We start from the raw sequence: 144,179 nt of genomic DNA on the forward strand, positions 1-144,179 counted from the left end.
GCTTTGCAGGTGATCAGACGTAACACCTGCCTGGAACGTTGCTTGCCTGGGACTTAATTTTAGGCTTCAGCAAACAGGAAAAAAAAAAATGGCAAATGTTCTTTAAAAAGAAGGGACAGGCATAGGCATTTTTAATGGCATTTCAGGGCCGGCTTCATGAGCAATTGAATTAGAATATAATAAATAATAATAATAATAAGGAGGAGGAGGAGTCCAAAGCGGTCTTCACCACCGACATACTGCTCTATCTGTGCCTTGCCAGGCCACGGTTCTTACTTAGTGCGCTACTCCCGTGCAACTCCGATCCTATGATGCATGCTGACTCCGAAGCTGGGTTCAGCCATAGCATTGCAGCCTTACCATCCTATCAAGAGGTGTTCAAAATCAGGCCGGAGGTTTGCATCTTAAAGGCTGCCCATCCTAACTCCACTTACCTGGGAGTAAGCCCCGCTGAATTCAAAAGGAGTTACTTCTTCGCTAGGATCTCAAGGCGCCAGTAAGATCCTTTATGAGTTAAGATAAGATAGACTGCAATAAGCAATGGAGTGTTACTCGCTGGAGGCAATAAGCTCGCTGACTTTCAAAGCAAACTGTCTCTTGAAACCAAGAGGTCTCCTCAAAGAAGGAAAGCCTAGCAGAAAGAGGGTTTCAAAGTGGCTGGGAGTTCAAGTGGCAGTAAGTTCCGCCGACATCCATGGAAAGCCTTTCCAAACTCACTCTATCCATATAGAATTGTAGAGCTGGAAGGGGTTGGGGAGTCATCTAGTCCAACCCCCTGCAGTGCAGGAATCTCAACACGCGGGGTCCTCCGCTCCAACTGTACTCTGCTCAACTGATTTACGCACTGAGATCAGTTCAGGCCTCGAAAAAGACTTCAGCCTTTGGGAACTGCCAATCCATATAAGCCTAAGGTACTATGTTTTGGAAATAGTAGTGGAAATCGCATTTTTCTAAGCTTCCTCTCTGGGGCGAGGAAGTCTCTCCCCAAGGGCGAAAACCTCGCGCTGCTATTCTTGTCTCAGGACTGCAGTGAAACTCTCCCCTTAATTTTATGGTCATCTTGTGGTTAGTTAGTTTTTTAAAGTTTAAGCCTGAATTATCCACGTGCCTGGCGTATCTATTTTTTTTCCCCAGCGGCGGGGGGCGGGGGGGGGGAGGATATTTGCAGATGAAATGCTCGACTCATAAATAACATGTTGGGCTCTTTTCGCCCCCCCCAATTAGTTCCACATGCAGAAATGGCCGAGGTAAATTAAGTTGCTGGCTGTTCGAATGATAAAATAAAAGCAGTCAAAACTCGCGCTCGCCTCTCCATTCGCAATGCCACAGGTGTCGCGAGCAAAGTCCACGGTCTGCTCAGCTATAGGATCTCAACGCGTTGGGAGTGGACAGAACTCCATGGAGGTGCTGCGTCTGGGTGCGCGCGCGGGGGGTTAATCTATTTATGCTCAGTTTTTTTGTTTTGACCGTTTTACAAAAAGCAAAAAATAAAAAGCTCCTCCTGCTCCAGATCCTCTAGGCCCTTGAAGCCGAGCCAAAGCTTCGATCCTATAACCACGTGCAATTCATCTTTATATCTCTGGGTAGCTATGTCTAGGATAGCAATGCCTTAAATAACGATTGCGGCCTTATTAAAAAACAAGCACAAACACTTGGGAGCACCCGCCATTCATCCAAAACACAAGACAATCTCTATTAAATAAGATTTTTGTTTTTCATTTTATAAAGGATTGGGGTCGTTTTATTACCTAACACGGTTGTTATGAGAAACCTTCGCATTTCCTCCTACCCGCTTGCGTCCAGTTTGTAAGATCCTCGGGGCAGGGGGTGCGTCGTGCGCCTTTCGATTATGTCACCTACGAAAAACGCTCACCGCGCTATTTTTTTAAAAAAAAAAACACAAAGTCGTTTCAGACGAACACGTGAAGGAGATCCCACGGATTTCCTTCCCCAAGCCAGGGTGCCTGGAACAGCAACCCGGCCAGAACTAGAAAATAAACCGTCTCCCCTTAAATCCTTGAAGCTGGAGGGACACCGCTCGTTCGTTCGTTCTCTCCCCCGCCTCCCCTTCCATTGCTGTGAGCAGCGCAGGAGGAAATCGAGCGTGGCCTCTACCTGTGTTGAGGAAACAAAACAGGAAAGGGGAATTGGCGTGGCCGGCGGGCGGGCGACTCTCCTGGCTCCAGCCGCGCGGAGCATTCCGCTTTCTGCAAAGGGTGCGACGGGATCCCCTCAAACGGAGTTATGTACGGCTCTAATTGAGCGTGAACGAGTTAATTGCGTCCCTTAATGAGCGCTGGAAGGACTCCAGCGGCCTCTGCGCCTTTGCCTGGCGGAGCCGAGCTAAACAGGCTTCGTTAATTTCTTGCTTTCCTTTTTTGTAAAAAATAATAATAATCACGTTTTATCGTGCAATCGGTGCTGACAAGCCCCGCGGACGCCCTCGCAGTTGTTTGCTCACACACCAGAAATCAACCCCTTCCCCTCTCCTTCCCCCCTCCTTGCACACCCCCCACACCTAAGCTTTGAATACTACAGATCTCCAGGATCAAGTGTTCACAACAGCCGTTTGAAATCGCTCCTACTGTCAAGCGGCGGCAGTTATGAGCTGCAAAACAATTCTGAGACAGTGGTCTCTCTCTCTCTCTCTCTCTCTCTCTCTCACACACACACACACACCCTCCCTCCTACACAGAGGAAATAATGGGGCGCTAAAATCTTAAAAGGTATCCTTGTGGTTAATGGAGAGAGAAAAGCAAAAGAGCAAACAAACTGCTTTTCATCTGATGTCCCCAAATTCTGGAAATCCAAACTAAATAAGCAGCTCGAGCCTAAGGCTTTGCAATCAAGGCGAATCTAGATTTATGGGACGTAGTTCTATACAGATGTCCTTAGAAATTGGAGGTGCCAGCGTCACTTGGTGAAAATGTAAGCCTGCGCGTTCAGGAGGCCTTCAAGATATTACTGACCGAAGCAGCATAACCAGACTGATGCCAAGGGACTTTTGAATCCACAAATTAAGCGGCGGTGTCCTTGGAGGCAAGAGGGGTCTTCTCACCTGACGCTAAAAAGTGCCTCTCTCCCTCTGTTTCGCCCGCTTGTGTGAATGGGGATGCAGGACAGAAAACGAGAGACCATTTTTTGAGGGGACAATTCTTGGTTTGGTGGCTTATTTTGCTTGGTTACTCTGTTCAGGGGATGGAGCTATATAGATAATAATTATGACCGTCACTTTTACTCTGCGGGATCATTATCTATTTGAGCCACATCTGTCCCTCTCTTCGACATCCCATTATAGTGTTTGCGCGCAGTGCATAGCTTACAAGACAAATAAAAAAAAGCGCGAGTCAGTCCTAAATTACTGTGCCAGTAGTATTACCACACTGGGGAATCTGGTTTGGGGGAATGAAAAGGAAGACCAGGGATTAGAGGCTGCCATCCTAAACACAGCTGGATTTACTTCTGAGTAAACGTGGTTAGGATCGGGCTGCTGATGTCATGCATGGGAATTCTCTCTCTCCCCCCCCATCACCACCGCAACCCCTGACCTAAACCACATGACTTTGCAGCAACTTCCACTGGAGGAATATAACACACTGTGGATTGCTCATGTTTACTCAGAGAGAAGCCCCATCGATATTAAACGGGATTCACCCTGGAGTAAACGCGCATCGCAACCCCGATGGTCCGCTAAACTGTAATCCAAAATCCTACGAAATAAAAAGTATCCTGTTCTGGACGGCGCTTTTGCTAATTGCAATAAGGAACCGCATTCTAGGACAGCTAATGGAGACTAATAATAATAATAATAATAATAATAATAATAATAATAATAATAATAATAGCTGATTGAGGAAAGGAATAATGGCTGGGGGCAGGGAAGCAGAAGGAATGCCAAAGTCTTTCAACAGTCTTCGCTTTCCTCGATCCAAAATATACATTGTTCCTGGATAATGCCTGAGGCTGAAGATGCTAACTTTCCCTCCCTCGATCACATTACTTGGAAGCTGAGCGCCACTGGAAGTGGATCCCGCTGACTCAAAATAATCATTTCAGGTCATCGAGATGGAAAGTAATCTATAACAGTTTTCGGGCATCTACTACTTCTGCTTCTCTCCCCCAGCCCCAAGCACATTATTTACACACTAATTCTGAAAAGAGACTGAATTATTCCCACAAAGGAAGCTACTTCCCCCTCCAAAACAAAACCAAAACCCCTGCACCTCTTTGAACATGCAGACAGACATAGACGGGCGCTTTCGGTGCCAACGTTGCGCAAAGAGAGATCTGTCTGTGGGTCGATTTAAATCAGCCCGTTCGCTCGAAGTACTTCTGTTTATTTAACCAGCTGATATTCACAACACAGAGTATTTCGGATTAGATCGGCTCTCCTAAATCTGGCAGTGAAAACGGATATAAAAAACACGTAAACCCGAAGAGCTGCTGAAAAACTCCTGCAGGCCTGGCGACCCCGGGTGAATAACACGGACAGCCAGCTCTTGCGTGGCAACGAGAGCAACACTCGAAGTTTCTATCCGTTTACGATTCGCTACTGGTTAAATAAACTGGAAAGGAAGAGAGCTGCATTCGAAATGAATGGAAGTCTCTTTCCCTTCAAGAGGGTTAGGATGAAAAGCCTTTAAAGCGGAAAGGTTACGAAGTTTTCAAGGCAGGTAAGGTGTAAGAGACAGGCCTACAGAGCAATACTAATGCAGAGACAGACCTGATCTGAGATGAATCAGAAGAGAACCCGATGAAACCGAAACTTCTTGCCTCGCTATACCCCGAACATTTACACACGCATTAGTCCAGTCGATTGCGAGATCCGCCATTGCATTTCAAAGTTCAGCCTTGCAAGCCCTTTCAAGGGAGCCTTGCTGGGAAGGAAACTCCGCTGAAATTGGCGGGGAGAGAGCGCGATTCTGAAATCGCAACTCCACGCGAACCTACTTTAAGGTGATCTCGTGGAGAATTTTCAAGTAAGGGTGCAACCCTGTGCACCTTCTCCGAAAGACTCAACACTTCCCAGTTAAATATGCCCAGACTACATACCTGCTGCAGAGACATAGCCCTAAATTCCAGCAATGCCAACGAGTTGTGGCTGTGGTTTATATAGCAAGCAAAGCGAAGGATATAGAAATTCTCCCTTTGTACTATCCTACGGCTCAGAAATCTCTGTGTACTCTCACACATATACACCAGTCCTAAATTCCTTTTGGAAGTATTCCCCCTTGACTTCGGCTGAACTCGTTTCCAAATTGCTATCTGCTTAGGACCCAACCGTTTCCCCCTCCACCTATGCGCAGGCAAGTAGGTACATTCCATATCACGCCCAAAGACGATGGTTTGTTGTTGTTGTTTTGCTATAGTCCTCAGTGGGCTATGAATAGCAGGCGCCAGCGAGTGAGCGCGCTAACACACACAAAATCGTACCCACCCACGCACAATTACGCTTGGTAGCAAAAACATACCGGTCTCTGGTGCGCGTGGAACTGCCAGGGTTTAGTAAAATCAGCAGCCCGACCCTTAAGCGCATTGGCACTGAGATTCTAGAAACAGATCTGGAAGGACGAATTCCCGACCTGCCTTCTGAGGAAACACGTTAAGGATCCGGGTCTTAAAAAAAAAAAAGTATGCCAGGCTCAGCAGACATAAGTTCCTCCTGGAACCAACGGGAGGAACTCCTGATAATATAGCGCGTTTAGGATGAGGACGAGGGCTCGGATCGCCTCGTGGCCCTTGTCTGAGCTCCTAACTCGGATAACAAGCCTAGGCGGGACTCGCTTGCACTTAATCCACATGTTTAGGATCGCATCCTGGTGACATCCGTCTCCCCGTGGGACTTTTATTGCCCAGTTCGCCCTAGAAGCGTGGATAGTTCAGGAACAAACTCCTGTCTCTGAACGCAACGAGGCTAACTTCCCGCCAGGTTTAGGATTGCAGCCTTGTGGGGTTAGAGAGGACCAATTCTGCCAAGGGGAAGAAGGGGCATAGGAACTGCAGGGTGGGCTGCTAACTGCTTGCCTTAGTCGGACCGCTTAACAGCTGGCGCCGAAGTAGGCAGACCGTGCTCTGCGTCTGCAAGAAGATCCGAGCATCTTGGTAGCTAAGAGTTTATCTGGGGGGCGGAACCAGACGGCCTAACTGAACTCCGGACGAGCTTCACAACAGGACCTGAATCTCGTGAAGCGACCGGAGAATGAGGGCACGGGACACCCAGCCAGAGAAGAGGGGTTTTTTTTTGGGGGGGGGTGGAAGTGCCAGGCAAATCTAAATATTTACCTAATCCCGATCTCCGCTCCACCGCCGGCAGATGGTTCAAGATCCTCCGTGGGCGAAACTGCACAGCTTCAAAGTTGGGCAAAGTGCTGCTGCCCGCGCCGGGCCGGGCCCTCGGCTCGCCTGCTCTCCCGCTGGCCCGCGGCAGATCCGGTGGAAGGGGCGGAGAGGCGGGCGAGGGAGCGGAGGAGCGCACCAGGTAGCGGAGAGCCTCTCCGCGCCGCGCTCTTTCTTTCGGCTGGCTTGGAAGGCTGCAGGCAAAAGCGCCTTGGAGCAAGGCGAACGCCGACTGAGCGGATCCCTTCCCTCGGCCGCCTCCTTATTTCAACCCCCTTTCTCCCGCCCCCCCTCGCCTTCCCCACCCCTGGGCATGCGCACTGGAATGGGGGGAAAGTTTCTAACTGGGAAACTCTTACTTCGGCCGCTCGGCTCCCGGATACCGAGCAACCAACGCGCTCCGCCTTCGCTCCAGTGGCATCCCTCGCTGCCCCCACACCACGCTCGCACCTCGAACAAGCCTTGGCACAGAGTCAAGAGGAGCCCCGGGGCAGCCGAGTCTGGGAGACAGCTAGGGCGCTAAGCTCTTAAGTGATCTCCCGGGAATGGAGAAAGTGGTTGCTCCCATCTCCCATCTTAGGCTCAGAGCTTTGACGGAGCTTTCTCCAACGGATCGCGGCTGCGCTCAAGCTTAGCAGGATCTACTGCTTGGTTGGTTGGTTGGATGTGTGTGTGGGAAAACACCAGAGATTCCGTGTTTCTGTATTCTCGATATGAACCGGGCTACTTTGGAGTAAACTGGATATGTGCGGTAGCTATCCAGTCTCCGCTTCAGAAATCGAATGATGCTTGTGAAGTAAGCTTTTTTTTTTAAAAAAAAAAACCTCCCACTTACAGATCTCCCGTGGAATCCGGTGGATCCACATCTCCTAGAGGGTCATCCATAGTAGCCCCGGATCCTAGCTGGCATTCAGGACCCACCCTTTCCTTTTCCTCGCAGATCCCATTCCAGGGGGCATTTTCACTTCCCATTCCACCCCATAATAATGACCCCCACCGTCATTCTGATCAGGAGTTGATCCTGGATCGCCGACCTGCATCTTTTGGTCTGCGTGGGCATGACAGATTCCTGCCTCTCTGGGTAGAATCAATAGATTTCAAGCCCGCTTCAGGAAACTGAGGATCCTGTGAATCAAACTACCCACCTCATATTCCTAAAACTGTGATTTGGGCTTCAATCCACGCTCGCCAAGGCTTCAGGAGATCCAGGCGAAGCCCGGCAGCCGGGCGTGGGGGGTGGGGAACGGTGAACCTCCTCCCAGCGCTCCCGGTTTTCGCCTCGATTTAGCTCGGCGTCTGCAGAGGGCAAAACGGCCTTTGCGAACAAGGTAGCGTCTCTCAACTAATAGGGAGGTGAAGACAGATCCGTCCCGATAAGACCAGCTGGGGTTTCAGCCCCGGCAGATCCTGCTTAGTGTCATCTAGTGCCTGCCACCGTTTGAGAACCGCTTCAAATTGCCCATTTTACAAGCGGGGGCGCTGGGCTGATTCCAAAGGCACCGACGGGGTCAGAGGAACAGAAGCGAGGCGCGAGGACTGGAAGAATTGCGCGGCTGCTCCTCCTTGCGCAGTGACAGGAGCGCACCTTAATCGGAGCGCTCAGAGCTGATGTCCCGGTCCACTTGCCCTGTTAACTTGGCAGTCAGTTCCGAAGGAGCAAATTGAGGCTTTCTTTTTTCCGAGCTGGGGCTCCCAGCTGCTCCTTCGAGGCAAGCGCCGTTTAATTCCGCGGCGCTTACCTCCAGAAAAAGAGGCACAGAATCGGGCTCATCGCTTCTGTTAAGCAAGAAGGCTAGCGGATCACTTTCGTAGGAAGTGGGTAAGAAAATCAAACAAGCGAACCTCGACGGGAACCAACAGCGACGGGAGGAGACACCAAAGCTCCCCGAGAGCAGCTAGTGATCGTCGGAACGCATCTGCGGTTCCCGTGACTTCGGCAAAACTAAAATCAAAGCAGCAGCACAAACGCTTCTTCTTCGCAACAAGCAACGCGGCCCGCTGTTAGTGGGTCTTTAAGAGTTCGACACGTTTGCGCAGATTTGGGTCACTATCCGGTTCGAAGCATCGCTATGATTTCGGCGAGGGAGCGCGAAAGCGCGCGCTTCAAAGTTCCCATATGCTGAATTGGATCGCGCGCTGCGCTCCCAGTGCAAAGCTTTTCCCCTCCCTATTTTCCCTCCCACTTAAAAATAAACATGCAATTTGAAAAACCTTTGAACTCTGCACCTGGTCAAAAAAAGTGAAATGGAATTAAACAATTATTTATTTAATTTTTTTAAAGGAAGCTTAACCACAAAGCAATGTGGCGTTCCTCTCACCTGCTGACCTCTGGGTGTTTCTTCCTTTGCTCTTCCAAACACACTAAATAATGAACGCGTTTTATTTCAACCAAATAAACCTGTACAACAAAAGACACCTTAGATCCATGGGTGCTGTCTAATTCCTTCCTGCGTTTGATTTATAGCGTGGTCCCACAATCTAGTGAAAATAAAAGAACGCTGACATTATGTGTCATTAAGCTAATTTCTGGAGTGATTTACTCCCCGGGAAGTCTGAAATCCCGAGCAGTCACCCTGGCCCTCTAAACAGTTTTACTTGGAAAGAAAGGTGTTATCTTCTTAGTAAGCGCGTTTAAAACTACTTGCAAGTCAATGCCACCGAAAGGTCTACTCAGAAGGAAGTCCTATTGCATTCAATGGGGTTTACCCCTAGATAAGCGGGGTTAGTATCCATGGAACCAATGGGATTTACTTCCGAGTCGAAAAGTATATACTTGCAGCGTGTACGGGGAGAGAGAGGGAGGGGACTTATCGAAGAGAAGGGGACTTATTTATGCGTAAACGTGCCTAGGTTAGCGCTGTTACCTGAATGCGTTTAGGGCTAGAGGTGTGTTCGAACTTAAGTTGGTAGATAACGCACCCCGATCCTAATCGCACCTACCTGGAGCCAATGTGCATCTGAAGGTGATTTTACTTCCCAACTGAATGGAAGAAAAGAAGGGAGTTGTTCAGAGAAGCAACAAGAGGGAAACCGGTTTGAATCCAGAAAGCGGTTTTGGTTCCGTTTCAGATGGCCGACTTCCTTACCCCAGTTTATAACTGAAGTGGTGGAAGAGAATTAACCCGGCATGCTGTAAAACGGATTGCGGCGGGGAATTGAGTCTTTAAAAACTGAGCTGAGTTCCCCTCTGGCTCAAAGCTTCCTCGGAGCGCAGCGATGTTTGTTTAAAACAGAAATATTTGGAATAGTCTCGCGGCGGAGAGGCTTGAAAGCGAAGCGAAGCGGGGAGGTTTAGACACGCCGCCTGCTTACTATCTCCTGATTGAATAATCGCTCCAGAAACCTCCAATTCTCCCGCGTGTTCAGTTTTGGTTTTTATTACCTCCCTTGTTCTGTTCACGTCTATTAATAAATCCGCGCTCGCTCGAGGCAGAAAGGTGACAGCCTCTCTTCCCCTCTCTCCCTTGAACACCGCGAACGGATTTCTTTTTTTAATCCCACTAAAACATGGAGAGAGTATCCTTGCCTTTCCCCCAGCGAGGATCTGTACCCGATTAGGAAAGAAGAGTCGGATTTAAAGAGTCTCATAAAACTTTTAAAGAAAAGGCATCCGCTTCCTAAAATGTCAGGAAACATGCAGAGCGATCTCTGTAAATCTACTCAGAAATAAGTGCCACGGAATTAAGTGAGATTTATTCCCATGTAAGTGTGGATTAGATTGCATCCTTGGAGAGCGAGATGATGATGATGAAATCAATAATGCTATTAATTAAGAATTCCGGAGTAGAAAGTTGCCCCCTTAAAAATCTAACTATTTCAAGCGACAGGCGGGGATAATCCCGGGCCACGTTAACTCGAGCGCAGGAAGCGATCCAAATGAGCTTTCATCCTCTGCGGGCAAAATCAGAAACACGGAAGTCAACGGGAGATATATATATGTTTTGCCACGGTTTTCAATGGGGACGCGTGTGCATGGATGGCATCCGCGCGCGCCCTTGTCCTGAAAACTGGGCACGCGCGATCCTAAGTGCGCAAAGCAATCCTAACCATGTTTTCTTATTCAGCTGTCAGGGCAAGCGCTAAACTCTGTGCCCCATCGACACCAGCGGGACTTCAAAGCGCGTCGTTTAGGTTTAATAGTGACCTCTGTGTGTTGCTGTTTACCCCCCTCCGGTCCGGGCTCCTCAGTTCCCAAATGTTTTAAATGATAGTAAGCGCTACAAATTTGGAAGTCAGTAAGAATCGCCCCAAAAGAGTATGTGCGAGTGGAAGTGTGAAGCCTCTCCTGTGGAAAAGCAGCGATATCTGTTTCTGTACACACGGACAGGCGAGGGGAGCGCTTCTAAGGTCTAAAATGGTTCACACGTTCCTCGGGCTGACACGGGTTTCAGCCGATTTACGGATTGCTAGCACAACCTTACTCTAAAGTTAGTCCCCCTGAGTTCGATGGTGCAGCTACCCAGTTGCGCAGGTAACCCCACTTACTTGGGAGTAAGCTCCATTGACTTCAATAGGACCTCCTTCTAAGTAGACATAGTTAGGATTGCGCTGCAAAATAGTAACCAACAGAGACGTATCAGGACCCCAGCTAAGACTGTCCCGTTGTGTCCCATTTATCTAGTATTTATCTAACTAAACATGAGTCTCTGTTTTTAGGGGAAACACCCGATTCCTTTGTGTTTCAATTGACACTATTTATTAGGAAGTTGATTGACCTCAGTCCTGGATCAATTTATTTCGGCCATAAATCTGCTCAGATCACGGACTTAGCAGAATTGTGGAGCAGAGGTCTGCATGTTGAAAACTCAATTATTTCTGTTTAAGCAGTCTGTGGGTTTCTTTGTGAGGTGCTCGCAGCCTGATCCTAAAATACTCTAGAACGAGACCTGTTTAGTGATGCCTACAACATCCTTGTGTGCGCAGGACAGCAGCCGATTCGCTTCAGATCCTAGTGCCACTTACGCAGGGCTATCCAAAGCATGTTTGCTGATAAAGGAAATGGCACTGAACTACACAGCGTCCACAGATAGTCCCTTCCCCAAAAGATTTATGCAGTCGCAGCTTAACAATGTAGAATTTCCCCTCCCCGTAACCCAGTGGCGTAGCGTGGGGGGTGCCAGGGGTGCCAGCCGCACCGGGCGCAACATTTTGGGGGGCGCGTTTGGCCGGCTCCCCTCAAGGAAGCGGGAACCTCTCCAAGGCACAGCGTGCCGTCGGTAGAGGAAAAAAGCCGAGCAGCAGCAGCAGCAAAGTCGGGAGGAGGAGGAGGTGGAGCGAGCCTGCTAAGAATTCCTCGCAGCTGGCCATCCAACCTCCAGCGAAGGAGGGCCCCGCTCCACCTTCCGAGGGAGCCTGCTAGGACCCCCGGCTCCCTGCAGGTGGCTCACAACCCCCGCTACCCCGGCCGGGGCTCGGGGAGGATGGGAGCCGCCTGCTGGGCTGGCACAGCTGCGTGTGAAGGCGCGGAGGGAGGCGCTCCCAGGGCTGCCGGTGGCCTTTCCCCGCACGCGAAGGAGCAAGGGCGGCGGCGGCGGCGAGGCTGCGCAACAGCCGCTGCGTGAGAACGAGCCCTTGCCCAGCCCGGGGGACGATCCGGAGGCCCTCTCCGAGCGCGTCGCGTGTAGCCAGCCTGCCAGCCTGCCTGCCAGGGTGGAGCAAAGCGGCGGAGTGGGGAGAGGTTGCCCTTCTTCGCACGCAAACCCCCCCGTCACGCCTTAAATCCACCCTCCCACAAACTAGGAGCGAGCAGTTGAGAGGGAACAGCTGAGAGCCACGAGCAGCTTTTTCTGAAAATGCCCTTTAAAAAAAAAATCCTAAAATTTATAAACCGCTTGACAGCTACAAAAGCGGTTTGCCAAGAGAATAAAACTGCCAGGAAACAGTGGTGTAGCGTGGGGGGTGCAGGGGGGGCCGGCCGCACCGGCCGCAACATCTGGGGGTTAGGGTTAGGGGGCGCAAATCCACGGGTTAGGGGGCGCAAATTACTTGCCTTGCCCCGGGTGCTGCCAACCCACGCTACGCCACTGCCGTAACCCATATATCCGGAGTCAAACGGAAAACCTGAGCTGTGTAACCCCTTTTTAGAACGGCGGGAGAAGATCAGGGTCAATAAGGGATTAAGGCAGGTCTGAAAATCGTAGTTTACGGTGCCAGGAATCCGGAGGGAGTGAAGTAGAAAGATCGATTTACTCCCACTTCAGTAACTAACTGTGTAGTCCTCATATGAACCCCGTTATAACTTATCTATCTATCTAAGTGTTGGAAGCATCATCTGGGAATATGCAATTGTCGCATTTGGGGATCAAACCTGAAACCTTGGTGTTATCAGCACCATGCTGATTTATCTCTCTGCAATTAGCAATAATCATTGCCTCGGGTTAACCTCACCGGCTATACATATTGGCTATATTGTTGTTGGCACCCGTGTGTTTCAGGAGTCCATGGAGGAGTGCGCCTTTGTGGGTGAAGTCAAACGGTTGGAAGGTTACAGCGCCTGCTGTGGCTGTAGAAACCGATATAGGGGAGACATGTTTTGTTGCAGCTGGGGCAGATGAAGGCGTCAAGTTTCTTCTCTTTGCGCTGCTCCCAGTGGTCATTCCTCCTCTGGTCACTGCTATGAATACAGGACCTGACTTTCTTACACACACACCCTATAATAACTGTCACACTGATACACCTGGAGGACCAGCCCAGACCTGGGTCAATTTGCTTTCGCTATTTGCTCGTGGGAAAGGGAGACCCGGGCAAGGGCGTCAGACAAGAGCAAGAGATCGGGTTCATAAACTGACCGGGCATTAAACGTGGGCACTGAAAGCCAGATTTGAGCCTCCGCCGGCCGCATTCCGGGCGCTGCTGCAGGAAGCGCGCTTCGCTGTGCGTGCGAGTATTTTTAACGAGGTTCTCTGCCTCGCGATGAAAGCTCGCTTCCTGCCCTGTTTCGCTCTCCCTGGAGGGCTATTCTTCCTTGCTCATCCTGGATCCGAGCACACATTGCCTTCGGCGTTCAGAGAGCGCCACCGATTTTAGCTGCTGTGTCACCACTTATACCTGGGAGTAAGCCTCATTAAACGCAGCGGGGCTTGCTTCTGAGTAGACGTGCGTAAAGTGTTAAGCGACTCCCTGAATAAATCCCCAATTGGGGGGGCGGCGGCAGGGAATCTGTTGCAATCTCCATCGGATATTGATAAGCAAACAAAGGGCAGGATCGGAGTGCAGTTTTATTTATTTTATTTAAAGGGGAATTAAAAGACCGCTGCAACCAGCTCCATAGATGTTGCTGGTTTGGCTTTCTTGAAATGGGGAGCGGGGAGGGAGCCCACTGCAGGGCTGCCAACGATATTGAGGGGGGGGGGGAGGGAGCAGGCAAGCTCCGTCCGGCATAATCGATCACATGATGTGGCACATGCACACTATTTGAATAGTGCCCATCAACTTGAGGAGAGGCTCAAATATTTTATTGGGGGGGGGGGGCGAGGAGTCTCTAGGAGTTGGCCCCCTTGTCCCACAATGTTTAACACTCTGTCTTTATTAAGATCGCAGAGGCTCTACGTGAGGAGCAAGATGACGCAATGAGGACTAGTTACTCCTTTTTGCACATCAATCCTTTAAAAATAATAAAAATAAATAAATCGCGCAATAAGCATAAGGTGCAGGAAGCGCTGGAAGGGAGAATCTTTCATTCTGCTTCCGTACAATAAGGAAATGATACGGTTTTTTCGTCGTCCGCTTTATTGGAGGTCACCTAATGACCACTAGAAGTCCCGCTCCTCCGCCACTTCTCTAGAGGTCGACTCTTTGCTCTGGTCGTGATCGGAGGTCATACGCAGTGGGAGAGAGCGGACGACGACAAATCGTATCATTTCCTTACTGTACGGAAGCAGAATGAAAGATTCACCCTTCCAGCGCTTCCTGCACCTTATGCTTAATGCACGATTAAATAAATAAGATTGATGTGCAAAAAGGAGTAACTAGTCCTCAGTGCGTCATCTTGCTCCTTATGTAGAGCCTCTGCGCTCTTATTAAAGGCAGAGTGTTAAACATTGTGGGACACAGGAGCCTTTGAAGAAGGACCGTAGGTCATGGGTAGAGCATTTACTTTCCATGGTCCCAGGTTCAACACCGGAATCTCCAGGTCGGACTAGAAAACATCCCTTCGCGGCGGAGAGATCGGAGCTGGAGGGAAGGTTGTTCTCAAAACACACACACACACACACACACACACACACACACACACACACACGAGTTTTGCAGGGCGTGTGTATCTGGCGGATGCTTCAATACCACTGGATGGGACTTCCATGAAAACCTAATGCTAGTGAAGGTTCATACGACCGTATTGGTCACAGATCACTGCAGATGGTGACAGCAGTCACGAAATTAAAAGACGCCTGCTTCTTGGGAGGAAAGCAATGACAAACCTAGACAGCATCCTAAAAAGCAGAGACATCACCTTGCCAACAAAGGTCCATATAGTTAAAGCTATGGTTTTCCCAGTAGTGATGTATGGAAGTGAGAGCTGGACCATAAAGAAGGCTGATCGCCAAAGAATTGATGCTTTTGAATTATGGTGCTGGAGGAGACTCTTGAGAGTCCCATGGACTGCAAGAAGATCAAACCTATCCATTTTTAAGGAAATCAGCCCTGAGTGCTCACTGGAAGGGCAGATCGTGAAGCTGAGGCTCCAATACTTTGGCCACCTCCTGAGAAGAGAAGACTCCCTGGAAAAGATCCTGATGTTGGGAAAGATGGAGGGCACAAGGAGAAGGGAACGACAGAGGACGAGATGGTTGGATAGTGTCTTCGAAGCTACCAGCATGAGTTTGACCGAACTGCGGGAGGCAGTGGAAGACAGGAGTGCCTGGCATGCTCTGGTCCATGGGGTCATGAAGAGTCGGACACGACTAAACAACTAAACAACTAAACAACTAAACAACTAAACAACTAAACAACTAAACAACTAAACAACTAAACAACTAAACAACTAAACAACTAAACAACTAAACAACTAAACAACTAAACAACTAAACAACTAAACAACAACAACATTGGTCACAGAAGAGGACATTCCGTGTGGCCAAGGGCATATCTTGACCTCAAGTCCATTGGTTGCCTACATAATGGTCTTTAGATACGTTAATGGGGAGGGGGGCCCTCCAGATAACCTTGGGCTACTACGACCCCCCATCTCCTTGACCCCTGGCTGGGGCTGATGGGAGTCCAACAGCATCAGTAATGCGCCAGATCCTCCATGCCCCTACTTAGGGGATAGGCTTCCAGCCTCTGCACCCGGGGTGAATATTGAATATTGGTGGGGGTTAAGCCCCACCCCACATAATTGATCACACGACACGGCACACATTTGAATGGCAATGCCCATCAACCGGGGGTGGGGGCGGCGGGGCTGGATCCTTCAAATATTTTACTGGGGGAGGGCAAAGTGATCTCGACCCATAGGAGCTGGTTCTTATGCTCTGGGCACCAGAGCGCACTTTCCGCGCAAACTGCACTGGTCAAAGGGAGGTCACGGCAGTTGGGGCTGGGGCACGGTGGGTCTGATAATGAGTTGTGGAGGGTTACGCCTGAGGAAGTGGGTGCTAGGATTGGAGCCAGGGGGAAATGACTCCTCCCAGTAAGGAAACGAAGGAACGCGAGAGTCGCAGATGCGCGCGCTGTTCATCTCCCTCCGCCGGCCGTCGACACTTTTAAGGCGTCCAGAGGGTACCAGGCTTGCTGTAAACCCGTCCACCCCAGATCTCTGGATCTGGCCCGTTTCCATCTGGACAAGCGTTTCACCATCCTCCTCCCCGACGCCTCTCTTCCTTTCCCAGCTGGCAGTCCTCGCAGCGCGCTCAGAAAACGCTCCTGATCCATCTGAAATGATGCCTACCCAGCCTCGCCCTCACCGTCCCGGGTTTCAACTGACACTTTCCCGGGGAAAGCTGGGGGGGGGGGGACGACGACAAACAACTCCCAACATATTTGCGAAAACGATACTTTTTCCTAAGGGGGGCGGGGCTTGTTTATTTCGCTCCAAAAGAACAACAACTAAAGAAAAACGAAATGGCCAGACAGGAACTGATGTTCACAGCAGCAGCATCTTTAAAGTTAGGGTTTTTAGAGAAATGTTTCATCATTGAAACCTAGGCTACCATTTTTAAATTTTAATTTTCTTCCTCAAAACCCAGGGTACCATTTTTTATTTGAGAGAGAGAGAGAGAAGGACACAGAGTCTTGGGACACCTTAAAGACCAACACATTTATTGTGACATATAAGACATTAAAGCTTATGTCATACCAAATGTCTCTTTAAGATGCCACGGTACTTCTTTTGTGCTGCAGCAGACTAACAATGCTGGTCAGAAATCACTGGTAGCAGGCAGTCTTCACTGGGTGCTTTTATACAGAAGTCAGCTGTGCAAAAGTATTTCTTTTCTCTCCCGATTTCTCTCTCTCTAGGTGAGGGTTAGTGGCTGCTGTTAGATCCCAGGACTCTTCCTTCCAGCTTTCTTTCGTTCTTCCATTTGAAAGAGGAAGCCATCTATCGAATTTTATTTTACAAGAAGAGTGAAACAAAAGGAATTCAGTGCAGGGCTTTGGAGAAAGGCTGCGGCTTTTATTTTACGGCACTCTGCTTTATAGATTCGTCCTGAGATATGAAAAAGAGGAGACACAGAGAAGAAATTTTTTTACTAATGGACAAAAACTGAACAGCCTGTTTGGAATCTAGAGCTCCCCTCCCTGAATCAACGTGAGTCTGCAAAAGATAACTTTTTAATGCTTCTATAAAAATCTGAAACCCATCACTTGCCAGTAACTCATCCATAATGTGAATAGGGTACCTCAGGGGTATTTGAGATCAAAATGACCAAGTTATCGGACTGCTGTGCATAAGCGTGAATATGCATGAGCTGTTTTATATGGCTGCAGCTGTTTCGCCTGCAGATTTGGGTCTCTTTCCTCCAGCCCCCTTTAGTGCATCCTGTACAGCAGTCAAATAATCTGAGGATTTAGATGTCCCTGAACAGTCATTTACATGATGGATTGTAACGACTCAGTGGCTCCTCTGGTCAAATACCAGCTTTTCCAAACAGAAAGGGCTGTAATCAAATGCACAATTAAACTTTTTTTTTAAAATATAAAAAAATCCCATTGAATTCAATGCATGGATCGTTCAAGCACCATCTCTCTGATTTTCAGTGGGGTTTAAAAATGGGCCCAACAGAGCTCAGGAACACGTCCCACTGAGTTCAGTGGGCCTTACTCCCAGGTAAGCAGCTCTAGGATAGTAGCCTAAATATCTTAAACTAAATCCACATACCGTGATCCAGGAAAAGAGAGCCATGTGCAGAAGCCGATATCCACACGTACAGCTGTTGCAAGTATGAATACTATGAGTAATAGTAATGTTGTTGTTGTTGTTTAGTCATTTAGTCGTGTCCGACTCTTCGTGACCCCATGGACCAGAGCACACCAGGCACTCCTGTCTTCCACTGCCTCCCACAGTTTGGTCAAACTCATGCTGGTAGCTTCAAGAACACTATCCAACCATCTTGTCTTCTGTTGTCCCCTTCTCCTTGTGCCCTCCATCTTTCCCAACATCAGGGTCTTTTCCAGGGAGTCTTCTCTTCTCATGAGGTGTCCAAAGTATTGGAGCCTCAGCTTCACGATCTGTCCTTCCAGTGAGCACTCAGGGCTGATTTCCTTCAGAATGGATAGGTTTGATCTTCTTGCAGTCCATGGGACTCTCAAGAGTCTCCTCCAGCACCATAATTCAAAAGCATGAATTCTTCAGCGATCAGCCTTCTTGATGATCCAGCTTTGAATAAATCATTCATCTGTAGGAATCCTGTATTCAAGGCAATTTGGATGCACCAAATGGACTCTCCACTCTGTGTGTGTGCATGCGCGACTAGAGCCACACTTCCCTGTCCATGCCCACTAGTTGCGTATGACAAGAATTGTACTAGGACTTGGTGGTAGTTGGAACTCACTGAGATTGGTAGGGCGGAAGGCAGGGTGATCAACATTAAATGGAAGCATTCAGTGGTAGGCAGAACCAACGCAATGAAGTTTAGCCCCTACCTTCCACCCTGCTGAGTTCTACAAGAGGAACATTAAGACTGAGGAGGAAGCTGCCAGGCAGTGTCACCCTCTTGGGCTGGTTGTATGTAGCCAGACAGGCAGGTGGGGGCTGTCTGAAGGCAGATTGAGGTTGATGGAGCAGTGCCTCCTTTGCCCTGATGGACCATGATATGTCCAACAGTGGACTAGTCTCCCTCAGGAGGTTGTGGACTCTCCTTCATTAGAAGTTTTTAAGCAGAGGTTGGATGGCCATCTGTCATGGATGCTTCAGTTGAGATTCCTTTCATTGCAGGGTTCCCTTCCAATTCTATGAGACATCAGCTACAGCAGTATCTACTGAAACTCTTAGGGTTTATTGCTGAGAAAAGAGGCTAAGTACTTAATTGTCGTTCATTCCTTTCTAATGCCAAGACTAGCTTTTTTTTGTAATGTGAGGAAGAGCCAGTGTGGTGTAGTGGTTAGACTGCTGCACTAGGACCTGGGAGACCAGGGTTCGAATCCCCACTAGGCCATGAAGCTCCCTGGGTGAGCTTGGCTCAGCCGCTCTATCTCAGCCTAAGCTACCTCACCGGTTTGTTGTGGGAATTAAATGAGGGGGAAGAAATCATGGAAACCGCCTTGAGCTCCATGGAGAAAATGTGAGATATAAATGCAATGAAATAAATAAAATGTGTCTGGACAGCCTGTGCGTATGTGGTGGGGCTGCCCTTGATGAATGTCCACCTAGAAGCTTTCAGATAGCAACTACTGCTTCGTTTAGTAATATACATGAGAATGAAAAATACTCTGGAAGAGTGCTCATGTGATTATGTAGTTGGACATCAGAATTGGACATTTGCCCATTATACAAAGCTTTACCAGCTTGATCTCTGCTGGGCAAAGTCTGGCACTGTGACTTATTCCAAGACTTTCAGAGACTTCAGTTTGATCGTTTTGATGTTTTGCATTATTCCATAAAGTTTTCTATGCTGTAATTGTTTCTGGCCATCGTGTTGCTTTCGATATTGCGGAGTCATATTTTGCAACACAGGGGTAAACAAACAAGCTTGATATACGCCTAGCTGGTGCAAAACATCTCCAATGGGGGGCTAGATTACTGGGAGCATGTTTATACCAGTGTTCCAGTTTTTGCACTTGAGACATCCCCATAGTATGTTATGCATAATGCAAGCTGTTTAGGTAAAAAAGAAGAAGCTATGCTACTGGTAATGACAAGACCCACCCCAAGGAACTGTTGGGGAACTTCTCCAATGGGAGAAATTCAGTGAAATGTTTTCCCCAATTTCCCAGAAGTATTGGCTATGCTTGCCATAGGTTGTGGACTCTGATGGTATATACAGTGGTACCTCGGGTTACATACGCTTCAGGTTATATGTCGCATTATATGCTGCATTATATGTTGAAAACTTTTAAGAAAATTAATGTGGGGAAAAATGTCCTGAACTGTGAATTACTATTAAGCCCGGCTACCTGCTCAAGTGAGGGTACAAGTGGTTTGCAAAATATTTGCAGAGAGAATTGGAGTCTTTGCAACCCCCCCCCCCCCAAATCTGATTAGTCTGGCATTTGACACCTGCATATTATGTTTTCAGGACCTGTTCCCGTGGTTGTAATTTGTTTTAATAATTCTTAATATTTAATATTAAATTGTTGCAACCTGCCCTGGGATCTGATGGTGAAGGGCATGTAATAAATTGAATGAAATTACGTTCAATTTAATTTAATTTATTATTATTAAATTAAGGATGGAGAAGTGGGGCTGACATGCCACGTTGCAAATGCACACCTCACCATGATTGAGGACTCATAGCAAAACTGTCTGGCATAACTATCTAGAGTTTGAAGCACTACTTTTTAGCTCATCACAATATTCTCACCTTGAGATCTTGCCCTTCCTAGCAAAACAACAACAACAACAACAACAACAACAACAACAAGAACAAATCAGCAGCCCAGGTTCAGGTGTTCACATACAACACTCATTGCCTTTGCTTGCCCTCATTTGCCCAGGCAAATGATTTTTTGGAATTACCATTTGGGTTTTAAGCTTTTGTCTTATTGCATTTTTAATGACTATTTGTCGGTCTTGAACTGTATTTATATATTGTGTGAGTTAATTTTATTCATGCTTTTATACACTGTCCTGGGACCTTTTGATGAAAGGTAGTTAAGAACTAAATAAGGAAAATTTGATATTGTAAGCAACGACAACAACAACAACAACAACAACAACAACAAATTGTTATTTATATGCTGCTCATAAAGCTGGGTTGCCCCAGGTACTCTGGATGGCTCACAGCAAAAATGGTAAAAGCACAATACGACATTATTATTAATATTAGTTTATACACTGCCCTACACCCGGAGGTCTCAGAGAGGTTCACAGAAAATATATAACTAGAATAAAAACAACTTAATAACATCCCCCCAAAAAAGAGCCACATTTTAAAAGGGTATAGGATGTCAAACAGATCAACTAAAGGCCTGGTTGAAAAGGAACATTTTTGCCTGGCACCTAAAGGTTTGTAATGAAGGTGCCAGGCAAATTTCTCTGGGGAGAGCACCCCACGGACAGGGAGCCACTGTAGAGAAGGCCTGTTCTCGTGTTGCTACCCTCTGGACCTCTCGTGGAGGAGGCACACTAAAAACTTCCTTGAACAGGGCTGCCTTCAGATGTCTTTTAAAAATCACATAGCTGTTTATTTGTTTGACATCTGCTGGGAGGACGTTCCATGGGGTGGACCCAGCTACCAAAAAAGGCCCTTTGTCTGGTTCCCTGTAAGAGGTGAGGCTCTCTCACAATGAGGGAACCACTAGAAGGCCCTTAGAGCTGGATCTTGGGCTGGACAATGGGGGTGGAGACGCTCCTTCAGGTATACAATATCATTATCATCAACAACAAAACATTTAAACCTGGGTTATGGTTGGCCCAGTTTGGGACTCCTTTGCCACTCAGAGTTGCCAGGCGGGAAGAAATCTGACCAGCACAATGTCTCTCATCACTGCTGAGCTGTGATGGAACAGACTGGCCTTACCAAATAGCTTTAAAAGGCATAGGAACCATTAGTGGATAAGACGTTCAAAACTGTAGCCTCTGATCTAGTACCTGTCCCCCACTCCCAATTTAGTGTAGATGTGGTAAACCACTTGTTCACAGTTTCCCCATATAAACACAAGCCAGTGAATCCTTAGCACCTTCACACTGTAGCTTAAGGGATTAGTAAGAGTTCAAAATCGTATTAGAAGTGTGATCTGGCATCAAAACCTGGAGTGCAATTCTACACAGCTGCTTAGGACTAAGTCTCACAGGGCTCAGAGAGGCTTACTTCTGTGTAGACATGTACAGAATTGCACCACAACCCTACTGATTGTTGCAAGGATAAATTCAAGCTCTACAAACACTCAGCCAGGTTAGTCCGATAGCTGTGAAAAACCTAAAAAAGGTAAAAAGGTAAAGGACCCCTGGACTGTTAAGTCCAGTGAAGGGCGACGATGGGGTGCTCATCTCGCCTTCAGACCGAGGGAGCTAGCGTTTGTCCACAGACAGCTTTCCAGGTCATGTGGCCAGTATGACTAAACCGCTTCTGGTGCAATGGGACACCGTGACAGAAGCCAGAGCGCAATGAAACACTGCTTACCTTCCTGCTGAAGTGGTACCTATTTATCTACTTGCACTGGCATGCTTTCAAATTGCTAGGTTGGCAGGAGCTGGGACAGAGCAACAGGAGCTCACTCCATCACGGGGATTTGAACTGCCAACCTTCCAATCGGCAAGCCCAAGACCACAGTGCCACCTGCATCCCTGCAGTGAAAAACATACTGCAGCTGGGATGGAGGTACCAGTGGCTCCCTGGGTGTTGCTGTAGTCCAGCCTCCACAGGTACCAGCCAACCTTACCAATGGTCAGGGATGCTGGCAGCTGTAGTCCAGCAACATCTGCAGGGTCAAAGGCTTCCCATCTCATCTTAGATGAGGGGTGGGATACATGCATCAACTATGTATTTTGGAAAGTGGTTTGCCTGTTTGTTCGCCCGGTGTCCAGAAACCTTGTGAGATATCATCGCCAAACTCATCAGAAAGGTTTCTGCCATGGGGCTGGCGATTTTTGTTGATGTTGGGCCACCAACTGCCTCTGTCAACCAAGATGGTGGACCAAAATATCACTTTGGTGTGACTTTTCCTATTTTGGGGCATAGGTTCAGCCACCTCTCAAAATACCGTTCCAAACTCAGCATGACGGTTCCTAAGATGGGAGTGGCAGCCTTCTTCAATGTTTGGACACCGGTCCCTATTTTGAGTCAAAATGGTGGACCTAAATGTGACTTTGACCATTTTTTGGGGGGGAATAATTTTGTCCACCTCACATGATATTGCCAAACTCAGCACAAGGGTTCCAAAGGTTTTGTGGTGGTGGTCAACATCAATGTTTGGGTGCCGGGTGCCATTCTGAATCAAGATGGTGGACTCAAACATGACTTTGGTATGACTGTGCCCATTTTTTGGCACAGGTTCAGCCATTTCTTGCGATATTGTCCCCAAACTCAGCATGAAGCTTCCAGCGGTGGGGATGGCAGTGTCTGCTGGTGTTTTGACACCAGACACCATTTTGATTCAAGATGGTGGAACAAAACATGACTTTGGCATGATTTTGCCCTTTTTTGGCATAAGTTTGGCCACCTTTTGATATATCGTTGCCAAACACTGCACAAGGTTTCCTGGGGTGTGGGGGGCAGTCTTTGTTGATATGTGAATGCAAGGCACCTTTTTGGATCAAGATGGTGGACTAAAATGAGACTTTGGTCACATGATGTGTCCAAACACACAAATTATACTATCTATTTAAAAATAACAATATACCGGTATATTTGATTTCTAAGCATTACAGGGCAGTGTCAAAAACTCCCTACTAGTAATAAATAAATGAACAATCTTTCTAAGCATTCTGCTTAGGCAATGACTGGCAGCTGGGCATGATGTATCCATATATCCTGTCCATACTTAATGGATATGAATAAAACAAGGTAATAATGTGGGAAAATATGAACAAAGTGTTCCTCCTAGAAGATTTTGTAAAAGCGAGCTAGGGTGGGACTTGCAATTGGGTTCTAGATAAGGGACATGAGCCCAGTCACTCATCTGGAAGTGACAATTGTGAACATATTTTTTCCAGTCTCAACAGAATGATTATTCACATTTTAACCTTCCGGTTCTTATACTTTGATCCTAAACTGGATGTTGTGACTCACCTTCCTTCTCTCACACACGTAGAAGTGTACCCAACTGTCATTTCCTCCTCAACGACTCTGGGGAAAGTTGAAGTCAGAAAGAAAACGTAGCAATGATTGGATGATTCAGTAGAGGTGAGTGCCCTTGAGGAAATGGCTGGAACAACCCAGAGGACACGTAGATCTGCTATAAACAGATCCCCAGATTGGTGCCATTATGTGGAAGTCAAATCCATTTGATTTGATTGTATGCATTTCTAGGTGGAAAGCTTCACTCATTTTTCTCTCATGTCCTGCTCATCAGCTAAAGAAGAGATGGAGAACCAGGAGCCCTCCAGATGTTGCTGGATTCTAATTCCCATCAGCCCCAGTCAGCACAGCCAGTGGTTAGGGATGATGAGAGGACCACAGAAATATGTAGAGGACCACGGATTCCCCGCCTGAGTATTAAAGGCATAAGAGCAGTCTGCAGGCTATCTTCCACTCAGGCCACTTACAAGGCAGCAGGAGAACAATGTCTTGTGCTTTAAATCAAAATTCCAAGGGCAACATCCAACCTTAGTCTTTGAAATCATAGTTGGATATCACCCTATGTAGATGCATCTTGTCTGATGTAGCAGAATAGTCAGATATTTGTTATGGTGAATGATTGCACAGACCCAATACCCACTCACCCCCCCCCCCCGCTTCATTTAGCAAAGGCTATGTTGCAATACATATATGAAATCTTATGAAATCTTTACATAATGATACACATTATATTCGTAAATTCACATTTTCACATTTCATTATGTACCAACGTTTATCCATTTCTTATTTCTTGCCCTGTGTCTTCCCTCCACCCCTGCGTGACTTCCTTGTTATTATTTTGTAACTTTATTATTGAGGTTGTATTCTTGTATCTTAATAATGAAACATTCAATCTTATATATCTGCTTAGCTTAGCTTAACTTTGTGAGATCAGTCTATACATATCAATAAATTCTTGTTGGAGCATCTTTTGGTCATGTATTCTTCTACACATTTACATTCCTGTTTGAGATTTTGATTAGATTACATTCTAATTGTTGCCGTCATTTTTGCTAATTCAATCATTTCAAAAAATTTATGTTGCCAATCTTTCAATGTTGGTACTTCTTCTGATTTCCAATTTTTTGCAATCAATAACCTTGCGGCGGCTGTTGAATCTAAAAAGATTCTCTTCATGTCTTTGGTGATGTCATTTGTTATAATTCCTAAAAGGAATGTTTCCGGCTTCTGCAAAGGCTAGCATTTCAGTACAACCTGTGACTGCATATTTCGCAAAGTACTTGAACTCCAAAAGATATCTATAGCTTCTTCTCCTTCCCATTTGTCATATAAGCCTTGAGTCAATGTCCTAACCCTCAGACTGACAGGTCCCAAGGATTCCAGCAATGGAAGCCAGCTACAATGCAGTATGTAAGGTTAAGGAGGTTTCACTTCCGGGTCAAGAGCTCAAAGTGATACACGTCAAATGAACGACAATTATTGGGTTCACTTACTAAACACACCTTAGACTTCCTGTTTTTGTAAGACACTAAAGATAGACTGCTTTTGAAGTTGTAAAAATAAATGCACATTGACACAGTCACAGATATAATGCTAAGACTCCAGCTGAAACCTGGAAAAGCATAGAGGAAGTCATCTCTTAATATAGTCCCTTATACTTGGAGTAGTGCATATAAAGGTCATCCAACAGAGGTTGCCTCTGCCTCCTGACCTTTGGCGATCAGAAATACCAAATGTGATGCAATGCCCAAGTCTTATGGGGGAAGTTAAGCAACTGGCAGAACATTTAATCTCCAGGCAAGAATTACCCGCTCTTCGCAGTTCAAGGTCAGACTCTCGAGGTTACTTTAAGATACCCGTCGTGTACAGACTTGTACTTGAATAAGAGTTTTCTTGAAGGATGGAGAATGTTAAAAAAAGAGAAGTGCCACAACAGCAAGAATCTTGAAGAAAATGCGCCACCTGCTGGTTACAAAACCAGACTTGTTTCAATTACGCTACACTCGAAGTAGAGGAATTTCATTTTAATGACTTGAACCATTCAGTTAGCAGTTCAAACTGAGAACAGATATATATATATATCAGATCATTACCCCATTAATTCCAGCCCATGGAGGAAAGACTTGTCTTGCTAACTAGCTTTGCCCGGGTCTTCCATTGCCTATTTGTTTTGCAAAAAGGGAAGACACAGCAAGGGAAGACACAGCGCAAAGCGAGTTAAGCTCAAGTAACATTCTTTGTGTCCAGTTATAATTGATATATATTTCAACCACAGCCTGTATTTTCCCCTTAGTTTTTAAGGGCGATCAAATCAAATCAAATAACATTTCTGGTTAATTTTTGCTTGTGCTGTAGGTTTATTTCTGAAAAAGTATGCAAAGCACATATACCCTTTCTAACTCTTGGGCCTGCCAATCAGAAGGTCGGCGGTTTGAATCTGTGTGACGGGGTGAGTTCCCATTGCTCTGTCGCAGCTTCTGCCAATCTGGAAATTCGAAAACATGCCAGTGCAAGTAGATAAACAGATACGACTGTGGCGGGAAGGTAAACGGTGTTTCTGTGCACTCTGGTTTCCATCATGGTGTTCCGTTGTGCCAGATGTAGTTTAGTCATGCTGGCCCCATGACCTGGAAAACTGACTGTGGACAAACACTGGCTCCCTCATCCTGAAAGTGAGATGAGCACCACAACCCCATAGTCACCTTTGACTGGACTTAGCCATCTAGGGGTCCTTTACCTTTACCTTTTACCTTTGTAATTCAATTGAGATGTGTACATTAGTGAAAAACATATAATGCATTCTTATTGAGAAGAAATGGCTTATAAAAATGTGTACATCAGGCAAAGTGGCACATAAAATATGTATCTTAGGATAAATTGACATTAAAAAGTTGACACATTTTCATGAGGACTTAAATGAAAATTGCAAAGTGATGCAGAAAAGTGGAGAACTAAAGAGTGGAAAAGCAAGAAACCAAGAGAAATGGATATTGACAGATTTGTCCATCTCTAGTGCACAACTTGGATAGACATGATTTGATCTGACTCCAGACCTTATGTCGAAAGACTGAAATTTATAGACTGAAGCTTATGGTACACACTGGTGTCCCTATATCTTCCAACCAGTGTTGCAGTTTTGACTCTTTCTGAAGGCCAATTTCTAACAACTATTTTGCCAGGGCTGTATCGATCACACCACAATTCATGTAGGTTGCATCCAGAGACAACCTGTTCATTGACCATGCAACCTGATTTGTTAGCACAAAGTTTTCAGGGTGATTAGAGGACGTTGGTTGTTTATTGAACATTCGTTCTTCTTTGTTGCATGCAGACTATATGCAACATCACACAAAGCAATCATCAATCACATCACACTTTCCAGTGCATTTTCCAGCCACTTTTCTTATTGTAATACTTTTTTGGGGGAGTGGGGAAGCTGGTTTGTTGTGTACCAAATCCACTTAAGTTGCACAAGCTGGGTTTGCCGCTCAGCAACTCAATCCCACCTGCAAAATAGTGGTATTCTGGTAGCAACCTTACCACTGAATTATCACATCTGCCAAAGACTGCAGCAGAAAAAAATAATTATTAATAGAACTACAGGCTGCGTTAATAATTGTCAAACTGTCCATGAATCACAATGGTCTCATAAAGCCATGGTATGTGTCTTGGAGCAATTCCATGTGACCAGATTATTTGGCCCTGCTCATCTAGTGACAACAGTATGCTCATGAGACAAAGGAAAGATTGACAGTTCAGAATGTTTCTGAACTTCCTGAATGTCATGTGTTTGCAAGAGATACCTATCAGGAGCTAGAAATAGTTATCTAGCTCACTGTGAATATGAACACACAGGCCATCATTTATTTTTAGATGTTTTGTAGGGTGCAGTGCTTCTATGCTGAAAATTGTATTGCACTGAGAAGAAAGGTGTCAATTCATCTTTTTAACTTGACACACACACACAAAGGCTCTGGCTGGACAATTTGAAATGTCACTGAAAATTTCCATTGGGCAAGTTCCTATCCCTGAGTCTAAACTGCCTTACAATGTTGTAGTGAGGATGAAACCCATGTCTGTTGTATTGGAGATACCTAGGCGAAAGACATCTTGAGGCAGGCATTGGATACGCATCACTTGGGAAGACAGGCAAACTAATATCAGTGTACTGGAAGAAGCAAAGATCACCAGTGTCAAAGCAATGATTCTTCAACATCAACTTCTTGGACTTGTCATGTTGTGCGGGTGCCTGATGATCGTCTACCAAAGCAACTACTCTATTCCCAACTCAAGAATGGAAAGCGTAATGCTGGTGGTCAACAAAAGAGGTTTAAAGACTCTCTCAATGTAAATCTAAAAAAAAGTAGGTTTAAAGACTCAATGTAAATCTAAAAAAAAGTAGTACAGTGGTACCTCGGGTTAAGTACTTAATTCGTTCTGGAGGTCCGTTCTTAACCTGAAACTGTTCTTAACCTGAAGCACCACTTTAGCTAATGGGGCCTCCTGCAGCTGCCGTGCCGCCGGAGCATGATTTCTGTTCTCATCCTGAAGCAAAGTTCTTAACCCGAGGTACTATTTCTGGGTTAGCAGAGTCTGTAACCTGAAAGGTATGTAACCTGAAGCATATGTAATCCGAGGTACCACTGTATAAGCACCGACAACTGAGAAACACTGGCCTGTGAACGCTCCAATTGGAGAACAGCCTTTACCAAAGGTGACATGGAGTTTGATGAAGCTCGAACTCAGGAACATGTGAAGAGGAAGACACGTTTGGCAAACCCTTATCATGATCAACTCCTGCCCCGAAACCTATGTCCCCAATGTGGAAGGACGTGTGGATCCAGAATTGGCCTTCACAGTCACTTACGGACACTGTTAAAACTGTGTTTATGGAAGACAATCTTACTCGGCTATGAGTGATCACCAAAGAAGAAGAAAGAAAAAGGTGTATGTGAAGTAGTGGGAGCCTGCAACAAAATGCTGCAGTTATATACTTATATACTTAGCTTTACAAGGGCATCCTGCTACTTCACACACCCACACCTTCGTCTTTCTTCTTCTTTGGTGATCAGGTCTTACACTGGTGTAAGATTCTTTTGCTCTTGGTTCAGCCATCTGAGCCCTGACTAAGCTGGGGATGAGGTGCTAAACTGGCACATTTCATTTATGAATTTATTTATTAAACTTGTATAACACCCTATACTTGCAGATCTCAGGGCAGTTCACAACATAAAATCACAACATATATATCTCCAGCTTTGCCTGGCTGTAGGGCATAGGTCAGCATAGCCCGGCTATGCCTACCTCACAGGGTTGTGGTGGGGATTAAATGATGATTGAGTCCCTATAAATGCCATAACAAATAAACAAGGAAATGAGCAACTTGAGTCAGAGATCCGCTGGCTCCTGACTTGCTCATCCCAGCAGTTATTGGGTTTGCAATGTTCCCTTTGATTGACTTTATTGAGCTGCCCACACTCAAAAATGCCTGTTATGTACTGAGTTGAATAGGATCCAAAAGGCAGCAGTCTGATTGGTCCTAGAACAATAGGATCCAAAATGCAGCAGTCTGATTGGTCCTAGAACAATAGGATCCAAAATGCAGCAGTCCGATTGGTCCTAGAACAATGCAGCAGTATGATTGGTCTGCAGGAGCCACCCAATCCAGCTCCAGGTGGAAGTGAACCCACAACCTGATTGGCCTACAGGAGAATTCCGGAATTAGCCAATCACGTGCAGCCCATTGTGTAAATAATGTATATAAAGCAGATACTTTGGGGGGGGACTTTCATTCCTCCTCACCACTATGAGCTGAATAAAGAACATGAAATCCACTCTCGACTCCGAGTATATTTCAATGCCCTTGAGGGACAAAGGAGGAGCAGCTTCCTATCACTGCCCCTAATTCACCTTCCCAGCCAGCAGAGATTCAGCTGGAAGGATGGCCCCGTATCACAAATTCCAGTCCAGCCGCTGGGGAAAACTGGATTCAAACGCTGCTGGCAGCCTCAGCTTGGAGCTTTTCGGAAGTGCTGCATCCAAAGGCTCGAGTTCTGAAAAGTTCCGAGCATTCCAGAACACGGCCTCTCTCTCTCCCCCCCTGCAACATTTGGAACTGCGACGACGGGTTCATTGCGGTTGGACGCCACTGGTGACGCGTGGAAGCGCATAGAATTCTGTTCATGAGCTGGCAACCGCAGAGTTCGCACACGGCCTCGCGCCTCTGGCACTCATTTAGTCATGCAGGTAAACATGCAAAGGGGAGGAATTAAATTCCACCCGGGGAACACAATCCTTAGAACAGCACTGTGCGGCTCGCGAAACAATGCAGTCACTGGAGACCTCTCCAGCGTGCGCAGCTTTATTTATTCAAGCAATTTTTAGTACCGACCGAGCCTTCCCAAAACAGCTTGTCACAGCACATCACGGAGGGGGCCTGCTTGGTGGGATGCGAGCCCCAGCTGCTGCGAGTCCTTAATTCTACCCCCCCATCCACTCCACCTTGCCCTTGCGTTCCTTTGCCAGGCCGTGCCTGGCTTGTGTTTGCCTTGGAAAGGCAATCAAACAGAGGGACCGGCGAAGACGGCGCTGATAATTCCTCAGCCTCGCTTTTGCTGAAATGGAGACGGAGACCACAAGAATCTCTTCGCCGGGGCTTCTGGACAGGTCACATTTCCATCTGGGATCGCGAAGCATCTTTCAGAGCTTCTCTAATGTCCGTGCCGAGTAGGAGAGCCAAAGCGCTAACCACAAAGCCACTTGCACCTGGGTCCTGCTGGGAAGCACGAGAAGGTCCAGCTATTTTGAACAGAGGCTTTATTTTGAATAGGTTTTCCTTCCCCGTTTCCAAAGGCCGGCGATTAGAAAATATTTGCTTGCTGTTCCATACGGCTGACTCCCTTTTCCATCTGAGGCCCAATCTTCATCCTGTGAGTGCGATCCCATCGATACAGAACATTTGAAAGTCCCAGGTCACATATTTTAAAGCACATGGCTTCTTCTAAAGCAGGCATCCCCAAACTCGGCCCTCCAGATGTGAGAGCCAGTGTGGTGTAGTGGTTAAGAGCGGTAGATTCGTAATCTGGTGAACCGGGTTCGCTTCCCTGCTCCTCTACAAGCAGCTGCTAGGTGACCTTGGGCTAGTCACACTTCTCTGAAGTCTCTCAGCCTCACTCACCGCACAGAGTGTTTGTTGTGGGGGAGGAAGGGAAAGGAGATTGTTAGCCGCTTTGAGACTCCTTCGGGTAGTGATAAAGTGGGGTATCAAATCCAAACTCTTCTTCATATCTTGGGACTACAACTCCCATCATCCCTAGCTAACAGGACCAGCAGTCAGGGATGATGGGAACTATAGTCCCCAAACATCTGGAGGGCCAAGTTTGGGGGTGCCCGGTCTAAAGAATGCTGGGAGCTGTAGTTTGCCCATCCCAGAGCTGCAATTTCCTGCTCTCTTAAGAAACTACACTTTCCAGGATTCTTTCATTTGTGCCAAGGGGACCTACATATTTGAAATGTATTGGATCGTTGTGACCACTGTGATTTGGCAGCATTGTTGGTGGGGGAAATAGGGACATTCCAGGATCAAAAACTGGGATGGCTTTCGTAATTCTGGGACCGTCCTTGGAAAATCGGGACACTTGGGGGGGGTGGCCACTGGTTGGTCCCTGTGCTGGACTAGATGGGCCATGGGCCTGATCCAGTCGACACTTCTTATGTTCTTATTTCAATGGGATCAGGTAAATCATATACTTAACCACGTACTTTACATTGCAAGGCCACTCCTAACGAAGTGTGTATCGTAGGGGTGGGGAATATCTTTTGGCCTGTGGGTCCCATTGCTCCTGGCAAACCTTCTGGGTGGTGGGTGTGTCACATGCCAAAAGTAGGCAGTGCAGGAAATGATTGATTTGATTTGATTGATTCTATTTCTATGCCAGCAATCACAAACCTAGACAACATCTTAAAAAGCAGAGACATCACCTTGCCAACAAAGGTCTGTATAGTTAAAGCTATAGTTTGTCCAGTAGTGATGTATGGACGTCAGAGCTGGACCATAAAGAAGGCTGATCGCCGAAGAATTGATACTTTTGAATTCTGGTGCTGGAGGAGACTCTTGAGAGTCCCATGGACTGTAAGAAGATCAAACCGATCTATTCTGAAGGAAATCAGCCCTGAGTGCTCACTGGAAGGACAGATCCTGAAGCTGAGGCTCCAATACTTTGGCCACCTCATGAGAAGAGAAGACTCCCCGGAAAAGACTCTGATGTTGGGAAAGATGGAGGGCACAAGGAGAAGGGGACGACAGAGGACGAGGTGGTTCTTGAAGCTACCAGCATGAGTTTGACCAAACTGCAGGAGGCAGTGGAAGACAGGAATGCCTGGTGTGCTCTCGTCATGGGGTCACAAAGAGTCGGACATGACTAAACGACTAAGCAACAACAACAACAACATTTCTATGCTGCTTTTTATTCAAATAAATCCCAAAGCGACATATATATATATATATATATATGCAGGTTTTGGTGTCTTCGGGTGTCTTCCCGTGTAAGAGTTGGGGTGTCTAGGCGACGTTTCGACGAGGTCTCACTCGTCATCTTCAGGCTGGTGCTTTCGGCTTCTTGTTACTGGAACAGAGCAGGATCTCAGTGTTTGAGTTCCTATAAATACTGTTGAGGGGTGTGGTGTATAGCCTCCAACGTTCTGGGCAGAGAGGAAGTTCCCAGGTTAGTGTGCCTTTTCTTCTTTTGTTCCTTAATTACTTGAGGGATATCTTGAGTGATTTCTTGAGTGATATTCTGAGTACCACCACCACCCTGCACAAATAAACTCCGTAGCCAAGACTCTCATCTCCAGAACCAAACGCCTGGCTGACAAAGACCACTTGACAACTGAGTTACAGAATCTCTCAAATGTGTTAATCGCCAATGGATACCAGCAAAACAGGGTTATGAAGCTAATCCAAAAAGAAACACCCCCCAAAAACCAAGACACAGAAGAAAACAATGGCATGGCCCTCCTTCCTTATATCAAGGGCACTACAGATAAAATTAGCAAAATCCTCCATAAACACAATATCAAAACAGCCTTTTGCACCAACCAAAAAATAGCCAATATCCTCAGAAACCCCAAAGATAAAATCCAGTTGGAAAACCAAGGGGTCTATGAAATACCCTGCAAAGTCTGCCCAGCCACGTACATTGGACAAACAAACAGACGAATAAATGCACGTATCGCAGAACACAAGAATGCCGTCAAAAAAGAAGAAAAAACTTCCTCTCTTTTCCAACACATGAAAGAAACAGGACACGAAATTAATTTTGCAGATTCCAAATTGCTCCTTAACATGGAACATCACCACAAGAGAATAATCATGGAAGCCATCGAGATAGAGAAACACCCTCACAACATGAACAAGCGTGACGACACGTCCCGCCTGCCAGACATCTGGAAATTAGCCCTCCCCACAAAAACCGACACCAGAACCAGAGGCACACAGAACGCCATCACCAATCAACCACACCAGACCCAAACCCAGACCCTCTCCACAGATAAATTACAGACACCATCCAGTAGCCAAACCATAGTGGCACCTCCGGATGCTGCACCCCCCTGCAATCCCTACACAGATCTGGCTGGCACAGGACACAAAACCACAGCTCGCCCCTATACACGAAGCCAAGCCAGAGCACAACTAAGTGCAGTACAGCCATCTTCTCAGGAAAACTCTTCACAAGCTCAAGAGGTCAAGACACGAAAGCTTTAGCAACTAATCCACACCTAATGACCCACCTAAGTGGTACTCAGAATATCACTCAAGAAATCACTCAAGATATCCCTCAAGTAATTAAGGAACAAAAGAAGAAAAGGCACACTAACCTGGGAACTTCCTCTCTGCCCAGAACGTTGGAGGCTATACACCACACCCCTCAACAGTATTTATAGGAACTCAAACACTGAGATCCTGCTCTGTTCCAGTAACAAGAAGCCGAAAGCACCAGCCTGAAGATGACGAGTGAGACCTCGTCGAAACGTCGCCTAGACACCCCAACTCTTACACGGGAAGACACCCGAAGACACCAAAACCTGCATTCCTGTACCCGTGAAAATCTACGAAAGCATATATATATATATATATATATATATATATATATATATATAGTAATGGAACACCACAAATACAGCATAAATCGTATAGAATACTTAACAAATCATCAGTAGAACAATCCCAAATCCCAAATAATACAATTACCATATATGTAACACTATTAACAAAACAACTAAAAAATAAGATAAACATCACAGTTACACCAAAAATCAAAGGAGTCACAAAGTATGACAGCATTCATATCTATAAAACAATATTAGCGTTAACATGTTACTATTAGTGCGGTGCAGGAATCCCAATGAAAGCATCCAAGACAGATGACCATCCAACCTGTGCCCAAAAACCTCCAAGGAAGGGGACTCCACACCTTCTGAAGGAGTCTGTTCCACTGTCAAACAGCTCTTACTGTCAGAAAGTTCTTCCTGATGCTTAGTTGGAATCTCTTTTCTTGTAACTTGAATCCATTAGCTTGGGTCCTACCTTCTGGAGTAGGAGAAAACAAGCCTGCTTCATCTTCCGTGTGACAGCCCTTGGGATATATTCTCTTAGTCTCCTCTTCACCAGGTTAAGCGTACCCAGCTCTCTCAACAGTTCCAGGCTTGGTTTCTGGACCCTTCAGTGGCGTAGCGTGGGGGGTGCAGGGGGGGCCGGCCGCACTGGGCGCAACATCTGGGGGTTAGGGGGCGCAAATCCACGGGTTAGGGGGCGCAAATCCACGGGTTAGGGGGCGCAAATTACTTGCCTTGCCCCAGGTGCTGACAACCCATGCTACGCCACTGGGACCCTTTATCACCTTGGTTGCCCTCCTCTGCACACGTTCCGGATTCCATACCTTTCCTACGTGTAAAACAGAATTGCACTTGCTTGCAGCCACCATTACAGATGCATGTATGTATGCCTTGGGCTTAGACCCCCTTAGGTCTGCTGCATATAATCATAGGAGGAGCATCACAAAGGAGGAGCTTCACAAAAGAGCCTCACAAAGTCTTAGTGATTTCAAAGGGAGTGAATGCATTGCTGTTAACAATGCAATGCTCATACAAGATATACTTGAGGTACCAGCATCACATTCAACAAACCTAATTTATTTAAGGGTAAAAATACTCAACTGTTCTGAATCACAGCCGAGCTCATTGTTCTTAAGCATACTGATATATTTTTCTTGCTATATATATATATATATATATATATATATATATATATGCCATAATTTTGGGGAGGGGCCAGTTGCAGTCCTTACCCGGGAGTAAGTGCTGCCAATCACATTGAGAAATACCTCTGAGTAAATTGTTCTATCCCATTATTTATATTACTTTAGTACAGTGGTACCTCAGGTTACAGACGCTTCAGATTACAGACTCCACTAACCCAGAAATAGTACCTCGGGTTAAGAACTTTGCTTCAGGATGAGAACAGAAATCATGTGGCGGCAGCGGGAGGCCCCATTACCTAAAGTGGTACCTCAGGTTAAGAACAGTTTCAGGTTAAGAACGGACCTCCAGAATGAATGACTGTATTTTTTGCTCTATTAGACGCACCGGACGATTAGATGCACCTAGTTTTTAGGGGAGGAAAACAAGAAATAAGAAAGGAACGCAAAGCACCCTGAGCTAAGAGGGAGTGCTCCCCCATCTTCGCTCAGGAGGCTTTGCGGGGCTACCCCTGAAGCCATGAGAGGAAGCGGGATTGGTGCGCACCGATCCCTCTTGCCCTCTGGCTTCAGCGAAAGCAAGCTTACTGCCTTTCCTCCTCTTTAAAGGCAGCGCGGCTCTTGGGGGCAGCCCTTCTCCCTCCTCGGGGAAAAGCTCCCAAGACCCGCAAACATGTTCCATGCGACTCTTTAAAGGGAGCTCTGACAGAGCCTCCTGCCTGCATTCGCTCCATAAGACGCACACACATTTCCCCCTACTTTTTAGGAGGGGAAAAGTGTGTCTTATAGAGCGAAAAATACGGTAAGTTCTTAACCCGAGGTTCCACTGTATTGGCTTGTCAGTCCATTAAAATAGTTTTAATCTGGCCTCAGTCTCATTTAGTCTCTTCTCCCCCTTTCCTTCAGAAGTCTTTGCAGCTTGAAAATCCTCTCAACAGCTGTTCCTGATCAAAAATAGTGAGCAACCACTCTCGATAGATGGATACTAAGGCTTGAGGCTGCGAACGTTTGAAGCACACCTTGCAAATAATCCTGGGAACTGTAGTTTGTTAAGGCATCTGGGAATTTTTGCTCTGTAGACTATAATTCCCATGATTCTTGGGGGAGAAGTCATGAGCTTTGAATGCATGATGTGCCTAAGTCCCAGTCCCAGTCAGGGAATGCAAACTCTTGCACGTCCAATGTGCCCTCATCCTGTTGAGGTCATCCCCAGTCAAATCCTCCCAGCCTTTTCCTACAGGTCTGGTGGAGAAACTGATCACCTTCTTCACCAGACTGTCTTGCGTTGTTTTCGAACAACGAATACATACTACCAGAAACTCACTCAGACAGGTCTGAGTTGGTCCAAAGCAAACAAATGAAGCAAAGGGCTATGTCATAGGAGGGATTTTGTTTTATTTTTGAAATCATTTCATCTGCTCGCCTTTCATGTTCGCTAGGAAGAGGGTAATTGCTGGCCACTTAGCATGGTTTCCTCATGAAGGAAAGCAAAAAGTGGTACAGTTGTCCGCCTTCTACTCTCAGTGCACCCTTAGTAGCCAATGTGGTGCTTTTCAGATGTTCTCGTTGGATCATAGAGTTGGAAGGAACCCTGAAGATCATCTATTCATGCAATGCAAGAATAGCAAGCTGTCCCTTATGGGGATCAAACCTGCAACCTTGGTGTTATCAGCACCACACTCTAACCTACTGAGCTACACAGCAGTGTTGTGATACAACAAGTCCCATCAGCTCATGATCCATTGCCATGGATAGTGGGAGCTCCGGTCTACAACATCTGGATGGCTTCCATGTTGGATACCACTGCTTTATATTATTGGATTGTAAGAGGTGGCCTGACTTTATCAAAGTGTCATGTACTGTGGTACCTTGGGTTACAGATGCTTCAGGTTACAGACGCTTCCGGTTACATACGCTTCAGGTTACAGACTCTGCTAACCCAGAAATAATACCTCGGGTTAAGAACTTTGCTTCAGGATGAGAACAGAAATCATGCTCCGGCAGTGCGGCAGCAGCAGGAGGCCCACATACATACTCCTTGTAGCTCCAATCGCAAGGGCCATAAGAAATGATGGCAGAGTTTTTGCCCAATCCCACCTCCGTTGGCATCCAACAACCCTTTTACAACTTCATTTACAGGGCTTGTTGGGAAACCAAGTCCAATCATGGAAAAGAAAGAAAGGCACTAATGCCCATCAACTTTTTTATGGGGGGGGGAGTGGCCCCTTCAAATATTTTATTGGAAGGCCCAAAGGGACCTGGGCCCCTATGAGTTGGTGCCTATGTTTTTACAGTGGTACCTTGGGTTACATATGCTTCTGTTTACAGACGCTTCAGGTTACAGACTCTGCTAACCCAGAAATAGTACCTCAGGTTAAGGACTTTGCTTCAGGATGAGAACCGAAATTGCATGGTGGTGCCACAGCAGCAGCGGGAGGCCCCATTAGCTAAAGTGGTACCTCAGGTTAAGAACAGTTTCAGGTTAAGAACAGACCTCCAGAATGAATTAAGTCCTTAACCTGAGGTACCACTGTACTAGTATTTTCTTTTATAGTTGTCAAGCATTATTCAATGTTGTAGAGAAAGATCAGGCACACGTGAACAAATGTCGCAGTTACCAGGGCAGAAGGCGCTTCCAACTTCAAGTTCCTAGGCGGCATTCACTGTGAGGGAATCCTCTTCACAGTGGATCCCCAGCTCCTCTGAGGTCCATGAATTTGTGAGTGATGCCATGCCCTGGGTTCACTAGTGAGGAAGGATGGGCTACAATATTCACACCACATGCACAAGATTAATTGAAAGTTTAGAGCAGGAATGTAGTGGTGAATTCTCTCCAGTCTCTCTGTATTAGGTGTGTGGAACCTTCTACAGACAGTGCTGAACTCCAGTTCACATCAGCCCTAACCAGTTTGGCCAATGGTTGGTAATGATGGGAGCTCGAGTCCTCAACATCTGGAGGGCCAGAGGTTCTCCACCCCTGATCTATGTGGTCCCTGGGCATGTACAAACTGCATGCTCACAGAATCATACAAGCAGCCGGGGATCATGCTTTCTATTCTGTTCCCATCAGCATGTACAGGCACACACTCTGCACATGCCTAGGGACTATACAGATGGTCAAGCAAATGTGAGTAGGTCAAGGTGGGGTTTCTCACTCCCCTCTAACATGTGCGCATCACACAAGTAAAGCTTCTGTTAATTCCGTTAGCCACAATTCCACCACTAAACCTCCCCCTCTGAAAAAAATAAATAAATCACTGATAAACATCCCAGCAGCCTTTAATGACTCATCACCAAAGTTTTTCTCTTGGCAGGAATGCGTACAATCATTAATTCAGCATAAAAACAAGGCTAATCAGTGCAACGACAGTATTTATGTGCTGGATTCATTCTTTGAACAGAGGAAAAAAAGAATAACTTTATCCTGTTTCCCTCACCATTAGAGAGGAGTACCTAATCAAGTTGCTTTTCCTCATCAGATTGTTCCGTGAGGAAAAAATCCACCTTGCCAGGGCAAAATTAATCTTTCTGCCCCTGCTGGACCTCCTCTAGGGGAGAAAGGACCTCCTACCTCACTAACTCTATGATTCTGGAGTTGTAAGATGCCCAGAATACTCCTATATTAACTATCAACATTAGATTTGTACCCTTCACTTCCACCAACAAGCTTAGAACCACATTCTAGCTTACCTAGGTCCCCATAGCCTCATCATAATTTCCATTTTTATAGTACTCTTTTATCTTAGAACTATGGACATTGTCGTTCCCCAGTGCCTGGATCCCTTGAATTTATCTTTTGAGGTATGTCAGTGGATCTTGCTTTTCTTGGTCCATTAAAACACAAATGGATTGACCCCAATCAAAAGATCCTCATGCACAATGCTAGGTGTATAAATGCTACTATATATGATGTTCAGCACCTTACTAGGTACCCACCTTGTAAGGGCTACACAGACCACCTGTTTGGAAAAGTGGCAGGAATCAGGGCTTGGGTCTTGTGCCTCCAACATGTGCCTCAACATAGGTAAATGGACTTAAATTCCTATAATCCCTTGTGGCCATTGACCATGATAGCTGGAGGTGATGGGAATTAAGAACCCCTTGGCCTGAAAGTGGAGATGAGCACCACACCCCATAGCTGAATTCGACTGGACTTAACCGTCCAGGGGTCCTTTACCTTTTACCTCAGGCATAGGCAAACTTGGCCCTCCAGATGTTTTGGGACCACAGCTCCCATCATCCCTAGCTAACAGGACCAGTGGTCAGGGATGAATGGAGCTGTAGTCCCAAAACATCTGGAGGGCCGAGTTTGGCCATGCCTGTTTTACCTTTTACACAATGACTGAGCTATACGAATCAACAAGTGTACACACAAACACTTGCAGATGTGTAGAGACATCATGTGCCTGTGCTCAGTGTAATGTGTAAACAAGCTTATAGTTCATTCTACCACTGAAGGTCTCTGTCAGATCAGAACCAACCTCATTCTGAGACATATGTAAACCAGGCCTTTGCTGTGAGACATTGAAGGTTAAGTAACAATGTACATGTATGTGAGAACTGCCCTCCTTGGATACCTCCTCACACACATGATCTTACAAAATGTTGCACTGGGCCTATTGTGGGAGAACCAACCCAGGAGCCTGCACAATTTTCATTGGGCCCTGTGGATCAGTTTCAGCAGCATCTGCAATCCCTTCTTTTGTGTATACGATTGTGGGCTCTGGAGACACTGGAGCAGCGAATACGATTCCCTCAATTACAGCCATTTGGACACATCTTAAATCTGACAGCACAAACCACTTTTGTGGCCCTGTCAGCTCATGGCAAAGTTTTCAACAGTGTCTTGAGCCTCAAGCAACAGGTGAGAGATGGCAGCATTGCTTTTGACAGGGAAGTTGCCGAGTTGCCATCCCACGAAACAGTTAAACCCAGGAAGAAGTCAAAAATGGGAGAAAAATGTACCATAATCCCAGCTTGATGCAATTACTTTGACATGAATTTAAAATAAAATTAAAGTTAACAGTTTAAACTGATGTTTGAGGGTTTTAAAAAGATTTAGTTTCCCTTGGAAGCCCGGCGTTATTTGATCCAGTATAATCTCAGTGTGCGCTGCTCATAACTTCTCTTCCCCAGTGCCGTAAGCACTAGATTACGCCCATCGGGCTAAGTTACAAACGTCTAAAAAATCATAAAATTATTCAACCTAGATTAAAGCATTCAGAGAATATGGTGTTATTTTAGTCTCCTGCCATATCCTACATTCACTATAAAATGGCTCTGTTGGCATTTGGAGAAAATGTCATAAAGCAAGTATGTAAGGAGGTGTTTTTGGTTTGTTTCAGGGCAAAGCGAGCCAAGTTAACATGGCAACCAAAGTGTGTAACAGAAACACTTAAATGTTTTTTTCATAAACTGGAAGCCTTGTAAGTCCATGAGTACATGTTGGCTTCTGGGCAGAGAGTTAAGTGGAGATTATGTGTGCGTGCTCTGCTACTTCATCCCACGTTATATGTATAAAAAATTAACTCTCTGGAGTGGGAAGGAACGTATTTTGGAGGCTGCATTCAAGGAGGCTTACTCATGTTGCATAGCAACCCATTCCCTCTTGTGTCATGTGTTGATTTCGGCATTTGTCATGAACTACACTCAGGGAGAAGCCAACTAGATAAAGGAACTCCTCTGATCTCATTGGTGACACTGTAGAGCAGGGATGGCCAAACCTCAGGTTGGGAGGAGGGCTGATCTGACCCTCGCAATGAATTGAGCAGCCCAGCCCCATCTCATGGGCACTCAGTCATAGGTCGGTTCTATTCTGTTTTGTTCAATTTTTTTAAAAAATGCACAGAGAAGCCCACATTTAAATTGAACATACCCCTTTTGTGTGAAATGTACTTATTTATTTCCCTGTAAAAAGTGCATTTTGTATGCACTTTAAAAATGAAATATGTATTTTGGCACACAATTTTTGGGCACTGAAAAGGCATTGCAAAATCCAGGTAAATGTTCCAATCTAGACACATTCAGCAGAATTGGAATTGGTTGGTTTGCAAATGTATGTGATGTGCAAACAATGCTAGTGGGGTTTCAAGAAGCACTGTAAAAGTTTAAGATGTATTGTTAAAAAGAAATAGAAAAGGGAGGGAAGTTAAATGGCAATACAATGAAGGGAATGCGTATTGAAGAGTAATTACGGATGATTACCAGAGAAACTGAAGGAAGTCCAAAAAGAGTAATGAGTTAAAATTTGGATAAAATTGTACAATTGTGCTGGAAAATTAATAAAAATTTATATGAAAAAAGGAATTGGTTGGTTTGCTGCAAAAGGGGAACTGAACAAATTTCTTCCACATCCCTATACAAGCCCTTCCCCCAATTTTGTTCCCCACAAGACCCCCAGCCCTGTTTTAGTGGTAGTGACAAAACCAAACCTGAGGACTGGGGTAGATAAGGATGCAAACTGCCCCTTTCCTAGTAACCAGATCGACCAAATCAACTCAAATATTTAATAAACAAGAAATTGGAATAGTGAGGTAGGAGAGCTGGAAAAAAAATCACCGGCGTAGCGTGGGTTGTCAGCACCCGGGGCTAGGCAAGTAATTTGCGCCCCCTAACCCATGGATTTGCGCCCCCTAACCCCCAGATGTTGCGCCTGGTGCGGCCGGCCCCCCTGCACCCCCCCCGCTACGCCACTGCCGCTGGTAACCATTGCACCCCTTTGGGTTCAGATAATACATGGCTAAAAGGTAAAGGTAAAGGACCCCTGACCATTAGCTCCAGTCGTGACTGACTCGGGTTGCAGCGCTCATCTCGCTTTATTGGCCGAGGGAGGCGGCGTACAGCTGCCGGATCATGTGGCCAGCATTACTAAGCCGCTTCTGGCGAACCAGAGCAGCGCACGGAAACGCCGTTTACCTTCCCGCCACAGCGGTACCTATTTATCTACTTGCACTTGACATGCTTTCGAACTACTAGGTTGGCAGTAGGAACCGAGCAACAGAAGCTCACCCCATCACGGGGATTCGAACCGCCGACCTTCTGATCGGCAAGTCCTGGGCTCTGTGGTTTAACCCACAGTGCCACCCGCGTCCCTATAATACATGGCTAGACAAGTCTAAAAAGCCTGGGACACAAATTTTCATGGTCATCTAGGACTACGGTGGCTCATTTACCAGAAGTAATGTATTTAGTGTCAACCCTGGAAGTGTATACTTGATTCTGACCAAACTAAGCCTGAGCTCTCTCAAAAACTTGGTGAAATAGCAGCCTAACAAGCAATAAGGGGTCTCAGCTATCCTGCCTCATGTTGAAATCACCTATGCACACACAGACAGAATTCATCTGCATGATGTTTATCCATTCACTACAATGAAAGGGCCACTTCTATATTTTCACTGCATTGAGCTCTTGAAGTGAAGGGGGATTGCCACTGGAAGAGAGGAATTATATGTTTGCATAGGAAGTCATGCACTAACAAGAGGAAGGGCCATAGCTCAGTGGTAGAGCACATGTTTTGCATGCAGAAGGTGTCAGAAAATTGAAACATAACTATGCATGAATGCTAGCGCATGAAGCAGTTAAGAGTTGTTTTGCAAGACTCAAATCACACTCGCTGACTTCCTGGAGGAAGTGAAGCTTCTTCTCTTTTCTTTCCTCCATTCTTCTTTGCACTGTGTAATCAACAAGGAAGGCTGTACATGTTTGAAACCATCTTTCTTTATTTTGTACCCAAGAGTATTCTACGTGTGTTCTTGCTGCTGCATGGAATAACACATGACTCAGACCTTTGGATTTTTGTAAGTAAAACATTTTAAACTTACTCAACAGTGTGTGTGTTCTATTCATTGCCAGAGGTGTAGAGAGAGGGGCAAGCATCATAAGCAGCCTAAACAGGATATGAAAAAGGGTCTAACTGCCTACATTCCCATGCTATACTGCTGTTTAACTTTGTAACTGGGGTCTCTCTCCTGCTGAAGAGCCGAATGTTTGGATCCCAGGCATCCAGCTGGTTCTTTTACTAAGTACCCACACGTGGGTCACATATCTTATTTTCCTTCCACAGAAGGTCCTAGGTTCAATCCCCAGCATTTCTAGATAGGGCTGGAAAAGACTGTTTCTAGGACAGCTGATGCTAGTCTGTATATTCAATACTATAGCTGGAACAATGATCTAATTCATTATAAGGCAGATTCCAGTGGATTATATCAAGTGGTGTCCTTCTTGTGGACTAAAGGCTCTTTGATGCAGTGGAGGCTTCTGTCAGTGGAGGAAGAATCAGCAGAAATTGCCTCCTTCCGTGTTCCACTGATGGAAACCATCATTGGATCAAAGAGCCTTCCACTAGAATAAGGGACACCATTAAGTAAAAAAAAACCCAAAAACCCATTGGACTGCACGCCTCTCTGTTTACACCATTCGTTTCTATATCCCACATTATTCAATGCTCAAAGTAAAATCTAAGTAGATTTTAAAAAATGGAATTATTAACTGACTAAAGAGATATTCTGTCCTTCTGTAAAAGAAATATTCATTCTCTGCTTGGCTTCGAGTAACTAAAAAGGGGGCAATAATGTATCATATCACACCTCGTGGGTTCCAATTTCCCAGAGGCATAGGCTGGCTCCCAACTGGTGGTTAATATAATTATCATTATTCTTTTCAAATATTAGTACGATGTGGTTTTAATTTTTTTTCTTCGTTATTTCAGTTTACAACCATATTGCGTATGTTCTACATTAACATTCCAGAGCTACCCAGTAAAAACAGTTTGGATCGAAGCCCATTTGTTTTAAAAAAAGTAAAAGCAAAAAAAAGAACTTTACCACTTTTTATTATTAAAAAAAAATTCTAATTATAGTTAACTCTTTATAAATAGTTTCGCAGAAGCTGGGGAAAGTGCTAAGTACTGCTTTCTGAGCCCTGCCTTCTTAATAAGTCACTGTAAGGCTGCACCTAACACATTTCAGCTGCCCAAATCCCTCCCAAATCCAATATATATTTGTAATTTCCCTTTTCTTTGTTCTGGAGGTCTTAGAGGCTCCCAACGCACTTTATAAGAGGAAACATCTCTCGTACTTCTTGATCCTGTTGGCAAATTTCCATAACCTCTATGCCCTCCAGCTGCTCCCTCAGCATCTTGTGTCTTCACCTTCGCTAAAAGAACCACCGAGTTTTTCATGCATAGGGCAAAAAGTACCAGGACAATTAGAAGAGCACATGTGCTTCAACAAGCAAGCAGTTGGAGAACAAGTGACAAGCCTACAGCGATGTGAATCTCACCTTATCACTCATGATTTCAATACTCAACTCTCATATCGCTGGGCTCTGCAAAAAGTATTCATGTTGGCTGCTGTTGCTGATGATGCAAGTTTTGTCTGGAATGCCTCACTCACCTCTGCAACTCATCACCGCACCCAGGGAGGAGAACAATATGTTGACCAATCGTAAAATTAAAGGCCAGGTTACAGAATGAAAAGCACATCCTCCACACAATGCAGCCAGCTCCAGCCTCAGTTCCCCACTCACAACTGCAAGGAGAATCCTGCGCTGGCCTAAGTTATTTTGCTTCCTGATGTACAAAACAAGATGGCACTCCCACATCCCCCAGTTCCAAGTACTGAAGCCAATTGGACTGCACTGGTGAGGCAACAACATTTGCCATCGCTCCTGAGGGCAGCAGGCTAGCTAGGGGGTGCAGGAAAAGCCATCTAGCCATCTTGTTCTGTTCTCCAATGCCTCTCTCTCCACACACACACACAACCTTTGACTCTGAGCAGCTGGAGATGAGAGCCGGACTCAAACAACATATTGAGGGCCACAGGTTCCCTTTTATTGGAGTAAGTAGCAAGAGTCTCCGAACATCAGGGAGTAGGAAAAGGATTTGCAGCTCAAAGTAGAATGGTTTCAAAGACAGATGGTCCTTTGCCGTGAAAAAGGCGAGGAGAGGAGAAGCACTCATGGTGAGGCAGGCCCAACCCTTTCCTTACCATGTTCCCAAACCCCTGTCCCACTTTGAAGTGGCCCTTCTTGTAGTTCCAGCCAAAGAGGTTTTGCTGTCCGAAGCAGAACCAATATGCTTCTCTACCCAACTTTAATAGGTTTTGCTGCAGCCTTCAGGTGCCAATTTCTGGCTTAACCTGTTGGTCCTCCTGGGCTTCAGCAGGCTCCTTCACCCTGCTGCTCGGTAAGGCCATCCAGGGCTCTCCCCTGCCCCAGCCAGAACTCACCGGAACTCCGTTCTGGTACCTCTCAGGTGGGTACCATTGCTATTCTAAGAGAATGAGGGAGGTGTTCATGGTGAGTTCCAGCACCTCTTTTTCTTGGAAGAATAGCATAGAGGCTGGCCCTGTCTTCTCCTCATGTGGTTCCAAATGTGAGAGCCAGTGTGGTGTAGTGGTTAAGAGCGATAGACTCGTAATCTGGGGAACCGGGTTCACGTCTCCACTCCTCCACATGCAGCTGCTGGGTGACCTTGGGCTAGTCACACTTCTCTGAAGTCTCTCAGCTCGCCTCACAGAGTGTTTGATGTGGGGGAGGAAGGGAAAGGAGAATGTTAGCCACTTTGAGACTCCTTCGGGTAGTGATAAAGTGGGATATCAAATCCAAACTCTTCTCTTCTTCTGGTCTCTGGAGCTGTTTCCCCAGTTTCAACAGAGCCACCAAGCTACAGTGACACACGCTTTCCCACATAACTTGTCAATGGTCTTCAGTTGCACTGATGCTCTTTGCAGTCTGTCAGCCTGTATCGGGCTCCTTTGTCATTAGGCCCTTTTGTTTTGCTTTTAAAGAAACACCCACCTTTCTAGCTACAGCTCTCGCCGAACATGAAGCTCGCTCTCAGAGCCAGGTACTTCTGCAATTTCAAGACCTTAGTAAGTAACATCTTAACTAAATTCATATGGAATGTAGCAGCCCCGGCCAGATATATGACATCTTTTAACATGTTCCAGTTGCATGAAATACTAATTAAAGGCACTCATTGTGAACAGATATAAATAGACCCCACTTTGCCTGCTATAGGTGTGGGTTGTAAAACAAACAATTATGTGACAGATGATACATGTTAACACAGGGAGATTCTATAATGACATTTCTGTAATTCTGTAACCTCTTCAAGCCGCCATGTGTTCTGCGTTAAAAATTAGCTGGGGTGCTGATTGGAGAAGTGATGTACTCTTCCCGTTTGTGACTTCTCTGCTAAGAAAGAGAAGGGCCTTCAAGCGCCTCAAGCATGATTTACATCGTACGGTTGATTCAGGCCCTGAAATCATTAAATGCACACTTGAGTTTTAACGGTGACGTGGACTTCCCGTTCCATCGGCGGGTGCCAAACAGCAGCAAAATGTGCAGCTGCCCCCACCGATTATGCCCCTATCCTGCCTCAAGAACTGGGCAATTTGAGGCAGAGAACCGACTGCTTTTCTATTTTGCAAGCCCCTTGTCCCATCTGACTGCTTTCTGGTCTTCCCGCACCGAGATTAAAACATCACGGCAAAACAGGAAATAGACTGTGAAGTGTGTGCCTTTCGTAAAGCGTGTCCTCTCGATTGGAGCCTGATCACTGGATAGGAGTAATTCTCTGGCACTTGAAGAAAACACACAGCTTAATTCAATTATACAGACACCACGATCCAGCTCACGAGTTTAATGTTTGAAGCAGGTGTCTTCACTGAGAATACATATGTGCACCAGTGTTTATTGGCGAGCGCATCAGCCAGGCTTATATCCCTCTCCTTTCTCCATTCTTCTCGTTCAACACACGCAAGGAAAGCTTCCACCGCTGCTTCTTTCAATAGCCGATTTGAGAAGGAGGGCTGTGTTGTTGTTGTTGTTGTTGTTGTTGTTGTTGTTGTTGTTGTTTTCTTTTGGGGACTTACACTCTGGGACTCTGGGACTGTTTCTCTCCAGAAGGGTTTCTGTGTGTTGAACAACTGCTCAACTGAGACCCAAATCCAACAGGCAAAGAGTCTCAATTACGCCCATTCAGTGGCATAGCGTAAGGGGCCCCCAGAGGGGCTGTGGCCCTTGGGCACAAAATTCTGAAGGCACACAGGCACCAGCTTCCACAGGGATCCCTATCCTGCCCTGGTGAAGGCAGTGGAGCAGCCCGTGCCCACACTGAGTGGGTGCAGAGGGGGGCAAAGGATGACCTCAGCATGACCTGGCTGGGCACTCCTCTCTGTGGGCATCGATGGAATTCATCTGCCAAGGGCCACACACCTGGCAGGACTCCCCCCTGCACAGGCAGGCAGGTGGCACAGTGCAGCTCTGCTTCATTTCAGCGGGGGCGGGGGGCACGCAGGTGGCACCAGTGGCAGCTTGCCCTCCCCCATCACTGGCAACTCACACGGTGCAGCTGCTCCCATTTTGTAGTGGTCAGTCCTGTCCCTGTTATAGACTGTAAAAGACTTCCCTTGTTTCTGGTAGTGATTCCCCCACTTCAGAACTGATGCCTCTTACGAGAGAGAGAGAGATGACTAAGAGATAGGCTCAAAACATGGCGCTGTCTCTATACACTCTTGGTTGGCGACTCATATTCTCATGGTCTGTTATATGAGAGCTGAAATGGGAATCAAAGCTGATGCAATGATGACAGAGGGAGCAATCCTATAGCAAGATCTGCCAGGATGAGCAGGTTAGGATCCAGCGGATCTCTGGTTGGACTGTGAGGTTCCCAGAACAGTCTGGCAATGCTAGCTTAACTCCCTTCTCCTCAGCTCAGCCAGTGTTTGTCCTTCATCCTGGTTCAGCCAGGACCCAGGAAAATAGCTGAGCCCAGTGGGTCTTAAGATGGTCTAAGCCCTGAAAAAGGAGTGTTTGAGGGGTGGGACCAGAGACGGATGACTTAGACTGGAACCTAAGTCTGTCCTGATATATCATGTGACCTGGCAACTTGAGGTAAAAACTCATGCACTATTTTTTTAAAAATGTTCTCCCTCTTCCAGGTTTAGGCTGGCTCAGCCAGCAGATGCTCTGCTGCCCAACAGAGTTAGGATCTGGTGTAACTCTAGAGTAGCTTCACTTACACCAGCTTGCTTTACACCAGCTTCCTGTGTATAGGATTCCTCCCGAAACAAAAAACATTTGTTCAGAATTCTGAGACCACTTCTAATTCAAACTTTAATTAATTAGTAGCTAAGTATCCAGTTGATGATTTGCTTGTAGGAGTCAAGGAGAAGAAACAAAGAAGTTGCTAGGTGTTAGGAGCTTCAGAATTTTGCAGTGGTTGAAAATCACATGCCTGGCATTTCAATAATATGAAAAAGGAATACAGTTCTCTGGGTGTCTGACGGTACATACCCAAAATTGTTCATTTCCTGCTCTATGTGGCCAGACAACATTTTGCACATCCCAGCTTGAATCCACTTTTTTAAAAAAATCTGTTTATGTTTTTGTAGTTCATTTGCAGGGCAAGGACTAGGAAAGAAGAAAGTTTTGCAAGGGAGGGATTTTTTCTTTTTATGGTGGTGTGAACCGAGTGGTATTCGGCTGCTAATTAGCCATTTGAGGTCAAAGGTTCGGGAGCCACCTGTGGAAAGAGTATCCTTTTCGGGATAAAATGGGCATTGGACGATAGGTGTGTTGAAGTTAATGTTTGTGGGAAGGCTAAAAATAAAAGGGACCATTGCCTGTGAGACATTTGCTTCCTACGGCATGTCAGTAGCCAATCGGCAGCCAGGTGGCTTTTGGCCACAAGGAGGTGAAAGGCCATTGGTCAACTGTATGGGACTTGGCCTTCCCTATGGTTACTGGAGAATTTATTTATAGACTAGGTAACTGAAATTGAAAGGAATTCACCTCTCAGAGTTTTGTTTCCTCTTAAAGTGCAGAGGGCAGGCTAATAAAAAGTACCTGCCATTCAGAAGGGAAAAGGCAAAGGTAAACATTTATCCCTTTTCTGGATCCACATTCAACAGAGCTGGACACCGAGCCCCATCCATAAATCTCTCACTTCTGGTTTCGAACCTGACATATAAAAAACATGTTGACGACAGCAGAGCAAGTAGCCAACTTACAGGAAAGTGCTTTTACCCTGACCAAGAGTTGAAAGGGCTGTGGAGAATTGCACACTAACAAATAGCAATGTAGGAACTGGGGGCATAGCTGTCAACTTTTCCCTTTTCTTGCGAGGAATCCTATTCGGAATAAGAGAATTTCCCTTAAAAAAAGGGAAACATTGACAGCTGTGACTGGGGGTGTGCAGCAGAGTTGAATGAATCCCAAAACAAGTGGCTGCTTCGGACAGATTTAGGATTTGTCTCAGCTAGGAATGCGGAAGACATTCAATCCAGTTCTCAGTTAAAGATTAATCTATCAAATTCTCACTTTTTTGAAACAATATGAGAACCAAAACATAGCCATCCTTTCAAATTTGCACTTCTCCAAATGTTGCAAAGTGTACAAAAATGTATATACTGGGGTTAAAACGAGCATAAAATGCACGTATTGGTGAAATTAACGTTCAAATATACATTATATTAGGGGAGATTGCAAAAAATGTGTATAAGTCAAAATTATATACAGTGGTACCTCAGGTTACATACGCTTCAGGTTACAGACTCCGCTAACCCAGAAATAGTGCTTCAGGTTAAGAACTTTGCTTCAGGATGAGAACAGAAATTGTGCAGTGGTGGTGCGGCGGCAGCAGGAGGCCCCATTAGCTAAAGTGGTGCTTCAGGTTAAGAACAGTTTCAGGTTAAGAACAGACCACCAGAACGAATTAAGTTCTTAACCTGAGGTACCACTGTATGTATATGAGAAAATTTGCACCAAAACGCTGCTGTATTTTCATGAGGATTTTTTTTTTAATTGTGAATTGTGCAAATGTGAAGCACTGAATTTAGACAGGAGAAACGAGAAACTTGGAGAACAAAAATGGACAAATGTGTCCCCTTGTCCTGTTTCCTGCTGTTAGACTACATTTCCCAGCAAGCAGTGCTTTGGGTTCTGCGGCTTATAGGACTACTGTATCCCAGAACAAAACAATCGGGCAGCAACCGTCATGCAGTGATCCATCTTCCATTTCCTGCTAATCTCCTTGATGATCTGAACTTCCTGAGAACAAAGCTGGGCATTGCCAGGTGAACCATCCGTCTCATTTCTTCTTCTCCATTTTTACACTTAGAGAACGCCTGAACTTTGGCTTCCTTGGCTTGGTGGCTCAGCCTGACAAAACCTGACAAACTCTGGGCTTTACCCACCGCTATTGTAAACCAATGTAGCAACCGTGCCTACGTATTTATACTAGCTAAGAACCCGACTCTTTCCAGCCTGGCTGCTTTGTGGCTGCACAGTGTTGCTGTAAGGGATCTTTTGACCCTTCCCCTTGATTTCTTTCCTCCAAAGCACAGTGGAAGAATAGGTAAATTACACCTCCGCTGCCCTGGCAGCACAAATAGCCCCAGGGCTTCTAATATTCTGCCGTTGCATGGTAGGCCCCTTCTGCAAGCCTCTGGGGTTGCTCTGACAATGATCCCAATATATTTTGTTTCAAATGAAAATAAACTTTATTGCAACTTTCTGAAGCAGCGGGACCCAGGAGCCTATATTAGAGAAGCCTAGTGGGCAGCTGTGTAATCATTAGCAATACCGCCGAGACCAGGACCTAGGATCAGTTTGGAAGGCTCCTCAGCCCAGCTGGGAGTATTATTTACTATGCCACCATCACAAGACCAACAAGTTAGCATAAGAAAAGCATGTCAGGAGGAGTGATGGTAAAACTAAACCAGTCAAAGCTGCAGTAGAAACTTTTTTTGACGGGGGAGCTCTTAATTAAAAGTTCTGTTATCAAGCATTGCAGCTGCGGAGAACGTCCAACTCATTCATACTCTTAAAGAGTCATTGGGAGAAATTGTGCTTATAGAGGAAGAAGAAGGGAATTCCTCACCCACACAAACCTTAGATTAACCTTTAGTTTAAAGAGTGGCTCATATAGACTTGCAGTTGGAGGAATATTTTTCCCCAGGGACTGTCCAACAACCCCAAAACAAACTTCTTCCCATAGCTCAGTGGTAGAGAATGTGCTTTGCTTGCAGATGGTCTCACGTTCAATCTCTGGAATCTACAATTTAGCCCTCCATGTAATGTGGGGTCACATGCACTCTGACAGCCCAGAAAATAATAATAATAATAATAATAATAATAATAATAATAATAATAATAATAATAATAATAATATCTATTTGGGTCCTCTAGGACTTCATGTTCCACTTGGTGCAGGAGGGGAGGTGGGGAGAGCATGGATGTGGAGGCCAGGCCTTGGTGGCTTTCTCCTACCATGAGGCTAGGCCAGTTCAGTCTGGAGAAACCCTCCCACTGAGCCACTCCTTGCCTACAGGCCGGCCACACATTCACCCCACTTGGCAGGCCGGCTGGAGGCAGAGGCAGAGGCAGGAGGCAGGCAAGAGGTGAGACTGAACCATCTTGCTGGTGCTTTGGAGATGTGGCTTCCTGAGAGAGCCACCCTCATCTGCCATGCAATCATGCAGGAACCTCTTGTGATCTGTCTGCACCCAGCATTTGTCCTCATGGCTCTCCTCCTGGGCTGTGAAACCTCCACCGCTGGGCTCCATTGGAGCAGCACTGATTCTGCCAGGTGAGCGGTAGGCACACATCCTTCTGTTTTCCCCACTGAACTGGTCCCAGGGCTAACTTGGTGATGGTCTGGGAGGTGTTGGGGGTCATGCTTCTCCTGCCTTGCCCTGGGTGCTGGCAACCCATGCTATGCCACTGTCAGGAAGGGACACTCAGATGAGGTTACAGCTAGATATGGAGCCACTGATGTATAGCACTCAAGAGTCACCAGCTCAATATACTCAGCTACTTTTCATTATTTGTAGTGGGCAGCAATCTTTAGGATTCTTTTTTATTTTTTTTAAAGAGAGAGAGAGAGAGATGCATGCTAAAAGAAAAATGAAGCAAGCACCACTGCCAAGAATAATAGAATAAAGGAGACTGTATTATCGTTCTCCCAGTCTGACCAGTCAGCTATGAGCTCTTTGTAAAACCTACACCTCTGTAATTGTTAGGCTGCCAGAGACACATATGGAAACACCTTTTGGGTTAATGAATATTAATTATTGTAGCAAAGTTGGAGGTAAATACTATACACTAACCTTGGCCCAGAAGATGAAGACTCTCCATCATAGTCAGGAGCCCTGCCAGAGACACTCAGAGTGAAGCCACTAGGGACCACAGAGCTCAGCATATTTGATGGCAGTGGCTAAGGAAAATAGAGATAAAATCTTGATGGAGTCCCACAGTCTTGCCAATCCACTAGGCATGTTAAGCCACCACCCAAAACTTTGGTTGTGGAGGACAATTTCTTTTTTAAGAACTTGGAGGTAGCTGTGTGTAACTGCCTTGGCGATGACAAGTGGTTCAGGTGAAATAATACCGTTCTTGCCCTTGTTCAAAAATCCAGACAGTCCCTTTTCCCTGTTGCCAGTTGAGTCTTCCTTCAAAAGGGAAATGAGGAGTCACACATCAGAATTCCTTTGCTAGAGAGCATCTCGTTGCATACCAAGATTTACCAGTGATTGCTGTTTCTTGTATATTTCAGTTCTGAAAACCAAAGTGCTTAACATTTTACCATATGAATAAGCACTTACTCATACTTAACTATCGACTGACTGGTCTTTAAATGTTTAGATACTACCCTTCATCGAAAGACCACAGGGCAGCTTTCAACACAGAACCTAATGAACAATGGATGTCAATATATAACATAAGAAGAATATATAAAATGCATTTTTAATGTTTTCTATGGACTGGGTCCCTGAGAAGAGACTTCTGCCCAGGTAATAATTTTTCTTGCTGCAGAATCCGCATGGATTCATAAAGTTCCATCCTTTATATATGTGTGTTTGTGTGTATTTATACACATATAAGATGTGTTATATAATGTCATTTTTATTGCCATCTGCCTTGAATCAGTCCCCTGTGGGGGAATGACAGCTACCGCCACTAATTCAATTACTCGCAGCACCACCATGTTGGCTGAAACACGTCCTGTTGACTGAAATGTGTTTTTATTTTATTTCTTTTGCTCGGGATCTGTAAGGCAGTGGGCTTAAGTGAACAGAACTGTGATTGGGGCGAGCCTTCCCCGAATAATAATAAATAATAATAATAATGAAAGAATGCTCAGTGGGTATGTTTACATTATAAAGAAAATTTAAAATTAACACCTTGGAGAGAGCACCTCTGAACCCTGGACAAATGTTGCAATAGAGGTCCAAGGTAGAAAAAACAGGCAAAGGTTAATCCAAACACCAAACCAAATAAAGAAGAATTACAACTGCCTAATAGACTGTTTTCTTGTTTCAACATCTGGAAAGATGTGGGAGGCAAACTTCATTGTTTTTGTACACATTCCTGATGCCTAATTTCACCCACACCTGTATATTTTTAAACCTTTGTCTTGTTCCCATAAAGCCAACTCATTTGTGCTTAGGTACCAAGGTCCGGATGGCTACAGAATATTAAAAGCTGCAAACTTGCCCATTAACATGAAATGGCGCCCCATCCCATAAATCCCAAGGAACTCTCATTACTGTTGCATCTCTTCAAGTAACCAGGAAGTGAAGCATGATGCTTCTGCGTTTGTAAGAACTCGATAGTTTAGTGTGGCAGTGCCTAGACTTTGAAACTCCCTGCTTATTGAGATCAAGCAGGCGCCTTCAATGTACTAATTTTGGCACCTGCTAGGAACATTCCGAGCACAATTCAAAGTGTTGGTGCTGACCTTTAAAGCCCTAAACGGCCTTGGTCCTGTATACCTGAAGGAGCATCTCCACCCCCATCGTTCAGCCCTGACACTGAGATCCAGCGCCGAGGGCCTTCTGGCGGATCCCTCATTGCGAGAAGTAAGGTTACAGGGAACCAGGCAGAGGGCCTTCTCTGTAGTGGCGCCTGCCCTGTGGAACGCCCTCCCAGCAGATGCCAAGGCGTTAAACAACTACCGTATTTTTCGCTCTATAACACGCATCAGGCCATAACACGCACGTAGTTTTTAGAGGAGGAAAAGAAGAAAAAAAATATTCTAAACGAAATAGTGGATATATGATTTTTGTGGTTCATGCTGTGGCCACAGACATGTGATCTGACAGTGAGTTTGGAGTAGCCCAATGCAAAAATCCTGAGGATCCATGTGTAACCACGGAGGAGGGAAGGAAGGGGAACCATGGATCCTCTGCTCACGACTGCAGCAGATCCCCCCCCACCACCCGCAGGCATTCCCTCCATAACACACACAGACATTTCCCCTCACTTTCTAGGAGGAAAAAAGTGAGTGTTATGGTGCAAAAAATACAGTATTTTACTTTTAAAAGACAACTGAAGGCAGCCCTCTTTAGGGAAGTTTTTAATGTCTGATGCTGTATTGTTTTTAATATTCAGTTGGAAGCCACCCAGAGTGGGCGGGGTATAAATAATAAATTATTATTATTATTATTATTATTATTATTATTATTATTATTATTATTATTATTATTCCTGTTTAGACAAGGTACCCAGGTGCTTAGAAAGTTGAGGTACTTTTAATCTGTTTTAGTAGTTTAACTTTTATATGTTTTAAAGTAGGCTTGTAATTTTCTCTGGTTTTTACTGTTTTATGTAAACTGTTTTGAGATTTCTCACAATCAAGCTGTATATAAATTTCATTAAGTAAGTAAGTAAAGGACATAACCAGTGGAGTATGAATCATAGCCATGGCTTGTTTTGCATATGTGTAGAAATTCTCTCTTGTAGAGAACTTTTCCAGTATGAAGCCTGGGAACTTGAGGTGGTAGCAGAATTTTCAGCAGAATTTGAGCCCTCTGACCTACTCGCAAAGAGGACACTGATTTGCATAAAATCTGCACATGATTTGTATCATATGCAAATTTGCATCCTCTTTTACAGGCAGAATGTAAACCATCCTGAGCGATGGGCTGCTTCTATAATGGCATGCCATTGTCTCTAAAGCACTGAGACTCAGAGGGGAAGCCAAACTGAGGCCTCCAGAGATTGATGGACTCCCAACTCCCATCTTCCTCAGGCAGCAAAGCCAATGGTCGTGGCTGAAGGCAGTTGTAGTCAAGCAACATCTAGAGTGTGTGTCATACTTTCCCTGCATACGTTCCTGAATTCAACCAAAGGTCCTTAACTACTTCCCATTACCATCTTGTATTTTCCTGATTCTTTATGGATATCTGGACCATAAAGAAGGCTGATCACCGAAGAATTGATGCTTTTGAATTATGGTGCTGGAGGAGACTCTTGAGAGTCCCATGGACTGCAAGAAGATCAAACCTATCCCTTCTTAAGGAAATCAGCCCTGAGTGCTCACTGGAAGGACGGATCCCGAAGCTGAGGCTCCAATACTTTGGCCACCTCATGAGAAGAGAAGACTCCCTGGAAAAGACCCTGATGTTGGTAAAGGTGGAGGGCACAAGGAGAAGGGGACGACAGAGGATGAAATGGTTGGACAGTGTTCTCGAAGCTACCAGCATGAGTTTGACCAAATTGCGGGAGGCAGTGGAAGACAGGAGTGCCTGGCGTGCTCTGGTCCATGGGGTCACAAAGAGTCGGACACGTCTAAACGACTAAACAACAACAACATTTTCCTGATTCCTAATCAGAAAAATCTTTAAAACTGCCTTTATCATTTAAAACTGCCTTCTCTAGCTTCAGAAAACCAAAGTCTTATTAACCGATTCCTGTTGTGCTTGCTGAATGTTGCCTCCTCCTATCACAAGCACATTGTGGCCTTCCTTTGTTTGTGAACCATCGAATATATCAGCCTCTTTCAAGTTGTCTCTCCACACCGAAAACCTTTTCTCTGCCAATCTCCTCAGAGTACGGTCTCCAGTTCTCACATTATTCAGCTGCCATTTTCTAATACATTAGATCACCCAGGCTATGCCAAAGCCCTCATTTCCGTGGTGATTGCTTCCTTTCGTATCGTAGAACGACTTTTCCCAGACTATGAAGTATGTTCTGAGTTTCAGGTCCAAATAAAGGCAAAATCCCACAGTGAGGCACACTGGAAAAACGGCCAAGTTTTATCTGGTTTTATGTCAAAATCATGTGAAAATGTGGCACGTAAATCTGCCAGGTTTTACACAATGCTGGGTCCAGGTTCCCTCAGAAAGGAGATTCTAGTGAACCTTTAGATAAACCTGGTCTCAGCTTGTCAGACAAGGAGACAATCAGGTCTCGCATGATGTCGACATACATTAAATACAGGCCACATTGTCCCATTCATATTAACTATTCCTTGTTTGCTTGAAGCACAACTTCCAAGCTCCCATTTTCCCCCTATAGTGTTTGACTACACTATGGGCAACCTCTTCCTGATTTATTCTGTGGAGCCAAGACCTGCTGGAATCTGTTCATCAAACAACTCTAAATCTTGCTAAAGCCAGTCTTGTTACATTTTCACTTTCTCATAGCCACCCCCCACCTCACTCTGGTTGCATAGAAAAATCTGACATTTGTTGAATCAAAAATTCTCAGAACGTGTCCTAAAAAACGATTCACAGAAAAATGCTTCTCCTGAACAGTTCAGATTGAATGCTCTCCTGGGCATCTTTTATTTGTCTGGAAAACACTCAGCACACCAGTCTAGGCATGCGCTAGTAGCCCCATGTCAGAGAAATCCATCATCTCAATTGTAAACTCCTGGAGGCAGGGGCCTCTCTTATATCAAGTATGTTTCAGAGAGTTTGTGCTCAGTCCCTCCCCAGCCACTGGGCCTGAGTGGCTGGACCACACCCCTGGCACTCAGAAGTGATGTGGCAAATTCCACAGCGTGACTTCTCCATCAACTGGGTAAGTATCCATTTCCAGCTGGGTGAACTGGAGGCAAGCTTCTTGGGTGAAAAGAGCCTGTGACATACACCCCCCCAAAAACATTTCTCCAGTGAAAATAGGGATGTCCTACTATACCCTCCAACATTTCTCTGATAGAAATAGGGATGTCCTAAGGAAAAGTGGGATATTCCAGGATCAAATCAGAAATAGGAATGGCTTCTGTAAATCCAGGGCTGTCCCTGGAAAATGTGGGATGTAAAACTGCAGCCAAGTACAGTCATACCTCGGATTACAGACGCTTCAGGTTGAGTTTTTTCAGGTTACGGACAGCCGAAACCTGGAAGTACTGGAACGGGTTATTTCTGGGTTTTGGAGGCCGCGCATGCACAGAAGGCTGAATTGCAACCTGCGAGTGCGCAGACGCACCACTGCGGGTTGTGAACGCTGCGGGTTGAGAATGTGCATCCCACACGGATCACATTTGCAACCCGAGTGTCCACTGTACAACATTCCTACAGTGGACATGTTAGGGGATGTTTTGTACCACTCAGGAGTAGATTTCCACTACATGTGACTTGAAGAGGGTGTGGTCTGTAGTACTAGCATGGAGGAGCACACGGCCTCCATGTTCTTATCAGTGTGTGTTCTCCATTTTGCATGTTGCTGTGTGTTTGGAGAAGTGACTGCTTAGTCGCAGTCGGCCCTCCAGATGTTTTGGGACTACAACTCCCATCATCCCTAGCTAACAGGACCAGTGGTCAGGGATGATGGGAGTTGTAGTCCCAAAACATCTGGAGGGCCGAGTTGGCCAATGCCGGCAATAGACATACAGATCTGCACTGAGCACATTGCAGAATTGTCCTTGTACTTCACAGGATGATAGGAAGACCTAGCTAAGCCTGGTCATCTTTATAGGCTCCTGCTCTTAGCTCTCCCTCTGTGAAACGCTGAAGCAATGTGGGAAGTTTTCTGCACAGTAGGTAAACCCTCCGAGAGCCATATTAAGGAAGGCGGCTTGACAGCATCTCATTACGTCCAAGTAGAATCAGGGCCCCAAAGAGTGGTTTTTACCTCTCAACGTTTCTTGTATAACTTGAGCCGCTCGCAATCAGAAAGGCCGAAGACTCTGAGAAAGTTCCGATTGATGACGGATTATTTAAACTATGCTGTGAAACACTTTCAGCTTTAAAATGTTCTATGCCCTGAAGGATTTCATGAAGAATGGCTGCATTCCACAGCAGGAACAGTGTTTGGAATGCTTTTCCTCGACTCAGTCTGCAGACAATGATGATAAATTGAATGCATTATACTCCGTATGTGCACATGCATGTGTGCAAAAAAAATTCTCTTCTTTTTTTTGGGACAGGTGTTTTTATTTGCTTTCTTTCGTACTGAAAAAAGAAAAGAAAAGAAACGCCTCGCTTGTTTTCTACCAGGAACATGAAGATTGATTCCTTCCATATTACTGCCTCTAGGAAACCGAGCAGAGGATATAAAAACAGCACAAATCAACGCACATTGCACACCAGCAGAAACACTCTCAAGCGTTCTGTGTTGGCTGCATTGGAGACGCCATGTTAAACTATAGTTCCGCATTATGCATTTGGGCATTTATCATCCTGAGAACAAGGCTGTACTCTCAGTCTTTTTGTCTTCCCTCCAGTGGTGGCACCAGGAAAAAAAATAAGTTCTGAGGGAGTGCACAAAAGGGGCAAAGTATGTGTCAAGGTGAGGGACGCGGGTGGCGCTGTGGGTTAAACCACAGAGCCTAGGACTTGCCGATCAGAAGGTCGGCGGTTCGAATCCCCACGACGGGGTGAGCTCCCATTGCTCGGTCCCTGCTCCTGCCAACCTAGCAGTTCGAAAGCACATCAAAGTGCAAGTAGATAAATAGGTACCGCTCCGTCGGGAAGGTAAACGCCGTGCGCTGCTCTGGTTCGCCAGAAGTGGCTTAGTCATGCTGGCCACATGACCCGGAAGCTGTACGCTGGCTCCCTCGGCCAATAAAGCGAGATGAGCGCTGCAACCCCAGAGTCGGTCATGACCGGACCTAATGGTCAGGGGTCCCTTTACCTTTACCTTTACGTGTCAAGGTGGGCGAGCTGTGTCATACATATTAAGATATACGAAAGAAAATAGCAGTATATGACAGGGATCCAGCAACGGGGGAACCTCCTTGTTTTGGAGATGCCTGCTTCCCTGCCCTCCTTCTTGCCCCTACCATGATTCCCTCTCCTCCACTGGCATGGTCATGATATTGACAGTTTCTGCTTATATTTTTGATTCACCACAGTGTAGCATCTGAACCTTCAAGTGTGGTTAATCAATAACGTTTTGCTTAAAAGCCAGCTTTCTAAACCATGGGTTCAAGTTATCTCATTTTAGCAAACCATAGTTAAGACTAGGGCTGTGTGTGATTCGGCTCAGGACTAGATTTGGTGATGTGCATGGGGGGGGGGAATTTAGTTTGGATTGATTCAGACCTGGCTTATACCCTGAACCAAAATTAAATATTTGGAAATCTGAATTCTCATTCCGTCCATTGACTTGCATAACTTTCATCCCCTTACATAGGTACATGGACTATGAGGACATGGTAGCTAGCCCCTTAAGAGACAATTAACTTTGCTGAATTTCAAACAGGTAGATTCAGGGTTTTGTGTGCCATCTTAAAATTGTGTGCCATCTTAAAATGGCCATAATTTTCTTGTTCCATCACATGTATTTATGTGTATGCAAGTTTGGAGACTTGGCAGCTGTCTCCAGAAGGGATTTAGCCTAGCGAATTGCAGACAGGTAAGTCAAGGGCTTTTTGTGGTAGCCTCCTTTAAAGCCCCCCTGCCATATTTTTTTTAAAAAAGACCCTATAGACTGTTGAGCAGCACAATTGCTATCTAGATAGTGCTAAGCATTATCATTTCTACAGTTACTGTTCATTTACTATTTATGCATTGACTGTGTACAATATACTCACAAGACACAAACACCAACACAGCAAAGACTCCACTCCACCTCCCTTTCCCTCATTGCTCCCTCCTTACACAGTGTTGTTTTGCACTTTGGAGACAGGCTGTCTGGTTTTCTTAGAGAGCGCTTTGAGCTCCAGTTCAGCCCCAAGTGCTCTGGACTGATTTGGAGTCGTCCAATGCACTTCAGACCGACTCAGAGATGGGCTTTGGGCCAGGACTACTTTGGACTGAATTGGCCCAGTTCACTTTGGAACTCAGGATTTGCTCAAAGCGGTTGCACAGGCCTACTTAAGACTAACTCTTTATTGGGTTTGGGTCTCTTAGACAGAGGACTCAGCTATACAGCTGCAAATATAACGTTTTAAGTGACACTAGATGGGGGTGGTGAGCTAATGGCAAATTCCATATATATTTCAAAACGTTTTTTTAAAAGCATTTTCACAATGGTTATTTTTAAAAATATGTGTGTGTAGATTCAGCCAGAGCATACTCAGTACCTCAATAAACTATGACTTCCAAGATTTTTTTTAAAGGAAGCAGTGGAAATTAAACTGGTTTAAGTTTGATAGAGAGGAGGGAGGGAACAGCATAAACAGTCAAACCGAGGCAATGGCAAGCAGCTCCACACAGCTTCAAGGAGGTCTTGGCTGCACCTGCCCTCTTAAGTCCTTCTCCCCTCCTCTCAGGTTTCCCTTCAGCTTCTACCTCTGCCTCCTCAACCAGCTGTCCCTCCTCCTTTGCTTCTTCCTCAGCCTCCTCTCCTTCTTCAGTTCCCTTATCCTAATTGTCATCACACTGTAGTTCACAGAGCTAGCACCATCTGCCAGCAGCCACATGAATTACACTGTGATGACAGTCATGCGCAAATATATATTAGAATGAAATAGGTTGTGCTGGAAAAAAAAGAGGAACAGGAAGGTGTAACAGGAAAGTATAGTTTGGCTTCAGTTTCAAAAGTGAGAGGTGCTTTCTTGTCTCTAAAATAATCCGTAGAGGAGCCAAGTTTGGAAAAACCCATTGATCCGCTTTCCTAAATAAACTTCCTTGCATATCGGCAGCTATTATGAGCCCAAAATGACTGGAAACCTCTTAACTCATTAGATGTGTGTTCATTCCTTTCCTTCAAATCACATCAAGAATATTTAGTTCAACTTTGGGTCACTTATGTCTCCCCTTTGGCCAGAAATTCCAGATGTCATAACGATCTGAATGTAATTTGGGAATGATAGCAGCAGGACAGAACCAAATAAGAGATCGCAAGTACTGCACAAACCCCTGAACCCCAGCCAAGCCAATAAATTCAGGGATTGTGCAGGTTGTATTGACATTGCATATTCCAACTGGAATCTCCAAGCTGATTGGTTGGTGGTCACTAAAATGATCATAAATAACACAGTCCTGCACAGCACGAGTAGCCAAGGAATGACGTTAAAATGTTAATCTTTCTCCTGCCCCCCTCCCTATTTTCTCCAAGGCCAGCATCATTTACATGCCAAACACCATAAAAAGGATATACTACTGGAAACCAGAACAGCTAGAAAGTGATCACCAGAGATTTGTGCTCCCGCAATCAAATTTTAGTAAACTTGCTTGAAAAAGTTAACAAGCTGCAGCTGAGCAAGGCCCAAACTGAAGCCTAGAGAGGTCCTCCTTACAAAACTATAATTTTAGGTGGGTTTTTAACAAGATGTTCCTGTCAGTCTGGTTTGACTGCTAGGCTTACTCCCCTTGCAAAGGGGTCCCTCAGATCTGAGATCAAAATTTAACATATGTATGCAGTCCACAACCCATGAATTGTACCACTTAAGAATACCGTGTGGAAGATTCACACCTTTGAATAGTCCTTCACATTAAAATCCAGTCAATCAATGTACCCAGAAAATCAGCACAAGTAAAAGCTAGGTTTTGGTTCCTGAAACACTAGCTTTCTGTGAGGTTTTGATGTTGTTACTATAAAGTTTACATGTTATCAACAACAATAACAGTTTTATTATTTATATGCCACCCATTGGACTGGATTGCCCCAGCTACTCTGGGCGGCTCCCAACAAAATATTAAAAACACAATAGAACACCAACCATTAAAAAGGCTGCCTTCAGATGTCTTCTAAAAGTCAAATAATTGTTTATCTGTTTGACAACTGATGGGAGGGTGTTCCACAGGGTGGGCGCCACTACCAAGAAGGCCCTCTGCCTGGTTCCCTGCAGCTTCATGTCTCGCAGTGAGGGAACCACCAAAAGGCCCTTGGAGCTGGACCTCAGTGCCTGGGCTGGACGATGGAAGTGGAGACGCTCCTTCAGGTATACAGAACTGAGGCTGTTTAGGGCTTTAAAGGTCAACACCATGTTCTGTTTAAGGCCTTGGTCTTAACCTATAATGTCCCGTTTGGCCTAGGTCATATGAGCTCCCCCAATAACTGAGATTTAGATATGGAAACATGCTTAGACTTCCTTCATCACAGGAGGACAGATTTACATGGTCTTTTTGGAAGTGGCGCCCACCCTGTAGAACACCCTCCCATCATATGTCAAGGAAATAAACAACTACAGTGGACGCTTGGGTGGCGAACGTGATCTGTATGGGATGCACATTTGCAACCAGCAGCGCTCACAACCTGCAGTGGTGTGTCTGCGCATGCGTGGGTTGCGATTTGGCGCTTCTGCGCATCTGTGACCACTGAAACCCAGAAGTAACCCGTTCCGGTACTTCCAGGTTTCAGCGGGTCCATAACCCGAAAAAACACAACCTGAAGCATTTGTAACCTGAGGTATGACTGTATCTGACTTTTAGAAGACATCTGAAGGCAGCCCTGTTTAAGGAAGTTTTTAATGTTTGATCGCTGCATTATTATTATTATTATTATTATTATCATTATTATTATTATTATCAGAGCTGCTCTCAGATCCTAGCTCACAGAGGATCACGCTAGCCAGCGTTCACTTTATAAAAGTCTTTATTGAGTTACAGTTTCCATTTCCAAGCTGCTGCGTGCAGCTCTACGTCTTATAAGCTAGATCGGCGAAGCTCCGTCTGAGTCTCCGCCCCTTGTACACCAACTTAATACCCTAGCCTTACTCCACCTTTTCCGCCTGACCGTTCTCCTCTGGGTCCCTCTGCCCCCCGTGGTCTCTTCCTTCCTGGACTCTTCTGACGCTGACCCCCCGGACCCTACTGTCTCCTTGCGTCGGGCTTTAGGACCTGGCTCCCTTTCCGGGCTGCTCACTGCGCCGCTTTCCGGTGCATTTGAATTTGGCGCGCGCGCCCAACCTTCCACTTTCCGCTTGACCGTTTCTTCGCTCTCCGATGGAGGTGTGGCCACTCCTGACTCATGCCCTCCCCCCTGCTGCGAGCTGCTAGAGCTCAATACCTGGCGCCTTTCCTCCCCACTGCGCTCTGTTGGTGACGCTGGCCCCGATTTCCAACTGCTGCCCTCTGAACCCTCTCTGGACCCTTCTTCCTGGGGTGTCCCCCTAAGCTCCCCCCTTGCTCTGGCCACTGGCGCTCCTTTCTGTGAATCTTCTGATTCACTGGACAGGCTCGGAGATCTCGGGTCGTCGTCGTCACTCATCTTTTCTTCGGACTCCTCCCCCTCGCTCTCTGTTTCCTCCCTTGCCCTTGCCTCTGCTCCTGAACCCCTGACAATTATTATTATTATTATTATTATTATTATTATTATTATTATTATTATGTTGGGAGCTGCCCAGATGGTTGGGGTATGAAGAAGAAGAAAAAGAAGAAGAAGAAGAAGAAGAAGAAGAAGAAGAAGAAGAAGAAGTGTCCTTTGTGCTTTGGAGTTCAAAGCAGGCCTAAACCAAAACCCACCTCTTCATATTCTTTTAGGAAGAAATGAAAAAACAGATAACCAGATAACCAATTAGGGACCATGGCTACTTCCACACCCTGCACCTTTATCTCTGTATTCCAAGAACTGGAAACAAACAATCAGGGACACCTGCCATGGTTCATCTTGTTTGTAAAGCTCCTTGGGCTATCTGACTGATGGTTGCTGGAAACAGAATATGGATTAGGTGGATCTTGGTCTGCAAGACAAACTTCTTAGGTTTTTTGTATCATTATTTAGACAAGCTTTTAAATGCACATGTCTGGTTTTGTTCTTTTAGAATATTTTGTTCTATTGTTTCGCTTTATTGCCTGTTCTGCACTTTGCTTTTATGATCACCTCCTAGAGTTCTTTGGCAAATTGGTGGGCTAGACACTGTGAAAATAAACAAATGAATTATTCCTTTCTTCAGAACAATTTCTGTTGGGGAAGTGGGCGGGGAAAGCTTTAGTAGGTCAGCTAATGAGTTAATGAATGTATTATTATTATTAATAATGATCTGAATAGGTGACAGGGCAAGGAACTGCTCTCTTGAATTTGCAGCACTGAATGACTTCATAATGTTGGGCAGTGATTAGGGCCATCTACCAACAACAGCCCTGGTGGGGTGGATTCCAGTAGAATGAAGGAGCCAAGGAACTTCTCCAGGTGGCTTCTACCCTCTGACTTGCTCCACAGGGCTTTCTTCTATCGTGGGAAGGGATCTGATGAATGGTTATATTTTTATAGAATTGTAGAAGTTTAGAGTTGGAAGGGACCACAAGAACCATCTACTCCAAACCCCTGCAAATGCAGGAATCTTGCCTAATATGGGGTTTGAATCCACAACCCTGAGATTAAATGTATCCTGTTCTATCAGTTGAACTATCCCAATATAACACAACAACAACAACAACAACAACAACAACAACAACAACAACAACAACAACAACACTTTTATTATTTGTACCCCACCCAACTGACTGGATTGCCCCAGACACTATGGGCAGCTTCCAACATATACAGGACATAATAAAATATCAAACATTAAAAACGTCCCTATGCAGGGCTTCTAAGGTAAAGGTAAAGGACCCCTGGATGGTTAAGTATTGTCTAAGGTGACATCTTGCTTTCAGGCTAAGGGACAGACAGCTTTCTGGGTCATGCGGCCAGCATGACTAAACAGCTTCTTGTGCAACGGAACACCGTGATGGAAAGCAGAGCGCACGGAAACGCTGTTTACCTTCCCACCACAGTGGTACCTATTTACTTCCTTGCACTGATATGCTTTCAAACTGCTCGGTTGGCAGGAGCTGGGACAGAGCAACAGGAGCTCACCCCGTTGTGTGAATTCGAACTGCCAACAGGGCTTCTAAATGATGTCTTATAAAGACTGTATAGTTACTTATTTCCTTGACATCTGATGGCAGGGTGTTCCACAGGGTGGGTGCCACTACCGAGAAGGCCCTCTGCCTGGTTCCCTGTAGCTTTACTTATTGCAGTGTGGGAACTGCCAGAAGGCCCTCAAAGCTAGATCTCAGTGCCTGGGCTGAATGATGGGGGTGGAGATGCTCCTTCAAGTACAGTGGTACCTTGCATTACAGATGCTTCAGGTTACAGACTCTGCTAACCCAGAAATAGTATCTCGGGTTAAGAACTTTGTTTCAGGATGAGAACAGAAATCGTGCTCCGGCGGCATGGCGGCAGCAGGAGGCCCCATTAGCTAAAGTGGTACCTCAGGTTAAGAAGAGTTGCAGGTTAAGAACGGACCTCCAGAACGAATTAAGTTCTTAACCCGAGGAACCACTAAACAAATAGCAACAGATCAAACTCTTTTGCTCACCTTCGTCTCTTTCAAAGCCAGTCAGTGTACCTTCGCCTTTCTTTGCACATTTGATCCCAGGCATTGGAGTCAGGGAAAGTGGATACCTTCTGCAATTTAAATCACTCACTGCTCACTGAAGCAGTGATACTTGTTCCAGTGTAAACTGACATATTTAGCAGCCCCAATAGGAGTTAACAACCAGATAGGAGTTAACAACCAGTCTCACAGGTGAGATCACCTTGATGACTAAAACATAAACTGAGGAGGCTAGTGTGGTCTCCACCCCTCCCCCTGCTGAACCATTTCACAGCATAAAGTTCCCATTACACAGAGTTGCCATACCTCTGGAATTTCCCTGGACATGTCCAGGATTTCAATGGCGAAATTAGCGTCTGGTGGGAATTTTGAAAAATTGTCAAAATGTCCAGGTTTTTGCCAACAGAAGAAGGAAGTATGTGTTTGACTCCTTGCCTATTTTGGTGAATTCCCCCAAATAGCTCAACAACTATGATGTTGATTTCCCCGAAGTAAGCTCAACCACTACGATGTTGATGCTTACTTCTTGAAATACGGCAACCCTACATTAGATCACTGTGTAATAGGATTAACAGGGGATAGCCCAGTTTACAAGGTATGGTGTGAGTTCAACAAAAAGAGGGAGAAATTTCACAAGTAGGGTAACTGTGTCATCATAGAATCATAGAATCATAGAATCATAGAGTTGGAATAGACCACAAGGGCCATCGAGTCCAACCCCCTGCCAAGCAGGAAACACCATCAGAGCACTCCTGACATATGGTTGTCAAGCCTCTGCTTAAAGACCTCCAAAGAAGGAGACTCCGCCACACTCCTTGGCAGCAAATTCCACTGTCGAATAGCTCTTACTGTCAGGAAGTTCTTCCTAATGTTTAGGTGGAACCTTCTTTCTTGTAGTTTGGATCCATTGCTCCGTGTCCGCTTCTCTGGAGCAGCAGAAAACAACCTTTCTCCCTCCTCTATGTGACATCCTTTAATATATTTGAACATGGCTATCATATCACCCCTTAACCTCCTCTTCTCCAGGCTAAACATGCCCAGCTCCCTTAGCCGTTCCTCATAAGGCATCATTTCCAGGCCTTTGACCATTTTGGTTGCCCTCCTCTGGACACGTTCCAGTTTGTCAGTGTCCTTCTTGAATTGTGGTGCCCAGAACTGGACACAGTACTCCAGGTAAGGTCTGACCAGAGCAGAATACAGTGGCACTATTACTTCCCTTGATCTAGATCATCATCAGCAAATTGCTTGAGTTTTCTTAAACTAAGGCCCAATTCCATTTTTCTCCAGTGCATACTGTATCGCTAGAAGCTTCTGTTATTTGAAGGGATCATAGTTCCATGGTAGAGCAAGCGCATTGTTTTGGAAGGAAACAATCCAGATTTTGTACTAGGAAAGGCCTCTGACTCAGACCTAAGAGGGCTGCTACAAGTTGTCATTTAATTTTGTGTTTGAGTCCTGCCTGAAGGTTTCCCACAGCCTTCTGGTTGGCGACTGTGAGAACAGGATGCTGGACTAGATAGTCCATTGGCCTGATCCAGCAAGCTCTTCTTACTTTCTTATGTACTTTAATGGCAAAGATTGACTTCTGCTCTGAGCTGGAAAATGCATCATGTTTTGAGGCTCCCAGTACGTTTCCGAGCACAATTCAAAGTGTTGGTGCTGACCTTTAAAGCCCTAAATGGCTTCGGCCCAGTATACCTGAAGGAGCGTCTCCACCCCCATCATTCTGCCCGGACGCTGAGGTCCAGCGCCGAGGGCCTTCTGGCAGTTCCCTCATTGCGAGAAGCAAAGCTACAGGGAACCAGGCAGAGGGCCTTTTCGGTAGTGGCGCCCGCCCTGTGGAATGCCCTCCCACCAGATGTCAAAATGATAAACAACTGCCTGACATTCAGAAGACATCTTAAGGCAGCCCTGTTCAGGGAAGTTTTTAATGTATGATATTTTAGTGTTTTTTGGTTTCTATGGAAGCCGCCCAGAGTGGCTGGGGAAACCCAGCCAGATGGGCGGGGTACAAATAAATTGTTGTTGTTGTTGTTGTTGTTGTTGGTAGCTAGGAAGACAATGGGTCCAATTGGGGAAGATACCTAGAACCGGGATCAATTAGAGTTCCCTCTGTTTGATGCACACAGACAGAGATGGGGAGTTGATCTGGGTCTGGAGTTTGGGACAAGCAAGAGGGTCAGAAAAATGCTTGCCAGACCATGGATAGATCAGAAGGTGAAAGGAAAGTACTCTGAGAATTTCAGCTCTAACTGATGCCTCAGGGGCTGCCAAAATGGCAGCCTGCAAATATTGTGGACTACAACTCCCATCTTCCCTGTCCGGGCTGTGTAGCAGCTGTGAAAATGGCAAATTCCACGTTTGAGATTGAAAACAAAAACTGCCAATATCATGATGCTGTTATACAAATCTATGGGGCAACCATCCTTGAAATACTGTGTGTGATTCTGGTTGCCTTGCCATAATAATAATAATAATAATAATAATAATAATAATAATAATAATAATAATAATATATTTATATCCCACCCTTCCTGGCCAAAGCCGGGCTTGGAGTGGCTAACAATAAGTAAAAATAGCACAGTGTACATAAGATCACACAGTCAATTAATTAAAATACATTCTAAAATCAATTCAGAATCAAATTTATAGCAGCCATTGGGCTAGAGTTCTATGAGGATTACAGAAGGAGGGGGGCAGACTGCGACCTGGCCAAAGGCTTGGTGGAACAGCTCCGTCTTGCAGGCCCTGCAGAAAGATGTCAAGTCCCGCAGGGCCCTAGTCTCTTGTGACAGAGCGTTCCACCAGATCAGAGCTACGGCCGAAAAAGCCTTGGTTCTGGTCGAGGCCAGCCTAACCTCCCTGTGGCCTGGGATCTCCAAGATGTTTTTATTTGAAGACAGTAAGGTCCTTTGTGGAACTTACCAGGAGAGGCAGTCCTGTAGGTACGAGAGTCCTAGGCCATATAGGGCTTTAAAGGTTAAACCCAGCACCTTAAACCTGATCCTGTACTCCACCGGGCGCCAGTGCAGCTGGTATAGCACCGGGTGAATGTGATCCCCCGGCAAGGACCCCGTAAGAAGTCTCGCCGTGGCATTCTGCACCCGCTGGAGTTTCTAGGTCAGTCTCAAGGGCAGCCCCACATAGAGCGAGTTACAATAATCAAGCCTGGAGGTGACTGTCACGTGGATCACAGTGGCTAGGTCAGGGTGAGAGAGGTAAGGAGCCAACTGCTTAGCTTGGCATGCATAGGACTGCACTGTTGGTGGATTTAATGGACAAACATCATTCTCTGCATTTTAGAGAAAACTGCAAGCTTTACCTTAACTCGTCTAATTTTATTTTGCCCCTCTAGTATATACCTTTCAGTGTGGGGTAATGATGGACTTTCCCCTCCCTCTTGGATTTTAGATATTCTATACCAAGTCTTGGGCTAAAATGAGTTTTCACAGCTGGGTTATAAACCAAATCAATGGAAATGTTGACACAGCATTAGGTATATCAGTCTAAGCAGGTGTCCCTTTAACTGCCCTCATAAAAGAAACACCTCCTGACAGAACTCAAACTGCTTTTCAAGGATTGCGCTGTAAGGAGGAAGCAGATTGAAGCACTTCATTAGCAATTTGCTATGATCCTGTCAAACTGAAGACAAGTTCTTCCATGTCCTGTCAATTACGGCTCGATCAGGAGCCACCGTGCTTAACCATGCATAGAAACTGTGGCAGTGTGTTCTCTGGTTTAATAAAGAAAATATTGCTAAAACCAAGAATAGCCCAACTAAACACAGTATTATGGAAGTAGCAATCACAGGGGGAGGAAGCTTGCATGATTGCCACTCACCTTTCCTTTGGTCAGATAGCATTTGGTAGGGATCATGCTCCAGATCATGAAGTTATTGTCAATGTACAACCTGTGTAGAGGGATGTGGGTGGCGCTGTGGTCTAAACTACAGAGCCTAGGGCTTGCCGACCAGAAGGTCGGTGGTTCGAATCCCCGCAACGGGGTGAGCTCCCGTTGCTCGGTCCCTGCTCCTGCCAACCTAGCAGTTCGAAAGCACATCAAAAGTGCAAGTAGATAAATAGGTACCGCTCCAGTGGGAAGGTAAACAGCATTTCCATGCGCTGCTATGGTTCGCCAGAAGCGGCTTAGACATGCTGGCCACATGACCCGGAAGCTGTACGCTGGCTCCCTCGGCCAATAAAGCGAGATGAGCGCCGCAACCCCAGAGTCGTCCACGACTGGACCTAACGGTCAGGGGTCCCTTTACCTTTACAACCTGTGTACAATGAAATTAAATGAACCTCCCTCCCCCCAAAAAGCACTCAATCTCATTGCACACTGTGTGTTTATCACACACCACACCACCTTGCAAGTCAGTTGCACTATGCTATTTTCCGTTCAGCAGCCTAATAGCCCACAGATAGAAGCTATATTTTACCCTGTTGGTATGGCTGATTATACTTCTATATCTCCTGCCCTACGGTAGAAGATTAAAAAGGTGATGGCTGGGGTGTGAGTCATCCCTGAGAATTTTTCTCGCTCTCCTAAGGCAACGATCACTTATCCCTTGCAATGTCATCTAGCGGATTCAAGGGACAGCCCATGATATCATATGCTGTATTCATCACCCTCTGTAGATTTGTGCTAGATAACTTGCTGACATTTCTGTTGGCCCTGAAAAGCATTGTGTTTAAGAGGATGCAGAGTGATCTATGACGGTACTATCTTTGATTGTGTATTCATACCTGCAAGTCACAATTTGCTGCTGTGATCACCAATTGATGAGAAAAAATTTGTGAATTAGCACTTATAGCTATATCCAGGACTCCCACCCCGGGTACGCACAGTGCTTTTTTTCTGAGGGGATGGGGTACGCAGGGGTACACATATGCCTAAACATTTTGTGAACCTAGGTTTGCCCTCATTGAGGGGCAGTATTTCAATATGAGTAGGAAAATGAGAGTACCTCTAAAGATTTTTTTAGAAATACAGTGGTACCTTGGGTTAAGTACTTAATTTGTTCCGGAGGTCTGTTCTTAACCTGAAACTGTTCTTAACCTGAAGCGCCACTTTAGCTAATGGGGCCTCCTGCTGCCGCCGTGCCACCGGAGCACGATTTCTGTTCTCATCCTGAAGCAAAGTTCTTAACCTGAAGTATTATTTCTGGGTTAGCGGAGTCTGTAACCTGAAGCATATGTAACCTGAAGCGTATGTAACCCGAGGTACCACTGTAAAGCACTGGGTATACGCAGTACCGTCACCTTTTTTTGTTGTTGTTAAAAAGTGTGGCCCTTACTGTAACAACTTCATGGTGAGTACTGGCTGCTATTTTTCTAGAAAAAAACCACTGGCTATATCACAGAAGATAAGTTCTACCAGATAGCTACTTGTGACCAACTGTAGACATACTCTTAAGGGACAAACTGCTTATGAACATCAGAACAGTCTTATTGGCCACGAAGTCCCAAACTTGTGTAGTTCCAAGAGTACTTTTGGATTATACAAAATAAACGTCTACAACAGTATATTGGAGTAGTTTAAAGTCTGCTTAGAGCAGGGGTTGTCAACCTGGTTCCTACCGCCCACTAGTGGGCGTTTCAGGATTCTAGGTGGGCAGTAGGGGGTTCTACGGCACAAGCTGAATCCTCCTTCCATCGAGCACTGGTGGGCGGTAAGGAAATTCTACCATCAAGAAAGATGCATTAGTGGGCGGTAGGTATAAAAAGGTTGACTCCCCCTGGCTTAGAGAATCTATGGCAGCGATAAGCAACATGGCGTCCTTCTGATGTTGTGGACAACAAACCCATCAGCCTCAGCAAGCATGGCCAATGGTCTTGGATGATATGACTTGTACTTCACAGCACCACATTGGCCTTTCCTTGATTTATAGCAATTCCTGGGCAAGGATCTGGCAACTTAATGAGACTGCAAGACATCTGCCAACCCAATTTGTCCACACATATTCTCATACATAGGGGTGGGGGAGAGGTAACTTTTTAAGGAAATACACATTTAAGGTTGCTTTTGTTCTCTTCCGTCTATGGTGCTACTTAGTTTTCCCTCCGGGGATTTTAGCAGATTAGCATATATTTGTATGCGGGGTCTCCCCTCCCCTGCCCCAGTAAGATCCCGCACACATTCCAGAAAAGATGTTGGCATCGTTTCATAGCTAAAAATATTATTTATATTATCTTACTGCAAATATAAATATATTAAACACCACTTGACATTCACATTTGTTATTGTCTTGACATCACAAAACCCAAAGGGAAGCCAGTTATATTTCCCTTGTAGTGTTGCCAGGCATTGATCTGTCTTTGATTTCCCGTCTGCATTCAATATGTCCAAACATTTAAGCCTTCTAGGGGCTGAGTAGATAGCGGAGTGTGCATCACCTGCTCTAACTGTTCTGGAATGGCAGAAGCCAAAAGAACCAAAAGACCAACCAACAAACAAATAAAATGCTTGTAACCAGTCTTAGCATGGCCTCTGCAGAGGCTGAAACTCAGGTTTGATCCTTTTTAACATACCATTTGAAATACAGCCAAGTATCACATATGTGCAGGGCTCTCAAGATACTGTGTGTGTGTGTGTGTGTGTAGTCAGCAAAATGCACACAATTGCCTGATTTTTGGCTAGTAAAAAGCAGTCTCAGCCCTTTGGCCACATCAACACGGAACTGTACATCTGTACTATCAGTAATGCTTCACCATGCACCTCACTCGCTTCTTACAAACACATGATGTTCACTTGCACAAGAAAACCAGTAGCGAGTGGCCTGGAGCTCACAATGTGTTAGTCTAATGTATTTGGATTTAAAAGCCGCTGCTGGGGTAAGCTTCACAACCAAAATGGCACGTTAGTGGTGTGGGTTGAGTGACTCCAATGGGCTGGATCAGACACTTTGTTCCAAGTCTAGGTCAAAGCCTTCTAGGCCACAGCTGGCTCCCAAGGGAGGTTTTGGTAGTCCTCAAGACCCTCCAAAAATTGTCTTAAAAACCATGGGTTTTTGCTTTGTTTTGTTTTTACAAAACAACATTCTTCTTATGGTTCTCCAGCTGTGATACTATGATGCCAAAGGTTTTTTGCACCTCCACTAAAACCATCCAAAAATTTCTATCAAATAAAAATGTTTTAAAATAAAATTTACTATTTAATGTTTTGTTTTACCGACTACTTCTATAGGTATTCCACTGAAATGCCAAAAGTATGTTTTCATGGCCCCAAGCTGCCCAAAATTTGTCTTTTTATTATTACTAAAAATTACTGACCACTCTTATAGGTCCCCTGCTGTGATGTCAAAAGTTTTCTGATCCTCCAAGACAATGTGCCCTTTTGAAAAGGTTGTTGGCCACACTCATTTTTACATTTTGCTAGAGATCAACAAGCTCTTCTGAAATCTATTCAGGTCAGTTGGGAGATGATCTGAAATCTTCTGGGGAAAACACAGAATATATTTCTGAGCAAATCTGAGGGCTTGAAAAAATGGCCCCCTGCCTTTCTTTGTCAGCTCTTGCGATGTAAGAAGACTACAATGGTTGGGAAATTAGGCACGAAAAATTTCAACTGACTTGGTCGACAGGAAATATTGCAAGTATACAAACTTGAAGAGGTGCATGTTTATAATGCTACGGTTTCTGCTCCTCAAAAGCCATCAGCATGGGCAGAGGGAGAAAAGGGAGCAGGCTGGTGGGGAGGAGGTGTCAGAAACTGAAGAGGCAACTGGGTTCAGTGAGCAGGAAGAGTCTGTGGCAGAGAGCAGTCCAGACTCAGAGGCAGGAGAGGAGGGGGACCAGGAGACAGAAATGAGGCAGGCTGTGGAAGAATCCAGGGAGTCTCCCCCTCCTGCTGCAACCAACTCACCTCCCAGAAAACAAAAAGGAATGCAGAGGGTGGAGCAACAAGAGGCAAGACAATGGAGTTTTGGGCTGCTAGGGAAGGATCCTTCGAGAGCATGGGAAGGCAGGAACTTTCAGTCCTCGCAACTGCTTCATTGGGGAGAGGCCTTCTGGGAAGAGTTGCTGTGATCAGTAGGCCTGTGCTGTTTTGGTTTCTTTGACTAAAGAGTTAACTGCACTGACACGGGTGTATTTTAATTGCTGACCTACTCCTACACTGGCAGAAAAACCTCCTGTTTTGCAGTTGGACCTAGCTAGGTGTATCTGTTGCTGGTTCAAAAGCCCTTTGCAGGCTAGCAGTGCAAGGGTCAGGGGGAGACAATTCTTAAGCCAGAGAGCTACATTCATTCATGGATAATCTTCTTGGGAAATGAAAATGGATGTGTCAATGGTGGGGAGGACCAGAGGCAAAAGTGAACAGAGCAATGAAGATGACTCTTGCAGTAGGCTACATGCAAAAACAAGAGGTTTCTTCACACATCCATCTACACACACAGCCTCTATTCAACCATGTGAAAGGCATTTTCAAGGGACAGTGAGAGAGGTCCAAAGGGCAGCAAGTCTTAGGACTGGGATGTGCAAAGCTGCTTGTATTTGAGTTCTTTGACTGCCCTATTTTGTGGAGCAGGCAGTTCATCATCCCAAACCCAAAGGATGGGGAGATGTCTAACATTGATAAGGAGGATAATTACACTAGGCCTGCTACTCCCCACTCTCACCCCCCCCAGCCTATTGGCAGCCTCCATCAGTGTTGATTCATTACAAGGGCTGGGATCTGCAAGCCATTTGCTAACACTGCAAGCTGCTACTACAACAAGCAGCTGCAGTTGCAGTTTGCACGTCGCTGGGGGGTTTGAAGTCAACCCACCCACACTACTCTGGGGGAATCATCCGGGACAAGCTGCAGGTGCTATGGATATTTTCATTTAATATCCTTTCTTGCAATTCAGCACATTCGGCGATCCACGTGGTAAGCTGTTACTTACATTTCTCCCAGTAGGATTGTGACCAGATGCCGAAAGGAAGGCTGACCACGGAAAGATAGTGCTTCTTCTTCGCTCTGGAGCTTGGGGCCTTTGGAGAGCTGCAAAACAAATCTGTTTTCTCAGAGTGAAAATATGCGGAGCTCAAAAGAAAAGAAAAAGAAAAGGCATTTTGTTGACACAAAGTAATGATAAATATTTCCAGAAATTGCATGTTCCGCATCTATTATGGAGTGCTTTCTTTCAGTGGATGGGAATCCTCTGGGACATCCAGGGAAAACTCGTGATTGTGCCAAGAAATTAGTATCACAGCTTTGCTTAATGGGGAGGTCAAGAAAGTCCAGGATAGCAGCTCGAGTTTTGCAAGATTCTGGCTTGTGCGTACTCAGTAGTCTAATATATGTTGAAACTCTGGTGACAGGTGGATGGGTAGGCAGCTTAAAGCAGGAATGCCCACATACAGAGACCTAGGGTTGGGGTGAGACTCGTATGCCTTAGGTGACCATTGGCCAGATTGGATGGACTGGTAGAAAATTTCTGAAGGGCACCAGGCTACTGTAGGGACACTATTGGACTATGAGTCAAACACACACACACACACACACACACACACAAGCACATAGAGAATATACAGTGGTACCTTGGTTCTGAAACGGCTTAGTTGTCGAACAAATTGGCTCCTGAACACCACAAACCCAGAAGTGACTGTTCCGGTTTGCGAAAATTTTTTGGAAGCTGAACATCTGGCGCGGCTTCCGCTTGAGTGCAGGAAGCTCCTGCAGCCAATCGGAAGCCACACCTTGGTTTTCGAACCGTTTCGGGAGTCGAATGGACTCCCAGAACGGATTAAGTTCGAGAACTAAGGTACCACTGTATTGTGCTGTGTTCTCCCATGAATATTATTGCATCCCAAACCAACTTACTGTGAATTCCATTATTAAAAGGTAACTGTCTACAGGCTTCAGTCCTCAATCTGGAGGGAGGTTTAACTCACCCCCTCTCTAATGGCATTCCATAATATGGTCAAAAGTTCTGCTTTATAAATGCTTTTGGGCAGTTAGAGGTTTTAATTGCAATGGTTAAACTGTTTGTGACACTAGTTTGAATTTCCCCACTGCCACACTCTTTTAATTGCTTGTGGCTACTTATTGTTGCAACCCAAGTGTTTTCAAAATTGTCCCTGTTTTAACTTACATTGCTATAAAGCAAGCAAGCAAGCGAATAGACTTCATCTATGTGTTCCATTTCACTCTTTGGCAAGAGACTTATGTATTGTGGTGACTCTTGTCCCTGAACCTGTAAAGTTAAGAGATTAGCTGAACACATGGAAAAGGAGGGAGGGGAGTAAGAACTGGAGAGCCTTGACCACTGGATTTCCCAAGGGTGCCGCTACTCCTGGAACACCTGAGCTAAATAACTTTGTGTTAAGTCAATACGGTCTGCCATATCCCAACATTTCTCATTTCCTACTTGTGGTGAGCTGTTGCTGCAAAAAGCAGGGAGAGGGGAAAGGAACATGTGACTACCATGGTTCAAGGCCATTTAAAGGGTTGCCTTTTTTGAGGATATGCTTTATGTAAAAAAAAAAAAGGTAGAAAACCAGATGCAGTTAATATGTGTAACAGAGTGATAGACGAGACATGGAATATAGACCCTCTGGACAAATGCTAATTTAAGCCTGGGCAAGGAAGAGGGCAGTGATGGGGAATCTCAGGCTGTCCTCCAAGCTTACTCCAACCCCAACAACAGAAGCTGTTTAGATTCCACCTTTTGCTCTGCCTGCAGCCGCCATGATGAAGGCAATGGCAAGGACATGGAACTGATGGTTTTTTCACCCACCCAACGCCTCTCATCTGTACCTTTGCACATTGCCATGGGCTGAGTATGCAGATGAGATGCGGGTGGCGCTGTGGTCTAAACCACTGAGCCTCTTGGGCTTGTTGCTCAGAAGGTTGGCGGTTCAACTCCCCACAACAGGATAAGCTCCCATTGCTCTGTCCCAGCTCCTGCTAACCTAGCAGTTTGAAAGCACACCAGTGCAAATAGATAAATAGGTACTGCTGCGGCAGGAAGGTAAACGGCATTTCTGTGTGCTCTGGTTTCCATCACGATGTTCCATTGTGCCAGAAGCAGTTTAGTCATGCTGACCACATGACCCAGAATTCTGTCTGTGGACAAACGCTGGCTCCCTTGGCCTGAAAGTGAGATGGCCATCATAATCCCATAGTCACCTTTGACTGGACTTAACCGTCCAGGGGTCTTTTACCTTTTACCTAATGCAGTTGAGAGAGAAACTTGATTCTGTTCATATTTAAGGGTGAAGCTATCCAAACCAGGCCCCAGGAAGAGGCCTGCCCCAAAGCCTGCTGGTCTAGCTAATCACCAGCCGTCAGTCAGCCAAACCCTAACCCCTTCACTGGATCACTGCAGAACCTGTGGACTGGCTGCAAAACCCACCATTTAAGGTAAGTGGACTTCTTGAAACAATACACAAATGAAAAAAGCCACCCTTCAAAACCAGCATGTATCCAAAGTGTGTCATGAGGATTTAAAAATCTATCACAAAATGATGTGGAGAACTGAAGAGTGGGAAAAGAGACGTCAAGAGAAATCAACATTGACAGATTCACCCATCCTTACCTGAGTACAAGCTTGGCTTAGGGCTTATCCTGAGTTTTTGGCATGTGAAGAAACTACCTTCTTGACCACTGGCCCTGATTACTAGAGTTCTTTTCCTGCTCATGTTGCATTTCGGTTTCCTGTGTTCAGTGCACACTCTTCTTCATCACTGCACTCGAACGGCTTCCTAACATTGACATCTAAGGCTGTACAACAGCTTCTAAGGATGTCCTTGTCAGTCCTCTCAAACCCTACCCTTTCCCCTCAGAGGACTTTTGAAAACACACCTGCTTCATCAATCACCCCATCCACAAGAACCACATGAAACCCTCTGCTTACTGTGTTGTGTTAATTGTTGCCACTGGACTGATTTTCCAGGGTATGGATTATGTAGTTAAAGAATTTGCTGTCTTTTGTTGTGGGCCACGTTACAAATCTCACACTGTCCTAGTGAGTTGCACCAAACACATCACTTTGGTATCTGAAGCCCTCGGATCATGATGTAAATCCGACAGGCAGTCTAAACACAGCCTCCAGTTCTTTCAGGTTTGCTCCGCCCTCCCTTATTCAGGGACAACAGTACAAGGCAAAGAGCAAATATTCTCCTCAGAGTCTAGGCTTCCTGAAGTTGTCATTATATAATTTAGCGAGCCCACTGTCCAATTCATATGCTACCTTGGTGACTTGGCTGCTGCTACAAATGTGCTCTCATTTTGTGTTTTTATGTTTTGAATTGTCTGCGATCTTCGGATAAAGGAAGGTATATAAATGTAAATGTTGCAAATAATAGTAATAATACCTCAATACTTCAGGTTAGGGTGGGGAAAAACCTTTTCATTTTTGCTAGTCAGAAATACATGTGGATCCACTGCAACTCAACCAGAGATCAACTAGTAGATCCCAATGTCCTTTCTGTCCACTTCTTCTACAGCAGCCTTTCTCAACCTGTGGGTCCCCAGATGTTGTTGAACTACAACTCCCATCACCCCTAGCTAGCAAGGCCAGAGCTCAGGGATGATGGGAGTTGTAGTCCAACGACATCTGGGGACCCACAGGTTGAGAACTGCTGTTCTACAGTGTCGCATGTTTCTTCATGGTAGGTAGCAAAGGGATATAAACTAGTCTTCTGCTAGCAGATTTTGTTGGACTCCAACTCCCATCAGCCCCAGCTAGCATGACCAACAATCAGGGAAGCTGGGAGTTGTAGTCCAACAACTTCCGGGGGTGCCATTTATTTCTGACCATCTGTGTTTACATTTCCTTTCACATTGGCACAGCCACTGATCATACACGAGCTAATAATGTAAGCAGGTCCTCAGCCTAGAACCAGCAAAGCTTTGTTGACTCATTATTTGAGATACGTTATCCCATTAAGCAAGCATTCCACGGAGGTCCAATCTGGGGTCACTTTTGTAATATATGACAAAAACAAATACAGTGCTGAATCAAAACTTGGTAACAATGAGCCCCTTCCACAAGGGTGAAGACAGACGAAATAAAAAACAAACAACCAGGCCACCATATGTTCTCAGAGTCCCAAGCCCATCTGCAGAACAGAACTCTCCTTCCTTAAAGGTTTTTAAGCAGAGGTTGGATGGCCATCTGTCATGGATGCTTTAGCTGAAATTCCTGCATGGCAGGGGGTTAGGCGATATGACCTCAGGGTCCCTTCCAAATGTAAAGGTAAAGGTAAAGGGACCCCTGACCATTAGGTCCAGTCGTGAATGACTCTGGGGTTGCGGCGCTCATCTTGTTTTATTGGTCGAGGGAGCCGGCATACAGCTTCCGGGTCATGTGGCCAGCATGACTAAGCCGCTTCTGGCGAGCCAGAGCAGCGCACGGAAATGCCGTTTACCTTCCCGCCGGACTTCCTACTTGCACTTTGATGTGATTTCGAACTGCTAGGTTGGCAGGAGCAGGGACCAAGCAATGGGAGCTCACCCCGTCACAGGGATTCGAACCGCCGACCTTCTGATCGGCAAGTCCTAGGCTGTGTGGTTTAACCCACAGCGCCACCCACGTCCCTCTTCCAACTGTACAAGTCCATTATTCTATGACTTGCATAACAGCCCATCAACCTTGACCCTGCCCACTTATTCTCTGCCTAGAGATTCCTGCCCACTCCTCTTCTGGCTGCGGGAAGATGCCTACCAATGGGTGCCTAGAATGCTAGTTCCAATCTAGTCACCTGACTGTGGGGCACTTGGGTAAATTTATTGAACTGGTGGAGCAGGAAGCGATAACAGTGGGAGCAAATTAGAGAGCAGGCAATGGTTGGGAGGATAGGAGGGCAAGATTATTTAAGTCAGGGGTCGGCAAGGTTTACATTTTCTGGGCCGGTTCACTCCAGCGGAGATCCTTCCGTGGGCCAGATCACGCGTGTGTGCCCACGATTTCTGGCGTCTGCGTCTGCGTCTGCACAGATTCGATTTCTGGCACCGCGAAAGCAAGTCCCTGTGCCACGCTGCGCCAGTTTAGCGCAGCACGCGAGGACTCGCTGAGAGGGCGGCTCGGTTCGGGGGCGGCTTGGGGGCCGGTTAAACGACCCCTGTGGGACGCTTGTGGCCCAAGGGACTTAGGATGCCAACCCCTGATTTAAGTCATTGTTTGATTGGCTGGTAAGCTTATTTATCAACCCAGCTGTAGAATGAGTCCTTTGTTTGCTCCCCTCCAACGAGTTAATGGCAGTATACATGGTCCCCCCCACTTTGCATCTTATCCTCACAACAACCCTATGATTAGGTTAAGTGGAGAGATACTGACTGGCCCAGGGTTGCCTAGTAAGCATCATGGGCTGAGTGCGGATTTAAATCTGGGTCTCCCTGGTCCTAGTCACTCTAACCACTATCCTATGCTGACAGACACACTCTCCCTTTGTTATGTTTGCACAGAGCAGAGATAAGCATTGGAAAGAGTCCAAAATAATGGAAGGAGCATTATCTTCTCTGGTCGTTTCAATTTGTGTTGCCTCAGGGACTCCCATCATGCCTGGCTTATATATCAAGCTGGTGCATTTATGGTCCTTAGGACAAAACCAACAGTAGAGAAGCCGTGTGAGGATTCTTAACCCTTTCCTTGCCTGCTCCTTCAAAAATTCCCACATCAGATGCATTTCCCTTCCTGTAGGGTTCTAGATTCATGCTTGTGATATTTGTGAGACCTGGAACCCCAGGAAATGGTTCTATTTTTCAGGGCAAACAGCAGAAAATGGGAAATATACATGTTGCTTCAAGGATCAAGTTGATGTAACATAAATGAAGTGCAAGATAATGTGATGTTGTGGAATTTATTAAAGGGTATGAAATGAAAATGGCAAGTTTAAAAATGTGCCCAGGGAGGCATAATTCCTGAGGATTAGAAAGTGGCAAATACAACTCCATTAGTTTTAAAAAGGTCAAGAGATTAAAGACCAGGAAACTGGAGATCATTGCATTTCACATCTGTTGGAGGGAAAGCTTTGGAAATTGTAACGCATATGAAGGCACGGAACACCTGGAAAAGCATTTGAGTTAAGTTTAAGCAGCACAGAATCAAGCAGTTTATATTTAAGAATCTATAAATGCCTGACCTGCTGCATTTCCTTGCAGATTTCACAGTCATCACCCTAGGAGAGAAAATGAATACTTGGAAAAGAGAACAAAGACTTTTGCAAAGCAAAACAGGACATTTCCACCAAAAGAGGATTCCACTTGAAAGTGCTCCTTTAAACCGTGGAGTGTTTTTAAGCCAATTGGCATACTTTGGTTTTAAGAAAGACGTTGTTGATTCTCATCAAAGAAGGGCTGTTGGGACTATCTGACACATTGTACAGCAAGGGTCACCAAATTTACACTCAAACAGGAACTACAGACAAGACTTCCTCAGAAGTCGAGGCCACTTCCAGATTTTGAGGCCCCCAAAATAAATTGTTTAAGTGACACAAAAACAAAATAAGGACCAAAAAAAAGAGTGAGTTTATATAATCACCTAGTTTGAGAGAATGTGTTCATCATGGTCTAATCTTCGGCCATCAGCACCAATGTATTCTTACTAAGATTTGTAACTTTTTAATATGTCAAATTAGTTTGCCTGTCTTCTCAAGTGATATGTAAAAATTTTCAGAGACACCATTGATGGAATCTTTCAAGGAGTTGTTGTGGTCCATGTTTCACTAGCATACAGTAAAGTTGGTAGTACACTAGCTTTGTAAACAATAGCTTTGTAAAAAGATACGGTACATCTGAGCAGGCAGATCGAGTTGTTATGTCTGGTGTGGTTGATGGAAGAATATTCTACTTAACTGAATGTAAAGCTTTCCCCATATGTAAGGCTCTGGGCAGGATTGTATCCAATGTTCCCTCTGCTTAGTTCCACTGCTGCAATGGGACTTCTGTTTCCCCTCCTCCCTCAACGCATCCCCCACATCTGTTCCAGAGGGTCTCCTAACCTTCTGGAGCTGATTTTGAAGGTGTGCAGGGGTCTGGAAGGGACAGGAGAGGAAGAGGAAGTTCCACTGCATGCACAGAAGTCTGTTGCACCAGTGGAGTTGCAGCACTGGATACCACACAATTTGTCATAAACCTAAAAACAGCCAACTACTACAATATAATAACTGCCTTTAGGGAACACTGAAGGTTCTCTCCTGAGTTGATGTGATCTTTTCCACATTGCTGGTGCCTAGCAGTGTCTGGACAAATTCCTGCTCTTTTCCTGTTACTGAGTTTGCACTGTCAGTTTGCTAAAATGAGGCTTGGCTTCTTCACTTTCAAGAAAGTGCACTTGTTGCTGTTCTTGGACAAGAGCCAGGAGAATCTAGAAGGTTCCCTGCTGTAGGACACTGGAGCAAACATAATATTCCCTCTCTCACATACTCACATGCACACACTTCCCCTCATTCTGCTCCTCCATGAAATATGACACCTAGTTTATCTCTGTTGAGCCCTACTCAACAAACAAATAAATACATAGAACTGTTTGGTGAGGTTGAGATGACCTTCAAGCACTGTATGTTCTTGATTCTGAGACCAATGGGAATGAACTAAAGATGAATCACTACACTGGGTGAGTCCCCATATCATTTTGCCAGATCGCCTCCATCTGTCAAAGGAAGGGAGTAATTTCTTGCAACCCCACAGTTGCTATAAAAAAAATAAGAAGCACACAATTTATGTTACAGAAAACAGTAAAAAAAAGAGAGAAACTAGCTAGGCAGTCCTAAAAGTTAAAGGTAAAGGGCCCCCTGACCATTAGGTCCAGTCGTGGCTGACTCTGGGGTTGCAGCGCTCATCTCGCTTTATTGGCCGAGGGAGCCGGGGTACAGCTTCCGGGTCATGTGGCCAGCATGACTAAGCCACTTCTGGCGAACCAAAGCAGCGCACAGAAACACTGTTTACCTTCCCGCCGGAGCAATACCTATTTATCTACTTTCACTTTGATGTGCTTCCGAACTGCTAGGTTGGCAGGAGCTGGGACTGAGCAACGGGAGCTCACCCCGTCGCGGGGATTCGAACCACCGACCTTCTGATCGGCAAGCCCAAGAGGCTCAGTGGTTTAGACCACAGCGCCACCCGTGTCCTAGTGGTACACTATTGCTAAGAGGCAGCCCTAGTGGTATACTATTGTTAAGGAGCAACTACAGGAAAATAAAGATCAGAGGTCTGAAGACTTGGACTATTATATTTCCTAAAGCCATTCTGCAAAATTCCAGGTGAATATAAGCAGGAGCGCATAAACATAACTTTCCTGATCGACATGTTGAATAAACAATTAATGAACATTTGATAATACCGATATTACAACTTTTATTTAAGGTACATTAGAGATGCTAAAAATATGAGGAAACTGGGCAATGAAACAGTAGACAAAAGGTGGAATCAGCCAAAGCCTCACTCATTTTTCCAAGGCTGGCATTAAAAAAATACATGTGTAGATCAAACACTTGCAGCCGCAGAAGGATGCAACCCAAATGAGTGTTTGCTAATTCTGGCAAGTAAAAAAAAAAAAAAGTTCCATGGATAAATAATATCCAGACGTTTCACTGGTTGTCTTCAAATTTGTAAGAACCATAATCTTTGGGTTTTCTGTAAAAGAGTGCTATTAAAAATAAAACACTAGTCAAAAGAAGAAATCTAAGAAAGTGACAAATAGAACTGTACCCTTAACTTAAATGCCCCACTGGGGGATATGGGTAAGTGCTGTTTGGGGTTTCTTTTTTTAACTTGATGGTGCTTAAAATTGACTGATTGGGATTCAGGAAGCTAGTTGCCATCTTTAGAAGCTGGAAGTCATTAGGTGCCTGAATTGTTCTGTAAAAAAAAATCCCAGACTGTATATCTTCCATAATATTTCCATATGAAGGTAGGAAACCAGGAGCTGATTTGCAAAAATTGTTTGCAAGTAACACCACTGTCCTGACCAGTGTACAAATATAAAAAAGAGGGTGAATCAAATTCATTGTACAAATATAAAAAAGAGGGTGAATCAAATTCATTGTAATGGTCAAAGTCAAGTAAGAACCAGGGAAGATCAATCATATTTTTTGTTAACATTCAGGCTTTGATGCGAGAGAAAATTTCATGAGAGGGCCAAACAGGGACAGCCATAGTTGAAAGTGACTGCATTTGGTCCGTGATCGGTTGTCTTCCAAAGGTTGAACCCAGATTCTCAGAATATGAGCGCCTACTATTAACCTGTCCACGTGCAGCTCTTATCACCAATAGAGCCACAAATCTTGGTGAAACTGAAGTTAGGAGACACTGTCAGGAATCCTCAGTATGGAGAACATGATTCATTCTTTTTGACAGTTCTTTAAGTCCCTGCAGTAAATTTTACACTGATTTTTATTTGATCCTCTCCTTGTCCAATAATAAATCTATGCCCATTCACACACTTAAAACTGAGGATTATTTACTTCCTTCCAGATCAAGAGACATAAAATTCCACATCTATTACATATTTATCACAGATGTTTCCCCCCCAAAAAAGGACAAACCAGGTGCTAAACATATTTTATTCCAATGGGTAATTTTTGAAATTATTGCAATCAATGAACTAACAATAATGGTGGCCAATGATTAAGCCAACTTATTATTACCTATTACGTTTAATCATTGACAGCAAGTCAATTTGACCTAATTAGAGAAATCATCCTTAAGTAGCATAGAGCAGATGGCAGACATTCATTCGCTCCTCCACTTGTAATGTTGTATAACAAAGTCAGAGATGAAATTTGGGTGAGGCAGACAAGAAACGTGGCTAAGCAAAACACTCTTGACTGCACAGTATAACTTACATACGATCCCTTAAATCTCAAGGTATAGAAGTATTTACAAGGCAACAGAGGCAAGCTAAGATTCTTCCCAGTTGCTTTCAACTCAGTTTCTGTTTAATGGTTGAAACAAATAAGAGGGCATAGCTGCACTAAATACTAGCTTTAAGTGTTAGCTATCTCAGGACTAGGGACATGGGTGGTGCTGTGGGTTAAACCACAGAGCCTAGGACTTGCCAATCAGAAGGTCGGCGGTTCGAATCCCCGCGACAGGGTGAGCTCCCGTTGCTCGGTCCCAGCTCCTGCCAACCAAGCAGTTTGAAAGCACGTCAAAGTGCAAGTAGATAAATAGGTACCACTCCAGCAGGAAGGTAAACGGTGTTTCCGTGCACTGCTCTGGTTCACCAGAAGCAGCTTAGTCATGCTGGCCACATGACCGAGAGCTGTACGCCGGCTCCCTCGGCCAATAAAGCGAGATGAGCACCGCAACCCCAGAGTCGGCCACGACTGGACCTAATGGTCAGGGGTCCCTTTACCTTTACCTTCACCTTTACTCTAAGCATGACTAAGTCTGAATTCAACTTCTTCTTCAGATGCATATTAATATATCCTAGCCTGCTGTTTAGGATATATACCTTCCCAAAACAAGTTATAAGATAGGTTGTTACTTGCCTAAGTGCACTTTGTAACTGACAATTTGACCCCAAGCACAAAATACAGCAATCCCAAGTCTGCCATGATATCCAGCTGTGCAGTGCATTAACTTTGATGTATGTATACAATGCACTATGTCAGTTATCTTTCCATGTTAAAACTACAATAATAAACAGTAGAGGTATAGCTCATCCTGATCTGCTCCAGAAGCAAAATCTCCTCTCAGCAACTCTAAGGGAAGTCTGGCAATGGAATAAGCTGCAAAAGAAGAACTTGGCACCTCTTCTTAGTGAAGTTTCAAGTGTATTCATAGAACAGCTTCTTACCACCACCACCTCGCCATGTATGAGCCTTATATGTCACTAGCAGCATGGCCTTCCTTTTGACTACATTTCCCACAGTCCACTAGTGTTCCCTGCCCGCCCGCAGCTCAGCTTCCACTTGCCTTCTCTTGCTGCTCTGCCTACATTGCTATTTCCCAAGTATTCCCTCAACTCCTTTATATCGGTAGCTATTTTTACAAGACTTCCATTACTCTTAATCATCTGAGCTTCCCTGCTTCCCTCTTAGAATAGAGATTGGAAAAGGTAATGAGGAAAGAAAGAAAGAAAGAAAGAAAGAAAGAAAGAAAGAAAGGAAGGAAGAAAGAAAGGAAGGAAGAAAGAAAGGAAGGAAGAAAGAGGAGGGGAAACCTGTACATACATACAGTTTGCTATTTGCGCGTCGAGGTCCCCAAGACACCCCAAATAAAACACAATGACACTTGAATTTTGTTTAAGGTTTTTGGCATAATTTTGGCCACAACTTTTTTCCTCAAGTGAATTTTTATTGTTTTCCTTACATATTCTTTTCCAACAAATTGTAATAGCACCATACATTCCCTTTGACTCTGCTCAGTCACGACCCCCCTCCTTCCCCACAACTGGTATATTTATCCTCTTTCCATCACACACATCATTCTCATATTGGTACTATTATACATTGGAGGTATTATGTCAATCCTGCTAGTGTCTTGACCTCTTTACAATTCTTCTTTTAATATTCAATAAATTTATTCCAGTTATTTTGGTATCTTTGATCTCCCTCGTCACGGATCCTCCCTGACAGTTTGGCAAGTTCTGCATATTCTGTCAACTTCGCCTGCCACTCCTGAATAGCTGGTATGTCTTGTACTTTCCATCTTTGGGCCAGAAGGGTCCTCGCGGCAGCTGTAGCATACATGAACAGATTTTGATCTTCTATTTTAATTTCTGTTCCTATTAAGCCTAATAGACACACTTCCGGTCTTTTGGGGAAAGTATATCTAAATATTTTTTTGAGTTCATTATAAATTGATTCCCAATTTTTTTTTACCTTATCACAGGTATATGGAAATAGTCCCCATCTGCCTTTTTACCTTTTCAACATTTTCTTTCTTTTTCCCTACACATTTTAGCTAATTTTACTGGCGTTAAATGCCATCTATACATCATTTTTAGCAAGTTTTCCTTTAAAGTCATGCATCCTGTGAATCTCAAACCCTCCTTCCATAATCTTTTCCATGCATCCAATTCAATGTTATGCCCAATATCAATTGCCCATTTTATCATTGATTCCTTTACTTCTTCGTCTTTTGTATACCATTCTAGCAATAAACTATACATTCTTGATAAAATTTTATCTTTACAGTCTATTAACTCGATTTGGAATTTCGATTTTTTATCTTCGAACCCATTTCTCTTTTTATCTTCCTTTAATAAGTCACTGATCTGGTGGTATTGCAGCCACCCTGTTAACATCTTTTCAATTTGGTCATATGGTTTGAGCTTTATCCCTTGGTCTGTTTTCCTAGTAATATCCTCATATGTTACTCTTCCCCCTTCCATGTTTACTTTTTTTGTTGTCAACACCTCAATTGGTGATATCCACCACGGTGTCTTTCTTTCCAGGAGGTTTTTATTCCGATCCCATACTTCTTATAAAGATTTCCTAATCACATGGTTTAGAAAACCTTTATGTACCTTTACTTTGTTGTACCATAGGTACAAATGCCAACCGTATCTATTGTTGTGGCCCTCTAGATCTAATAGGTCAGTGTTTTCTAAAGTCAGCCAATCTTTTAACCATACCAAGCACGAAGCTTCATAATATAAAGTCAGGTCTGGTAACTTTTTAATTAAAATTACAGCAATGTGAGTGGTTGTTTAGGCATTGGTTGCGACTATCTGACCCCGCACGGAGACAGTCTGACATTCGCACCCCCCATGAAGTCAGAAAGGGTAAGTCACCCAGGGAGAGAGATGGGACTGGGAACCATGCCTCACCTTTCCCCAAATGCTCCCAGGGGCTCACCTTGAGTCCTGTTTCTGGGGAAAAGGTGGGATATAAACAGTGCTTTGGTCCCGGGGGGGGGGGTACGCATAGCCCTAAACATTTTGTGAATCTAAAGTTTGGCCTCATTGAGGGGCAGTATTTCAATATGTGTAGGAAAATAAGAGTACCCCTAAACATTTTTTTTAGAAAAAGCACTGCATATAAATAATAATAATAACCAGTGCTCCCTCCCCCTTTTTAAGGGTGCCAGAACTCACCATGAAGTTACAGTCATACCTTGGATCCCGAACGCCCTGGAACTCAGACGCTTTGGCTCCCAAACTCTGCAAACCCAGAAGTGATTTTTCTAGTTTGTGAACGTTATTTTGGAACCCGAATGTCTGAGGGGGCTTCCATGGAATCTGATTGGCTGCAGAAGCTTCCTGCAGCCAATCAGAAGTCGCAATTTGGTTTCCAAACATTTTGGAAGTCGAATGGACTTCTGGAACGGATTCTGTTCGACTTCCAAGGTACAGTAAGTGCCACACTTTTAACGGGGTGTGTGTGCCTTGAGTACCCCCCCAAAAAACTGATAATAATAATAATAATAATAATAATAATAATAATAATACAATGAGCCTAAATAAGACAAGGGCACTGAGGCCATAGTCTGGAGCCAAAGTTATATCCCATGTAAGTTCAGCAACAGCAGTGGGATTTTTTCCCCCTTCTGGGAAAGAGAGTGTATTGCTGTTGCCAAAGGGAAATCTCTGGGATTAAATGCCATCCTAACGGTGGGATGGATATAACTGACTAAGCAGTACAGGCTGGTAGACATAAGTTGTCCTAAAACCACCTGTGGTGTCTAGGAAGTAGACTTCTTAGTCACCTACGCAGTCTGGAAGGCAACCATCTAGTGTGGGCAGGAAGCAGTTTTCTCTTTGAACAACTGCAACTCGTTGCTGATTTCAATGTGAATGGAAAATCTTTTTGGAACACAAGTGCACATCCTCACTTAGGGAACCCTGTGATCTTTTATGCAACCATAGCAATGCTTAATGCATGGCCCTTTTCATTTGCTTTCCTGTTGATTTTCCCTCCCTCCCTGTTCAAAAAGCATTTAAATTATACCTACTGTGTGAGTGTACTTAGGTTTTCTTCCAAACTCCTTCATAAACTTCAGTTTAGGAGTCCCTTAGAAGAATTCCGGAGGTACTTTGAGCCCCAAACATTGCTTTCAACAGGAGAGTTAAGCATATGTTTTAAATTCTTCTTCTTCTTCTTCTTATTATTATTTTATTAAATTTATATACCACCCTTTATCAAAAGATCGCAGGGCAGTGCACAACATTACAGAACATCAGTAAAACACATTACAGAACATCAGTAATCAAAAGCATAATAAAAAACATACTGACGGACAAACAGTTAATAATATTCAATCAGTTATTAGTGATCAGTGGGAGGCCAAATTATTTTAACATAGATCACATCCATTGTAGTTATCAATAGCGGTAGGCAATCTCAAAAGACATAGAGTTTAAGTGAAAAGGCAGGACAAATCTGGGAATGGCTAGATTTCAGAAATATAATGAGATGGGTTCAAGGTAAATTAGTTGCACTTCATTTCCACTTAAATCAATGTGAAAGGTTAGCCATAACTAAATGAAGTCCCATTAAACTGAAAGTGGATTAAGTTCAGCTAACAGGCTGCAATGCCACACACCCATATTGGAAAGGAAGTGCCACTGAGCTCAATGGGGAACACTTACTTCTATATGACTTCACTATTAGTCTGGACCCCGTCCAGATGTGCCCAGGGCACTTCTGAGACAGTTAAAAATTTGGAAGAGGGAATAAAGTTGCACTTAAGCAAAATACCAGTACTGTAGTAGGGCTGTCACACAGTAGTGATGTATGGAAGTGAGAGCTGGACCATAAAGAAGGCTGATCGCTGAAGAATTGATGCTTTTGAATTATGGTGCTGGAGGAGACTCTTGAGAGTCCCATGGACTGCAAGAAGATCAAACGTATCCATTCTTAAGGAAATCAGCCCTGAGTGCTCACTGGAAGGACAGATCGTGAAGCTGAGGCTCCAATACTTTGGCCACCTCATGAGAAGAGAAGACTCCCTGGAAAAGACCCTGATGTTGGGAAAGATAGAGGGCACAAGGAGAAGGGGACGACAGAGGACGAGATGGTTGGACAGTGTTCTCGAAGCTACCAGCATGAGTTTAACCAAACTGCGGGAGGCTGTGGAAGACAGGAGTTCATGGCATGCTCTGGTCCATGGGGTAACGAAGAGTCAGACACGACTAAACAACAACAACAGGGCTGTCACACAGTAAAGTATGTTTCAGGTGTTCTTTAATCAGTCTGTTAATTGATTAATCAATTAGATTTAAATGCATTTCCATATCACTAATTCCTTAATAGAGAAAATATAACTTACAATTATATTCAATAAACAAAAGTTATGTTAATCATTTCTGAAGTAAAAGGCCACCTTTAATGTTGAGGGTTTCATTTCTTGTAATAGAAAACCACTAGAATCAAATCAGACTAAAAAATAAACACATTTGCCTTTGGCTCATAGACCTCCAGATGTTCTTGGATCCCAACTCCCTTAAATTTTGACTACTGGTCATGTTGACTGTGACTGGTGGCTGCATTTATCTTGTTGATGGACCTATCTATACATTGGCAGACCTACCTTCTGATCATCACTATATTTCCTCCTATTTATACTACGTTAGTTCTTCATTCACTAGCTTTTATAAATGTACCTGATCTGTGCAAAATGTCATGTCACCACCCATTCATAAAATTGTCCATTTCTGCTTCTGGTACTGACTTATTTAAATAGCTTTTCTATCAGTAGGCTACCCCACATCTTCCATGTTTGTTCTGCCCACTTCTTTGAAAGTTACTGGGTCTTTCCATTTTTTGTTCAACGAAAAATATTGCTGCTGCCAGAAAAATATCCACCGTTTCCTACTTTAAGTTGCATATGAATGGAGCTGAGCCAGAGCTTACTGGAGTCAATAGCGAGGTGGTTTTTTTTCTACTGACTTCAATGGACATTGGATTGGGCTCGTAAAAGCTAACCGGCCATAACATTCTGCGGTGATTGCTGCAGATGTTGTTCTTATTCTCTTTTAATCCCCAAATATTCTCATGAGGAGGCTTCTGTTTAACGTTGGAGAAGCCATCGCATAATCCCTCTTCCCACCAGAGGAACATCACCATTGCCAACATATGGCATGCAGGTGGTACTCAAGGCTTCTCCACGTCTTCCCTCCAACTGCAAAATCCTTTGAAGGCCTGCGCTGGCAAGACCGATTCATCACTGGGCACAACTGAAAATGGAAACTTGAATCAGAATTCTTAACCACCGGCCAGGCATCAAACCACAGTCTTTTTGGCAGAAAGGAACTAAGTGGGTGAACAAAATATTTTCTCTCCACTGAACCATCCCGAATCATCACACTGAGGGACAGAGGCTAAGCCTAGCTTGTTTTATCGACTCACCAGTTTGTGACATAGTTAAATCAGACTATTTGTGATATTTTAGCCCAGGAGTGGGGAAGCTCAGGCCTGGAGGCCAGGCCTTTCCATCTGGCCTTAGGTCCCTTTATGGACCACGCCCTCTCCAGTCATACCCTGAGGCCTTTCTTCATGTGCCTCCTCCACGAGAGGTCCAGAGGGTGGCAACATGAGAACGGGCCTTCTCTGCAGTGGCTCCCCGTCTGTGGGATGCTCTCCCCAGGGAAGTTCGCCTGGTGCCTTCATTATACACCTTTAGGCACCAAGCAAAAACGTTCCCTTTTAACCAGGCCTTTGGTCGATCTGATTGATATCCTATGCCCTTTTAAAACATGTTTTTTGGGAGAGGGCTATTGGGTTGTTGTTTTTATTTTTATTACATATTTTGTATTATTATATTGTGATCTTATCCTGTGAACTGCCCTGGAATCTGTGGGTATAGGGAGGTATACAAATTTAATTAATAACAACAACAATAATAATTCTAGATAGTTGTAACTTGCCCTGGGACCTGCTAGTGAAGGAGGGTAATAAAATGAACAAACACACAAGGTGTGATTTCTGGTTTTCCACTGTTCAGCAATATAGGATGACACTGAAAAGGGAGAGGGCTGCTGTTGAGCTGCAATGAATCACTTTGTGAATTGTCAAAGACACAGGGCCCTTTCCATAACCTTTTGGTGTGTGTGGCAGTTGCACCAGAAAGGCAGAGAGGTAGATTAGATAGCTAATGCTCAGTAGGTGCAGGAACAAAGGAAGCTTGAATATAAAGGGATAAATTTCATTTTACATACTTGTAAAAAGCTGAACGTGGATTAAAAGCCATATAAGCAAACTTAGTAGTGTCAGTTGAGAGGAGTGTCAGTTGAGTGCTGGTGGTTGCTAGGTTGCGGAGGTCCTTGTGACACGCCCTTCATTGTGACACCTCCCTCTGCTGGCTCCTTGGTCACTAGGGCTCTAGAGGCATAGCCATCTCCTTTGGTTTGATCATTCAGGGAGTGAGAAAGAAGTGGATGGAGATGTAAGTAGACTTTCTCATCAGCATCTGCATTCTGTGCTGGTAATGCTCCCTGACAGTCTTAGGGAACATTTAAAAGATTAAGATCAGGAATGATTTAAATGCTTCAGCCAGCCCTTCTGGGCATCTTTATGACTCCACCCACTGTTTTGTATCAGGGAAGGGAAGTGACTGTGGATTCTGCTTACACTTTACGAAAAGGAAAACTAATAAGTTGTCACACCTTGGAAAAGGGCATTCTTTTTAGTCTAGTGACACAAGAGTCACTTGATAACCTGCCATGGGAGCATTAAACATGCCCTCTGGAGAGGGTAATATATCTTCCTCCCCTTCCTGCCTCCCAGGGCCCATCTGTCAAAGGACAGCCAAGGTACAAAACCCTTCAGCATGCTGATGTTTCTTCTATAGTATTATTAGTATGTGATATTTTATGTTTCCCTTTTAAATGTCCCTTCTCCACACTAAGCAAACCCACCTCTTTCAACGAGATGATGAGAATTGTCTAATAATATCCAGAGGGTGCTATTCTGGCTACAGTATTCAAGCATGATCCTCACAGGATACCCATAATGATATGCCTAGGAAAGTGAATGCATCTTGAGCTTTGAGTCGTGAATGCCCAAACCAGTTTAGGGATGTAGATCAGGAGAATGCTGTGAGTCCCATTTCTCACATTTTAACAGGCCTTCTCTGCAGTGGCCCCCCGTCTGTGGAATGCTCTCCCCAGGGAAGTTCACTTGGCACCTTCATTATACAGCTTTAGGCGCCAGGCAAAAACATTCCTTTTTAACCAGGCCTTTGGTTGTTTAGATTGACATCCTATGCGCTTTTAAATGTGGTTCTTTTTGGTGTGGGGGGTGTTATTGGGTTGTTCTTTTTATTTTGATTATATATCTTGTGGTTTTATATTATGATTTTGTTCTGTGAATGTCCCTGAGACCTCCAGGTATAGGGTGGTATATAAATTTAATAATAATAATAATAATACCCTCTGTCCACAAACCACATCCTTACCCTGCAGTCTCATCCAGTCAACAGGTAAGGCAGGTTTCTGAAGCAACTCAAAACACTTCCAAAAACTTCACCAGAGGCCAAACTGGAATGATGAGCAATTCCTGTCAAGCATTACCCAATCTATATGACCACCACCCCATGCACACACACAAGTATCTGTCTCCAGCCTAAACTGAAGTCAAGGCTACTGAGAGGATCTTTAAACCCCGATGAATGCTCCTCTATCCCCCAAATGTTGAAAATGTGCATCCTCTCATTGCTTTTGTTGCCTGACCTGAACACACAGCCAGACCCAGGGCCGGCCCTCACATGAGGCAAGGTGAGACAATTGCCTTGGGTGGCAGGATCCATGGGTGCAGCAGAGCCTGATGTATATCTTTATTTCCCCCTTGTTTCTGATGCAGATCTTCACTCACCCTTTCTTCTCTGGTGGGGTGGGAAGTACTAAAAATGCTAAAAATGGTGCTAAAAATGTCCTGGGCTGGCCCTGACCAGATCCTTAAGTAAGTGTTTCTCTGGCTGGCTGCTCTAATTAAAACTGCATACAGTGGTACCTCAGGTTAAGAACTTAATTCATTCCGAAGGTCCGTTCTTAACCTGAAACTGTTCTTAACCTGAAGCACTACTTTAGCTAATGGGGCCTCCTGCTGCTGCCGCACCACTGGAGCCCGATTTCCGTTCTCATCCTGAAGCAAAGATCATAACCTGAAGCACTATTTCTGGGTTAGCGGGGTCTGTAACCTGAAGCGTATGTAACCTGAGGTACCACTGTATCTGATAATCTTTCACAATCAAGAATGGGAGCTGGCTTCTAGGAAATCATCTAAAACCCACCTCAGGCTGAAATGAACCTGTGGCAAGGCAGTAATGCAAGCAAGGCCATTGGAGAAGCTGTCAGGGCTACACTATGCAAAGGGAGATTGCTCTCCTGAAGGCAGCTTCTGTGGATCATGAAGTGGGAAAAGGTCACCTGGCCTCCCAAGCTTTAAACTCTCCCTCCCCGCATGTTCAGAGCAAGAAACTGAAAGTATATGGAAGGATGTGTGCGCCGGTGTGTCTGTGTATGCACTTGCTGTTCCATTTTGAAAGATTGAAAATGCTGATAGGTTGCTCGCGAAGGAACAGAATGTTTTCACACCTGTGCCAACTGAGCACCAGTCCAAGCTGTTTCATAATGGTGCTTATTTATGGAATCAGAAACAGGTGCCAAGTCAGGTGGGAAAATAAGGAGAAGGAGGCTGAGGTCATAGCAAGCACTACCAGAGGAGGGGTGTAAAAGATGCTCTTGTCAAGTTTCACGGTAAGAGGAGGTTAGGCGGAAATTATAAAAGGAGATTAGAGACCGTAAAGAGTAACGGGAGTCAGCGCAGGGAGAGAGCTTCAGATTTTCCCTTCTAAAAGCCAGGGGTAAAGGAAACAAACTATACACCAGAAAAACACAGACTGGCTGCTCAGCCTTGCCTTCTCGAAGCAGCTCTAGAAATAACGGAAAGTGGCGGGGGGAGAGAGAGAGAGAAAGGAGCCCAGCCAGCCTTGACCTCCCCAAACATGGATCAGTGCCACGTGAACCGATGCAAAAGCAAAGACCCACCTGGATGTCAGTAGAATGATGGAGATGCCGTCTCTGCTATCTGGATAGGATACAGGGTAAGGGAAAAGGTGAGTGAGACAAATCATTCACACAGAGATGGCTTATTCCTCAGTTGGGGGGGGGGGCTGATCATGCCCCACAAACAAATTCTACTACCCACTAATCTTGTTGGTAGCAAGAGCAAAAAAATAAACGAGTAACCAAATTACGTTCAGTGCTATGGGTGGATGGAGCTCAGCACCTAGTAAGGATGCAAATTGCCCCCTCCCTGGTTCTGTGAGCAGAGAGAGAGAGCAATAAACCCCTTCCTCAGTTGATCTGCATGGATCAACCGAGGAAGGGAGATGTCTGTATGGTTGCTTCTGCTTTTGAGAGAGTGAGAGTGTGAAATGGCCACAACCACCAATGGTATGTGGCCTCTGGCAGGGTGACCAAATGTAAACGTGTCCTTTGGGACAAACAAGATTAGTGGACTAATCCTTAGTGGACTATTAAAAGGAGACCTATATGATACTTCATGGTGTTTTTATATTCTGTTGGGAGCTACCCAGAATGGCAGGGGCAACTCAGTCAGATGGACGGGGTATAAATATTACATCATCATCATCATCATCATCATCATCATTATTATTACATGGACTGTCCTTTCAAACAGTAACTGGAGGTGTGTGAGGGGGGAGAAAAAGAACACAAATGGTGAGTCATAGGCTGAAATCAGAAGGAGTTTTAAAAATAAAAAATAACATAATCTATGCCCTCCTCCGTGAGGCGCCTCCATTTTGTCTCTCCAAGGCCTCAGCATTCACTCTTTGTTTGACAGCACCACCAGCCTATCTTCTGTAACAGCTCCCCTAATCCCCAGTCCCTTTCCTGTCAGCCTTGCTAAAGGCAAGTGCTATCTATCAGTTCTCCCTCTTCAGCATCACCTCAAAATATGTAGCTTTCCATGGCTTGGGGATACCAGCTTTGAAAGGACACATAGATGACCTACTAGGACAGCAGGCGATAATTTTCTGTTGAGTGTTCCTTAGTGGACTATCGTATTAAAGAGACACCTATACGATATTTCATTTACCACAGGTATTTTGAGTAAAACTGGGCACTTCATACACACATGTTCTCCTGTCCATTTATAGTAATGTATGGAAGCCTCAGTGGTCTGAATCTCTTCATTCTCCAGATGCACTCTGCATCCTATGTGGTCGCATGCCTCAAATGGCTCTTCCATCTGAGCTTCTGACAGTCCAAATGTGTTGCACGTCCCCCAAGGACAAGCAATAACGTGGTGGTGGCATATCTATGAAGTACTCAAAATAAGAAGGAATGCAAGAATATTAAAAACAACAACACAACAGAGATGTTTCTCTAGTGAAATATATGAGATGGGAAAGGAGACTTTTGGGCTGAGTTTTGTAAGCTTTTTGAGACAGTTAATAATAATAATAATAATAATAATAATAATAATAATAATAATAATATACTGCTTAATGACAAAATGGGCTTCTAAGTATAAAAACAAAGATACACAAACCACTAAATGAGAAATACCCATAATTAAAATGCAGACTATAACAGTACCATTAAAACAACGTAGGGATAAAATACAAGAGATTCAGACTGAGGGATTGAGGAAATGCCTGTCTTTAAAAGCTAATGAGATGCCAATACAGATCAGGTCTCTCATCAGTGAGAACATTCCCTCACACTGGTGCTACTAGTGAAAAAGGACTCCTCTGTGTTACTATAAACCAAAACACAGGCCAAGATGGTAAGTGTGAATCAGTGCAGGCTGACCTGTTTCACAAGTATAGCACAAGTCACTTACAGAACACTTTTTGGTGTGTAAAGATAAGAAGGAAGGAAGGAAGGAAGGAAGGAAGGAAGGAAGGAAGGAAGGAAGGAAGGAAGGAAGGAAAGAAGGAAGGAAGGGGTACATTGAACAGGACAAGTGTCACTAACTAATATATTGGGCATGACTCACACCACACTTTCCAAAATGCTTGTCCAACACTGGCATGGGTAAACAGAGGCACCCATGTCTTTTATGACAATCTTACAAGGTGTGTATCTGAAAGAATGTCGCACACAGACCAGAGTTCCCACCCACATGCTGTAAATATATGAGCAAATGGTGGGAGGGGAGATATCACCTTCAGAGGAATCTTTCTTCAGGACATTTGTCCATGGAAGGTCTTCATCAGTGGCGGTGAAGGTCTTTGGGTACCATCATCCCAGATGATAGACAGGAGAAACAGTAATCTTATTGGCCAGAGGCACTGTTGGAAAAAGAATGCTGGACTAGATGCACAGCAAAAGAGGTGAACATCCTGTCCAGGATGACATCATCAGGAGGGGACAACCTTGTTTGAGAGTGAGTTGCAACAAACCACATGGGACAGTCAGACTGGTGTGACGCATCAAATGTTTTCTTTTGCAATTCTCTGCAAAACTAGAATCTCATATTTTGGTCACCTCAAGAAGGTTGTTGGATTCAATACCCTTTTTTAACCCCCCCACCACCACTAGCTCACCTATCAGACTGGTTTACATGCGTTACTTCAGTGACCCTACTTGGGAATGAAGACGTGGACCCCAACCTTATGCAAGGAGAGAGAGAGAGAAAGAGAGAGAGGAGAAAAATACTTGAAATGTTACCGTGTTTGTTTAACATTCCTTAATGAATACATGTTGTGTGGACAAAGACTATGTTTTACAAGTTTTCACATTGCATTCTGAAAGAAGTGTTTTCTTTATAATCTGTGTGTCTTTACATAGGCTGAAGGCCAGGTTAAGCAATGTGGTGTAAAGCCCAGGCAGAGGGCCCTCGCTCACAAAGGCGCACTTATTTCATGGCTATCTGCTGACTTTTACAGGCAACATATAATGTAATGTGCCACCAGTGCAGCTGCACAATATCTTAACCGCAGTAACCAGCACACTGCGGAGGGGAAGGCATATTTCTCATGAAGGACAGCGTGAGGTAGCATTTGAGATGAGGGCATGGGGCACTGCTTCAACTTTTTAACATTCTCCACCTAGAAGCCGGCAACACTCCATATATTAACGGAGGGATTTGAGAAGCCCTCCGAATATTTGTGTGTGTGTGTGTGATTTGCAATTAGCCTCCTTCCTGTCCTCTTTCTCCCCCCTCCCCGATCTCAGATACAGCGGAGATGGGGTTGGCTTTGCACCTTTCCCTCCCTTCTACAGCCTGCCTATGGACTCTGGAGAGCAACAAAGGCTTCCTTTTGGGCCCAGCCCTAGTCACCTTTACAACCTTGCCAGCAAACAGTCCTCTGACTCAACACCCCGGTTGCCCTGGCAATGGAACCATGGTTTCAGGAAGAGGCACCTCTTACCCACATAACACCGGTCTTGAAAGACCAACACTGGCGCCCAGCACATTTCCAAGCACAATTCAAAGTGTTGGTGCTGACCTTAAAGCCCTAAATGGCCTTGGTCCAGTATACCTGAAGGAGCATCTCCACCCCCATCGTTCTGCCCGGACACTGAGGTCCAGCTCCGAGGGCCTTCTGGCGGTTCCCTCCCTGCGAGAAATGAGGTTACAGGGAACCAGGCAGAGGGCATTCTTGGTAGTGGCACCCACCCTGTGGAACCCCCTCCCATCAGATGTCAAACAGAAAAACAACTACCAGACTTTTAGATGACATCTGAAGGCAGCCCTGTTTAGGGAAGCTTTTAATGTTTAATAGATTATTGTATTTTAATATTCTGTTGGAAGCCGCCCAGAGTGGCTGGGGAAACCCAGCCAGATGGGCGGGGTATAAATAATAAATTATTATTATTATTATTATTATTATTATTATTATTATTATTATTACCCAGCATTTGACACTGAAGGTATTTTGTTTTATAGGACTCAGCCACCCCCTTTGTTCAATCTATGCTATTCTGCTCTTTTTTGAGGGGACTGTTTTATTTGTTTTTACAATTGTACTAGTGGGGAGTGCCCAGTGCTGTCCAGAAATCCAAAATAAATAAATAAAAAATAAAATAAAATTCTGATTTTTTTAAACAGGTACTGTAATCTCTGGGTACTTTGGCTGTGCACACACATGCAAACTCAGAGTTCTGACCTGACCTGGGACCGCCTGGGGGCAGGAGTAATGATATATTAGGATTACCGTAATTTGATCTGCCCTCTTGAGTCAAAATGGTGCATTGAGGAGTCTGCTATACTTGGTCAGACTCTCCATGGACAATCAGCGATATGAATTGCGCAAGGAGAAATTCACACTGAAATACTGAAGAATTTTATTAGGATTTTAAAGAAAGACACGTCGTGTAAATTCCTAAACTGAATTAAAGATTGGGAAAAGGAGAAACCAAGAGAATGGGTGGCATCCTCAATGGGGTCACCCTCAATTTCTTCCTCATGTGATTCTTGTTTTGTGTGTGTGAACTATTTAAGTGGGCTCATATGACTACTCAGAAGTAAGCCACACTGAGTTTCTCTCTAGTAAATGTATATAGCATTGTAGCCTAAGCCACATGTATTAGCTGCATGGTGTTCTTACCTCATTCCATACAGATTGGTATCCTCTCGGGCATTTTCCTCCATTCTTTTAAAGGTCCTAGAAGCACAGTATAATTGCCACATAAAAGTGAGCAAACCTTTTATACATTTTCTACACTTAGAATGAAATTTTATTTCTATTGATGCAGAGGGAATTCCATGTTTTACAAAGACCAGTGTTTTAGTCATTAGGAAGCTACCCTTTTGCTATAAATCTTAGACAGTCTTACTTATGGCAAGATATGTCAGATATGCAACTAGTCACTTGCTACGCACTTTCATCCGAAGGGATGTTTTGAATAGAACACGGCAGCCTTTATGGTGCCGCTATACTTTCAAATATATTCTTAATAATGGTTCTGACAGAAATCAACATAAGCACCTTAACATCATGTTCTTTGTGATTTTGGAATATGCGCATATTCAATCTCTCTCCAATAAGACTTCTCATATTATTATTATTTTTTAATCCCAAACAAACTGTTTTTATTGAAAGCTTTGTTTTTCCTCGATCCAGTAAAAAACAATCTAATGCATAACACAGATTCCTGAAATAGGAAGGAAGGATGGAAAGAAGGAAAGAGCAGTATTATACAGGTCACCTGGGAACACACAATAAACTCACTGAAGTAATCCGTACATGGTTATCTCATTGAGGGACAATAAAGAATGTGACTGCTAAGCAGAAAATGAGTGTGTGCATATATTTTGGGAGTGTTAACTTTTTAATAGCGGAGTATTTGTACTTCACAAATAGTTCCTACCAGGTCATTAAGGCAAGGTGAGACCCTTGTCCATCCTCTTTCCCACAAGAAAATGATTTCCCATTGATCTAGGTGGACTGAATATGTTCAGGGGAGAATAAAATTGAGGTGGCAAGTCCTTCCACACCCCTGCCCCAAAAGCATTCAGCTGGTCACTTGAACCAAACATAAACTCTCTATGTGCAGTTACGGACTAAGACGCAGTGCTCCCACCAGGGGCAGAGGAAGGGGGTGTGGTGGGGGCGTTCCACCCCCGGTGTCACCACTGAGGGGGGTGACAAAATATTGGGCAGCACCAGTGGCGTAGCGTGGGGGGTGCAGGGGGGGCCGGCTGCACCGGGCGCAACATCTGGGGGTTAGGGTTAGGGGGCGCAAATCCACGGGTTAGGGGGCGCAAATCCACGGGTTAGGGGGCACAAATTACTTGCCTTGCCCCGGGTGCTGACAACTCACGCTACGCCACTGGGCAGCACTCACCGCGGGGCCTGCAGTACGCCCAAGCCACGCATCTCTCCTGACCAGTGCTTTTTTCTAAAAAAATATTTAGGGAGTTCTCGCATTTTGACTCAATAAAATCACATAATAATAATAATAATAATAATAATAATAATAATAATAATATATTTATACTCCGCCCATCTGGCTGGGCCTCCCCAGCCACTCTGGGCGGCTTCCAACAAAATATTAAAATATAGCTCAAATCAGGAAAAATAAATACAGTAAATGGTCAAAAGTACAAAGATTCACACAATGTTTAGGGGTATGCCTACCCCTGCGTCCTCCCAGAATAAAACCACTGGGCATAACAGGGTCGTTCCTGGGGAAGATGGGTTCATGGTCTACGCAGATGCCCGCTCCCCAAAGCGCTGAGGGAATCTCTATGGCCCTCCAGCCATGTGCTTTGACCTTTTGGACAGAGGCATCACCCAAGACCCCTCTAACGGGGTACCCTGATATTGCCGCTGCAAGAAGGGTGGGGAGTCACCCCGTCACCCCCTCACCAGATGTTAGACTAGTTGTTCCACCTAAGGCCTAAACCACCAAAGTTGTGACTAATGCTATGGGGAAAGAGAAGGAAGCTGTCAGGACATCTGCCACCTGCCATGACAGATGGTGAGCTCCATGGGAGGATAATGGTGGCCTGTCCACAAACAGCGGTGAATTTCAAGAGGCTCTTTGCAATTCACTCTAGCCAAGACAGGAGGAAAAGTTGTAGCCGAGTGGCAGAGCATGCAGAAGGACTGAAAAAGATTCCTGGATGCAACCCTAGAGAATGGCCACTATCTAGTACAGTGGTACCTCAGGTTAAGTACTTAATTCGTTCTGGAGGTCCGTACTTAACCTGAAACTGTTCTTAACCTGAAGCACCACTTTAGCTAATGGGGCCTCCTGCTGCTGCCGTGCCACCGGAGCACGATTTCTGTTCTCATCCTGAAGCAAAGTTCTTAACCTGAAGCACTATTTCTGGGTTAGCGGAGTCTGTAACCTGAAGCGTATGTAGCCTGAAGTGTATGTAACCTGAGGTACCACTGTACAGTCAATAGTAAGCTAAATGCACTGAGAGTCTGACTCAGTAGAAATAGTAGGAAGCTCCCTTCTAGGAGCCCAGGTACATCGCTTTGGAAATAACCAATGGAAAATGCTTGGCTTATAACCTTTATGTGTCCCAATGCCTTGCTCCTTTCCACCCCTTTAAGAGTTAACCACATATACACAGGAGTTCTGCTAAATGTCACAGTAGTTAGTATTTTCTAATCCTGATCCCTAAACTACTGTAGCTGCTGTAAAATATATAGTAATAATTTCCTGAGTCAGGGTAATGTATAAGGAATGTCAAGCCAGACTCTGGGAATATTTGCCTTAACTTTGTTTTATTAAAGTGAAACTTTTATTAAGGCATGTGGTGAATTGAGCAATCCATATGATTCATGCAGTTATAAACCCATTGCTACACTCACTATAAATCAATGAGCCATTGTCTAAGTTTATTCCCTCAAAGATTTAAAAATTGGTGGTAGTTGGGGAGGGGGAATTCAACCTGGAAACATTATTTCAGCAGTATGAAAACATGAACACCTCTTGCTGGTGGTTTTGTTGTTGCTGTTTAGTCGTTTAGTCGTGTCCGACTCTTCGTGACCCCATGGACCAGAGCACGCCAGGCGCTTCTGTCTTCCACTGCCTCCTACAGTTTGGTCAAACTCATGCTGGTAGCTTCGAGAACACTGTCCAACCATCTCGTCCTGTCGTCCCCTTCTCCTTGTGCCCTTCATCTTTCCCAACATCAGGGTCTTTTCCAGGGAGTCTTCTCTTCTCATGAGGTGGCCAAAGTATTGGAGCCTCAGCTTCAAGATCTGTCCTTCCAGTGAACACTCAGGGATGATTTCCTTAAGAATGGAGAGGTTTGATCTTCTTGCAGTCCATGGGACTCTCAAGAGTCTCCTCCAGCACCATAATTCAAAAGCATCAATTCTTCAGCGATCAGCCTTCTTTATGGTCTAGCTCTCACTTCCATACATCACTACTGGGAAAACCATACCTTTTACTATACAGACCTTTATTATGCTATACTATACGGACCTTTACTATGCTGGTGGTTACTAAAGCCCTATTTGGCGATTCTCTGCCCCAGATTGTGGGGAGGTTTTGGAGCACACAAGTATAATACACACACCCTCTAGAGGTGTTCAAGCAGGGTGAAGAAATGTCAGGAAGGAATGCACTCCACTGTGGCTGGAGCTACTTGTTGCTTGTAGTTCATCGCAGGACTGACGAACACTGAAATAGTGCAGACAAAACGTTTGGGGACAACTTTTTTTTTTAGAACATTGAGAACTTGCCCTATACTTACATCCAGGGCGCTTTTTTTCAGCCAAAACTCAGTTCCAGCACCTCTCAGGTAGGTGCCATTGCCATTGTATGAGAACAAAGGAGGCATTCATGGTGAGTACCGGCACTGCTTTTTCTAGCACTGTTTACATCCAACCATGTAAATAAATTGATGAACTAATAGACCATATTTTTCACTCCATAAGACACACTTTTTTCCTCCTAAAAAGTAAGGGGAAATGTCTGTGCGTCTTATGGAGCGGATGTGTGGTCGATCGCTGGCTCCCTTTCTGGCCCTGCCCCCTTGCCCAGGCCTCCATTGACTGTTTGTTTCCCCAGCGACATGTGACTGACTGATTAGATTATCTGTCTGGAAACTGTAGAAATGGTGCCCTTTCCTTTCCTAAAGAAGCTACAGAACTGTGAGTTGAAACCCATAAAAACAGGATTTTTCCCCTTTGCAAAGTAAGCTCAACAACTTTGAGCTGATCTTCAAAAAAAGGGGGCTTTTCCCCTTTGCAAAGAAGCTGCACAACTGTGAACTGATCCCCCCCCCAAAAAAGGGACTTTCCCCCTTTCCTCCTCTAAAAACTATGTGCATCTTATGGAGTGAAAAATACGGTAAGTCATTTAGTAAAACAAGGGAAGTTGGGCAGTGGTGTGCATTTACCCTTCTACAGATAAACTGCAGTCATATTAGCACATCTCTGGGTAAAGGCTATAGCTAGGTCCCAGATTCAATCCCTGGGATCTCCAGGTTGGGTTGAGAATGTCTCCTGCTTGAAACCCCAAAGAACCACTGCTGGTGTAGACAGTACTGAGCTAGGTGGACCAATGGTCCGACTCAGTAGAAGGCAGCTTCCTATGTTCTTATGAGCTCGAAGTACACGTTGGGGCAGAGCAAGATCACAGCCCTTGACTCTTTGCCTCACCTGCCTGCCCTGTTGTGTGCCTGCCCTGATCCCCAATTTGTATGTAGCATTTGGAGAAGCTGTGGCCTTTGTAGGTTGTTGCACTCCAGCACCCATCAACCCCAGCCAGCACAGCCAATGGGAATGGATGAACGATGTTGTAATTCAAGACGATCTGGAGGACCACAAGTTCCCCACCACTGATTTAAACAGAATCCAAACATGTGGGCTCTATTTGTCCATCCTTGCTCCTTAAAAGTTTGGTGTGTGTTCCATCAAGGAGGTGGGATAGAGGAGATGGCAAATTGGGTGTGAGAAGATGCATGGTCTGACTCTGCAATGGGATATTGACGTTACATCTAACATATGAACACAATGTGGGAAACTGGGTATGTTTCTATGTCCCCGTTGGACATAGGTTCTGGAGTATCTCTCTGGATCAAATGGGTCCCCCCTTTCTCTCTCTTTTCCAGATTGAAATTTACACGAGGTTGAAGGAAGCAAGGGGATACATTTCATTATGTTAAGAATTCATTTTCTCTAACAAATTTATTCCTGAAAATACTAACAAATGGTTATGGCAAACATGATCTTGATTGCAAGCAGGCCTGTTTTTCTTCAGAAAGAAGGATGATCAGCAGCACATGTTCAAGGAACAAGAAGCAAACTACACACTGATCATGCTTAACCATGATTCTCCAGAATCATGGCATTATCCACAGTGCAGTTTGACACCTGTTCTTGAGAGTAATCTCCCAAACGGGAACAAACTTGAAAAGAGGAGAAACAGATTCCCATCCACTGTCCTAATTATTCATATCCTACCATCCTAAGTGGTTGCGCTTGGTGCATGTTTTCTTAGTGTAAGATTTTCCACACTCATAGCCTCTCTGGTGTACGGTCAACAGGGAACGGCTTTGCTGCCTGTGAGTGACCTTGTGCCTCTTTCAGCAAGCTCCAAAATCCAAATGCAAAAGCCAGCAGTTGGAGACTCCGTGTGGGCTTGTGACTCTCTTTGGAAGCACAGCACTGGCTCAATAAATCAGGGAACAGATTACTTTCAACACGGCATAGAGAGATTTGTGTCTGTGTACCTGCTAGAATATGGACAATAGCCTTCATTTTTGCAGCAATCCCATAGACTGTTGGAGGCAGGAAAAGGAAGGAAGGAGAGGAAGGAGAAGAAGAAGAGGAGGAGGAGGAGTTTGGATTTGATATCCCACTTTATCACTACCCGAAGGAGTCTCAAAGTGGCTAACAATCTCCTTTCCCTCCCCTCCCCCACAACAACCCTCTGTGAGGTGAGTGGGGCTGAGAGACTTCAGAGAAGTGTGACTAGCCCAAGGCCACCCAGCAGCTGCAGGTGGAGGAGTGGGGAAGTGAACCCAGTTCACCAGATTACAAGTCCACCACTCTTAACCACTACACCACACTGGCTCCCAGGGTGAGTCAGGATGCAATGAGTCAGGATGCTCACTACGAAAGGACCACATCTAGAGAATCATTTGGCTCTAAAGTCCAAATTGAATACAAGAGGAGTTATATATTGTTGTTGTTGACACCTGTCTGTCCCAGAAGACAATGGAGTTCACCTGGGGGGGGGGGGAGTCAAACTGCAACATTAGCAGAACTGAAGTAACCTTCCCGGGGTGCAAGCCTGGGCAGTGTGTATGGAGGTCCTGGGCTGTCCAGATGGCAAGACCCTCCACTCTCAGCCTCACTGATGTGGTCCAAAGGAAAGCAGAGCAATACGTTTGGCACCAGCTTGGCTGCAGGAGTTGATGGAAGGAGGCATATAAGGCGCCATCCAACCATCTTAGGGACTCCACTATGGATTTGTGTAGAGTTTACTCACACAGAAAGAAGAAGTGTGAAAAATAAAGTGGTAGCCGATTTCTCTTCTGCTCACAGCCCTTAAATCTGAGGCTGCATCGTTGTCAGTTTTTATTCTGCAACTTAATCTGCAGTGTCCAATTTGATTTACCTGAAGAGATGTACTGACTGCCACTGGTATTGTCTCTGATATGTACACTGGTGCTGTGTACGTATTCTTTACACTGCATTTGCGGCACTACTACCATTAGTTTTGGAAGCCATGTACATAGGATACCAGCCACAATCCACATCTATCCTGAAGTTAATTGTCCCACAACCAGATACAGTGGTGCCCCGCAAGACGAATGCCTCGCAAGACAGAAAACTCGCTAGACGAAAGAGTTTTCCGTTTTGGAGGCGCTTCGCAAAATGAATCTCCTATGGGCTTGCTTCGCAAGACGACAATGTCTTGCAAGTTCCTGCTGGTTTTTTTCTCCCTCCCCCCCCCTTTCCAAGCCGCTAAGCCGCTTATCAGCTGATCCGATCAGCAGATAAGCCGCTAAAAGCCGCTAATAGCGCTAATAGCGCTAATCCGCTAATCCTTCAATGGGCTTGCTTCGCAAGACAAAAAAACCGCTAGACGAAGAGAATCACAGAACGGATTCTTTTCGTCTTGCGAGGCACCACTGTATTATTCCCCTTGGCAGAAAGGTACACCCCATCTGGTCTGAAATCACCACTCCTCGCCTCAAATGGGGGGTGCTCTTTGCGTGGTCACACGCAGCTCCTTGATCCTACACGATCCCGGCAATTCAGCCTGGCTTTGCCTCCCCAAGCTGGATACCTGGAGATTCCCGCCCAACCTCAGACAACTAGCCAATCCCAGTTGGGGAGGTGTCACCAGGGGAATTGACCAGGTGGGGTTAGGACCACCCTGCACACACAATAGAGGGCGGAACCTATCTGGGAGTCCTCAGTCAGCTCCAGAGCTGAAAAGAATTCTGAAAAAGATTCTGAAAATGTTACATTTTATTTTATTTTACAATACAAATACCTTTATTGGCATTAGAAGTTAAAACATTTCAAAACACTAGGATAAGTTAAAAAGGGACAGGAGTGAGGCTGTCGAGGGTCACAAGGCACTCGATTGTTCTGCTTCACCCTGTCTATTCCCTAGAGGGACAATTCATTAATAACCCCTTTGGGTAAGATGGAGATTAAAAAGGAAGACACTGAGGCAGTAACGTCCTTGTCCCTATCTTCTAGGAGGAACCTCATTTGGCTTTCTCACAGAGCTGTGGGTCATAGGTCCAATATCTTGCTGAGCATCTGTTTGCGGAGTCTGCTGTGCAAAGGGCAGTCCAAAAAAGATATGACCCAGTGAATCTGGTACTCCCTGATTACAGGCATACAGGCGGGCTTGATAAAGAATTTGGCTAATGTTATACTGGATATTGGGACGCAGGTAGCGCTGTGGGTTAAGCCACAGAGCCTAGGGCTTGCCGATCAGAAGGTCAGCGGTTCAATTCCCCACAACGGGATGAGCTCCCGTTGCTCGGTCCCTGCTCCTGCCAACCTAGCAGTTCAAAAGCATGTCAAAGTGCAAGTAGATAAATAGGTACCACTCTGGCGGGAAGGTAAACGGTGTTTCTGTGCGCTGCTCTGGTTCGCCAGAAGCGGCTTAGTCATGCTGGCCACATGACCCGGAAGCTGTACGCCAGCTCCTTTGGCCAATAAAGTGAGATGAGCGCCGCAACCCTAGAGTCAGCCATGACTGGACCTAATGTTCAGGGGTCCCTTTACCTTTTACCTTTACCTATACTAGATATTAATATAAAACATATAGGAGTACTGGCTGGGTCAACAGCAGCTACAGTTCCCCTTTCCCTTCTGACTGCATGGGTAATTATGAATCCGGATGTGCTTTCTTAACTTTTATGTTTATTTTTAAAACACATCACTCACCCCCCCCCCTCCAGCCAACGAATTCTGTTTCAAGTAAGCACTTCACCAGCCTCACTGCCAAAAATAGGTAATTCCTCTTATTTAAGTATTAGAAACAGACCAGCTGAGCCCATTGCTAGGTGTTGGCAAAGTGACTCGGGAATGTCTGTTTGGAGCATACAGGCATTGCATTGCATAACTTAAATAATTTTTCAGCTTTACCCCATTAAACAGGAGTTCTAGCAATATTTTTACAGCAGCCGATGTGAAAAGGCATGTGAAATCAAAAGAAAACACACCTTGTGTTTAAGCAGAATGGGAAAAGCGCGAAGGTGAACACATTTTCCCAAGAGCTGCAGCTTCTTGCATGTTTTGTGCTGGAAAGAGGGTTACTCACAAAGGCTTAGAAGGGCTGGGTCTTTCCAAAATGTTACCTGCACGTGTTGCTACAAACCATTCTGGTTCCGTATGAAATAAAAGTGATGCTATGACTTGATTACAATCCAAAATCCTTCTTGCCGGCATGATGACATCAGGCCTAGATAACGACGTAGTTTTAATAAATCCATTGCATTCAACACTTTTCTGCTTTCCCCAGGGTCACTGAAGTATGCATGCAAGCATGTGTGAATGTTATTGGGCTGTTTTTGTATGAATTATATATTTTGTGATTTTATCTTGTGACCCACCCTGAGACCTGTGGGTATAGGGCAATATACATATTTAATAATAAACTAATTAATTAAAATTTCTAATTGCATTTCTATCCCAGCTTCCCTCCAAGAAGCCCAAGGTAGCACACATGGTTCTCTTCCTCCCCATTTTATCCTCACAACAGCCCTGTGAGGTAAGTTTAGGCTGAGAGACAGTGATTGGACCAAGGTCACCCAGTGAGTTTCATGGCTGAGCAGGGATTTGAACCCTGGTTTCCCAGGTCCCAACTGAACACTAACTACCATACAACACTGGCATCCTGATGCCTTTCAGCTCCTTTGGACTCCAACTCCCATCAGCCCCAGCCAGCATGGCTAATAGTCAGGGACAGTGGAATCTGTAGTCCTCTGGGGGCACCATATTGGAGAAGGCTGGTGTGCTGGTCCCGGGGGCTAACTGAGTGGCAAGGTCTGAGTCCAGTCTGAGGTCGAAGGTGCAGTATGGAGGCAGTCCGTAAAAGTTAAAGCTGGATGCAGGGCAGGTAGTCGGGTGAGGACAGGAGCTCCGGCAGGACAGGGTTGAGGCAGGAACTGACAACCAATGAAGTTGCTCCCGCAACTTGGGACTGAGGCTGGCTGGCTTTTATCTGCCCCAAGGCACAGGGCAGCCCCGATCCTCAGGTGACTCGCCCCTCCTGGCCTGGAGGCGAGCACTCCTCCTGCGGGAACTTAGTTCCCTCCGGCTCTCTGCCCTGAGCCTCTGCAGCTCAGGAGAAGCTGGAGGGTTACCGGACCCAGAGGCAACCTCAGCTTCCTCTGACAGGGCTGAGAGTGGAGCACCTGCAGGCAATGGGTCCTCCACCCCCTCAGGAGCCAGAGCAGACTCAGCTGGTGCCTGCACCTGAGGATCCAGCACAGGTGAGGGCCCTTCAGGCTCATGCCCCAGTGCCAGTTCAGCTGGTTCTGGAGGTGGGGAATCATGTGCAGGCTGGGATTCCTCAGGCTCAGCCTCTGAGTCTGAATCCCAGACCATCACAGGGAGGAGGATACAGAGCAGCTGTTGCTTTCCTGGTTTGCGCAACCACACAAAGCCCAGCCGTTGCATGCGTGACAGCACCGTGTCCAGGTGTCATGTATGATGGTGACATCACGTGCAATTCTCAGATGAACATTGAGGAGGCACAGCCCCCCGTAACAGATAATGGGAGGGGATCAAATGGGTTCAGCCCCTAGGTGTCAGCGCCCCTATTCCCAGCCCTGCTTCTTGAGATAGGGTCTGGCTAGAGCTGATGGCAGTTGTGGTCCAAAAGAGCTAGAGGGCACCCGGTTGGCGAAAGCAGACTCTTTCAGTAGGACAATGACAGCTGCCCCCATTCTTGTACAAGGCCCTGTTGCTGCATCTTGGCTTGTTGCTACAAGCTCCATGTTCTTGGCAGACAAAACGGCTAGAAACCTGAGGAATGCGTAACTTCTAACTTCAACACAGTGGCCTTGTTCCTAAGCATTAGCAGAGGTTAACTTTATCCGCTGTCCAAACTTAATATTATCCTTTGTTTAATATGCTGATAGGAGAGGGAGGTGGGAGGTGGGAAATGGACTCTTGCCGGTATGACTGTATTGCTTTCGTTGGTCGAGGCCAAGTTCAGTGCTGATATAAGCAGGTACAACACAACTGAAATGAATGGAATAACAAACCACCCATTGTAACAGGAGCCTACCAAGGTAATGGCTGAAAAGGACTGAATTTGGGGGGGAAGTTTCAACAATTTTGGTGGTTTCCTAGAAGTTTTCTAACACACACATGCGCACAGTGTATTTTGATTTGTCTGATGGTTCATAGCTGTTCAACCATTAACATACTGATAAAATTCATGATACCTTTCTAGAAATTCCAGAAGTATTACTCATGGTGCTGGCTATTTATACAACAGCAACTGCACACAGCATAAACACAACATTAAAATTTTGAGCAGGATAAGAATATACCGTATTTTTCGCTGTATAAGACACAACAGACCACAAGACGCATCTAGTTTTAGGAGGAGGAAAACAAGAAAAAAAATATTCTGAATCTCAGAAGCCAGAACAGCAAGAGGGATCGCTGCGCAGTGAAAGCAGCAATCCCTCTTGCTGTTCTGGCTTCTGTGATAGCTGTGCAGCCTGCATTTGCTCCATAAGATGCACACACATTTCCCCTTACTTTTTAGGAGGGAAAAAGTGAGTCTTATAGAGCAAAAAATACGGTAATAAGGAGAGAGATGGGAGCAAAGTAGCAAAGGAAGAATGAAACTCCACATTTTCCTTGTTCAAAAGGAGATGAACAAGCAGTATAAGGAAAGGTTATCAAAGTTATTTTAAAGGGTCCCCAAAACAGCCACTCCAAATCCCAATGGACTAAATAGAAATGCTATTTAGCTAAGACTGTATCAGGGTACAGGAACATACAAAGTAACACAAGGTGTTATGGGATTTTATGGCACCAGAAACAAAGTTTCTGGCAGCTATAGGTCACACATGGAGAGTAGAATTTTCTTGAGCGTTCTACCTACTGAGGAAAGTTGTCAGTGGCAGAAGCAACGACAGTCCAATTTTGGGGGGTGAAGTGCAAGGTCGACTTTGGAGAGAGAGAAAATAGTTTTTAAAAGAACAATTCTAATGACTATGCAGATGCTGACCTCCCAAGGAGGCACAGAGCCCAAGAGGAAGAAAGGGATTTGGTTTGTAAAGCACTGGACTGCAAAACAGGAAGCTGGAGGAAGTGTACATGGAGGAAGTGACAAAACCTGAGAAAAAGGACAGAGGAGATGGGGAGAAAGGGGGCTGCAGAACAATGGATATTGAAAATATGCGCTCACCATGTAGTCATCACTTGTTGAGCTACTGGAAAAATTCTAAGGGTTTGGTTATACCCTTAGAATACCAAATAGCAAATCAATGAAGATAACCTTGGGCATTGCATCTGAAATAGGCATACTGATTAAAACCTCACAAAACGTAGTATTAAATGTAGTTAAGTCAGACCTGTCCAGAAACCACAATTTAAGATCAGAATAACCAAGTTAAGAAGATTAGGAAAAGCAGAAACAGGAAGAGGAGAGCTCAAGGGACATCTGCAAAGCAAAGCAAAATAATAAATAATAAATGGGGAAGCGGTGATGAAGGAGTTTATAATTTAGTCTTTTACAAGCTTTATTATGGTACTGGGTCTCCAAAAGACATCTGTGTAACATTTTCATCAGCCTGGCAATGAGAGAGCCAACAACAGCATTTGTCCATGGGAACCAAGCTAAATATTTAAAGGTGAACTCAAATACTAAAATGAGCATTGAGCTAATCCCTAAAATATGTATGGAATGGGCACAAGCTAACCTGGGATTGTAGGAGGCCATTCATCACAAAACTGCCTCATTCTTGGGATGTATGTACAATCTGATACATGCCTACCTGCTCAGATGAAAGCCTCATTGGCTTTAACAAGACTTACTCCCAGGTAAGTATGGATGTGGCTGCAGCCTCAAATGGATTAAACAGAATAGGGACATAACATTTAGGAAGAATCCTAAGGGAAGGGAAGGAAAAAGGGGGAAATTATATTTAGCTGGTAAAGTCTTTGGAGCATGGAGCCTTTTAAAAATGCTTTTCTGAAGGAGGAGGAGGAGGAGGAGGAGGAGGAGGAGGAGGAGGAGGAGGAGGAGAAGAAGAAGAAGAAGAAGAAGAAGAAGAAGAAGAAGAAGAAGAAGAAGAAGAATTATTATTATGGTGGATAGATGGCCAGTCTTCTTGCAGGAGATTGTAATTGCCACGTTCAGCTTCCTGTTTCTTGAGTACAGTTCATTTTTCCATTGTGATAAAACATGATGTGAGGGATGATAGAAAAAATAGATCAATATCCAGAGCTGAGTCAAGGCAGGGCGATTAAAGCTTGGCAACAATCAAACCTTGATGATAATTCCCAAACTTCCTCTTAGCAGAGTAAATACTAGGCACATCCACAAAGTGATGAACACTGAAATACCTCATGGTGTTCTTTGATCCCTTGGTATTAGAAAGTGACAATCAGTTTAAACGTTTGGGATTTCTGCCAGGCTGCTATGGTAAACGAGCCTATTACCCTTGGTTTAAAAAAGTGGGGAGATTATATTGAACAAATGTTTATCTGTGCATTTCCATGTCAATAGACAAATAATCATATTGTAAAGAAAGGGCTGCAATGCTATTAGAGGCAACAAAAATGGCTTGAAAATGTGAATTTATGTATTCAGTTAAAGTAGGTTTCTGGAAATAGATTCTAGGATTTATGGGCACATTTGTAAATTTAGAATATTCTTGTGCTCATAAAGTTCGATATAATCCTATCCCCCCCTTTAAAAAATTGTATGCCAACAGCAGCATACAAAATTGTATGCCAACAGCAGCTTCTAGATCAATTGCCACATAGCAATCACACAATCCAGTTTACAGTTTACAGTATTACACATACTTCCTCTCTGCTGAAGAATGGAAATATGCATCCCCGTTCGTACAATTCTAAGAGGAGCTCACAATGCAATTTGTGTTTGGCAGACACTGAGATCCACTTTAGATCAAAATTCTACCCACTACTACCCAAAAAGCTGCTCCATATATGTTTGTTTGTGTGTGTGTTTTGTCGACACCAGCAAAGATCTGGAAGTTAGGTTTATATTACATAAGCACCAGAAAACACAAATAGCTGTTGAGGCCTACCCTCTAGCAAGGAGTGCCATTGCAACCATATCAGTTTTAATCACAATATAGCCTTTCCTCCCTCTGACATTAGAGTTGGGAAAAGGAAGGTAAAGTTGCAAATGAAACTGTACAAGCAAAAAATGTGCTTATTTTGCACATTTGAGAGTTGTTGTTTTTTTACAATCAAGTGGTGTATAACTTTTATTAAAGAAATAAATAAACTAGGACTGAGATGTTTCCTGCTCAGTGGTGGGTGGGTGGGAGGGAATGCTGGGCTCTTTTGAAATTCCTATTTTTCAAGCACCTTTTTGAACCATTGGAGAATTCCAGACCTCTCCTGAAGAACATATGGCAAAATGGCCTCTCCAAGTTTGGTATCTGTGGATTTTTTGGATTCAACTGTGGATCCATTTCTAAGGTTTTCTAAAGATTATTATAATACCGTTGAAGGAAAGCCATGTTTTTGATCCCAGCTACTTCCAGTCCTCCTCTCTTAAGCTCACTGCTTCCTTCATCCACCATTACGAACAAACAACAGAGTTTCATTCAACATTGAGCTGAAATTTTCCAGAAAAGAGCTTTTTTTTGTTTGTTAGAAACCAAGAAAACGTCACTTCAACACCCCAAATATTTGGCAAAATTCTGCCATTACTTGTGGCAAGTGCTCATGTCCTACTTTTTCTTAATGCTGTAATATCTGAAGCTAGCATTACAGAACGGTACGATCTCATCAAACCCAGATTTTGAAGAGCATGTCCAGTCCATCAGGCAAGAGTGACATCATGAGGCACAGTGCCTCATTTCATCATCAGTGCCCTTTCATCTCTTGCACAAGTATTCAGATTTGCCAGATGAATGAGAATATGTGAGCATACATAACATGTAAATTAAATAATAATAAAAAGAACGAATCTCTTTAAAAAAAAAAAAGCATTGTTGTCCTCATCCCAAACAATTGAACGGAAGGAATGTTTGTGTGCGGAAGCCATTGCAAAGAGGAACAACTTTATAAGATGCTAGACAAGGTAGAAACACCAGTTTTCAACTTTGGGGCGTCCCTCAATAAGGCTTGTAAAAGTGAGGGAAATTTGCTGCGGTTGGAATGATTCAACCAGAGTCTGGTAAAGTATATTGTTTCTGCCACAGAAAGTTAAGAATAGAGCTGCCAGCCATGGAGGAATATATACACTGGCATAATCAAGAGTGCTGGCCCGTCAGTCGAAAGGGCGCCAAATATCATACCCTAAGACCACAGCTTTGCCAATCTAGTTAAAAGTCTTCAGCTTTCTGGCACAAGTCTCATTCAGAAGCAATTGGTGATGTGTGCCTACTGTTCTCAGACACTACTTCAGCAAGGAAACAAAACTTTGGCTGGAAAACTGTGGGCTGGAAGGAGAAGATGAAGAAAGACCATCTGGAGAAATGTCAATCGGATGCTAAAAACCTCACAATGAACAACAACAACCTGATGCCATGAAGATGTATTCTTCAGCAGAAACCTTCCTAATAGTCTTCAGAGGGGATATCCTATTAGTTATAGAATGATCTTCAAAGGGTAACTATTTTCACACGAGGCCATTAACAAAAGGATATGTTTTCTCTCCCTGGTGTGCTTTCAGATTTCTCAATTACTGCCTATACAAATAAGATTAGGCCGAGATGTATTGTGGTGGTGTTTGCTTGACATAAGGATTTCAAGAATTTCATACCAAATCATTCTCACAGATTCTCATCTTATTTGAGGCCCTACACCTACGGTAAGGGGTTAACCATTTTTTAGCCCAAATGCCATATTAACAATATCCAAACTTCTAGAAACTGTGTGCCACTGGTGACAGTGTCTCTTCCCCCCAAACACCAGTGGCATAGCGTGGGGGGTGCCAGGGGTGCCAGCCGCACCGGGCGCAACATCTGGGGGGGCGCGCTCGCTGCCTCCGGACTCGCCGAAGAGCCTCCGGCGCAGGCTGTAGCAGAGCCCCATGTCTCGCGGAACCGACGAGCTGTGCGCGCGCCCGGGCTGAAGGCGCCCAGCAGGCAGCGGCTCTCAGCGCTCACCGCGGAGGACGCGCCAGGCAGCCTCTCCTCACAGCCCCGCCTCCGCCGCTGCTGCTGCAGCTGCTGGGCCATGTTGCATTTTTCTCGCCTCTCTGCCCCCCTCCTCCTCCGGGCAAGTGGCGTGGTTTGGGCGGCAGCGCCAGCGGCAACTCGCCTCAGATCGGCAGGTTAGGGGTTAGGGGGGGGCGCAAATTACTTGCCTTGCCCCGGGTTAGGGGGCGCAAATTACTTGCCTTGCCCCGGGTGCTGACAACTCACGCTACGCCGCTGCCAAACACACATAGTGAAACATACAGAGCTGCCCCATCCCCAGCTAATCTGTGCAGTTCAGATGAGGTAGATGTTTATCGTCTCCTCACTCTTCCTCAAATGACTTGGAAAGCTGTTGAGATCACATATTTATAGCAACTAAACTATAAGGAAATCAGCCCTGAGTGCTCACTGGAAGGACAGATTGTGAAGCTGAGGCTCCAGTACTTTGGCCACCTCATGAGAAGAGAAGACTCCCTGGAAAAGACCCTGATGTTGGGAAAGATGGAGGGCACAAGGAGAAGGGGACGACAGAGGACGAGATGGTTGGATAGTGTTCTCGAAGTGACCAGCATGAGTTTGACCAAACTGCGGGAGGCAGTGGAAGACAGAAGTGCCTGGGGTGCTCTGGTCCATGGGGTCACGAAGAGTCAGACATGACTAAATGACTAAACAACAACAAACTATAAGTATAGCATACCAATTTAACTCTATGTCAAGGCATTCTCTTCAGTACAGGCTTCACAATGCTCATCCTATTCAACACAAGCTTCTCCACCTAGGAGGTAGCAAGATTTGGATTCTCACGAAGCCAAAATGACCCTGGCCACACAGTCAGTACAAACCAGGTGGGCCAACTCCCAGGGGCAGAGTTGTGTTTTTGGACCCCTCAATGGCTGTCAGGGAGCTGAACCCCCTCAACGTTGAGGGGATGGAGGAAGCCGAGCACTGAGCTTCTCTTGAGCATGAAAGAGGAAGCCACACTGTGCTGGGTTCTGTGATCAGCCCCTTCCCAATGATGTGATAATGCATGTGTCACATGTGTCACATGCATGGCATCACACATGAGCATGACATCACATGTGTGACACACAATGGGCCTCCCCAATCTTGGGCACAAGACAGCACCTCTGGTATAAACCATGCTAATGTTAGTGCCAGGCATCAGAGGATCTAACCCTCGTGGTAGGTTGCCAGGAATGGATAAGACGAGGAAAGTTCTTACCAACTGCATTTTATTCAATATTCACAGAGAGAGCAAGGCTTGGAAATGCAGCCTTATGGAATAATGGCATTACTCCTAGTAAATCTTCAACCCCCTTCTCTCTCACTTCCTCATTTGTCAACAGCACCACCACCCATAGGGTTGCCACATAGGGCCATCTGTCTCTGAGCTCTTTGCTCTCCTACTTTTAAGGCTTGCCAGGTTCTGGGAGATGGTGGCTCTGGAATGCTTTCTAGTGACAACGTGTCAGCCAGATGCTGCTCCAGCTCTGCTCCTCCTCTCCCATTATTTCCCAATCCCCCCCATCTTTCTCTGAGCTGTGACCTCCCGCAAACCCCTGTTGCAATTCAGAACTGCCTTCTTCTTCTCTGGAAGAGTCAGACTGATGAGGTGGTCTCCACCATTCCTCCTCTGCCCAGTCCCTGACAGAGTGCATGGCAAATCAAGCAACCTGGTTGCTTTTATGACCTAAACAATACTTAGTGCATGATCAAAATTTTCATTGTTGTCAACACACTGGACACAGGGCATGGCAGAACAGTCAGATGAAAAAGTTCCATCCATACAGCCTCATTAATGTGCTATACCTAGGGCCAATCTGGGATCCATGTGCACCAGCTTTTAATGAAGTGAAATGAGTCAGAGAGATATGTAGAGTGAATATGCCTGTTACACACACACACACACACACACACACACACACACACACACACAAAGGTAAAGGGACCCCTGACAGTTAAGTCCAGTTGCGAACGACTCTGGGGTTGCAGTGCTCATCTTGCTTTACTGGCCGAGGGAGCCAGCGTTTGTCCTCTTTGTAGACAGTTTTTCTAGGTCATGTGGCCAGCATGACTAAGCCGCTTCTGGCGAAACCAGAGCAGCGCACAGAAATGCCGTTTACCTTCCCGCCGGAGCAGTACCTATTTATCTACTTGCACTTTTACCTGCTTTCAAACTGCTAGGTTGGCAGGAGCAGGGACCAAGCAACAGGAGCTCACCCTGTCACAGGGATTCGAACCACCGACCTTTTGATTGGCAAGCCCAAGGCTCAGTGGTTTAGACCACAGTGCCACCTGCATCCCATATATATATATATATATGCACGCAAAAAAGTAAAGTCTTCTTGGGAACACATTGAAGTACAAATATTTTCTTGTCAAGCTACCCCTATCTTACTCTCTTGCCACTAAACTATAACTGTAGTCTACATTACTTAAATGCTTCTCATAATGTTACAGTTACAATTGGAAGCAGCTTATCCCGAGCTTCGATGATTATTGTGCAATCATTTATTGCATGTTCCTTTAGATGTCTATTTCCTTTTGAGCCATCTTTAGTGCCTAAGGTAACAGGAAAGAGAGAAGATATACCACCCCTTCCCAGGCTAGGTTCCTGGGGTTCTAAGCAGGGGGTGAGCTTAAGAGAAATTGTCTTGTATTTCTGGATTCCTGAAATACGAGTCTAATTGAGCATTGGAAGAAATCCATTAAAGCTGTCTGTAAAAATAATTTTCCCCTGAATGATTATCCATATAGTATCATTGCTTATACAGTTGTAAAAAACATTTAGCACTTTATAATCCAATCTTTGCTCCTATGCAGGCCTGGGAACGCGTTCTACTTACACAATTTTGAAATGCCTAGAAGGGTAACAACTTTTACAAAGTGTTCCTTGTGGAAATCACTTGGAAGCTTTCCAGGATGGCATTCCAGATGTTATAGTTTTAGCAGCCACAAGCATCTACTGCATTGTATTTCCAGATCCAATATACAAAATCTGTTGATTATTTATGTGGAGGTAGGCCTTTCACCTTAAACTGAGAACAACGTTAGTGAATCATCCCATAACTCTGCTTTAAACATGTAGGCTGGGAATATCAACCAGAGCAGCAAGAGACCCTGAACATGGGTCTCTGTTTCAGCTGATACAGATGTTGTTTCTCAAGTGGGTGATGGAAGGATACTAGAAATTGAGAAAGATCAAGATACCCAAGAGGTATTTCAGGAGTCATCTGAACAATCTGCACAAATTCAAATCTATGGGATGTGAAAAGGGCCATATATAGATTTGGGCCTGGAAAATTTTGACCTGTTATATTGTTCAATAAGGTGTGCAACAGTATCCCAAACAATAACTTGGAGATTCAGGTAGGTAGACATGTTGGTCTGATGCAGTCGAAATATATATAAAAATAAAAAAATTGTCCAGTAGCACCTTAGAGACCAACTAAGTTTGTTCTTGGTATAAGCTTTCATGTGCATGCACACTTCTTCAGATACACTGAAACAGAAGTCATTCCTGTCTCATTACATATGCTAACCCTCTGCATACTATCCCTTGCTTTTTCCTGTAGGACTAATTGAAGTCGTTAACAGTCGTCAACAGGTTTACCATAACCATTGAGTCAATCACCCAACTCCAACTACTCTCCTGAGAAAAACCCCACCCCACCCCCCCACTATATATAAGGGTCCAGTGACTTCTGCTTCAGTGTATCTGAAGAAGTGTGCATGCACACGGAACCTTATACCCAGAAAAAACTTAGTTGATCTCTAAGGTGCTACTAGACATTTTTTTAAATTTTATATATATATTTCAATAGCTTGGAGGGTAGGGCATTAGAAGACATTTAAAATAGATACATGTGTAGGTACCTTTTCTGATCCTGATGACCCATTTCAGGTGATTTTCCCCCTCTGTGGTATGAGACCATTGTGGGTGACATGAAATACAGCCTTATTTCATAGACTGGGGAAGCAAAAGTACTACTCTTCTCTTGTTTTGACCTTGGCTTCAACTACATAGGAAAGGCTTTATTTTCAGTCCATGTTAATTTCCCACAAGTTTATCAATATGCACTTGGGGGCAAAATCTCCATGAAGATTTGTATATTCTTGCATGTTTGATCACAAAATTGCAAAAAAATATCCATGCATGCACTTCTAAGCATATTTTATCCTAAGCATTTTTTGAGCTGAGAACTGTCTTGCAAATTTTAGAGAAACGTGAAATCCGAAGTGTAAGTATTTCTGATCAGCATGTTAAATTTGGTAAGTGCGTATCAAGTCAGTTTACAATGGAATTCACACAAATTTAATTCCCCACACATTCCTGGCTTCAACAACATACCCTTTTTGACTGAATAATGCATCACTTATTCCTTATGCTTTTATACCAAATGGATTCCCTGGGTTCAATTCTGAGTACCATTGTTGAAGGTGCACATTGACATGGATTCGAAATAGTTCAATGCAAAACAAGAAAACAGTAAAATGAACCTTAAAGGCAAATACTGTCAAGCCAGCCCGAAGTAACTCAGTACACCTAACTAACAAAAACAGTATTAAAACATTGTGATCCTTTTATAATGTGTACCTAAGGGTAGATGCTACTGAACTCAATGGAACTGAGCAAAGATACATACGATGAAGTTAGATGGGGGGGGGGGTAAAGCAAGAAACTCAGACAAGGGGGAAGACTGATAATAGTATGACTGGAGAGCTAAATATATGTTGGGCCTTGTTTATTCTGCATTAGATCTCTTTATATAGATTCCCAAAATGCCCCCACAGTAGGAAAATTGGGTATCTGAACTTTTCTTTCTCACACAAAAAGTCCTGGGTCAATTTATTTGCCCGTTATCCTGTTTAAATCTTGCAGAGGTATTTAGGAAGGGATCGGAGGAAGGGCTCGTGCTACTAACACAAACGAAAGAGTTTAACAAAAACTATTTCAAAACACAACCGCACTGTGCTACGACAGCGCTGAAAGTTCAGGGAGAGAGGGAGAACCGTGTTTCGGCTTTGCCACTGGCAAACATTCTGTCAAGCTATCCCTTCCTCTCTGCCCAACCAAAACCATACTTAAAAAACGAAAAGGAAACATGTTTCCAAGCTACACCGGCCGGGTTTACACTGGCTGTTGTAGCTTCACTGGGTCACAAGGAGGGGGGGAAGAGAGGCTCGCTCACATTTAATTTGCCCATCCTGAAGTATTTTCTCCGAGTGATGCCAAATACCATAAAGCTCTCTGTCAGTGATTTGAAATTATTGTACGAGCTGCATATCGGGTACACTATTGTTAATGAAATGCACACAAGATGATAAACAACTTCCTTTTCCTGCTGAAGCCCAGCTGCAAGCAGGCCCTCTATCCTTGATGCAGTAAATCAAGCCTTTGTACTCCAGGAGGATTCAATCAGCTGCAGGTGTGAGCCCGCCAAAGCCCGCCTGGGATTAGGTAGCAGCATTTGATATGAGATCCCAAACAGCACCAGCAATCTACACGCCACATGCGGCCAGTCTTTGGAGAAAGCAAAGGAAAAACGCTGATGAAATGTGGCACAGGACCATGGAATGCAATTTCAAACTTCCACATCTGCAGGAAAGGGAGAAAAAGGAAAGATCCTAATTTTACAGCGATGATGTCACGGGGAGCACATGACAGTGGAAGCGATGGCCCGAAGCATGAAAATTAACCACTTAGTTTATGGATGCCACAACTGCAGCAAGGATTTCATATGCGCAGAAGTGGAAGGAAACAGAATGGACCAGAAGAATGGACCAACAGAGCTAATGGACTATTCCGAAATGGCAAAACTAGACTAAGAGCCTCTAACGACAAGGTGTTTGTAATAGAATGGAAACCCCTTTCCGGATTACTTAAGTAAATACTTTAATTCTTTTTCAACACGAGATGTGTTTATATCTTGAGCAACCGGAGGACAAGAGTATGTTATTTTCAGGTTTTACACTACGTGTAATGTTAGAAATCAATGGGCAGTTCAGAGAGTGGAGACAGAACGTCTTATTGAGTGATATGGGAAGTCACAGAAAAAATAAGAACAGTAACGTGCGATGTTGTTGAAGATGCATTATGTGAAAACCTAAGAATTATTTAAAAGAGAAAGAAATTAAACCACTTAGGATGCTGTTCCATAACACAAGCATTGGAGGGAACACCATATTGACCTCAATGCATTCCAGGGTGGAAAGGATCCCATACATTATCTAAAGAAATCCATTCAAATCTGATTTCACAGTCTATACTTCTTTTCTTATTTTCGCTTACAGAGAAAGAATTTGGGATTCTTCCTCCCAACACTTGTAGAAGGAGGGACAAAATCACTCATCTTAGTGTATAGTTTAATGAGCCATTCGTAATCTGTTTTTTTTTATAAAAAAAAATAACTTTCTCCACCATAGCTGTGGATATGAAGGAGCACTTTATACAGGTCTAGTTTTGTTGTTACAACAAACACAAAATATATACAAAAAAAGCAGATGCTTGATTTTTTTTAAAAAAAAGAATCTGTTTTCCATTAGGTTATCTTGATAGCTGAAGTTAAGCATTACTTTGGACCATATATGATTTAGCTATTATGTCATTAATTCATGTACGATTCATGTACAATCCATCTGAATAATGATTGTGGTTTTCTGCTTTACAAATTCACCTACTTCACCAGAAACCAAGAGAGTCAAATTCCACACAGCATCTGGTTTCCATTTTATGTAATTGCTATTTTCAGGAGTTATAATCATGTGTTATTGTAAGGACCACGGTGTCAATCACGCCACTAATGGGGAAAATTCAATGCCTAAATAATACCTAGGAGAACAAGAAACTGACTTAAACAGGTGCATTTAGACACTTCGTTTTAAGTGTAATGCTAGTCTACCAATTTAAATAAATCACTTTAAGAGGAACCTATATTCTTTCCATACCATTTTAAAAAGAAGAAATTTAATAAAAGGGATACTGAATTATGGGACGGGCTGTGTGCCTTCGCAAAATCAAAATGGAGGTTTGTAGAAGAAAATGGGATCTATGGGATCATCTAGCCCATCTCCAGGAAAAGAACCCTTAAAACTGCCACGCGAAACACCATGAATTCCAGTGTGACACCAGAAGTGTACCTGATCCTTGGTTCTGGTGTTGCTGATCACCCACTTGGCAAGGGAGAACTTTGAAGAATAGCAAGCTGATATGCTTGACGAATTTTGACAAATCGTGTCCTTCCTTAAAGAGGGCACATATTGTGGTGAGACCTGGAAACCAACACCCTGTGTTGTCGGTGGGTACGACTGGTCAGCCACAAGACCCGATTGGTAGGTCCCTCAAAGCTGGGGGCAATCTGGCCAATGGGACGCAGTCTGAACGGTTTGAGGGACCTATTTATGCCCATGCACGTGACCCAGAGCTTCCTCTTTCGGCGCGTGCATTCGGAACACCTCCCCACCTCTCCCTACTTTTAGGGCTTTGCACTTGACCTTGCTATGCTGTCATGTGTCATCTGTCGTTGGGACAGGGGCACGGCAAGAATTTTCCCCACTTGGCTGATTGGCTGTTGCCATTTGGGTTTCGCCTGCCGCGTAGCAAATCGTCACAACTTGTAAGGTTGCGGATGATAGGCCCTGGTTCAGGTGACAGGGATGCGAGAACGCTCTCACCATCCCTATGTGATGGGTATTCCGTTAAAGGAATCCAGGGACTCGATGGTTTGGTCAACCCCTGAGAGGGGGTTGTGCCCGTGCCTGAGTCCGGGGGGACATTTGGGTGGCGGAGATAGCCTGTTCCCGGCTTTCCGCTTATCCAGGTTTTCACCCTTGGCTGACCTATGATGGAACCCTGGGTCAGTGCTACCTGCATGGCAGGGAGCTAGTTGAACCAGAGCCTATGCAACCAGTCACTTTCTGTAATCAATAAAGTTGTGGCCTAAATTCTGCCAAGAACCAAAACCAGAATTTGAGTCAACTGTGAATTTATTTAGGGGGGAGGTTTCTGGGTCTGAACACGCAAATGCATGGGAGATACAGCTTATACCTAATTTGCACTTTCTGAAACAATATGCAGACTGAAACACAGCTGTACTTCAAAAGCCACACTTTTCTTACATTTGTAATGCAGATCTCCAACCAATGGATGCAAAAATGCACTGCGGTCAAAGAAAGTATGCATGAAAATTCACACATTCACGAAAATATATTAAATGCACCATATTAGGGGAAATTGCATGCAAAAAAAATTGTGTATCAGGCAAAATTACCTGGAAAAATGTGTATTAGAAGAAATTTGCTGGTGAAAGTTCTTGGGGTGGTTTGTTGTTTTTTTCAAAAAATGAATAAATTGCAAATTGCTGCAGAAACGTGCAGAATTGAAGTTAAGTTTGGAAAAATGAGAAATTGACCTGAAAGAAACTGAGATGGGCAGATTTCTCCATCCCTGACTGCTATCCTTAAAGGAGCTGTCTCTTGCAGGTACAACTCCACCCCTCTTCTTCCTCCTTCTTTGTGTACCTGTTTCTAGCTGTGCTGAGTTCATGCCATGTGGAGAACTGGCCTTGTTTTCTGTTCCAGTGATGGGCCAGAGGGCTGCTTTCTCTGGCCAGACAAAGTTAATGCTGTTAGTGGTTTCTTTTCTTTTCTTTTTTACAACTGTAGAAACTTCGTCAGATTCCTAATGTGTGCTTGATATAACATATCAGGTCAAGTCAATAGTTAGAAATTGGATGTTTTGTTCTAAAAACAGAAAGACGGTTTATACAGCAGCAGCAAGAGGGAGAGAATGTGGTTTTATACAGCAGAAGCAGGTTGTGAATTTTTTCTTGGACCAGGCTTCAAGGTGAAGGCTAATAGTTATGGTGTGTGTTGTTATTTGTTTTGAAAAACAATTACTTCCTGAGGATAGAAAAAGAATATGTTTGGGGGAAATGTGGGGCAAAGGAGGAGATGGTGAACCAGAAGATCAGTCCAGGGATATTTTTTAAAAAATAAGTTTATAAATTGTGTGTCCTTGTTTCTCAATTTGATCCTTTTACATGGTTTTGTATGTTTTGTAGCCAAGATTCTTTCCCATCCCCAGTAGCAGTTATCCCATGGCTGTGGTAGAAGTGGACTTGCACCCTTTCTAAGTGAGCGGCAGTTGCATCCCGTCGTCCTCCGACACCATCCCGGCAGCCAGCTATCACACTTTTGCAGGCTGTTTGGGAATTTTCCCAGCCGGCGGGATCTTAGGATGGGACTTCCCACCTGAACCTAGCTTCAAATGGGCCAATCAGAGGGTGGGCAGTGCCTTGCTGGCTGGCTGGGCATTGGCTGCTGCCACTCAAGGCAGCAACATTTTAAAAGAGCCAGCTGTGCTTGTCTTCTGCAGTGCTGTCAGCTGAAGAGTAATAAATGATGTTATATCCAAAGTGGCTCTCCCACCAATCAGGGTTTAAAGGGTAAAGGTAAAGGTACCCCTGCCCGTACAGGCCAGTCGTGTCCAACTCTAGGGTTGTTCGCCCATCTCACTTAAGAGGCCGGGGGCCAGCGCTGTCCGGAGACACTTCCGGGTCACGTGGCCAGCGTGACGAAGCTGCTCTGGCGAGCCAGCACCAGCGCAGCACACGGAAACGCCGTTTACCTTCCCGCTATAAAGCGGTACCTATTTATCTACTTGCATTTAGGGGTGCTTTCGAACTGCTAGGTGGGCAGGAGCTGGGACCGAAAGATGGGAGCTCACCCCGCCGCGGGGATTCGAACCGCCGACCATGCGATCGGCAAGCCCTAGGCGCTGAGGTTTTACCCACAGCGCCACCCGCGTCCCTAATCAGGGTTTACAGGCAGTTAAAATACTCTCTTGGAATCTCAACCTGAAACTTTTCATAAAGTAATGGCTAGAGGTGGCAGAGGTATCGATGGCAATAAACTGCTCTCCCTACTTAAGTATGATAAAGGGTGGCTCAACAATTAAGTTGGCATCAAAGGAAACTTAACATCTTACACACATCGGATCAGAAAAAGCAAGATTTATTTATTTATTTAAAGGAAATTGCATTTTGGATGGACGCAAAGGGAGGTTGCTGGAAAGAAAGTGGTGGCAGGTCAAAGATTGGCAGAAGGGTTTTGAACTTGGAGACCAGTGTGCTGTCTCTTTGCAATTTGCAATGTAAGATCAAAATCAGAATATTATAATTCACAAATAACGCAAACATAAGTCCATCTTCATCACACTAATTCACTGTATATTTGAACCTGATCCGCCGCTCTTCCAAAATAGCATTTCAAAACAATCGAAACCCTGTGTCAAAAATGAGACACAACATTTTAAAAGAGGCAGTGGGAAAGAAAGCTTTATAAAAATGTCCTTCTCTCCTTGATAACTCCCAACATGAAGTAGTCATTTGGATGTAGAAAAGAGCAGAGTTGAACAGAAATAGGTTTTTGTATCCTATGGCATCCCCTCAAATTGTACTAAGGTAGTTCTGACATTTTACTTAAGAGTCATGCAGCAATAAGATATCAAGCAATGTACATTTCTGCCTGCCTGTCTGAATCATCCATAAGTATCTACCAAGACATGATCCATGAGACCATCAGATGAGTCCTTCTGGATAAGGGTCCATCTCATCCAACAACCAGTGTCCTACAGAAGACAGACTGATGCCTCTAGGTAGACCATAAGCAGAGCAAGAAAGCTGCTACTCATCCTCATTATTTGTCCCACAGTATTCATGGGTCTCCAGGAATTTGAATATGGGGGGTTCCATTTAGCTGTCATTGGGTGGCAGTCACTGGCACAGCTATCCTCCACACATTTGTCTTTGTCCGTTCTCCATGTCTATCCTCCATGCATTCCCTTTCTGAGTCTCAGAATGGTGATCATCATCAGAGCCTGTCACAGCTAATCCCATAAATACCAATGCAGACCTGCACATCCTGTGACTCGCCTAAGGTAAAGGTAAAGGACCCCTGGATGGTTAAGTCCAGTCAAAGGCGACTATAGGGTTGTGGCGCTCATCTCGCTTTCAGGCTGAGGGAGCCAGTGTTTGTCCACAGACGGCTTTCTGGGTCATGTGGCTAGCATGACTAAACCACTATTGGTGCAACGGAACACCGTGACAGAAACCAGAGCACTCAGAAATGCTGTTTACCTTCCTGTTGCAGCGGTACCTATTTATCTACTTGCACTGGTGTGCTTTTGAACTGCTAGGTTGGTAGGAGCTGGGACAGAGCAACGGGAGCTCACCCTGTTGTGGGGATCTGAACTGCTGACCTTCTGATCGGCAAGATCAAGAGTCTCAGACATGTATGACACGCATCAATGGCTCAATAAACCTTCCTGGGACTGTCAAAAGGGGGTAGGAGGAGGGTTGTCACAATACATGTTTGCGGAGCTGCCTTTGGCTAGGTGGGTCACAAATTTTATAAGTCTAGAGTCATACAATGAGCAAAAAGTCGTCCTGGTTGTTTGCCTCTTCCTGGAGCTATGACTCCGTAGTATCCTTTTTCAAAATCCTGGGTGCGGTACATTGTTTTATTTTTGTTTTAAAGATAGTTAAACAAAATTGGGCCAATGTAGTTAGCAAATATAGAGTAAGAATAAATTTTGGGGGAAATGAGGCTGGGAAGCAAAGGGAATAAGAACTTCCTGATGGTGCTGGCGGAACAGCCTCTTAAGGGAAGCTGTAGGGGTTGCCTAGAATAGGCCACTTAAAACAAGATGAAACAAACCACTTAGGAACAAATACCCTGCAGGAAATAATCCTAGATGAGCAGGGAATTGACATAAAGACCTTTTAGCTCTTTTCCATATAGGCTTTCTATGGAGGCTGCAATATCAAAAAACTAATGTACCGACTCAGTGCAGAAATTAGCTAGCTTAAGAGGATTTGGAAAGTAAACATGTGGATCGCTGCTGGAAATATTCATGTTTTCCTCTCAAAGCGAGCCAACATAAATATTATTTCATATGTTATCAAGTCATTCTAAAACGCAAAAGAACTCAGTTTAGGAATGCCCACGATCAAAATCTTACTTCTTTTCCAAATAATTTGTACCAAAAGTCTAACCTAAGTCCTAGGATGGGGATAACTCCAGTTATTATCCCTTATTGACAACGTGTCTTCAACAGTTTTGTTTCCGTATGGAGTTTAAAGAAAATCTCTCTCTCTCTCTCTCTCTCTCTCTCTGTGTGTGTGTGTGTGTGTGTGTGTGTTGTCCTAACTCTGATGAACTCCTAATGGCTGAAGGACAGAGAAAACAGAGAAACAAGGAGAGAGAGAGAGGAGAGGAAAAGATGGGGTCCTCATGGAAGATATTGATATTTAATAGCAGATATTTCATATTTGTGTGCAGATGTGCTTTTCATCACATTCTCATTACACATTGTGTAAGCCGTTCCTTCAGTCAGTTTCTTTGGATGTTCATGAGTTCTAATGTTATGAGAGAGAGAGAAAAACTCTCTACGTTCTCCATGCCATGAAATTTTCAAAAACTTTTATCTTTTCACCTCTTTCTCCTATTTTCTCCAAACCAAATGCTGTCGGCTTTCCTCGTTGATCATTTCGGTAGCCCTTTTCTGAAATTTTCCCAACACGGCAAAATCCTTTTTTTAGATGAAGCAGCCAGAAAAGGATTCCAAATGTGGTTGCACCATAGATTTGTATGATGCCATTAAGATATTGGCAATTTCATTTTCAATTCCTTTCCTAATGATCCCTAGCATGGAATCTGCCTTTTTCACAACTGTCGCACACTCGGTTGACTTCTTCGTTGAACTATTCATTACGATCCCAAAGTCTCGCTCCTGGTTTGTCACCACCAATTTAGACCCCATATATATAAAATTCAGATTTATTTATTTTTGCTCCGATATGCATCACTTTACACTTATTTTCACTGGATTTGCATTTGCTATTTTACTGCCCATTCTCTCCATCTGAAGAGGTTCCTTCAGAGCTCTCTGCAATGCCATTTTGTTCTAATGACCCCGAACAGCTTAATATCATCAGCAAACATGGCCACCTCACTGAGCACACCTACCTCTAGCCTGTACTGCTGCTGTTTCAACTTTCCGTGCCTTCAGATGGAAATGACTCCATGGACCTGGGACATATTGATGGCTCATTGGCCAGTGTTTCCTCAGATGGTTTTGGCTGCATCCTTGGCACGGCATCAGTATGGAGTTTGGGGAGGAGAAGGGTGCTGTATTTCCTGTACACAAAGCTTGCACCAAAACAACTTCATGGTTAATTGTAGACATCAACATTTTGAAGTCCTAACTGGTTTGATCCCATGCAACCAAAGATACAGGGCCGGCCCTGCTATGAGACATGCTGAAACATCCTGCTTCAGATGAAAATATGGAGTGGGTAATCAACAGAGGAACTGGTATCAATTGCAGCACAGCTTTCTAATTTTAAAAAGTAGGTCATGGAGGACGGAGACATCTGAACTCTGTTTCAGGCAGTAGAATGTGTTGTGCCAATACTGTACAAAAGACTTGGAACACATTCACACAATACATTTAGTGCACTATGATACAACTTTAAACAGTTGCGGCCTCCCCCAAAGAATTCTGGGAGCTGTAGTTTGTTAAGGGTCCTGAGAATGGTTAGGAGACACCTCTTTCCCTCGCAAAGCAACCAATTCCCAGAGTTCCATGGGAAAAGGCATAGATTCTTAAACCACTCTGGGAATTGTAGCTCTATGGGGGGACAGGAGTCCCCAAACAACTGTAAGCTCCCAGAATCCTTTGGGAGAAGCCAGGACCGTTTAAAGTAGTATCGTAGTGGTTTAAATGTATGGTTTTAACGTGGCCTTGGTTGTTTCCAGGAGTGATGGGAATTGAGAGTCAAAAGCTACAAAGAGAGGATTTCTCAGACCAACAAGAAGAAGGGGAGCACCAAGGATGCTGGAGTGTTGTTTGACTTTACAGGCAGAGAAACTAAAGGGGAGCCAACAGCAAGTAAGACGTGCCGACTGGCTTTAATTTAGAGGCCACCTGCTTAGCAGATCAAGAGAACGAGCCTCCAAAGGACTGTTGAACATGCTGAGTTTTGCACTTCTTTCCCCCTCGGTAGAGGTTTATCCTTTGCGGTCTTTAATGTATGCACCTGCACAATTCAAATCTATCCCTGCATAAGTGATATTATTCATGCCAGGGAGAGGCCGAAAGCAAGAGAGAGGGACCCATAAAGCAGCAAATCAACAAATAATTAAAAATAACAGAATTTAACATGGCAGGCTATACACCAATATAAGCAGCTGATGAACTTTTAACAGCTGCTGGAAACTAATCTTTGGGACCCGTTTCTTTGTTCTTTCATAATATTTGGGGCTTTACATCCGTTATTTTTTCAAATATTTTCACAGTTTTAACTTTCCTTTACTTGTTGAAAATAGCCACAGCTGCCTGATGCTCCCACCTCAAACTTGCAGGCTAAATTCTGAATAGGCGACATATCAGATGTAGTGGATGCATTTTAAACATGGCATGGATAAGCGTCAAGTTCACCAAAAAGTAGAGCTCAAGGGCATTTCATTGATTGATTGATTGTATTCCTGTGTCACTTTCCATTCAGATGAATCCCAAAGTGGCTTACAAACAATAAATATCAATAACGTATAGAACATCACAAGCACAGCACAACTCATATAATTAGCAAATCACCAGTAACACAGTTACAATCTATGAAACACTATTAACAAGCCAGCAACTGAAAAATAACCTAAACATCACAATTACAGCATGTCATACGATTAACAAATCAGCGAGGCATTTATCATCTGTAAAACAAATATTAGCAAAATAGCAACTAATAAATGAGTTGAACACTATTAACTTCAAACAAACACTCTTCCCCCTTCTAATGACTAATAATCTTATGCACTATTCAGTACTTTAAAATACACATACACATTATGATCTAACAGAAATACAACTTTAACCTATTAATTATTAAGTTAAACTGGTGGCAAGAAATGTTCAAGGCTGTTACCAGCAACAGCACAAATATAGCAAAAAATTTTTTTATAAAAAAACCCCTCCATGTCCTTGGGCTTCTTCAACTGGCCACACTGAATGAAGAGAAGGAGAAAGTGAGCCAGGTCAGGCCTGAAGAGAAGGTAGATGCTGGAGGAGACCCTGGGCAGAATCAGGTCCTGCAGGTGGTGGGATTGGTTGGGAAGAGCATTTTGTAGCTGGCAAAGTCCGGGCAGGTCTGTGGGGGGCTGGAATTTGAGGGGTGTGGGGTACAATGAGGTTATGGGGCTCAAGGGTGGGTGCTGCAGCTAGCTGGGCTTTGGGGTGGGGGCTACCTGTATCATGAAAAAGTGCCCCGCTATGACAGTAATAGGTAAAGGTAAAGGGACCCCTGACCATTAGGTCCAGTCGTGACCAACTCTGGGGTTGCAGCGCTCATCTCACTTTATTGGCCGAGGGAGCCGGCATACAGCTTCCGGGTCATGTGGCCAGCATGACTAAGCCACTTCTGGTGAACCAGAGCAGCGCATGGAAACGCCGTTTACCTTCCCGCCAGAGCGGTACCTATTTATCTACTTGCACTTTGACGTACTTTCAAACTGCTAGGTTGGCAGGAGCAGGGACTGAGCAACGGGAGCTCACCCCATCATGGGGATTTGAACCGCCAACCTTCTGATCAGCAACTAGGCTCTGTGGTTTAACCCACAGCGCCACCCGCATCCCTTGACATTGATACTGATGTACAATAGAACATCCCTGTTTTCATCTCAGGAATCTTGGAGGCTATGGAAATGCCAAAGTTTTCTGGACCAGGTTTACTAGTTCTCAGGGGTGCCAACATGAATAAAATATTGGGGGGGGGGGCAGGTAAGCCCTACACCACATAATCAATGACAGGATTACATAATCGATGACACACAGCATTTGAATAGCAATGCCCATTAACTTTGGGGGAAGGGAGGCCCCACAACTATTTTATTGGGACCTTGGCCCTAGGAGTTTGCTACTATGCTAGAAACTGAACAGTTGCTGTATGCCAGTCCCCAGTCCTTGGTTTATATTTATTTGTGGCAGTTCCAGATTTGAGGAGGCTCTCAGCACAGTTGTCTCTCATGGGCCCACTACTGCCCATCCCTGGGAGGCTTATGTGGTGGCATCCTGCCGCCACTTTGTTTCCCCACAGTGCTCTGACTTAGCATTGTTCCAGGACATTGTGAGAAATCAAAATGGCTGACAACAGGCCTGATGACAATGAACGTCAAAGCACTAAGAGGAAGCGAATGAGGACGGCACTGGAACAACCTGGCAACTATTTCCGAGCAGCAGAAATGGGGCCCATTTTGCGGCGACCTGTGTGAACACTTCTGCCCACTCCTTCTTCCACTCTCTGTTTGCTCTGTAGTTATCTGAGCTGCTCTGGCTTGAGGAGGTGGGCGTACCATTTGCAGCTGTAGGATTGCATCTTGAGATTGCAAACAACAGCTGGAAAACCTGCCTCCAGTGCCTCCGAAAACCGAAACTAAAAATAACAGCACAGTTATTATTTTAATCTCATCACTGGGCAATGAGTCATGGTTTCTGGATGCTGATTGATGAGTAACTTTGCTGCTTTGAAAGTGAGCTTTGCAGATCCCCGTCAGAATAAAACGCAGGGTGCTGAGTCCCAACCTCTTATGGGTCGTCCTGGGGGCAACTTTCTGGGTGGCAACTTTCTGGGCAACTTTCTGGGTGGCAGCAGTTGCCATGCTTCTTTAGGATACTAAGCACATGCACAGTGTTAGAACCAAGCTTACATTTATACATGAATATGGTACATAGGGATGGGACGCGGGTGGCGCTGTGGGTTAAAAAACTACAGAGCCTAGGACTTGCTGATCAGAAGGTCGGCAGTTCGAATCCCCGCGACGGGGTGAGCTCCCGTTGCTCGGTCCCTGCTCCTGCCAACCTAGCAGTTCGAAAGCACGCCAGTGCAAGTAGATAAATAGGTACCGCTGTGGTGGGAAGTTAAATGGCATTTCCGTGTGCTCTGGCTTCTGTCGCAGTGTTCTGTTGCACCAGAAGCAGTTTATTCATGCTAAAGCAATATCTTTCATGTGAAGTGGCTTTTGACCCTTAAGAGTGCATGCTTTTGTGAGAGTCCTAGGCTACTCATCAATACTGGCTCACCCGCTGAAAATTGGCCAGAACTTCTGTTCTAAAATGTAAATCCATAGAGATCCTATAAATTTCCTTGAGCAGGTTATTTGTCTGGCAGGTGCAAGTTAAGAGCTGCAAGTAACTGCTAAGATCTATGGATTCATTGCTTTAAAATGCTGTTATTGAGCATGGCTCTGAATCAATCAATGTAAACAATAAATGCAACTGAAAGGGGCTGGATTAATCCTGGCAGATGGAGCTGTGTCTGTGTCTAAGCAGTAGGGATGGGGGTCCGTCTGTGACATATTGGGATAGCTACCAAACTGGTAAGGGTAGCATCCTAAAAGCCATTCAAACTTTCAGGAAGCCTAAAAAGTCGTGTAAGATTCCAGATTTTAATTCTCCCCTCCACAGCAATACTACATAAGGCTACACCAAGCTTTGAGAAACAACTTGTTTCTGAATGAGTTAAAGTCCAGATTGCCAGTTAGCAATCCATTGTTTTCCCACTCCTCTCTGTGTGAAAACAGAAATATTGTACATAAGAAGCCTATCGGGAGAAACGTGTTTTTTCCCCCAGCAGTGACCAGATGGCACACAGATTTTTGTGCATCATTTGTAAATTATTTCAAAGTATATTTGTCTATTCCGAGGAGATTGCTGGAATCTACATCTGCATTTTAATATAATTGTTTCCATGTCACATGTACGAGACATGGGAGGATTATGAAGGAATGATGAGCACCTATAATGTTGCAGGATCACAGCTGCATGAACTGAAGGGCAGTCCTGCTGCCTACTAATCCTACCCTGCCCCCTCCCGCCCCCGCATCTTGCTGTTTTTGAAACATTTTTGCCACAAGGATCGAGGCCTTGTGGGCAGGTTATAACTTAAATTCACTTTCACCGACAAATTATGTGAGGAAAGTAAAAGTTTGAAGGCAAAACTTGGTAAATGAAAACAAAAACTGAGGGCTTCTCCAGACAATCTGCTTATTCAACATGCGTTCTGATTTCCTCGCATGAAGTTTATGTGATGTTTACCCTGGTATCTGGTCTTCACTTGTTTAAGTGGTTTTTATACGTCTTTCCAGTTAACTCTTTGTTCATCCTACACTTTCCAGTGCCTTTCGCTGTCAGCTGCAAATATATTTTATTTTAAGTGGATTTGGGTGAATCCAGGCTGTCCTTATTTCACAGGAGGGATTCAAGAGCACACTGGGACTTTAGGTTTATGCAATTAACGTGAGTAAAATGTCTCTGGTGCATCCACACACAAAAAGAAACTTTTTGTGGTCTGGAAAGTTACAGGGAACTGCATTGAAAAGTGTGAGATGTATGAATGGCTAACACCCACTAAGGAAGTCAGGATGAATGTTGAATAAGAAGCGGATATAATCTAACCTCTGCATAAGCTTTGTACAAGCAAATCAGGATGAATGCTCAGTAAATAGGGCATCTGGAGATGGTAGCATAGCTAGGGCTCCTGCTTGTCTTGCTGCTTTCCACCAGGAAAGCTCTCACCTTACCACTGAATCGAATGGCAGTTGGGTTTTCCATGGAAGATGGCAGGTTGAGCGAAAATTACTTGGACCCATGCTTCCTAGGCACAGGCAGAAGTGTGGACAAGCTCTAAGGTAGTGCAAGTGTTGTTCGAACACTGTGTGCAAGATGTGGCACATGTGCAAGATTGCTCGCTTCTGATGGAGTGCAGCTTACAATCAAATTTCAGAAATTTCGTACATATCCAAGAAGGCAGCCAAAGACCTTTTAAAATGTGTTGGGGGGGGGGATGTTATTGTTGGGTTGTTCTTGTTTTTATTTTGATTACGTATTCTGTGTTTTTATATTGTGATTTTATCTGGTGAACTGCCCTGAGACCTGCGGGTTTAGGGTGGTATAAAAAGGTAAAGTTAAAGGTAAAGGGACCCCTGACTGTTAAGTCCAGTTGTGGACGAGTCTGGGGTTGCTGCACTCATCTCACTTTACTGGCCGAGGGAGCCGGCATTTGTCCGCAGACAGCTATCGGGTCATGTGGCCAGCATTACTAAGCCACTTCTGGCGAACCAGAGTAGCTCACAAACTTAATAAATAATAATAAATAATTTTCATATTTACTTCATTATGTAAAAAAATAGCTATGCGTTAAGCAATATAGCCATTATAAACAGTGACTAATCATTTTATTAATCCCCACATGGATACTTTTGATTCTTTTTGATAACACAATAAATATAAAAAAAATCATTTTTAAATGCACGAAGCTTCTTCAGTCATAATGATTTTAGTTCAAATCTACCATTGATTAATAAATTACATGAATGTGATTCCATGAGGGTGAAATATTAATTAAGACTGAACTAACCTGCTTTCCTGAAACAATAGTTGGGTAAATTTAATTCTCACTCTAAATCTGTGGTTCTAATTTAAATAGGTATAGATAGCAATAGATATAGAGGGAGAGGGAATATGATATATGGTTCATTCCCGGAGTTGTATTCCAAAACATCTGAAAAGCACTGGGATTGGGAAAGCTGACCCAAGCTATTTTGTTTCCTGCAATGAAAGGCAAAATAGTGCATTTCCCGTTCCACATTCTGAAGATGGCCAGACTGCTAGCAACACCAGCAAGAAGACATTATCCTCCAGCACATTTGAGGGCAGTAAGCTCGCTTTGGGGGTCCACAGTGCCAACATTTTGGTCCCACTCTTCACCATCTGCCATTGACTGCTTGAAGCCGACCTCACTCTTCTCAATGGCAGGGCCAACCCATTGATCTCCATAGATTTTACTGTCTGTGAGCATACCAAGATCTTCCTGCTTCTCAGTATTAAACATTACATTGTGTCCATACTGCCTCTGAAGCAATGATGTGTCATGCCGCATGCCTTCTTTCCAAATGTCCTGGGTAAACTAGGTTAGACAACACACTGCGCTAAATTTCAACAGAAGAAATTGTCATTACTGCTCCTGCAGCCATTGATATCACAGCTCTGTTCACTTGAAAGCTCAGGAAATTCCGACGCTAAATGGGCTGCTACATCCAATCCGAAATGCCAGTTTGCATTTCATTATGTGTCAGATCACATGCGGACTAATGACATAAGGAAAGACCACATTCTAAGGTGTACGCACAGAGGTATCAGAATTATTTTTACATGTCTAACCTTCACCTTAGGAATTTCCGGATTTTGGCTTTCTTGAAGCTATTCTGTTTCTTGAATGGAATTTCCTTGCTTTGTTTTCAAAAGCAGAATCAACACATGGGCTGAGCATGCTAAAAAGCACCTTCGGTCACAGATCACCTGCCTTCTCAGTCCGGAACATAAACCAAGGAGGGGATATATTGCCATAAATGGTCAAAGATAGTGCAATAGTTTGGATAGTGCACAGTTTGCTGGACAGGGATGACCAACTTGCTTTTGCTCAAACCTCCTCTTCTGTTCAAAGTTTGGGAGGCTCACACAAACATGTGGTATCTGCCAATCCTGAATGTCAACGCAGCAAATTCAAACCCAACATAATAAAAGAGCAGAATCATATTTATTAGGAATTTTAAATGGAGACATCCCGAATGACAAAATTAATATTTTCTTGTACGCGACAACAGCAGCAAGAATGTTGATAGCCAATAATTGGAAAGGAAATTATGTTCCAACCAAAAGAAGAATGGTTGAATAAACTATGCGAATACTTGGAATTAGCAAAGTTGACTGATTTGATAAGACAAAAACCAAAAAATATAATCCAGAAACAATGGAAATGATTATTTATGTAGACAAGGATTAAATGTTAGGTATTGGTTGTGCTTAGTATAGATTTATGAAAGATTTAGAAAATTTAATGATTAGAATATTTGTGTGAGATTGTATGGGGAAAATACGGAATAACAGATACAATCTTGCTTAAAATGTATATAGGAAGTGCAGTGTAAGCGATGGAAGTCGATCAATGAAATTTTATTATTATTTTTATATTGAGATTTGTAGAATAAATTTGGAAGAAATTCTTTCAACTTTTCTTCTTCTTCTTCTTCTTCTTCTTCTTTTCTCTTTACTTTTTCTTTTTCTCTTTTTTCATGTATGTCTGCTTATTTGAAGTGTATACCGTAAGTGTGTATGTATTTGCAGTGTTTTGCTTATATTTTGTAACAATTATGTAAAATAAAATTAATCTTTTTTTTAAAAAAAAAACCCAAACAAGTGAATCACCCAACATAGTTGCAGGGTCTGAACAATTTGCTTTAATAGCTACACAAACTGCCTTATTTCGAGCTGTTTCCTGCATTCACTTTTCCCCCCCATTTGGGACATGCTTGCAGCCCTGCACATTCACAGCCCTGCCCCTCTTTTCATTAGCGAAACGTTGAGGGAAATGAACTCCTCTCCTTGCCCTTCCTGCCTCCCTCCATCACCCAGGCCTGAGCTACAAGGCTCCTTTTCCAGGCTGACTAGAAAGCTGGTTGCAATAACAACAGGCAAAAGTTTATAAGGCGCTAACACAGGCAAGAACATCAGAATATTTGCCACACGGCTTCAATTCGTGCCTCTGTCATGGGCACCCTGCTCCCACATAGTTTCCACACGGGGACACACAGTCTCCTGATGGCAAGCCGAAAACTCATTAAGAGAATCCCCATTGATTTCAGATGCTGTGCTTTATTTATATAGAAACCTATTAAAGTTTTAAAAGCTACTACTGTATTACCTCTTCCTGCGGTGATTGGATGCTAAAGGCAAATGCACATTTCTTCCATTAAGCGGAGACCCTGGGACTAAGGTTTCAGATGGATAATATATTATTCCACCACTCTTTCAGGGCCTTCGTTTGCTACAGGCACATGACCATTAGTAATGGGAGAACCGTTTCTGGGGGTAATTTAATGGCTTGGATTTGCTTGTGAGAGAAAGAAAGAACATGTGGCCAACACAGAAGCCTATAATGTTGGTTTTCAAGGCTTGACTGCGCTTGATGCATAGCTTTCTGCACAGTAGGACTGAGGGGTAGTTTAGAACTCTGCACGAACATACTAGCTGGCAGGAGAGTGGAGATTTAGTGTAGTCTTCTAAATAGCCTATTTGTATAGTGTTTTGTTTTTTTAAGGAAGAGAGCAGAAAATGTTGGTCATGAAACAGGAATAGTTGAAGACTTAGATGTCTGCAGAGTCCAAGGCAAAGCAACTGGTCCCGTACACCCCAAACTAATATGTGAACTGTGACAAAAATTCAAAGAAGTTCTTCAGAAATTCTAAAACACTTTGCAAACGCTTCAGGGAAAAAAGATGAAGCCTCAGAGGGAATTTTGTGATTTTATGTGGTGAACTGCCCTGAGATCTACGAGTATGGGGTGGTATACAAATTTAAATAATAATAATAGGGAAGAAACTTTTGAGAAAGTGGAAGACAGGTTTTTGCACAGGATTGCTGGAAATGGAGAGAAAATCAACCAAACAAATTTGGTTGGTTAATAATAATCAAAATTGCCAACACACCCAAGAAGATTCAAAATAGGTAACAGGTTAATTTTTTAAAAAATATAACAACCATAGAAACTGCAGTCAGAATAATTCAATCAGACTAACCAAAACCAGTGCGGTCTGGGAAGTGAGGTGGATTTCAGCTCTCCCTTCTCCTGAGACAGCTGCCACCCGCATGCTGTGATCATGTAGCAAGGCCCCGAGAAAATTCCCCTCCCCCCCCCGCTTCACTATGCACTCCTTGGGTATATGAACCTGACATGCGCACCAAGGCCCCATTGGCCAACATTCGCCCCACAGCTCCTGACAGACCCAATACACCACTCTGCCTCCAAAATTAGTTGGATATTTTCCAAAATCCACTCACCCAAACTGTTAAGTTGTGAGTGAACATATCAGACAACACAGCGATTCTTCAAACAGCTTTTGTTTATTCACAGGCCAGAACAGAACTGAACTGAAGGGTTCAGCCAGCCTGCATATATAAAGCTCAGCTACAACGCAACTGTAACAACTTTCTATAGCTATCCAATCACTGAACGTGACTTTCAATCCCTTATTTGCATATGTGGACCTGAGTGAAAACTATCTACAGTATTCCCCTGCTGGCCCAGGGTGAGAACCTCAGTACAGAACACAAACCAAATGCCAATTAGCCAAATTCTAACAAAACACCACTCCAGTCACACAGACAAAATTCAACAGTGTGAAGTAGGTAAAAAATACATGACACAGGCCAATTTGTGTTGCCCCCAAAGATTCCAACTCAGCAGCCCCCTCCCTCAAAGAAGGCAACTAGCAGAGCCCACACTGGGAAAGGGGGGCAGGATGGTGGGTGTCTCAATGAGAAGGGGGCAGAGAGCAGAGTGGAGTGGGCTTAAATTGCCTGATCTCTACTTCTCCTCTATAGGGCAAATTGCCCCTTATGGTAGCCTTCATTACCACTGTGGGAGAGTATGTCTCCCCTTCTTGCAGGGGAGAAGGCTGTGGCCAATGCGTTCCTCCCCTATACGGGGAAAAGAACGGAATAGACAGCATCAGATAAATAGATGGCTGCAATCCTGCGCACACTTTTCTAGATACAAACCCCACTGAATGCAGTGCAACTTTCGTCCGAGTAAATATGCATATGATTGCACTGATGGTTTCTCTGGCCAGAAACCATGCAAGCCATTAAAACCAAACAGCAGCAGCTAGCCAGCCGCAGCTGTGTTAGGGAATGCTGTACAGTACTGAATACATTTAAGGTAAATGAAATGTGTCTTTGATAGAAATCATATGTCAAGCCTGCATCAATGGCACAGTGCTATTTCCCATGGTTCGCGCTAATAAAAAGCACACCTTGCATCTTTTCAGGGAAACAGCGTTGTTCTTTTGCAGCAAAGTGGGTGTTTTTCCTCCACATTTTCAAGAATCTATAAAAACCTATCTCCACCTTTTATTCATTATGGCTGCAATCCAATACCGACTCAATTGGACTGACTTCTGAGTAGACATTGATCTGCAAAGAGGGCCCTTCCTCTCATTTATAGCTGACTGTATGCTTGCCGCTACTAAGCCTTCAAGGTACAGATACCACCTGCACCTCAGCAATATGGTGCCAGAGAGTATTTGCTAAGCAACTGAGTTTAGAACATTGTGTTCATCATTAACACACAAGACAGTCATAGGCAAGCCATTATTGGGGGGGGGGGAAGACCTGCCCACCCCAAAAATAGGGGTAATAATACCAGCCTACATTAAAGGGATGTTTCAGAGCTGATTTTTTTTTAAAATTGCCATTTTCCATTGAAAACAAAATAATAAATAGGGCTGTTGTTTTTAAGTACTGTACTCTGAAAGCCCTGTACCCTAAAAAGCAGAGACATCACCTTGCCAACAAAGGTCCGTATAGTTAAAGCTATGGTTTTCCCAGTAGTGATGTATGGAAGTGAGAGCTGGACCATCAAGAAGGCTGATCGCCGAAGAATTGATGCTTTTGAATTATGGTGCTAGAGGAGACTCTTGAGAGTCCCATGGGCTGCAAGAAGATCAAACCTATCCATTCTTAAGGAAATCAGCCCTGAGTGCTCACTGGAAGGACAGATCCTGAAGCTGAGGCTCCAATAGTTTGGCCACCTCATGAGAAGAGAAGACTCCCCGGAAAAGACCCTGATGTTGGGAAAGATGGAGGGCACAAGGAGAAGGGGATGACAGAGGACGAGATGATTGCACAGCGTTCTCGAAGCTACCAGCATGAGTTTGACCAAACTGCGGGAGGCAGTGGAAGACAGGAGTGCCTGGCATGCTCTGGTCCATGGGGTCACGAAGAGTCGGACACAACTAAACGACTAAACACCCTGAAAGCCAGAAATGCAAATACCTTTATCTCTTTGATTGGTACGAAAAAGTATCTTAAAGAAAAAATGCGGCAGAAAATTAAAGGACGTCCTTGTCAGCTCTTTTGTGCAAAATTTGGCAGGTGATAATGTGTCATACCTTGCAACGAAGGGCTTCAACTGCTGGTTTCTGAACATTGCACAGGTTTTGAAGGTGCAAGAAAATATAAGGCTTATTTTTTGCCTTATAGGTTAGCTGGCAACCCTAGTATCAGTCCTACTGAAAAGCGTGATTTTTTCCCCAAAGCACTTTGAGGACTAAAGTCAATGGCTTTCTTTTTTCTTAATAGACGTGCCAAGCCACTATAACCTAGGGCCTGATGTTTGCAATCTTGAATTTGGAATAGGCAGGAACTGGTTGTTCAGTAGTATATTTGACCACTTGAATGATTTTACATGCTGTAATTCGGTTTTCTATGACCCCAGGCCCTGCACTATGGCAATGTCAAATAGAAAGTGGTTCTAAAGCATGTCCAAGAAAACATTTCATTTCACTTTTTATTTCTGTACTGCCTTTCTATATTATTATATTCAAGGCGTTTTGCAAGCTGAAGAAACCACAAAGATCCCACACCTTATTAACATTCTGATCCAATACAAAAATGTCATAATAAAAAACATAACTTTAATATCAAATAAAATAATATGCAATAATCCATTAGAATATAATAGTACACAATTGTACACAAAGCAAGGCTTTGCATGGGCTTCTCCTTACCTCATAAAGACTTGCCATTCCACTGGCAAGCTCCCTTCCTACCCAATGCCTCTTCTGTTTCTGCCGCCCGAGGCAACTGCTTCATCCCGCCTCATGGGTGGGCCAGCCCTGGTGTTTTGGTTCTCAAATTGTTCTGGAAAGTGGGAATCGGATAGATTCAGCTTTAAATGAAAATTGAATCAAATTTCTCCTCCATCCGTAGTCAGGACCCCCGAATATGTCAGGGACTGAATTTGCATGCCAAGCAAATTGTCGTCTTCTGAGCTGTGGCCTTTCTCCCCCATGCAATGCCACCATTCCTATCACCTTCAAATCCTTTGCTCCCTTCAGATCTCCCATTCTGCAATGTCTTGAAGTAGATGAGGAGCAGGATTGGAAGTACCAGGAAGTTGTTGGTGTGGAAGACACATGCCTGAAACCTAATGTATATTCTATTGTAAACTGAAAAGATGAATGCAGATGTAAACGTTCCTAATTTCTTGGTGCTGGACAAATTGGCGATAATAAAAAGTAAATAAAGAGATGGGCTGTAACTGCAGGTTGCCTAATGATCCATGTATGAACTGTTCAGAGCAGACTGATCACATGGGTCATCTTCCATTTACTACTCAACTGAGACTATCAAGCCCCCATTCATAAACTGAGAGACAAGAACATATTTGTATCCAAGCTTCTGTAACTTCCATTTCACATCACCAAGAGCTCCAGTGCAAATGTAAAGAATAATTCCCTGAGGATGTCCTCTTTTTTCTCTTCCTTTTTAGGATATGGCTGTTTTAGATGTTTCAGTATTTTTCTTTTCTTGTTAAAGAGAAAAAAACTAGACTCCCTTTTCTCAGGGAAACCAACTAGTTTATTACACTTTACACCCAGGTGTTTGCTGTAGAATTTGATACACAACTGTATCCCGGAAAACTATAAAGCAGTATAATTTATAGAAATGAACCGAGAATCATTATTTTTTATGGGTACCACTTAGTGTGCAGAAAATGCACGCTTTCCAAAAACATGGAATAAACGTTCTGTTAGCCTTATTGGGTCCAAATGTTAGAGTTTAAATTATTTTACTATGCAAACTTTCTTTCATATCTTGGCAGTGGTGATTTCCATTTTTATTCCTTCGGCATCCATAATCTTATTAGAATCAAAAACATATGCTTTGAGATCATTGGGCAGCTTCCCTGCTGCCCCGAACCCTCCCCAGCCTAAAAAGAAAAGAAAGAATGATCCCCAAGTCTGATATTGTAGTACCAAAAATAACAGGGCCAGTACAGGAGAAAATTATGTGGCTTGTCGGGGTTGAATGGGAAAGTGGTTCAAAAGGTGCAGTGAGTTTCATGCTTTTGATTTGCAAGTCATTAAGCCGCAAGAATCTCGGAGTCTCCTGCTGGCAGCTGTTCAAAATCCAGTTTTCCATCCATAACAGAAGAAGCTTGCACAAGGATCTCAGATTTATTATATAAAGAGAGCTCGGGGGATTTGGAGCTTTATAACCCTTAAGAGGATGTTACACTTCCTGAAACCCATATGCACCTATCAGGGGACTAATATGGAAGATCATTGCTGCAGCTTGATGGCTACCCCTTGCTATCATCAGAGCTGGGAGTCATTTCTCATCTCCTGAGCCCACCGGCTCAGTGGCATCTACAGGGATAACGTCTCTCAGGCTAGGTGCAGATGATAGCTTTAAAGAGACCTGGAGGAGAAATGGGAGAGCCTGTCGTTGCCTGTGGTATGCACATTCATTTCGCGGCCCTATAATGGATCACTCTTCAAAGTGATTTTGCAGGTTCCTGAAGTGCTTCGAGCAAAATCTGAGAGGAGCTGGGAGTAGCTCCAACGAGTGTATTCTGCACTGCAGCATCAGATGTGTGAGTCTTTTGATGCGATTTCTGTAACCACATACTTGCTGTAACAAATAGCTCGTTCCGCTGCCTCCCATGCCCAGAATAGTTTAGAAACAATACACACTTGCAATGTGTGCTGAGCAGTAATTCTCATTCAGTTCAATGGGGCTTTCTCCCAGATAGGGATGGATTAACCTGTCAGCTTCTGGATCTCTTAATTTTATCGTTTTTCCAATCTTGGGTTCTGTTCTCAGCATCTGCAGCGATTTGCAATTGTTGTTTGTTTTTTAAAAAATCCTTCTGAAAATTCTTCAGTGAAGATTTCTCCTAATGAACACATTTGTATACACAGTTTTGACAAATATGCACATGTTTGCCAGCAATTCTCCCCAAATATAGTGTGCTTTTGTATGTAATGATAATCTGCATATGCACTCTTCATACACTGTCGCATGTGAGGTTTCAGTCATTTTCAACGTGTTTATGGTCATATATTTTAGACTTGTATGTGAAGTGAGAGAGACTTTGTGCTGGCCATCAGGCAATGGTGTTTTCCACCTGCCTTGTCCCACTGTCCAGCCCTAGGAGCCTTTCCCAGAAGGACTTTAGGAACAGCAAAAGCAACTGAGAAGAGGAGTTCAGGAATATTTTTGTTTAATAACATTAGAAGTTGCGTGTCTTTGCTTCTCAGTTTGTATTGTGTTATTTTATGCACTGTGAGTTGCTGTTATTTTTAATTGATTATAGCTCATAAATTATCTATTGTAACCGTTTAGAGTGAATTTATGTTTAATTATTATTTGCTGATATTTAATTTTATTGTGTACTATTACTATTACTCAGTCCACCCTTGAGAAACACAGCAGTGCTTTGAAATTTGCACTTATCTGAATTTAGTGATGCACTTTCCCACCCAAACAGTGTTACAAAAATTCATATATATGGGGATTGCTCACATCATTTCCCCCGGAACCTGCTTTCCATCCCATATAAACAGGCACATTTAGTGCTACATGCATGGCATATATACACCCTCAATTTTTTGGGACTCCAATTAAGAAAACACCCCTCAGCACTGCCCATGTATAAGACGACCCCCAATTTTTAACCTGATTTTTTGGTAAAAAACAACAACCCTTGCCTTATACACGGGAAAATACGGTATATCTGCCATGCACATAACACTAAATGTGCCTAAGTTTAATGAGTGTAAGTTGTGGGCTTACTATTAGGAAAATTGCTTGCAGGAATGTATGAACTAGTCAAAGACTACATGTTTATTTAGAGAAATTTAGAAAAATGAGAAACTAAGAGAACTGAAAGTGACAGGTCCTTCCATCCCTACTCCTGGTTGAAATCCAGTAGAGCCACAGGCAGTCGGTTCAAACATTGCTGACCTAGATGGACCAATGGGTCCAAGGCAGCTTCTTAGGTGTTTTGGGAAATGTTAAAAAGGCCCACCCATCTCTGTTCCTTTTCCTCAAGTGAAAAGTAAAATTTCTTCCCAGTACCCCAATTGCTCCCAAATGATGCTTCCTCAGGTGCAGAACAGAACTTACCTGGGCTTTGGGCTCAGCTGGTAGACAATGAGACTCTTAATCTCAGGGTGGTTTGTTCAAGCTCCATTTTGGACAAAATATTCTTGAATTGTAGGGGGTTGGACTAGATCAGGCATGTTCAACCAGTTGATTGCGATCCACTGGTCAATCGTGGGGAGTCCCTGGTGGATCCTGGCTGATCGCGTAGTCCTGATCGATTGCCCTAAAAAACAACCCCAAAAACCAACTTTGGGTCCTCCTCCCCCCAAAAAACTCAACAACTTTGACTCCCCACAAAAAGCTCAGCAACTTTGGTCAATCCAATTGGTAGATCACTGCCAGTTTTTTAATAGTGGGAGTAGATCGCAGTCTCTTGGGAGACTAGATCATCCTAGTCTTCCCTTCCAACTCTACAATTCTATGACTCTATGTTTCTAGAGGGTTTTGTTTTTTTTTTTGGATTTGATGTCCCGCTTTATCACTACCCAAAGGCGTCTCAAAGCGGCTAACAATCTCCTTTCCCTTCCTCCCCCACAACAAACACTCTGTGAGGTGAGTGGGGCTGAGAGACTTCAGAGAAGTGTGACTAGCCCAAGGTCACCCAGCAGCTGCATGTGGAGGAGCGGAGACGCGAAC

At 44.5% G+C, this 144,179-nt stretch overlaps 2 protein-coding genes across 4 annotated transcripts in view; both read right to left on the reverse strand.

The window, feature by feature from the left end:
- Positions 1 to 7,683, reverse strand: part of OSR1 (odd-skipped related transcription factor 1) — a 22,952-nt gene extending 15,269 nt beyond the window's left edge. The window contains exon 1 of one of the 2 annotated variants that reach the window (XM_083495725.1): positions 6,283 to 7,683. Coding sequence is in view for 1 of the 2 variants with exons in the window: in XM_083495724.1 (XP_083351850.1) it covers positions 5,472 to 5,536 (65 nt within the window). In the remaining variant the exon portion in view is untranslated. Of the gene's footprint in view, positions 1 to 5,471; positions 5,585 to 6,282 lie in introns of those variants that run through there. The other variant, XM_083495724.1, reaches the window with a different exon arrangement.
- An 8,908-nt stretch (positions 7,684 to 16,591) lies between these two features.
- Positions 16,592 to 91,499, reverse strand: LOC310703411 (uncharacterized protein). 2 transcript variants are annotated; one of them, XM_083495781.1, is made up of 7 exons: positions 90,596 to 91,499; positions 88,200 to 88,298; positions 80,441 to 80,476; positions 75,444 to 75,549; positions 74,257 to 74,354; positions 52,042 to 52,148; positions 16,592 to 16,981 (listed from the first exon to the last, which is right to left on the reverse strand). In XM_083495781.1, exons 2-7 carry the CDS (start codon positions 88,236 to 88,238, stop codon positions 16,969 to 16,971), a joined length of 399 nt encoding a protein of 132 aa, XP_083351907.1. In that variant the 5' UTR covers positions 88,239 to 88,298; positions 90,596 to 91,499; the 3' UTR covers positions 16,592 to 16,968. The 2 variants fall into 2 exon arrangements, 1 of the variants encoding a protein (XP_083351907.1); XR_014524099.1 differs by lacking the exons at positions 16,592 to 16,981; positions 52,042 to 52,148; positions 74,257 to 74,354; positions 88,200 to 88,298 and having other exon boundaries at positions 75,456 to 75,549; positions 91,405 to 91,499.
- Positions 91,500 to 144,179: the final 52,680 nt, after the last annotated feature.

The sequence above is a fragment of the Podarcis liolepis genome (assembly GCF_965112155.1).
Source record: "Podarcis liolepis genome assembly, chromosome: 3".
Classification (NCBI taxonomy): Eukaryota; Metazoa; Chordata; class Lepidosauria; order Squamata; family Lacertidae; genus Podarcis; species Podarcis liolepis.

Coding starts and splice junctions, on each gene's coding strand:
- LOC310703411 (XM_083495781.1), bottom strand. CDS start 88,238: ATGAAGGAGTTTGGAAGAAAACCTAAGTACACTCACACA. Junction 80,477..88,199: donor AACCTAAGTACACTCACACA/GTAGGTATAATT, acceptor TTTCTCTCCTAG/GGTGATGACTGTGAAATCTG. Junction 74,355..75,443: donor CTTGCTTTATAGCAATGTAA/GTTAAAACAGGG, acceptor TTTGTTTTGCAG/CTCTCCAAAGGCCCCAAGCT.